Below are 121,896 nucleotides of genomic sequence, written 5' to 3'. Positions count from 1 at the left end.
TTCTTGGATCCAAATGACCCAGAATTAAAAGCCTGGTTGTTGCTAGCACCACTTCTTACCAAAGGCTGCCCACGAATTTCATCAATGGAACGAGCATCTGCTGAGCATTTCTGCCTGGTTGGCAGTGTGCTAGACCGACACCCTGCCTTCCCCACCAGGCCGCCAACCTGCACCAGAGAAGACAGGTTTTGGCCCGGCCGGCCGGGGCACATTTAAGCCATCCCTTCCCAGTGCGAGCCCAGCGCCCACCCCGGCCCACAGGGGTGTGGGTGCCACTGACAGAGGGTGGTGGCTTCGCCTATGGGGCCGATTTAGACAGTTTAATGAGACTCCCCCAAATAGCACACGCAGAACCAGACTACATTCACACGTGTGCAAGAAGACACTGAAACGTGTGTTGTCTCTCGGAGGCCCATTTACCAGCAGTCCCACTCAGGCCTTTCTGAGCAGTTCTCTGAACCTCTCCTGTGACTGTGCACTCAGCCAGGATTCAAGATCGTAGCGCTGCGCCTTGTTTTTCCCTCACAGCAGTTCTAGCAGCATTTTCAAGATGTCAGGACTTGGCATTCGAGACAAAAATAGGCAATGGTCCGAGCTGGACAAGAACTGGCATCTCACAGGGTCAAGTCTTTGAACAATGGCATGTTCCTGGAGGACTGACCAGACCATCCACGTACTGTGCACGTAATCGGTCTGGAGAACCGCTCTGGCCGCACCCCGTTCAGGTGCGTACTTGACGGATAACGGTCTGCAGAGGTGCTTTCTGTGAGGCTTGATGGGCCAAAGAGCAGAACCTTCGGTAAGAGTGGCATTGATAACAACCCAGACCTCAGTGCTTACGAAGTTCAGGCTACCCCAGGTGCAGCCTCAGACCCGTGGAGCCGGGCGCGAGCTCACTCTGCCTCTCACGGCGGGCTTAGTGGACATGACAGCACCTTTGCTTCCAGGCCTAGTGGTTCTTAGCATCACAGCAGAATGCGGGGCACACGTGTCGGTCTTACAATGCTGTCATTAAGACAACCTCTTTAAAGCGCACTTCCTCCTGCTGGACTGAGAGACACACCACGCAACAGCTCTCCTCTTGGCTTCTGCTGGCGGGATCCGGGGGACACTTCCCCAGGGAAGCTCTGAGCCACTGTCCGAGCCAGGAGCCAGTCCTTGCTAGCCTGCGAGCAGGGGTGGGGGGATGGAGGGCTTTCTCCTGTCCCCCAGCTGCTGTCAGAGCAGACGTGTTTTCCCTCTCCTCCCTGGTTGGGCTGGAGAGCTCGCTTTAAATTCAGGGCCTGAAAAGTCAGCTCTTGCTTTTTTGCCAGTTTACGTGGCATGCCCTTTAAGACAAAAAAAAAACCCAAAAACCCAACCAACCAAAAACCCAGCATTTGCAAAACTGGTGTTTGAGGCATGCACTCAGAGTCAGAGGAGGTGGCGGCCTGGTGGGCACCGGGCCTTCCCGTGGCAACAGAGCAGCAGTGTTACGGCGCTGGAAGCAGGTCGCAGGCCTCCCCGCTGGCAGCGCCATGTTGCTCAGTGCATGAGGGTCGTCACAGGTCAGGGTTCGGACGTGCTAGCTATAATCACAAGCTTCCCAGACAAACCTGTTGAATGTTACACATCTCTTCATCTATTTTGGCCCAAGGATAGGGCACGTGGATTAAATTGTCAACTGCAATATCTTTGAAGTGTAAGTTAATTTTTGTGTGGTATTTCAGTATATATTTTATTCATTAAATTTATTTGAAAATTTTGTCTTTTTTTACAACAAAACCAAACCAAACCCCAAACCGTTTCTTCTCAGACTGGTGCCTCCCAGGTTCCACGGGAAGTTAGTTGAATGGGCATAGTCTCTCTGACTCAACAGCTGGGTGATTGCTACGAAGACCTCTGGCTACTTCCTGGGCCCTCCTCACATGGCGCCCCCAAACTCCCACCCGACTCCGGCCTCCCTAAGCAAATTGGTGTGGCCTGTGTGCCAATCAGTTTACTGTGTTCTCCATTAGTCCGTGTTTAGGTCTGCAAAGACAAATTGATCCTTGTCTGCGTTGCTGTCAACCCCAGGACCTACAGCAGGGGCCTCGAGCGTTGGCTGACGGGATCTCTGGGGGAAACGTTTCCGTGAGCCCGGCCACAGTATTGGGAGTGGTATGCTTTCCTTAGTTCGGTTAATAAATACTGGACTTTGCTGTCTCCTCGCCTCCATTGTGCACTTTCACTCCCAGGGAACACCTTTCTGGGGAGGCAGGATCCTCGCTCACAGGCCCTGTTCCCTGCCCACCGCAGAGACGCCTGGTCTGCTCAAGACGCCAACTTCTCCTCCAGGATCTTCTTAATCACCGTTGGGTCCGCGCGGTTCAGTGTGGCTTTCCGGGCCAGTCCGATCAGCTTATTTACAGCTCGGGGGTTCCCCTTCTTTACGTCCGTGACCTTTAACGACAGAGATCGTGTAAGAGGAGAACGAACATATGCAGCTCACACCTAAACACCCTGAACCGAAGGCCAGGCATGCCGAAAACCAAATCCCCTTGCTTTTGTTCTTGCTTCCTGCTAGTACCAGGCGTAGGATGGCAAAAGGAAGGGACAGAGTCTGTGTGAAGTCTGGGGTGGCTGCTACAGTGGGGTGTCTTCGGGCTACAGTGGACTTGCAGGGCGCACACTGCTGTCCAACAAGGGGTGCCGCCAGCTTGGGGGCTGCAAGGACAAGGCCGAGGACATGCAGTTGCTCAGAGGTGAACCGAGCAGGGGAGCACGCCGCAGAGGCCGCAGCACCTGGCTTCCCTCCCTCCGCCCCCAGAGCCTGCCCAGTAGGGGTTGCGCGTGCTTGGGCTGGAGGGCTGCAGAAGGAGCCTGACACTACAGACGAGGCAGGAGGATGGAGATGGCCAGACCCAGGGCCAGCTCCTCTTCCTCACCTCGGGCTGCTCGTGTCCCTGGCAAGCTGGTGGGGGGAGGGGGTGATTCTGACGGCGATGGCCACACTTCGCCCACAAACACAACTCTGGACACTGAGTGGACTCCAGGAGGGAGCACGCTCCTCATCTCAGCTTTCCTCCTTGGGGCTCGCCTCAGTCAGTCACAGAATGACTTGGCTTTTAGCTATGCTGTTTTCACGAGTTTTCTTCATAATTTACCAAGATTCTCCTTTCTGCCTTTCTTCCTACTTCTCAAAGACAAGAAGCTCCCATGTCTCCATCTCTGCTCTGTAGCCAGGTCAAGATTGGGAGATCGGCCTAGGACATCCCTGTCCCCGTCGGGAGAGGGCCACCTGCCTGGGCGGCCAGGGACTGGCATGTGCAGAGCTTTTAAATGGACCTGCGCACCGTGGACAGCACTCTAGGTGGCATTTCCTCACAGGGAAAAGCTGCCTTTTCCCCAGTATTTACCTAACTTCACCTCTTTTGACCTTAAAGGCCAAGGAAATTCGCTAGGCATACACTTTATGCAGGTGGACTTGGCCCCGCTCTGGCCCGAGGCCCTCTCCCCAGCCCTGCCCGACAGTCACCACTTGGGGGTGTTCCTCCAGCAGGGACTGGCAGAGCTGCTCCAGCGCCGCTCGGTCCTCCATCAGCTCCAGCCGCTGCTCGGACACCACCTGCGCCGCTGTCTTCCCCGGGCTGCTCCACAGGTCCTCAAACACCTGCAGGGCGAGGGCAGCCCGTCAGCCCGCAGGGACTGAGAGACCCTGGGCAGGGCGACGCAGCTCGGTGCCCAGGGTGTGGGTCCCTGAGGGAGGCCGGAAGGAAGCCTCTACATGCAAGGTAAGCACAGTCGGGTCTCCTGCTCCTGCCAGCGCAGCGCGTGGGAACTCGGGGCACTGGGGAGTGGGCAGGGGGCGGCGGGACGTGGGGCGAGCATGAGCACCCGCAAGAGCCTGAGACCTCAGGCGGGGTCTGCCTGCAGTCCACTCAGTCAATCAGGAAAGGCTGGGGTCACCCCGGCCTGCTGGAAGACGTGACTTCAGGAGGGCAGGGAAGAGGACCCATGATGATGACACAAAGTGGAAAATAGCAAAAACCTTAAATTGTCCTCCACAGGGGCCTGGCCCGCCACACGCACCCCTACGGGGAGAGCTGGTCCCAATCTGGGATAATTATCAGTTAATGATGTATGTGGTTTCTACTTTTAAAAAATGGTACTAGATCCTCAAGCTGGGGAAGTAAGACGGCATTTCCTAGGGTGGCGGTTTTCCTCAGTGCCTGCTGCAGTTCCGGTGCCCTGCCAGAAAGTCCCCTGCCTGCAGGCATCCCTGCGCCTGAAGCATGACCCATTGCCTTCAGTACCTGGGGGCCACCAGCCCCCACCTCCATCAAGTGGCTCTCCAGCTATCAGCTGTGGAGTCAAGCCAGTCGAAGAGGGCCCAAGGTTCCAAAGGATTCACACCTGCATTCCCCTCAAAGGAATCAAAGTAAATCACAAGGATGTACCATGGCTACAAGACACCAGGTACCACACTGCAGCTCAGCTCTGCAGAACTTGCCTAGTGGGTGTGGTCAGTGGTCCTGGGGGATGGGGCAGTTAAGCGAGCTCCAATGGGCCTGGCCACCACTACCTGGATAGTCTCCCAGGGCAGAGCCAGGCTTGCTCTCAATTTGTCTCCCGCTCTCTGGCAGGAGGGAACTCATGGAAGCTGAGTGGGCATGTGCCCTCATGGGACTGAAGGTCAGCTACAGCCCCGTCCCCCCCCCCCCCACAGCACCGCCCATTCCGGCACCCCGGAGAGTTTCTCTGCCCAAAAATAAAACCAGGAGAAAGCTCCACTGGGTGGCACTTTCATAGCACACATTTTTTCCCGCTAGGTGAGCATCGAACAGCTCCCTCTGAGTTAGTGCACCCAGTGGCATCACCTGGGAAGGTCACAGTGAATTTTTTTATACAAGCAATTTCTCTCGAACCTTGTTTTTTGTGATGGCCGATTTATGATAACAATGTACCGCTGTGAAATTGTGTTTCCTGCTTGGGAAGAATGCCAGATAAACTGTTGTGCGCTCACTCAGAGCGAGTTGCTCCATGCTCTCCTAGGGGGAACATTGTGTACTATGTAAGCTCTGGGTTTTTTGGGGGTACCCCCTAAATAGAGTTATCACACTGGCCCAGCAATTTCACACAAAGGCACGTATGCACGTATCCAAGAGAATGGATATGCACCCCCAAAAACTTGAACATGAGTGCTCACAGCAGCGCCATTCACAATGGCCAAGAAGGGGAGACACCCGTGTCTGTCAAGAGATGAACAGACAAATGTTCTATCTGCAGCCCATAAGTGGCCCACTGCTCAGCCATAAAAAGGAATGAAATACTGATGCATGCAACAACACGGCTGAGCCTTGAAAACATACGTGAAGAGCCAGACATCAAGACCACATATTCTAGGATGCCACTGATACTGAATGTCCAGCTAGGCAAGCCCATAGAGAGCAAGAGCAGCCTAGTGGTGGCGGGGCCGGGAAGAATATCTATAGATGAAAGTTAAGTACACCAGGACCGCTGATTAAGAGCCCTGGTGCTGCTGCGGTGTGAGCACTGGACTAACCACACGCCACGGCTTCAAACCGCAGCCCCTCTGTGGGAGAAAGATGCAGCTTATCTGCTCCTTTAAAGCCTTGGAAACCCTGTCCAGAGAGGATGACTATGAGAATGGACTCATTAGCAGACAGTGAGCCAATGAGTGTTGTTCATTTTAATCATTACCTCTCTGACTTCACGTTTGCATGCATCCGCCATCCACACACCCTTCTACCTGTATGTACACACGCACATGGCTCGATGCCGGGAGCCATGCTTTCCCCACAGTCCTCACAGCCATGAGCTGACCTGGACTCAGAGCAGCCCTAACGGCCCTGGGGGTTCCAACACACTCCCTCTTACTGCAGAAAGACTCATTTTTCTCCCGAGTACCCAATGTTAACCATCGTTGTTTCTGGGTGGTAGCATTTAGAAATCTTTTCAATTTTCTGCATTACTTAAACTCTTCATAATATTTTCTCCAGAAACATCAAAAAAACTCTTGTTTTAAAAACAAGAAACAAGAAACCAGTAACCCCATTCGAGAACCCCGAGGACCGGGGTTTCGGCACAGGAGTGCAGGGGTTCCTCCAACGCCACGTTCAACTCCTGGTGAAAGTCCTGCGCGCGAAGTGAACTTGGAATCGCGGCAATGGAGTCTAAAGCTACAGGGGCAGGGGGGTGTGCACGTCAGAAGGGCAGAATGGAGAGGTGCCTCAACCAACAGTGGGAGATGAAAAAGAGAAATCCCTAAAACCATCTATGAGGGTGGGCTTCTCAGGAGCCCCAAATGCAAACATAACTAAAGAAAATTAAAGAAAAGCAAAGTGATGAGCAGAACGACACCCCCTCCCCAAAGACGCCAAGGCCATGAAAGCGAGCGAGCCCCTTAGGCAGAATGCGTAGCACTCCTCCCTCCCTTCCTAACGGGCTCTCATCGCCTCACAGAGCAGAAAGGGCTCACCCCACTGCCTTCAAACAGGGCGTGTGGCTGAACCAGCCGTCTACAGCTCCCCCCCCCCCTTCTCGCTGTCTGCGAGGGCTAGCTCATTCACTGCCTTAGACACCCCCCCCCCGTTTGTTCTTGGGGGAAACCAGGATGTTTTTTTGATGCCGTTTCCCTTTCATTTCAAATGCTACAATTCATCTGTTCTCGCGGATGTAAGCAGGTGTATATACAGAGACATGTATACACAGACAGAGCTGTATCTCCAGTGTTTTCCCATCTAACATTTGTGCTAGTGCTGAGCACTGTCACGAGCATTTGTATGCCTCTGCCATGCAGGGAACCAAAGCACTCTCTCTCTCCACAGGCGCGGCCCCCACAGTTGACAGCGGCACTCTGCGAGGTGGGTAAACACCGCCTTTAGGAGTCTGGGCCTCCATTTCCTTCCACAGCCGCCGCTGCCAGGACTATGCATATTACATGGGAAACAACATGCTGTTTCTGGCTGGGCGGCGGGCAGCCCTGGCAGTTGGGCTGCGATGAGGGGGCTGCCATGGCGCTCTGTCTCTCTGGGGCCTTCTCTGGGAGGCTCCCTCTCCTGGATTCCAGAAAGCCCTTCCCCTCGGGCTGCTGGTGGCGGTGGAGAGGAGGAGCGGGCCCTGGGAGAGGCTGCCCTTTCCGGAGGTTTCCCACTCAGTGGGCCTGCGCATGAACCTGGAGCTACCCGGGGGATGGCAGCCTGGGTGAGCTCACCCTCCCTGCTAGAAGCACTTCCGAGGCCAGCCAGGTGACAGAGACAAACAAGCCCCTGGCACTGGCTGGGAGACGGCCGAGGGGCAGCAGAAGGGCTGGCCGGGAGCGGTACAGACGCTGCCCTTGGCCTCTGGGTCCAGGGAGCTGTGCACACTGGGCGCCCCCACAGCCCACAGGACCCAGCCTTCTAGCAGCAAACATTGGGGGAAACGACCACGCATGGGCATGTGTTCAAGACTTCCCCAGGCAGCAAATGGCCGGAATCACACACACTGGCTTCAGAGCCTTGCTGAGTGACAGGTTTCTGGACCTTTCCACATAAACGGCCACCTACGAACATGTGAGCGGTTTTGCCGAGAGGGTTCGGGGCTTTTGTCAGGAAGCCGGGACATACCTGGTTGGCAGCTGCCGAGGAAATCACTTTGGCGTCCAGCAGGGTGAGGAGTTCCGCCAGGGCAGAGGGCGAGACAGGGCTGGGGACCCAGAAGAGAGGAAACACGTTTATCCACTCGGGTCACTGGCACTGGCCTTTCGTTGGCATAAATAACTAGACTGCACCCAGGGGCAAAGTGGGGCTCTGTTTGGCCGCCTTGGTTTCGTCCACGTTTTTGTGACGGGTGCGGTTTCCAGCAGCAACAGCTGGGCGGCAGAACTGGTAGCGACAGACAACTGCTCAGTCTAATTAGGAGATGGCTGCAAAATTCGTGAACCATGGAGGGAAAAGGGAAAATAGAACAAAACACAAAACCCCCCCAAACCCTTGTAATTAAATATTTTGGAGCCAGAGATTGGTCTAAGAATTGTCTCCTGAAAAAACCACGTTGAGTGTCTTTCTTTGTAGAAAGTCTCCTCAGGGGCAGTGAGGGTGATATTGTTACACACACCCCCATCCCCGCCTCAGTCTCTCCCAGAGGCCCCAGCGCCTCATGCCCACCCTTCTCAGGACGCCAAGCAAGCCCAGGGAGCGGCGTCCTGCACGGGCGGAGGGGCCGTGGAGCGCACTCGATCACTTCCCAGCACGCGCAGACGCTGAGCGAAGGAAACGCTGGCTGTGCCTAGTCGCAAACCGATGGGATGGCTTCTGCAGAGGGCGCTAGTGTGTCTTCTGAAATGCGCGAAGCCCCCAAAAAATACCTAGTCCATTTATCCATTTCTTTTCTTATTGCATAGTTTTCCATTGGAATATACATCACATACAATTTAATCATTCAATCATATTAAGATTTGTGGAATCATCACCACAATCAATCTCTTCTCGTACTCGTTAGCTCCCATTCCCACCATCATCCCCTGCCACTTACTGTCTCTACAGATCTGCCTCTCCTGGATTTCAGAGACAGAAAACAGTCCTTCAAAAATCATAAAAGGCAAGCAAGCAAACAAACCCTAAAGCAATGACTAGACACGTAATCTCTGTTCATATCTTAGTCAGCCCTTTAATAAAAGGAAATGGAACCCCAGACCCTCTGCCAATTGCCACGAACTCGAGTCCAAAGTGTCTGACTCACCAAGGGCGCCTTGCTGCCCTCTAACCCTGGGGGGGGGGGCACCTCATGAGAGCTGTTCATTCAAAACAGCTGACACGCTGAAGTGGCACGGGTCCAGGATGCCTCAAGTGTTTGCTTATCCCAAAGTATGGATAAAAGGTAATTCCAAATGGAAATTAGGTTTGGAGAGTGTCTGCAGTTATTAAATGGGTATTTGGAACATCTGTGAACCACCTGATTAAATCTCAACAGGAAGCGCAGCTGAGGGCTGGGAAATAAACTCATATCTTTGTTCTAACCTCCCACCTTTGCTGACTAGTAATCAGCAGGTTTTTTTCCTAAAAAAAGCAAGTTGCTCGTAACCACACGGACCAACTCATGAACAGAAGGGTCTACAGGGCCGGCCCCAATCACAGCCAAATGCTCCCCGCCCCAAACTCCCCACACCCCACCCAGAAGTATGTGTCACAGAGGACAACCCTAAAACTACAGAAGCAAACCAGGAAGGAAGACGAGCGAGGGACCCTCTGCATGGCTGGAGCTGCTCCGGCACGGACAGGACCAGAGGCCTGACAATAGCGCGAGACACGACGTCTCTGCTGGAGCGTATAGAGCACAGCACTGGGGAGACCCGGTGGAGTGTGTCCCGTCTGACCCCCCACAGTAGGCGAACCGAGAAGGGAACATAACATCAGCAACGGGAGCCAAGCCAAGCCACAAAAACTCCAAGGAGCCCCCAAATAGACTTCAGGCTAGGAGGGGCAGTTCCTGGAACCCCGCCCCCCAGGATCGGTGGGGAGATGTATGCTTTTTCATTGTATATGTTTTTCCTTTTTATTAATTTTTCTCTTTTTACTCAATCTTTTGTTTTCTTTTTGCTTTGTCTCTGTTATTGTTGTTTTGCCTACCAATAAAAGATAGAATGGGAAGAAAGCCTGAGGAGAAAGCAACCAGACCAAAGGTTCTGGAGGGACCTGGGGGGCGGGGCGGGGAGAGAAGCGAGCAAACACCACCACAGATGGGGGAACCACCAAGGGTGATGTAGAGCTCCTGCGGGGTGCTGGAGCACCAGCAGTCTAGCTCAGAGGAGTGACTAAGAGGCAGAAGGAGGACAAGCGTGATGGTGGGGCAGGAGGAAGGTAGAAGGAAACACAGGAAACATCTAGGAAGCAAAATGACGGATAGAGATATAAACATAGACATGCACTTATGTAAATATATTCATAAAAATAGAGGGATTGGCCTATGTACATATGTTTATATGGCAATACACTGAGGAAGTAGACAGGCTTTGGGCTTCTGTTCTATCCGTCCTTCAGCACAAGAACACTTTGTTCTTACAATCTGGCATTCTGTGATGTTCACCTTCCTGACACAATCACTGAAGACAAAATGGGTGCATAAGCAAATGTGGTGAAGAGAGCTGATGGTGCCTGGTTATCAAAAGATCTAGCATCTGGGTTCTTAAAGGCTTGAAGTTAAATAAGCGGCCATTTAGCAGAGAAGCAACAAGCCCACATGGAAGAAGCACAGCAGCCTGTGTCATCATAATGTGTAGACAGAATCAGGTAACAGGCATCAGAAGATCCGAAACAAACAAAAAACATATTGTTGATAATGAGGGGGCTTGGAGCAGAGACCCATCTGTAGACAATAGGACATGCTCTCACAGAAGGGTCACCAGGAAGGGATGAGTCAACCAGGGTGCAGTATAGCACTGATGAAACACACAATACTACTCTGGTTCTCTGAGGCTTCCTCACCCCCCACTATCATGACCCCAGTCCTGCCTTTCAGTTCTGGCTAGACTGGAGCATGTGCACTGGTACAGATAAGAGCTCACGACATACAGAATCCAGGTCAGATAACACCCTGAGGTACAGAAATGGGAGCAGCGATACCAGGAGTGTACGGGGAAGGTAGGGAGGAAGGGGGAACGGATCACAGAGGTCAATGCATAATCCACCCCCCACCCCAGGTAGATGAACAACAGAAATGTGGGTGAAGGGAGTCATGGGATGGTGCAAGATATGAAAACAATAATAATTTATAATTTACCAAGGGGTCACGAGGTGGGGGGTAGGGAAAAAAGATCTGATACCAAGGGCTGGAAACAATGATGGCAACTTATGTACAAATATGCTTGATACAATTTATATATGGAATGTAATAAGAGCTATAAGAACCTACAATTTTTTTATTTATAAAAGAGAGAGAAAACTCCAAGTTGCTTGAGTGTCCTGCCATGCTAGGGACCTCAGGCCCAGTTCTCCGGGAGAGGCTATGGTGTGCAGACTCCACTGTAATCCCTGAGGACCTGGGGCGCACGGGGAAGGCAGAGTCCTGAGCCCTGTATGAGTCAGTGCTGTGGAGGGCTTGGCCGCAGAGAAGGACAGAAAGCGAACACAAAGTAACGAGAGGCACTGCCTGAAAGACACTGAGTGGCATTTCACCCTGTCCCTGCCCCCCACCCAGACACAGCTCTGCTGCAGCTGTCCAGCAGTGGGGGGGGGGGGGGGCTTCTCCATCGCCTTTCTGACCCCACAGTTCCAGACACATGGGTCAGTCACGGCTGCAGCAGTGAACGCCGCTCAGCAGCAGGACAACCTGATACTGTGCTGACCGTGATGCCCCAAACAGACCCACTGCCATCGAGTCGACTGACTCACAGAGACCCTGCACATTATAGAGGTTCCCAAGGTTCTAATTGTTCATGAGAGCAGATGGCCTCAACTTTGTCCTGAAGAGCAGTTGGTGGGTTTGAACCACCTACTTTGCGGTTAACAGTCCAATGCTTACCTAACAGTGCCAATAGGGCTTTTTAGAATATTAACCAAAAAGCAAACTTACTGATGTCAAGTCTACGCTGATTCGTGGCAACCCTATAGGACAGGGCAGAACTGCCCCTATGCGTTTCCAAGACTGTAACTCTTTAGGGGAGAGGAAAGCTGGCGGTTTCCTGTGGTTGGCACCTACCCCTGTACGTGGCCACTGCGCTATGGCCTGTGTTCAGCATGTGTCCAGCATGGCTGTCTGCAGTAAGATGACCGAGCCCCCGGGAGCCCCGCGCGTGCATGAACTGCTGTCGCAACAGCCCCACAGGACACTGCTTTGCTGCTGTCGGGCAACAAACACCACTCCATGCGCTCCTGCCCCTGCCCCTCTGGCCGCCAGCCGCTTGACTGCGGAGCGACCCCCGAGGCTTCCAGCCACCCTGTCCCGCACACCTGTCTGCTGCTGTGACCTGGGACAAAGCTCCCACAAGGCTCCCATGAGCCTTGTGCATCCAGGAGGCCTCGGCTGCTCAGTAACCCTTCTGTTCATCTCACTGACTTCCCAGTGCCCCCCCCACCAGGCACCCTTCTCCCCAAACAACTAACTGCTCTCACTGTCTCCTACCTACTCCCCGCTCAACACACATGCTCACCTACCATTCATAAGGACATCTGTTGAGGCACAATCCAGAATTTTCTCCTGTTGCTTTCCGCTCCCACGGATGCCATCCCAACACCTGCTCTCTCTCTCCGACTATAGGCACGGTTCTGCTCTCCCTTAAGAAGGTCTTCGGCTGACAGTGCTCTACACCCGACTTTGGGGAGCAGTGAACTGGGTCTTAAAAACCAGGGAGCAGCTACGAGGCAACTACTGCTCTCCCCCCATCAGGAAAGAACGGAAGAAGAGACACTCAGAGACTCAGGGATGTTTCCAAAGGGCCAATGAGCCACGAAGGAGCCCTGGTGCTATAGGGGTTATGAGCGGGGCTGCAAACTGCAGGGTCCACAGTTCGAAACCACCAGCCGCCCCATGGGGGGAAAGATGGGTCTTTCTATTTTTTTAGGAGTTTCAGTCTCGGAAACTCACAGGGGAAGTTCTGCCCTGTCCTACAGGGTTGCCAGGAGAGGGCATTGCCTCCATGGCAGTGACCATGTGTTCATGGACCACGACACCGCAGCCTCCACCACCCCGAGGCCAGAAGAAAGACATGGTACCTGCCTACCACCACCGGCTGCTCTGAAAGGCATCGCATTAATGAAGGCACTGGATGGAGTAGTGGAAAAATGCAGAACAGAATTCAAAGTCACACAAAAAAGTCCAGGCCTACTAGTCTCATAAGAGTCTGGCGGCACTCTGAGGCGCCCTTAGGCATCCTTCAGGTCTTACCTGAACCCACCCACCAGGACCACCGTCTGTAAAGTACGGAATGTGCTCCTTGGAGCACTCCACCACAAGAGACCGACAGGGAAGGAGCTGTCCCAAACAAAGCTCAGAAGGCAGGAAGGGCAGGAAAGAGGGCAAATGGAAACAGGAACCCCCAGGGCAAGTAGGAAGGATGGTGGTACAACTATCGTTAGAAAACCACGGAACGAACACAGTCCTGACTGTCCCTGCCGTGGAGTCTGTTCAGACTCACGGGGACTCGGGGACAGGGGAGACTGCCCCGGGGTTTCTGAAACTCTCACACTTCCTCGCATGGAGCAGCTGGTGGTTTCAAACTGCCAACCTGGTGGGCTACAGCCCCATGCATAACTACTGTGACTGGGAAAAGAATCTGCTCTGTAAACTTTCACCCAAGCCACAATGTCAAAAGCCAAAAGACAAAGCCTTCACCTGAGTTTGCAGTTAGTCACTAATCTCTGCCCGGTTAGCTACCCAGCTGGATGCTTGTCTCTGTCCGATTTCACCACCACACAATGACCACATGGTCAATGACAGCTGCTTGGCCAGGGAATCTGCAATCTCCACTTGCTTAACGAAACCAGCCTGTTTATTAAGAGTGATTTAAAAGGAGTTACGGGAACAACCACCTTCTAGAGCAGGGCGCTCAAATCAACGCCACAGCCAGTTTCACGAGCGCTTTCGGGGGAGCCCCCGGAAGATGACTGCTAATTCACAAGCCCGCTCGTGCCAGACTGATCTCGAGAGTCCCCTGCCTGCTGCCCTGCTGAGGCTACAGCGCCCTTTGCAGCCACTGCTCTTCGAAGCCATGGACACTTGAGCTCCAGAGGCGGGGGCCCGTCCCGTTAGGCTGCTATTGTCCGTCTGGCTGCCAGGGAGATCTCTGCCCTGCGGAGAAGGAGACCTGCTACAGCCTGGCTAGGCACCCCAGCTGTGTTTCCTCTTTGGCTCTTTGATCAACAGACACACAGTGAAAGCAGAATGGTGGCCGCTTATCCTCTGGCTGATTTAGGATCAAGTGCACTTTGATTTGGAGTTGTGTACCTTTCCGGTTCTCAGAGCTCAGTGCTTAGGAGTTGCTTGCACAAATACCAGGAGATCCAGCTTCACCCAACAGGCTAGTTGACTGACCTCAGTTCCTTCAGAAGCTCTCAGGCCAACTGACTGTTAGGCAAACCCTCGATTTCAAAGACCAACAAATAAAACACACAAAAAATAAAAGACATGGACCTGAAAGTGGATTCTAGCCTTGGCAGTTGTGCTGGCCTCGTCGAGCCTCTGTTTTCCTATCTGCTAATTAAAATGGTTGGACCAGAAGATTTCTAGGGTCTCTTCTAAGCCTAACATTTGGTCACTCTCTGACCCATAAGCAGCAACATGGGGACCTACACATTTAAACTCCAATGATTTCAAGGAGTAAGTCACTGGCCCTGAGCACCCAGGACTCCTGTCTGGAGATGGAGGGTTGGCAATGAAGTCAGCTGGCATGACAGAGTCCACAATGTTCCACAAACATTTCAGTTCACAAGGACGGACCTCTTACAAGCTCACAAGTGGCCATCTAAGGTGCAACTATTGGTCTCTCCTTGCCCAGAGGAAATACACAGACTCATGGAAACAGTCCAGTGGCTTCCTGGATCATGAGAGCATCAGTCTCCGTGACACTGAGACCTGAAGGACTAGACAGTGCCCTGCTACCACCACACCAACTGCTCTGAAAGGGACCACTTCTGGATGCGAAAAGTCAAGAACAAAATTCAAAATAATAAAAAGAAAAAAAGAAGGCTTACTGGTTGTATAAGTACTACTGACACCCCCTCCCTGACTACAGCCTGTAGTCACCCTTCAGCTAGATCTGGAAATGAACTCACCTGGATGCTTCAGTTTCCAGCCAAATGAGAAAAGTCTGTAAGGCGAACCATCACACTAGGAAGGTAAACACACCTTAGAAAAACCAACCTTCCAAACAAAAGGGCAGCATTGACCCCAGGGCACAGTTCAGAGGCTTAGGAAGGCGGAAAACAGGAGCAAGGAAGTGGGAGAAGTGGTTTTATAGGGTGAGATAGAAATCAGTGACATGAAACCACACTTGTACAAACTGTTGAAAGGAAAACGGACAGTCTGTCTGTAGACCCTCTTGGAACTCACAATGAAACATTTAAGAAACGATCTAGCTCCTCAAGCACCACTCCGTGGGGCCTTCTGGCCAGCGTCACTCTGTGTAGTTCTGGAGCAGGAAGCACGCCATTGGGCCTCGGATTACACAATCAAGACACAGTGGGTCCACAGGGGCCAGGCCTGGGTCCCACTAGCGCTCCACACAGCACGCAGAGTGGTGCTTGGTGCCTGCTTCCTGCTCAGAGTTGAGTCTCTCTCTGACTTTCTGGCCCTTCCCATGCTGGCTCGCCTCTACTTATCTAGCCAACCTTCCCCCTACCATGTCCCACCCTCTGTTCCAACTGAGCATGCGCCACCTGCTCCAACGCCGCGTCGGGCTGTGCCAGCACACTGGAGCGCCTGCATTCACCTTGCGTGAGCCCTACCCCGCGTCTCCCCCAGCACTCCTCCAGCTGGCCCAGCCCAGTGAGGGGGCCTTTCCCTCCATGGCTGCCACGCTCTCCAGCAGCGACACTACGCTTCTGCAGCCTAAAGGCACAGGAGTGAGAGACCAGGAGCAGCCAGCCTAGCCCGAGGGCAGGGCGGCCGTTGTTTGGTGCTCACAGGAACAGCATGGCAAAGAGAAGGGGAGGGCGAACACTGGGGCAGGCCTTGTCATTGTCATTTCACAGTGACTCAGGCGCAGAGGGCAGCTTATCCAAGGTCACTGTGAGTAAACGTCTGAGTAGGAAGTGACTGGTCCCACACAGCCACTTAAGCATATATGACCAACGGTGAGTCCAAAAGTACTGTTACGACATCGCAGACAGCTTCAAGAGAAACACATATCAACACGTGAAGAGACTGCTTTTCAACGTAACCTTTGTCTTAGTCTTAACACGCCTGAAGGCGGGGTTTCCATCTCTGCCTTGCTCGCAGAGAATTCTGTACTCTTCACTGAATGGCATGCCAAAAGGCAGTTTAGAGATTGAGAATTAAGGTTTATTGTGCCAACCTGGCCGGTAAACACATGTGGGATTAATTGAAGGGCAGAGAGATAAATGGCTCAGTGAACCTCGCCTTTCTGGTTCTCTGGTTTCTTGTTCTCTGATGGTCAGACCAGTGTGAGGCTGCCTTAGCCAGTTCTCTGCCTCAACTGGCAAGGCTCACTTCCTGCAAGACATCCCTGAGGAGAAGAAACCACATGGACCTACCCTGATGCAGCCCTAGGTGTTGGAGCAGCCGTGTGGAGACCCCTGCCAGCGCTGAGATGCTTACACCGCCACTGGATTCATAGACTTTCTACCCCCTGGCCTGTGATCCTCCTGCATTCAGCGTCATTGTGTGTGTTTTGTGAGTTTGAGGAGAACTTTGTAGATCCGTATCAGGCATATGGGCTAAGTCAGACTTAGGGGCTTGGACTGGACTGGGTTGAGATGCTTTCTGAACTTAAACTTTCTATAAAACTCTCTCTTATACATGTGTGTTTCTGTGGCTTTATCTCCCTGGTTTACCCAGAGTAACACAGGGATCTTCCAGGCACTCAAGTCCTGTTCCTTTGAAATGTTGGTGGCAGTTTGGGGAACAACAATAGTGTGAAGGGGCAAGGCCAGGGCTGTAGAGTGAATGGGGTAAGGTTTCCCAAGGCTAGTCTCATAGGACACCCCTTGCTCCCGCCCCCGAAAGACATGGTGGTGACGGAAATAAACTCCTCGGAAAACCTTTAATGGCCTTTTCCAGACCAGCACAATTTTTAGTTTTCTTAAAATTCTTCCTAAAAAGCCTCCATGGTCATCCTATGTTCCTTCAGACAATCTATCAAGATTACCTTATTGCAGAGCCCCCAAAACCATCCCCAAAACCCTCTGGCTGCCCTGCTGCCTTGAATGTATTGGACGAGCAGATCCCCTGGATCTGTATTATATTTCTTTTTAAGGTACCCCAATAAGACTAAGACATGTGTCTTACTGAGAGAACTTGTCTGCAGCCATCCCTGGCCACAGAGGCATGCCTAAATACGTTCTGTCTGGAATAAACCCATGCATGTGAGCCAGAACCTCACTTGCAATGCCTTCTAACAAACCCTCTGGTGTGTTGTGTGTGTGTGTGTGTGTGTGTGTCTGTGTGTGTGTCTGTGAGAGAGAGAGAGAGAGAACACGAGAGAACGAGGCTCAACCTGAAGCTGGCGCTGTACAGATAGGGTACTGACTTTAGGAAGGAGGCCTCGTTTGGAATCAAGTGTCAGCATGTGTCTGCTTCCCCAGTGTACATCTCCATCTCCCTCTCCATGGCAGGCCTGCTGCTGAGATGAAGGCACTCCCACCCAGCCTGGGCTCCCCCTACTGGGCCTGACATCCTGCCACCCACGATCCCACTCCCCACTCCCCACATCTCCAACTCCGGCTCATTCCTTCCTCCTGGCACTTCGCCTTTTCTCTGGTTTGGTGACACTACTTTGCTAACCTGCCTCCTATTCCCTGCCGTCTTGTCAGCTCCTACTCCTCTGCCTGTCCTCCTGCTACAGGGAGGCTCAGATTCCTTCCTCAAGCATCCTTCACACTGTACCTCCCTGACAGGGCTCACCCATCCAGTCAATGTCAGCCACCCCCTTCGTGCCGTGAACTTCGCTTCACCCCCAACTGGACTATGGGGCTCAGACCTTCACACAGCCGCTCCTCCCACACCTGGGACACTCTTGCTTCTTTGAAGCTGTTGACTAATCCCGTCATTCTTTGCTCAGGTACTTTGCTTAGCCAGTCCTTCCTTCCTCTTTTTGGAGCGGGCCCCTCACGGCTTGGTAGTCATCGCCTTCTGTGGGTGTCTGTCTTGTTGAGTGGTCCTCTCCAATCAACATAGAGCTTCACCCAGAGCAGAGGCCGAATGAACATGCGCTGAGTAATGAGCCCATGAGAACTCCCAAAGCCACGGTTCCCAGGGAGCTTTGGTGAGCTACAGGTCCACACTAGCCGAATGCTCCTGGTCACCGCCACCAGGATGACAAGCACAGCACGCCCACCTCTTTACTTCACACGAGTCCCTCTTCCTGCACCTTGTCCCAGACTCATCAATGCCGCCATCCATTTCACCCCATTGGCAAGCCACGCATCTGGGAGTGCTGCCCTCCACTTGGTTCATTCTTGCCTGGCTGCGCCTTTGCCTCCAGCCCTTCAGTGAGAGGCTCCCAACTGGTCTCCCTGCATCGTGTCTGTTCTGCCGCTCACTCCCTCACACAGCAACAGGAAGGAGCCCCTGGACTAAGGCTGTCAAGAGCTGACAACCAAGACCTATGAAATTCTCCCCTCCAGCCTCACAACTGCCTTCCAAGATTGCTGCCCCTCAGCCCGGTGCCCCTGCCTGCCCACCACTGGGTCCCCAGGCTTGGCTATGTCCAGCATCACCTTCTGAAGGGAACCTTGGCTGGATTCTCCAAGCCTGAACGGTCACTCACAGGCCCTGTGCACACCTCCAGCATAACGTGGTCACAAGGAGGGGACTGTTGGTGGCCCCAACGGTTGGCAGACTCCTTGTCTGACTCATCTCCAAACCCCCAGGCCCCAGCAGAGCACAGCGTGTCCGAAGGGCAGGGAGGCCATCCTTAGGATATGGCGTCCACGGGACACACTGTGCCCCGCTCAGGACATCCTGAGGGAAGCCAGGGAGCACCCATCTCTGGGCCTGCTCGGTGTCAGCGGCTTTCGGAGCTAGAGTTCATTACAAAGGGAAAAGAAGTTAGTGTCCCGCCCTCACTCACCTCTCGCCGACAGCCAAGCTCTGCTGCTTTAAATGACCCAGAAAAGTGTTGAGGACCCAGTTAGTCACCAATTTTGGCTCTGCCCTAGTTTCTTTTATCACATTTTGGAAGAATTCTAGTAGGCCAACTTCATTCTGAAAAAAAAAAAAAGGAAGAAAAAAATAATAAACCCTCCCCAAATATGAAAGATCAGCATTCTGAAAGCAAACCCTAGCCTGTCCTCCCTTGGTCTCCTCGGAGACATCTCCCCCCGCTGTGCTAACACGGAGCTGTCACCAGCGCGCTCAATGACCAGCAAGCAGAGGCCCTTTCGTGGTTCCCGTGACCGCACCGCGCTGCAGCGTTCTTACAGCGCGAGGAACATCCTGAGCACCCTGCCTCTGGTGCCCGGGGTCGCGAGATCCGCCCTTGGTTTCAGCCCCTGGCCCACAAGGGTTGTTTCACTTGAAGCCCCTTCCCCTTCGCAGCCGGTTCTCCTGCTGCGAGTCTCCGTCACGGGCCTCGCACGAGTGCAGTGCATTGGATGCAATCGTATTCACCTCCGCTGCGCGCGCAGAGGCAGAGTGCAATGGTGCTGCCCACGGGATGCCGGACACCTATCACCACAGCTTCGGAGCTAAGCCAGGCATGGCTGCCGCAGCCTCCCCTCTTGCTCTGTGAACACGATCAGCTGAGTTGGCTGCACATTTGTTGCCTGGGGCCCGTGGGCTGCCCACGCTGTTGAAGGAAGGGCCTTGCTGTTCTGGCCAACTGGACTAGACCCTGAGGGGTGTCGGGTGGGGGCTGTGGTAGCTGCCTGGCAACGCCGGTGGGCAGAACAGACCTCTCCCACCGCATCGTGCCTGCAGGCATGTGTTTCCAATCACACATGGGCACCCCGAATCACCAGAACCACACTATTATGCACAAGAGCAGCAGTCCCCCTCTCCCCCAAGACATCACCTTACAGAACCCAAGGAGTCTGCTCAGTTTCCCGGGATCAAAAACACACGTGAGTAAAGGCCGAGGCTCCCCGAGGCCGAGGGAATGCATTTCCTTAAGGGGGCAGATTCCCGCTACCTGCTGAACTTCTAATCACACCGCTCTCCTTGCAGGATGCCTTTTAAATCCACAGGGCAGCCAGGCTTTCCTTCCACCTCTGCCTCCCTCACAGAACCTTCATCAACCAAAAGAACTTCCTGGAAAAATAAGATACCGGGCAAAAGCAAGACATACACACAAGGATAGTCCTCGTGGACGCTGTAATATGCACTCAGGTTGAAGTGGAGATTCCATGTTTTGAACAAAATCTGCAAGCCCTGTGTAACAGATGAACTCTCTGGTGGCTAGCTACCGAACAATCCCCCAATCATCTCTTGCATCTCTTTTTCAAACCGATGCTGTTGTTCTGCTCATGCAAGGGGCCACCCTGGCAGCCAGAGCTTGACAGATAAAGGCAGCCCCGGGCAATGCGAAAAGAGAGCTCGCTTCACTGAGGGAGAAGCTATCCAAACTTCCACAATGGTGTGCAGACCACTGGGGAAGTGGCACTCCAGCATCGGGCAGAACCAGACGGGCAGGGTTCCCTTCATTTGAGCCCAAACAGGCTTGGCTCACTGGCGAAACACGCTGTCAGGAGAGCTCTTCTCTTCACCCAAGCAAAGGTTTTTTACATCCACCTAGAATATTGTGCTTGAACTGGCAGGCTTGGCTGGGTTGCTGGGACGTGATGGATCTCTCTCCCTCTACCCTTGGGTGGCTTTTTTATTGGATGGATAACAGGGCAAGTCAGATTTCTGCTTGTCTTTTCATGTCAGTGCTGTGACTAAGCCTCTTCGGGCCGGAACTCTGCTTCACGAGGGGAGACACGGTTCCAGTCCACAGTTTCAAGCGGACATGAAAACCGGAGCTGGTGATGGCTGAGCTACAGAAAGCGGTAACACCACGCGGAGGCTGGGCGGCTGCTGCCAGAGAATGATGGGTCAATACACGTTGTGGCTGGGCTGCCTGGCTGGGCTTTTTAGGAAGGTGGAGGTGGTGGTAATAACAATCACTGTGTTCTAGGTAAGGCCTTCTAGGTAATGAGCTTGGCACGGATCTCGGGCGTCTCTGGAGAACACGGCAGTGTCAGCCATCTGGCTTTCTCTGGAAAACAGCGGGCCCGTACTTCCCTGACGCAAGAATCATATGAAGAGCGATGCAGAGAGGCCACTCCATAACGGGGCCTTCGACGCCCTCCTCAAAGGCGACAAGCAGGCATTCAGCACAGCGCTCATCTATTCTAAATACGATGGAGAGGGCTCATGCGCGGGGACAACTGGCCCGTCTTTTGTACAGCACTAGGCAGTCTCTGCAGCTCGATGACTGGGAAGCGTCTTTTACAACATTCTCATCACATTTCCCAGGGCACTCCGTTACAGCCGGGGCCCCTGCCAGGCCAGCCTCCACAGAGGCTCTGAGGCTGCTGCAGCGAAGTACCCTGGTGGGGTGCCTCACCTTCCCTGCCTGCTTGGGAGGAGTCTTGTTGGCCCCTCGCTCCCCCCCCCCGCCCCCATGCTCTGGACGCGATGGCCCCTAAAGGCATTTCACTTGCAGAGATGCTTAAAGGTTGGAAAACTCTGGAGGGTGGGGCTGGCGGGGAGACTGGGAAGGTGGCTGATTTCTCAGCTGCGGGCATGTCCTGCCCAAGTCTCCCAGCCTGTGAGCCCAATGAGAGGACCCTCCTGGCGGGTGGACTAGGTTTAAATGCGGAAAGAAGCCTGAGAGACAGCTGTCCCAGGGCAGGCTTACAGGATTGAAAGCGGCTCTGAAAAGTGTGGCTATGTGGCAGCTCCAGGGATCCTAGCTTAGCAACGTGCCAGTCTGAGTGCCCTCGGAGTCCCCGCAGCGAGCAGGGCCAGCCCCGGAGGGAGTGACGAGGGCCAGCCAGGAGAGCCCCGGAATGAATCCATACCAGGCACTATTGTACGCACCCACTGCTACACGAACCCCCCTCAATCCCAGCGACAAGCCCAGGAGGTAGGAACGATGGCGATTCTACGGAGGAGGCACTGAGAGGTTAAGTGGCTGTGTGCGGTCACAGGCAGATGCATGGTGGACCCGAGGCGGTGCGAGCTCGGGGGAAGGACCCTGTGCCCAGCTCATCAGGAATTCCCTTGGGATCATCAAACTCCAAATAAATCCGGTAACGACAGTTGACAGCCAGCAGGCCTCCCTAGAAGGATGTTCCTGCAGGAGGGGGTCGGATGGAGAGTGCGTTCTGAGTCAAGAAGTCGGTTCTGAGGCACATTTCCACAAGCCTCAACCCAGCCATGGTTCAGCATGGTTCAAAAGGAGCTTTCTGGCTGGCCTTAAAAACAGCACGGATGTTAAAGGCCATGTCAATTTGTTCATCTCTTCCCAATCTCTGCCTTCAGCCTGGATGATACACTCTAGCTGCATTCCACAAACAGGGGACACAACTCCCTAGGTAGCCCCACGTGGTGGCTGGGTGCGGGTTCCCGAGGGGTCTTTGAGTCAGGACCCTCCCTGGTCGGAAAGCCCTTAGCCACTTGCACAAGAAAGAAATGCCCTGTGGGCGTCGCAGGGTAACTATACAAAATGTAACTTTTTATTAAACTTCGCCAGAACAAAATACTGGTTACTCCCCCCCCCCCACCCCCCCAGCACAGAGAGCAACTATAAAAGCACCCTTAAGCTGGCAGGCACTGGGTGCAATTTTCTAAAATGAAGAATAAAATCAGTTTGGAAACTGCATGGAGCTGAAACATGGTGAGTGGATGCTGTTGACCAAATGGGTTTTCCTTAAGCAGCAGTTAGACGGTGAGGCCTCTGCGCCTCAGTAAGTCTGCGCACCTGACAGAAAGTCAACATGCATTCAGATGCCTTTAAAACGACGTAGCTTTAAAGCAGTACTACGTATGGGCTACGTGGCTCTTCATCATGGGACATTCTTTCAGAGGCCATTCATCCGGAGAGCAAACGGGGCCCTTTCAAGCTTCCCACAGACTCAGAGGGAAACTCCAGAGAAACAACCCACTGAACAACCAACTGAAGTCACGCACCTGTTTCTCTGTCCCTTGGAGTCGTCTGAACCTTCTCCAGGATGTCAGAAACAAAGGATTATGGTTTTCAGTGGGACATAGGAGTACGCATCTGGAGGCTGACTATAACGTCAGGCAGACCCCCGAGAGCAGGCTGCAGAGTCCGGGGCTCAGGGCCACATTTCCCCAACGTCGCCCTGGGGCCAGGCTTTATGTCCCCGGGGCTCTGCCTGCTGGGGCTCCCCACAGACCACGTGTCTACCCCACAGCAGCCAATTTTTCCAGGGGGGGGCACCTGGCTGTTTTACACTTCAAGGAAGACTGCACTTGCCTGGCATCTTGGAGGAGGTTCACCACCACCCAGCCTTTCGTCGGGAGGGTAATGGGCTAAGTCAAGGTCGGCAAGCTCAAGGACACTCGCCTTGCCCCTTGAAGGGCAAGTCAACAGGGTGGCACACAGACCTGCCCTGCGGGAACAGGGTCACATGGATCAGGAAGATGCCTCTGATTCCCTCCCTCACCTATCCCTCCCACCCCGCCACCTGCCCTTCCTTTGAACATGCATGTTTTGAGAGACTACACTGAGCCCTGGTGGCACTGTGGGTTGAGTGTTACCCACAAAGTCAACACTATGAACCCACCAGTCTCGCTATGGGAGAAAGAGAAAGCACTCTGCTCCCCTAAACATTTACAGTCTCACAACCCCAGAGGGGCAGTTCTAACCTGTCCTAGAGGGTCGCTGGGGGTCCGAATGGACTCGTGGCGGTGGGTGTGGCTTGGTTTACATTTAGTAGGCAGTGAGGTACATGCTCAGGCATAAGATCACTCAATCCCAAACCAAATTGCCTGCCGCTGAGTCCATGCAGACTCACAGGGGCCCTACAGAGGATTTCTGAGAGTGTAGACCTTTACAGGTTTGGCTATCCTCAAGTCTCTCCTTGGACAGGCTCGTGGGTTTGAACGGCCGACCTTGTGGTCAGCAGTCTAGTGCTTTCCTGACAGCACCACCAGGCCTGAGATCAGACTTCTGCAATACCAAGGAGTTGGAGCCGACTTGATGGCGGTGGGCTTTGGATGTTAACAACATATAATTCAGTGCCGACTGCACAGAAAAATGACAAGCTAAATTAAAGGCTACTGTTAAAATCTGAAGTCGGTATTATTTGTGGGTGAGGCATGTGTGTGGGGCGGGTCTGTGCAGAACGCTTAATTTAATAAGCAAACCCAAAGCAGGGCGCTCGGAGCCAGGGCTCTGTGCAGCACACCTCCACCACGGCTAGTTATTTAATGAACACTCCTGGGTACGCTTCAAGTGGAGAGCTGGTCATTAGAGTGGTGCATCTGCCCTGCTCAGCAATCTGTCGTGTTTCTGACGAAGGCAGGAAAAACACACGCATATCATTTTCCGGCGGGTTATGAGGGACTCGGCTTCCAGTGATTACAGAGTCATCAAGAGCTGCCTGCCTGCTTTCAGGGAAACAATTTGTCTGGCTCCTTCTCTTGCCATTCCTATCCCATTCTATACTCGCTCATCTTGAACATTTCAAGTATTCGCCTTTTTATAGTTTAACAAATCACGTAATACACCCTATGCAGGCTAAACACTTAAGCATATTTTTAAGATATCTGAGGAAAAAGTTCCTTCTAAATTGGTTTTAAAATCAACTCCAGGAAGTGTTCTCCGTTTACCCCCACACCAATCACCATCTCCTCTAGTCCCCCACCATACTTCACACTTCTGTTTCCTGTGACCTGCCCTATGGGCTGGTTAGCTCGAGTGTAGTTTGGGCTATAAACTCTTCAAAGACCAAGAAAACATCCATCTAAAGTCCTTGAACACCAACCACTGCCCTCCTCTTAGTTCCACCTACTCCTTAGGAGGTGCTATTAAGAGTATTAAATGGAACAGATCAAAGGCAGGTCTTTCCACGCCACCCATTTGTCGGCTTTGAATTCTATGGCTTGGTCACCATGGGCGTTCACTGTGGAAGCTCTGCCACCAGGATTCCAAATGCCAGCAGTGTCACCACGGCAGACAAGTTTCAGCAGAGCCTGCACACTAAGACAGACTAGGAAGAGAGGCGTGGCAAGCCCCTTCCACAAATCAGCCAATGAAACCTGAAAGGCGCAGAGGCTCTATCTGACCTCCCCTGGCCTCTCTCCTGCCGTGAGGCAGTCAGGTCCGCCTCCACCCGCCATCTTCCTTTACCTAGTCTGACACCGACCGGTCCTCCCCCAACACGCCACTTTTCTGTTGAGTGCACCTGTTGCCATAGCCACCAAGCACTCTCAGCCAATGCTCATAGTTACGGGGTTTATTACGGATGTTAACAAGTCTACCCCTAGTTAGGACCAGTTACCAGTAAGGATACAGTCAGTAGTCCATCTTGATCAGTAGCCAAATTTCTCTCCAGTCCTCAGCCTCTAGAGCAGTGGTTCTCAACCTTCCTAATGCCGTGACCCTTTCATACAGTTCCTCATGTTGTGGTGACCCCACCCACCACAAGAAAATTATTTTCGTTGCTACTTTATAACTGTAGTATTGCTACTGTTATGACGTATCATGTAAATCATAATGTGTTTTCCGAAGATCTTAGGCAACCCCTGTGAAAGGGTCATTCGACCCCAAAAGGGGTCACAACCCACAGGTTGAGAACCACTGCTCTAAGCCATATGGTCCCCTGGCCTCCCGGGCCAGGAAGCCCACCTGCTGCTCTGCCTCAGTCTCAGTGCTGCTCCTCAGTTCTATCTCATGGTTTCCTTGTCTTGGCCTCTGATCTCAGCCTGGCTCCTCTGCTCTGCGACAGCCTCCGGTGTGTTTGGTCTCAGCCCCTGCCACTTCCGACAGAGAGCTAGAACATGCACCCCTGGTGGCTCTTCTCCAGATGGCTGTGGGACGTCCCTGTGCTGCTGAGATGGCTCTTACACACGGGGATGCTTTGGAGGTGCGCCTGTGGTCTTCCAGCGGGCCATGTCTAGCTCCAAGGAAAGAAACCAAGGCCAGTGACTTGGTTCATGCCCTCTACTAAGGTGGAGACTCAGGATACGGCCCGCCTTGATCCTGTCCATTAGCACACCAGAGAACTCCCTCCAACATGGGATTATAACCACAGGCTTGAGGCTGGAAGTCACGATAACCCACTTTCATCAAGTCAATTCTGTCTCATGGCGACGGACCCTAAGGAACAGTAGAACTGCCCCTGTGGGTTTCTGAGACCGTCACTCGTTGTGGGAGTAGAAAGCCGCTTCTTTCTCAGAGCAGCTACAGTTTTGAACTGCTGATCTCAAGATTAGCAGCCCAACACGCTCCCTCTAGAACTGCTAACACATCACATAAGAGATTATGGCTAGAAGGACCACAACCTGCACAATCTGACTACATCTCAACCACCTTTAGAGTACTGTGGCACACAGTGCTGGAAGAGAACAGCCCGGGTTGCCAGGCCCTCCGAGTACCCACTGGCTGGAAGAGGGACTTGAAGACCACCACAAATGAAGGGGACGCTGGCCCAGGACTGGACGTTTGTTCTGGTGTACAGGGCAGCGCCATGAATTGGAGCGGAGTCGTGGGAACCGACAACTGGTTTCCTTAAACAGGCCATTAAAGGATCCCAGCAGACTCACTCCATGTGCCCCCACAACCAACATTTAAGGCGCCTAATTCAGGAGCCCTGGTGGCACAGTAGGTAAGCCTCTGGACGGCTGCCAGGGTGGCCATGCAAACCCACAGAGCACGATGAGGCCGTGTGTTCCTGACAAGACTTACGGCATCGGAAACCCTATGGTGCGATCAGTGAGTCAGAAGCAAGTCCGTGTCAGTGGGCTGGGCTTGAAGATTAGCCCTGCGGCTCCGAGAAGCCCGCAGGGAGGGAAGGCTGATACACAAGCCTGAGGACTAAGATGCCCTGCTCTCAGAACTCAGCATGCTCAGGCAAGGGATTCAAGGCCGATGGTGACAACTGGATGGGGACCGAAACTCAAAAAACTTCACATTCACCGTGACTCAGCCGATTCTCCAACTCAGCGTGATCTTACAGGCCACAGCAGAATGGTCCCTGTGGATTTGCAAGACTGTAAATCCTTACAGGAGTAGAAACCTCAATCTTTCTCTCAAGGGGCATCTGGGGGTTTCAAACTGCTGACCTTTCAGTTAACAGCCTAACATGTAACCCACTACGCCACCAGGGCTCCCAGAATTCTAAAGATGATTGTATATTTTCAGAGCCTTCAAAGAACATAGCTTTATTCTTGAGGGAGTCTCTACAAGGTTCTTGTATTTCTCTTATGGAGAAAGTTGAGACAAAAAGACCATAGTTAGGGATTCTTTCCAGAAGTCTCACTCTTGAGTCAAGAAAGAACCAAGAATCCCGTTGTGTGATCGTTACATAATCTGGTGCCGATTTGTGAGGATTACAAGTGAAAAGGGTGGAGTCTAGTCTGTCAATTGGATCACAGCCTCTGTGTGGGGATGGCCTTCTGAGAATTCTAGGAAATCCAGTACTCCTTCTTGGAGGGAGGAGACACCATCAATCAGTCTGCCCACTCCCTGAAACGATGCTCTACTGACAGGACACGCTCTCTCTCTGCTGCTCCCTGGGAGACATTGCAGCTGACAAGACACATGGAACTATGTTAGTGCCCTGGCTGGAGAAGCCAAATGGACCTACCCTGATGCAACCAGACCTCTGATGTCAAAGAAGCCACGTAGAAACCCCTGCCAACACTGAGATGCTTACAGTGCCACTGGATCCACACTTTCCACCCACTGGCCTGTGATCGTGCTGCACTCAGCATCAGTGCATGTACTTCGTGAGTCTGAAGAGGACTTTATAGATTGGTATTGGACATATGGGTTAATATCAGGCTTATGGGCTTGGACTAAACTGGATTGGGATGCTTTCTTAATGTTCAATTAGCTTTTATACAAAACTCTCTCTTATACACATGATCTATGGGTTTGTTTCTCCAGTCTACCTGGACTGGCACACTGTGCACCACACCCTGCCTTAACACATTTGCTTGTGGCATTCTAGGCACATGGAGACAGCTCCCTGGCTTCTTGGAGGCAGAGCCGCCACAATTCCTGTTCGCCTCCCTCTTATATAAATGTAGGTCTGCAATTCAGAAATTATGTTGGGTGGGCTGGGAATTAAAGATGGTGCGAATGACTTGTGAGACTCCAACTCTGGGAAAACCCATTAGGGGCAACTCACTTCATAGGCACCTGAACAGGCTGCTGCAGAGCTGACTCAGGCCCACCCAATCTGTGGACCCGCAGGTCTGACAGATGGGACTCAACGGGCCCTTTCCCTCAGGTGCTGGGAGCTCTGGAGGCTGAACCAGACACCCCAAGAAATGAACATGCAGGGATTTTGGCCCCACCCAGGTAATACATGAGACACACAGTGGCTCACAAGGTCCCCTTCCACCAAGAGGGCTAGAAAGGACTGATGCAGCCTAGTCCTTAGGGACAGGAGAAGTGGTGCTCACAGAGAGAATTTGTTCAACAGACACTGATGGCCGCCCTCAGGGGAGGCTGGACGAGGCTGCTGTGGTTGAAATGTGTACACAGTGTCGCACGCATGGGAATCATCCCCATGCTCGGTACACTTGCTGCTGTCGGCTGCCACTGAGGTGGCCCCAACTCACCGGGACCCAGTGCCCCACATGGGAAATGCTGCTGGTCCTGAGCCAGCCCACGGTTAGTTGTGATCCACAGGATTTTCACAGGCTAATTTTTTTCCCTTCAAAAGGTGACCACCGGGCCTTTTCCTACAGTCCGTCTGGTTTGGAAGCTGTGCAGCGCCCCCACAACATACGAACCTCCCCTGACACACAGGCGGCAACCCACCTGCGGTGGGTGTCTTAGCTTGAGTCCAAGCTGGGATCCCACGCCAAGGTGAGCCTCTGACCCCTGGGCCTGCCCACACTCACTACCTGCCACGTCCGCGGCAAAACGCTGGTTCCCACAGATTCGGCGACCCCCCTCAAATAGGAGGCACACTGAAAGGTGCTGCGGCAGAAGACCACCGTGACCAAGTGCCACGCTCGCTCTCTGGCTTCCACGTAGCCATGACAAAGAAAACGGCAAAGACCCACGTTCCTCTGAAGAGGATGGAGATTCCTACGCTGCTCCCCACTGTTGGATCCTCCCTACGCAGATCCCCACGCTGTCGATCCTCCCTATGCAGATCCCCACTGTCGGATCCCCAAGCAGATCCCCACGCTGTCGGATCCCCAAGCAGATCCCTACGCTGTCGATCCTCCCTATGCAGCTCCCCACGCTGTGGGATCCCCAAGCAGATCCCCACACGGTTGATCCTCCCTATGCAGATCCCCACGCTGTCGATCCTCCCTACGCAGATCCCCACGCTGTTGATCCTCCCTATGCAGCTCCCCACGCTGTGGGATCCCCAAGCAGATCCCCACGCTGTGGTATCCCCAAGCAGATCCCCACGCTGTCGATCCTCCCTACGCAGATCCCCACACTGTCGATCCTCCCTACGCAGATCCCCACGCTGTCGATCCTCCCTATGCAGATCCCCATGCTTTCGATCCTCCCTATGCAGATCCCCACGCTGTGGGATCCCCAAGCAGATTCCCACACTGTCGATCCTCCCTACGCAGATCCCCACGCTGTCGATCCTCCCTATGCAGATCCCCACTTTGTCGATCCTCCCTACGCAGATCCCCACGCTGTCGGATCCTCCCTATGCAGATCCCCACGCTGTCGGATCCTCCCTATGCAGATCCCCACGCTGTCGATCGTCCCTACGCAGATCCCCACGCTGTCGATCCTCCCTGTGCAGATCCCCACGCTGTCGGATCCTCCCTACACAGATCCCCACGCTGTTTATCCTCCCATGACCCCTCTGGACGCCCCGGCACGGATCCTCTCAAGTCCGGCCTTCTGCATTCTGGCTGGGGGAGAGATCAATGTGTTCTTGACAATTGGGTGGCTTTCGCGGGGCTCGAAGTGGTGGACAGGTGGAAAGCCCACGCGTTGAGCTGCTCCCATGCCCTGGGCCCTGCCTGACTAATGGGGCTCCCTTCTCCTCTTCCAGTCTTATAAGGCGCGCAGGGGCGCATCCATCGTCCCCCTGAGCAGCCTGCCGTTGGGAAGAGGCCTCACTGGATAACCTGAACCCAGGTGCCGGGCTGCGTTTCCCAGGCCGCTCCTCCACACCCACCAGCAAGGTGAAGCTGTGTTCCGGCCGCATCCCATACTGTTGCACGAGCTTGTCTCGGGTCACGCTGGGGAGCTCTGGGAGCCTCTGGCGGATGCAGTCGATGTCAATGACCTGCTGGGCGTCGGCCCCCGCCGGCAGGGAGGCGGAGGCGCTGTCATAGAGCACCAGCGGGGGCAGGTTGGGTTCCGGCATAAACCTGGGCGGGACAAGGGAGGAGACAGGGCCTGAGACTGAAGAGCTCGTGCTGGCTGCAAAATACATCAAAGCTGGTGTTTGTGAGTTTAGCTCTGCATCTTATGAAGACTGTTTCACTTACAAATATTTCTCATGCCTTATAATCATAATTCTCACCGTTCCCTAGCAACTGGGCTGTGCCCCAGCGTAACTCTGTGTGTCTGTGTGTGTGTGTACTGCTCCACAGGGTTGTCAAGGCTGAAAACCCTGTCGATGCAATTGCCACGCCTGCCTTCTGAGGGGCCTCTGGTTGTTTAGAACCACTGGCCTCTCGACTAGCAGCTGAGTACATAACTGTTTGTCCTCCCAGGGATCCCCAATTGCAGATAAGCATATATTTACAAATACAAAGGCTGAGAAAACAACGTGAGAATAATTTCATTATTGGAAAGATGACTTTCTCCCATCTTTTGGATTTGCAACGTTTCTATAGCACCCTTGGTGCATGCAGTAAACGGGAAGCTGGGGAAGAATAGCCAAGCTCGTGTTTTCGAGAAGTAGACGAGCTTGTACCCAAGGAAACTATGCAAGCTGCCCCGCTGCACACATGACCCCAATCTGACACACAGAGGGCCCTCCCTCCCCTCTGCTACTCCAGCACACAGGGCTCCATAAAAGCAGGCTCATGTAGAACGGTCACTCTAATGGAAGAGATGCTCTGGATCCATCTGACTCTGGAGACAAGAGAAAACCTTGCCTTGGGAGGCTTCCCAAGGCCCAGTCTCTATCAACCGGAGGGTGTGCGTGGAAGCCACTGGCTAAGTTAAAAGCCGACTTCCACGCCCACCAACCAGAGAGCAGCCGAAACAGGATGACAAGTACCCCATGAAGGTCAGCAAGTGTTGCCACGTAACACAGAAACTGTTTTCAAACAAAAACAACCAAAGGGGAAGCTACTGTTTCGGGACACATACCTCATCTTGAGCGGTACACTTCTGAAGGGGTGTGCCCATCTCGAAACCTTCCCCCAAAGAATCCTACACGCTTTCGTGGGTCAGAACAGTTGTCTGGGCATCCCTGAGGGACCCAACCATGCGCCTGACATGTACTTCTGCCTTGGAAAGCAGAAAGAGACCTGCTGGGGCCAGATCAGGACTTTAGGGTGCAAAGGGTGAGTTTTCCCAATAAAATTCTCATAGGACGGCCCTTGTTACCCTTGAAGAATAAGCAGGTGCATGGTCATGACAGAAAAAAATCCCTCAGGCCAACTTTCCTGGTCTTTTTCTCACCAAAGTAGCTTTCAGTTTCCTTAAGCATTCTTCTGCAGAAGCCCTGTGATTATCCCATGTCCCGTACGAAAATATGTTAGGGGAATCTGGGGATTCCCTGAGAACCTCCAGAAACAGCCACCATAACGTTCGGAGCTGCTTTGAATTTAACTGGCCTGGCAGATTCCCTTGGGAGCCACTCTTTTGATTGGCCCTTGCTCCCTGGATCATATTGGTAAATACAAGACTCATTTCTGCTTATGATTTGCTCTACAAAATCATCTTCATTAGTTTCAATCTTGCTTAAAAGACAGATGGAAAGATCAGCTCTTTGAGCTAGTTAATCTTCATGTAATTAAAAAAAAAAAGTATCCTCTTTTTCCGGGGAGGAAGGTATCCTAGTAAGACTAAGGACAAGCATCTCATTGAGCAAACTTGTCTGTGGCCACCCACTGATCAAAGAGACATGCGAGACATGTTTAAACATGTTTTGTTTGGAATAGACCCAGAATGTATGATCTAAAACCCTAGGAGTAGTACTATTTGACTCATAGGATAGGAGCCATCCTTGAGGTGAGGTTCACACTGAGGATTTTTGAACCTCTTTTTTCCCATAGAACCATGCTACATTTGTTCCTCAATGACAGAAATAGCTGCACTGCTGGGCTAACCACAACAGTTCCTTGCTAAAGAGTTCTTTCAGTCTTTGCAATCTGCTGCACTCATGGGGCAGGGGAGTGGGGGGAGAAATGGGACACAAAAGGCTCCACTTACCTTAAACTTCTTTTTACAGTTTATTTGTGGGTCTCATATTCAGTCTAAATTCTTTATCTTTGAAATTGTATCACCCAAGGTTTGCTGGGAAGGCCTTGAACATGCACATCCCATTTTCCCCATTTATTCCCAAGGAACTTCAGTGCATCTGGGAAGACTGGATTTGCTATGGGCTTTAAGAACTAGAACAGGCCCCGCCCACAGCTGCCCCCCTTGGGCTCTTGTAAGGACTCTGCCAAAGAAGTGACCGCACATGGTGTTACCACAGCAGGGCACAGCCAAACTGGGCGCTCTGGGGCGACCAACGTCAGGAGACACAGAAACGAGGAAGTCTAGATTCTCTGTCCTAGCAACACAATGTGGTTCTTATAAACGATCCAGGATCGTTCCATCACTCTTTTAAAGGGTTTGAAAGCTGCCCTCAGCCCGAAACATGTCATGGTCTCTCGAAAGGAGGAGCAGGCACCTGTAGTCTTGCTTTCCTTCTTTGTCCCTCATAGGCACGGTGCACCTGCAATCGTGACAGAAGAAGACACCAGTAAGGGCACGATGCATGCAGCAGCACCTGGCCAAGATCTGGAGAGGGGCCCACTGATCACCAAGGGATACACACAATAGCCAGCTCTGCAGGAATTCTTAAATAAATATTTTTTAAATGGCAATAGAGAAAAGTTTAATTGTAAAAGAAAATGAATTTCTGCAATGTTTCAGCTTTCAGCGGAAAGCATACAATTCTCTGAAAATGAATGTCACCATTACTGGTGTGGGGATGGGTGGTATCCCTATGACCAACTCTTCCATCTCTCTTACCTCTAAGCTTCAGACGGTCGAGGTGTGATAAGACTACTTTAAGAGAGACCCTTGCAGTGCAGCAGGCCAGCTGGAAGCCAGGGGAGGGTCATCATCTAAGCCCAAGCTACCAAGAGGCTGACTGTTTAAACCCAGCAGCTGCTGCCAGGGAGAAAGATGAGGCTGCCTGCTCCCTTACAGACAGGGTTGCTGTGAGCAGGAATCCCCACAATGGTGGTGGGTCTTCATAGGGCAGGCATATCGAGGACCCCTGGTGACACAGGGGTAGTTAACTCAACGGGTGGAGGCCCCAACATACCCGCCGCTACACTGGAGAAAGCAGCCTGCTTCCATACAGTTAACACCTCGGAAACTCTGAGGCAGTTCTACTGTCCTTCAGGGAGTAACTTGATGGCTGTGGGTTTCGACGGACAGAGTGACGAATGCGGACACTGAGGTGCAGGCAAGCTGAGCACCTTCCCCAAGGTCCCAGGCGGGTGGCCAGGCCTCCCCTGCCCCGCACGCTGCCTGTGGCAGAAGGCTCTTCTCCAAACTCACCCCAGCCTGGAGTCGAACGAGCGGGTTTCATTCAGGATTTCACCTCCATTCTCAAGCGCCTTCATTTGCCTCTGAATTTCATAGTCTAAGAAAAACACAGTAATTTAGTGTCATCTTGTGAAATTTTGATTACACCTCTCTTCAAGTCAAGCAATAATTAAAGTCCTTAATTTTTTTAAATCAAGGATTATAACAATAATTCCCCCCATATGTGTTTTATCTTCTTCTCACCATCATTACTGAATGAGGGGGCGGGAAGGGCCAACAAGGACCCTGGTATGACTCGGACAAGAGGGTCTAGTGATTCCGGTAGCCTCGGAAAAATCCTTACCCTGGGATCCAGGGCTGAAGGACCTCCTGAAATTATATATAAAATGTGAGCATAGACAGACATGTATCTGGGGGAGAGGGTCCTGAACTTTCAAAGACATCTGTCACTACAAATGACTGAGAACCGCAGCTCCACGTCATGCTCCCCTGCCATCAAACAGGGCAAGCTGTGGTCATAGAAACCTAACCACAATTGCCAACTATGCTCCAGCTTTCAACCCCGAGCACCCTCGCCTCTCTCAGGCTGGCATGAGGTGCTGCCTAAAAGGTCCAGTCTGGGGAGGACAAGGTAGTGGGAGAGTGTTAGGTTTGGAGAGAGGGAGAGAAGCCCAGAACGGTAAAGTGTTGGTTCTTCTAATCTGAGCCAGACCACAGTCCCACCAGGTCCAGGTTGTTGCTCCCACGTGGCTCGTAGGACAACCGAAGCCAGCCGAATGTGCTGGGGGTGTCCTTCATCATCCAGGTGAGTAACCTACCCAAGACCCAACCTGCCTCGTGGTTAGTGCTTAGGCTACAACGACGAGCTCTCAGAACGAGTCCCAGAGCACTCACGCTCCAGGGGTGGATTGAAACTCTTCCATTTGAGTTTCTCTGTACCAAGTGTAGCTGTAATAGTTTACCTTGGCCTAAACCGTGCATGGCTTTAGAATATAGTTAGGTGAGGTTCCCTTCCAGAGAAACAAGAGTCGCCTCCCTTCGTTTGTCTTCAGATGGGGACCCTCCCTGCCACCAGCCATTGCATGGGCCCATCTCATCACGCTCCCTGTCTTCAGAGGAAAATGGATGATTTTCGTTCCAGAAACATCTCGGTGTTACACAAGCCTGATCTGTTCTACAGAGGGAAAGAGTGGCACTCTGGGTTAGGCCTTGGGATGCTAACCACAAGGTCAGCAGTTCAAACCCACTAACGACTCTGTAGGGGAAAAGTGAAGCGCTCGGCTTCTGTAACTATTTATAGCCCCGGAAGCCCTGTTGAGGGTTGCTGAGTTGGAACTGACTTGATGGCAGTGGTTTTGAATCTTTTCTGCATCATTTTCAGCACTTTGTGTGACAAGGCCCAGGGCTCTAGTGAACTCTTTGGCATGTGGCCACACACTCAGTGGTCTTGTGTTCTGTGCTTGCTTGAAAGGATGGTCCTCTCTAGAGAGCTTTGGTTTTATAGAATACGCCGAGTCCTCTGAGATGACCTCTCAGAGATTTACATGTCAACTTTCATGGAACTGTGCCTGACGTTGATCATGATCAACTGTTTTATTTTAATTATTATATATCCATCATCACTGAACTGCCCAAAGTATATGATCCAAGAAGATCAATATTTGATTACAAGAGCACATGCAGTTTATTAGAGCAACAATAAGCAGGGAGGCTATTGACCAATCAGGTCACACTCTGGCCAATCTACGATGCAGAAAGCTGAGGCTCCTCAGAAGAGACATGGTAAATGGAAAGCCATGGCCGTGGCCATTTGCAGGCCCTCCATTGGATAGGTGGAGTCTGTCTGCTCTCCCTTGGAATCAGTGTGGAGGTCACGTAGCTTCAAGCCACTCTCCTTTGAGTGGACTTTGTGGGAAGCGGTACTGTGTGAGCTCTGAAGCTTAGGCCTCAAGAGGAAGTCCTCCCCTACACCAACGAGTAAGAAGGCCAAGCCCCCAGGCCCGGCAGGTGAACAGAGGAAGATCTCCAGCCAGCGCCGAGACCCCAGACACCTGAGCTGCCAGTGGTGACCCAAGGGAGTCCAGGTGCGGGTAAGAGCAGCAGAACCACCCACCAGCCCAAGCTGGGAAGGCTAAAATGGGTATTCTTCTAACCTCCTGGGGGCGGAGGTGGTTTGTTCCATAGCAATGGGCAGTGGGTACACAGAGTCACTTTTGGGTGAGCAGCTGGCATTCACCTATTGCTTTGGCCAAGAACTTGGCACTGTTGAGGTTCTTCACTTCAGTCCGAACACCGAAAGGCTCCCCGGGGTGATGCACAGATATGTTGGCGTCCACTCTCAGCTGCCCCTCTGGAAGAGAAAAAACAATCTCTGTAAGGAGGAAATCTTCTTTGAAGTTCTTGGTGGGGACAGGGTCTGTGGAGGGAAGCAATACAAAGTCTACTTCCTGTTTGGCTCTAACAACCTGGCTGTAGAAATGGCACAGCTGGCCTGAAGCCCATCCTTTGGCTGCTTCGGTGCCCACGCTCAGGCGTACGGGAACCCAGGCTGGCGTGTGTGTGCGCACGCGCGTGTGTGTGTGTGTGTGTGTGTGTGTGTGTAGGAGTACTGGCGCTTAGGCGTACGGGTACCCAGGCTGGCGTGTGTGTGTGTGTGTGTGTGTGTGTGTGTGTACGCGTGTAGGAGAGGTTTAGGCTACGCCAGCGGAGGGGCCTAATTTCAGCTGTGCTAAGTAAGAAAACCCACACTGCCGCAGAGGTTCACGCTGCCTTGTTGCTCCAGTTGTTTGTTTGTTTTCCTGGAGTGTCGCAGCTGGGTGGGAGAAGCCCTCCCAGAGATGATTAGCTGATAGCTGCACACGGCTCTCCGATGAACTGTGGATCCCTGACCGTGAGTCTGGGAGATTTATAAGAGAGTCCTTGAGAATTTACAGCTCAAGGGCTAGAGCCAGAAGCCTGGGCTTTGTCTCCCTCCCCCCCTTCCTCCAGGGACGGTCATAACCCGAGTCCTTCTGAGTGCTGCAGCTAGAGATGCTGCGCTGTCCCCACGCAGGGGGCCTTCTTTGAGTCAAAAGACGCCTCAGGTTCGGGACCTCAAGAGCCGGGCAGTGTGTGGTGGGATTAGGAATTCCTGAAGTAAAAAGCCCAAGACAAATGGAGGGACGGAGGTCAGAAAGAACCACCTTTGCACCATCCACAGGAACGCTCCGATTCCCCATTATCCGCTTCCATTTACAGTGCCCACACTGAGCAGAGCCACAAGTCCAAATGCTGGGGTCCATTTCCATGCTTAGGTGGTGGTGTTTGTTTGTTTGATATGCCAAATAGCGAGTGTTCTGGTGAGCTGGACAAAGATATTCATTTTCTATGACCCCACAGCAAAAGTGTGCAGGAAGCAAAATCAGTCTGGCTACATACAATAGGCAAATAAATTCCATGCCAAGAGAAGGCGCTGTGAGATGGGTTATCTGCTCTTCGCCCCGTGTGGAGCTCAGGCCTTGGCAGGCCGCCTCCCCCTGCCCTGGTCTCCGCTGCAGCCTCTCAGTGAGGGCCAGCTCCCCCTCACCAGCTCACTGGCTTCAGGGCCTGCTGGTGCAATTGGTTCGCTTGCTCCGTGGTTGAGCCAAAGATCGGAGTCCAAGCCCACCCACGGGCACCTCAGAAGCAAGCCCTGAGGGCTCACTTCCCAGAAACAAGCCTTAGAAAACCCCACGAAGCAGTTACATGCCGACGCGCACGGGGCCGCGAGGAGTCACAGTTGGCTTGTGGCCACTGGTCCTGAGTTTATGTTCTAGGAACTCCCATTCTGCCCTTAGCCCAGCCTCCCACTCTGCGCTGCCTGCTCCCCTCCACTGTCTGCTGACCCGTCTACTCGCAGAGCTCACTGGCACTGCAATCTCTGAGCAGAGATGCTGATTCTCCCCACACAAAGCTAGCCTAGTCTTCAGCTTCCCAATTTGAGTAAATAGCACCGCCAGCTAGTTCCTGTCTTGGAAAAAGTCCAGCCAGAGTGTTTCTTGGAGGCAAGGATGGCGACACTTGGTCTCATGCTGTCGGAAAAGAGCAGTCCCTGGAGAAGGGCATCATGCTTGGGGAGCAGAGGGGCAATGCAGCAGAGGAAGGCCCCCGACAGGATGGACTGCCATAGGGGCTGCCACAGTGGGCCCCACCTAATGACTGTGAGGACGGCGTTTGGTTCCGCTGTACACAGAGGGTGGCTACGAGCTGGCCTCGACTCGAGGGCAGTGAGTTGGGCTTGGAGCTTGTATCTGTAGACTCCCCTGCAGCTTTCTCCCCTGCCTCCCTGCCTCTACTCCTTGTGATTCCCCCACACTGCTCTCTGCTACCTTTCAGCCACTCTACATAATTTCTCAATTTAGGGCTGTGACTCCGCTGTCCCCTGGGGTGCTTGTCCCCTAGCCCTGTGCTGGCGGGGGCCTTGGGTCCTTCTTCAAAGGCATGCCTCCTCTGACAGGCCTTTCAAAAGCCACATCCTCACCTCAAATGCAACAGTCTATCACAGGCCCCATTTTTCTCCTTGAAGCACTCATGGCTGTAAGCACTTGTCTGCCTTGTTTTCCTCAGGGATGTAAACTCCATGCGGCAGGCACGAGCGTCCTTTTCAGAACCCAGGGCTGGATCTGGTCTAGGAATACCTTGTTGAATAAATGAATGCTAGTGGTGTTTTCCATTGCCTCACACGCACGCCAAAGCTGGACATTGAATACGGAAGGCCAAAGAGGAATTCGTGCACTTGAAGTGTGCTGCTGGAGAAGACCATGGAAAGAACATTGACAAAGTGCCCGAAGGACTTGGGAGGCGTTGTCTTGGGATGAGTTTGGCCAGCGTGCTCCCTGGAAGCAAGGAAGACGAGACTTTGCCTCACACACTTTGGACATGTCGTCAGGAGAGACCAGTTCCTAGAGAAGGGCGTCCTGTTTGTAAAGTGTGTGGGGGGGGGGGGGGGAGGCTCAAGGAGATGGACTGACCCTGTGGCTGCATCAGTGAGCTCGGCAGGACAGGGCAGCTTCTCTCTGTTGTGCATACAGTAGCTATGGGTTGGCACCTAACAACCACAAAGTCCTGACATTTTCTTGAGCAATGAGTAAACAGAAAGCTGTCTCCCAGTAGGTTCCCAATCAGCCTCACCTTCCTGTCCAAATAACAACTCCTCTACAGCTGGAGGTGCCTGAACGCCCACTGAACCCAGAGGAAATCTTACGAAGGCTGAGCTCTGCTCAAGCCAGGCTCCAAATGTGGGAAAGAACATTCTGTTTGATCTGCATTGGATCTCACTTGCTGTTAAAAAACAACTTTCAAAATCGGAACTTCTGATTTGGAACAGGAGTGAGAGTCGAGTCCTCGTTTCCTCACTGTCTGAGAGGAAGCATTTAGCGGCCTGCAGTGTTGAAAGAGAGTCCACGAGCCTGAATTCAATACAGTCTCAAACATTAACAAAAGGCATTGCACCCAGCAAAGACAAAATACCTTTTAAGCAAATTCAGTAAAATGGCCTCAAGTGCACAAAAGCCGTACCAATCAGGCTGGCTTCGGTGCATTCGGCGACACTGAGGGAGGGCCCGCGCTCACACCTCGTGGGGAAGCGATCAGCTTCAATTTCTGTCCTCTCGAGTGGATATGTGCAGCCGGCAAACCAAAAAACACTACCACCGAGTGTGGGACAGGGCACCACTACCTATGTTTCTCGAGAGCACATTCACGCATCAGCAGCAGAACATCGAGACAGAAAATGCTTTCTGTTAACAGCAGGGGCCCGAGGATTTGGGGAGAAGGCTGGCTACGCTATCTCATTCCGATCGCTGAATGCTCTCCAGAACTGGACTAATCAGGCTTGACAGTAAAAATAATGTGAACAAATTGTATCACACACATTTCATAAAGCTTACTCATCCAAATAGGTGGGCTGTGGAAAATTAACACCAACTCACCATGGCTAGGAGCATCAGTGGTGTCGTGGTTTCCAGTTGGGTTGCTAACCACAATATCTATAGTTCAAAACCACCAGCGCTCCTCAGGAGAAAAATGGGGCTTTCTACGCCTATAAAGAGCTTCCCTCTCAGACACTCAGGCAGTTCTACCCTGTGCTACAGGGTCACTGTGAGTCAGCACCGACTGAATGGCAATAAGCCTGTTGGTTTGTCTGTCTATCTTCCTTGCTAATAAGCCCACCGTCTCCAAGGCCAGCGGAGCAGCTATGGCAACGGACCAGATGCTAACCCCGGATGCACCAGGAACTGGGCTCCGGCGGACCTCGGGCCAACCTCACCGCATCTCAGAGCAGCACAGCCACGCTGCTCCATTTGTACTTCCAGGAAGGAGCAGAGTATCATGACCAATGGGAGTTAAGAACCTGCTCAGCTGCTACTCACTGATGGGTCTTTGCCGTTATGGTTTACCTCTTGGCAAACACCCAGGTGGCCTGCATAGGGTTAGTAGAACCAGTTATTGTGGAGAAGGAATAGAAAACCAACACTTAGCACATAAATGGGTAACCGTGCAACCTGCCTGTATTTCGCTTCCATTCTATGGGTGATGAAAATAGCGCTCTCTTCCCTGGGAACAGAGCGCGTCTCTGTGACGGTCATGTGCGGGCAGCTAACCTTTATGCCGCTTGCCTGGGTGGTGCTCTGGGCTTCTGTCTCTAACTTAGAGCTGGGGGCCAAGAGGTAAGTGTTGTCTTCACGTTCAACTTGAACCAGGGCTTTGATACCGCAATGTGTTGCTTGTGAGAGGTCCTATCTGACAAATGTGGCATGATGGATTCAGAAGTCCCTCTGTAACATGCAAATCCATCATGTGACAGAATGAGGCTAGCAAATAGGCTACTGAAGCAGCGGAGAGATGAATCATCCCATCCGTGGGGCTTACTGGACACCGCGGGGCCCTGGCACCGCCCACCAGGGAGCGCTCAGTGGGCTGCAGGAGTTTTTAAACTGCCCCCACAAACCAAAAATAGGAGAGAAGGCGTGGGAGAGCCAGCCTCCAGGGGCTGAAGGGAGACAACACAGCCACAGCCACAGCCCAAAGCCAAGGGCACAAAGCCTGAGTTTGACCAAAACTCCTCATCTTGATAGCCAATTTACAAATACAACTTGCAGTCTGCTTGGTCCCAGGGGACGAAGTGTTACTTTCATTTGTTGTTTTTTGGAATTTCCTACTCTCCTTCTGAACTTTATAGAGTTTCACCTAAAAGTTTGAGAAGTCATGCCATTGACTCTGCTCACACATGGGGATTAAAAATGTTTGCAGAAACATTCCATTTTCCTTTCTTTTTCCCATCGGCTTTTCAAAGCCCCCTGTACAAACTGGTTTCCAGAGCATGGATGGAAATTCTACACCGAAGGATGACAAAGAGAACCAAGGAAGCAATGCTTTTGTTGTTAACTGCTGGCCAGTCAGCTCCCATCACACAGCTCCCGGAGACCCCAGCACAACGGAGCAAACCCCCACGATCCACTGCACATTGCACTGCATGGTCGGGATCCGCAGTCTCAGGGACTGAGCTTCAGAAGTTGATTGCCAGGCCCTTCTCCTTACTCCTCAGTCTAGAAGCTCTGATGAAACCTGTCCGGCATTGCAACAAAACACACCTCTGCGGTGAGAGGTGTCTTGGCTGGGAATCGAACCAGGGTTTCCCACATAGAAAGCGAGAATCCTACCACGGAACCACCCAAACCTACTGACTTAGGAGGAACTCACAAACGAAGAATCATGGTGCCTTCTTTGTGAGAAAGATTTCAGGACCTCAGCAGTCCGAGGTAAGAAGCCAGGAGAAAGTGCTCCTCCGTGTTCTCCGATCTCACACCCTGGGGCTGAGTGCCGGACCAGGGTGGTCCTTTGCATTGTGCTGGTTCGCAGCTCAGCAAAGAATCCAAAGACATGTTTAACAAGACCAACAGAAAAAAAAGGAATGCAAAAGCCTGAGTCAAGGCTGTAAAGAACCAACCCCAGTGTAGCTGATGTAGCGAATAAAGCTCTCCCGGAAGGGAAGCCAGGAAGAAAGGGGGTGGTGCTTTGTGGCTGCTACCTGCCATATTTGCCTGGCTCGTCCCCAGGGCTTGAAGGATCAGCTGCAGCTCCCTGACAGCCATGGCTGCCTCCTCTCCACAGGTCATGTCCGGCTCCATGACCACCTCCAGAAGTCCAACTCCTGCCAAAGGGAGACAGAGTCAGGCCCATCCCTCCATCCGAGCAACTGACCTATCAGGGGAACCCTGTGACGTGGGGCTATCAGAATGACCCTAGCTTCCAAACTGTCTCTCTTTCCTCCCACTCTCTGACTTCTAACTTTGGGTTTCTCTTAATGTCTGCTTAAGACCTCAAACTGGCGGGTCTGTGACTGAGTAACTTTATTTTTAAGGGTCATGACTGGCATGACCTTTAAACCCAATGGCAAGCATGGTTTAAGCCAGTGGTTCTCGACCTGTGGGGGCCTAACAACTCTTTCACAGGGGTCCACTAAGACCATCAGAAAACACATAAGTATTTCACAATATACAATTACATATTGTTTTGTGAGTAATCACTATGCTTTAATTATGTTTATTATGTTCAATTTGTAACCATGAAAATATATGCTGCATATCAGGTATTTACGATTCATAACAGTTGCAAAATTACATTATGAGGTAGCAACGAAAACAAAGTTATGGTTGGGGGTCACCACCACATGAGGAACTGTAGGCAAGGGTCGTGGCGTGAGGAAGAGTGAGAACCACTGGGTTAAGCCCTGTTTTTTCTCATCAACTGGGAGCCCAGGGGTTGCAGCGGTAACAAGTCGGACTGCCAACTACAAGGTTAGCAGTTGCAAACCATCAGCTGCTCCGGAAGAAAGATGGGGCTGTCTACTCCCATCAAGAGTGACCGGCTCGTCTCAGAACCCCACAGGGGCAGCTCGACCCTTCTCCCCCGGCCCCGCCTACCGGCCCGGTTCAGGTCCACGAGGGTCTGCGCGCGCACGTCGTCGTGCAGGCTCTTGCCGCTGTCCTGCTCCAGCTGGATCTGCTTGACGCGCACCGTGCGCACGGCCATGCGCCGCGGGGTCCCCACGCACACGCCGTAGGCCAGGCGCCCGCTGACGGCGATCGGAAGCCGCTGCTGCGTAATCTGGTAGCCTGCCTGCACACAAGTATGGGTCACCTCGGCTCGAGGCCCGCTGTCCCCTGAAAGAAAGGCTGGGCTCCCCGTGATTCCTCCTGTTAAATCGCGCAAATCTAGGAGGATACCCGGATTTATGCACGGCAGCCGTCGTTTAGATTGGCCTCTCACTTAACGGGCTCCTGTTACGACCCCCACTCTCCGCCCATCCCCCAATGACAGCTGCACCAGAGGGGACCCATCTGCCGTATCCAAGCTCTACCTTCAGGCCTAACCACCTTCTTTCTCACTGTCAGGAGCCCCTAAGAAAAGAATGTACTGTTTCCATTTAGCTCATTAGCCTGCGCTCCGCATCTGATTACCAGGCGCCTGACAGCCTCCTGATTAGCAAGTGCTTTGCGAAGCAGTCTGCCTTCTTCCCCGACTGGACTCGGGCGGGCAGCACGGGCTAGCACCGCACGGGGAAGCTGGTTCTGTGTCTGCTCCCCAGGCTAAAGCAATCACGCAGCCGCCTCTGCCCTGACCTCCCAGGCTCCTCCAGCCCGTGCATGCGGCAACACTCGCTTCAGCTGCGGGAAAACACAGCGACGGGGGCCGCAAAGAGTCCTCCATCTCCTCCTAAGCCTGAGGAAGAAGGCTGACGGAGGCTCACGGGCGCACAGGCATCAACACAGGAAAGAGACAGGAAGGTCAATACAGAGAGCTGTGGAAGAATGGAGAATAACCGCCAGGCATCTAGAGCACTTGCCGGTCCCAGAGACTGCTCTCCTTCCTGGCTGCCCATCACTCTTCATGACAGCCCCGGAGTGGGCATCAGGCACGAGCGGGGAAGGGCCTGACCCTGGCAGAGAGCATCAGTGTCGGGCTGGGGATCACATGCTTTTATCACTAGCCCAGTGGTTTTCAAACTCTAGCCATATCACAATCGCCTGGCAGGCTTGTCAAAGCAGAATGCTGGACCCCACCCCAAGGAGTATTTCTGATTCAGCAAGTCTGGGGTGGAGTCTGAGGTACCCATGTCTGGGTTCCACACTGGGCTGCTAATCTCAAGGTCAGCAGTTCAAAACCACTAGGCTTTCTACTCTCTTAAAGAGTTATAGTCTCCGAAACTCCCAAGGGTCAGGTTCTATGCAGTCCTATGGGGTCATCATGAGTCAGAATGGACTGTGAGGTTTTCTTAGGGGTGGGGTCTGAGAATTCATGTTTCCTACACGTTTCCAGTAGAGGGCGATGGCAATAGACAGGGGAATCACATCGTTGGGAACCGCTGCTGTGAGGAAGCAAACTCCCCTCGGCACAGGAAGAAGACATTTCCTTTGAAGAGTGAAACCACCAGTCGCACTAACACACAAATACTTTTGTGGGCTAAGTTTCTCCTCTGTGACACAAGATAACCTGAACGTGGAGCAGCATGGACAGTCAGAGGTAATCCAGGCAGTAGGCGCCAGCCACGTCTTGCTATGTCCCCCACCCGGCCAAACTGGTTATCGCTCTTCAAAGGTAGAGAGATGCCGTTTCCTGCTCTCCATGCTACCAGACAATAACATTTGCTGAGGGGCTGACAGCCAGAGGGGGATTCAGGGCTTAGTTTTAGTTTTTTACTTAATATTCCAGGTTCCTCCCAATCCCAACCACGGCTCACCTCAACCTTCCCTTCAGGAAGAAAGACGTGAAGCCACCTTTCCCCACACCGTACTACCAGAGGCTCAGGGGAGGGAAGCATTATCTTGGGGGATCAATCAGCATGTCAGTCTTATTCCAATTCAACAGCATGAAACCTTGGGTCTAGGTCACTAGCTTCACTTATGAAAAAGACAGAAAAAAGTTTTCATTTTAAGGGAAGAAAAAGAAAAACAAAAACCCAACCAGGTGAGTGTTGGGTTTAACTGCTAAATCAGTGCTGACATTGGGGTTTCTGGTTCGTGGCTCTTCTTCATGCTATCCACTTACTGGATCCTTGGGAGATGACAGGAATGCCTCCCAAGGAGCCGTTTCCATCCCGGGGAGCATCAACTTGGCGAGGCTCCCCCCACGCCTGCAGAGCTGCGGCATGCATTCATGCTACTGGTCACTGCAAGGGCTTCGGTCCTAACAGGCAGTAAGCACCGCACACCACGCCTGGGCTGAGCCCAGGAACACTGGCTTCTTGGACTCCCCGTTCAATTATGAGGCAGCCACCAGAAGCATGAGGCTAAGCAAGGCATCAGCAATCAGGACAATTGCATCCAATCTAGTAAACATCAGGGGGCACCTGCCTTCATCAGGGCTCCGTGGAGTGCCTGCTGAGATGGACAGAAGCACTGCTGGCTGAAAGCAGGCTCAGCCAGGGCGGCACAGACCCCTCCCACCTCTCAAACCCTCCAGGGCAGGTCTGGCGGCAAGAGAACTTAGGGCAGGCCTAGTGCTCCCCAGACTTACCGGGAGGTCGGCATAGAAGTAGTGCTTCCTGTCAAACAAGGACTTCTTGTTTATGCGGCAGTTCAGGGCCAGGCCTGTCATCACGGCGGCTTCCACACATCTCCTGTTGAGAACCTAGAGGGACACGGCACAAGGCTCCTCCTGGACCTGAAGCCTGAGCAAATGCGCTCCCACCCCCCACGCCGACATCCTCAGTGAATAGTCAATGTGGCCCTGCTTCCCTGCGTGCGCAGCTCAAATTCACAAGTCAGCTCTGCTTGCCTGGGAATCAGGAAAACTTTGTTTTAAGAGGAGAACACGAGTTCGGCAGCAGTCCCACAGGCCCCTTGATGAGCTGCCTTGTCAGGGTATCCTCCCACCGACATTTGGTGTGGAAGTTCACAGAAGGTTTCCAGCAAAGCCTGGTGGGATGGTTATCCATAAAATGCACTATCCTGCCGCCTCCTCAGGTAGAACAAGGGCCACTCAGTGTACATGCAGAGGAGGCCCAGGAAGCAGCTGGCCACGCCTCATTGAGGTGTGAAGGGTTACGTCCAGGCAGGACCCAAGAGGCTGACAGGAGGCGCTTCACCTTGATGGAAGAAGACTCTAATTCAGCAGCTGGTTAACTGCCATTTCCTGGAGGGCTAGGAAGCCTCAATTTCCTCATCTGTGAAACAGACTTTAAGATCTAACTTGCACTGGTGGTTCACTGGTAGAACTCTCTCACCTTCCAAGTGGGAGACCTTGGCTCCTTTGCTGAGCAATGCACGTAAGGCAGCCACTGCCTATCTTGTCAGTGGAGTCTTGGGTGCTGACAGACTAGGAAGAAAGGCCTGGTGATCTACTTCCACAAATCAACACATAACAACTCTTGGGATCAGAGTGGTTCAATCCACAATGTATCATGGGGATGGGTAGGGCAGGTGGCATGTCATTCCATCATGTCATCTGTGTGGTCGTCAGGAGTTGGGGACTAACTACAGTCTTTATAAAGGGCTTTCCAGTTAAGCAGTTCCACATCAACTACATTATTGCACCCCACAGTGCCCTGGAAAGAGGTATTTCTAAGCATCTGCTATTTTCAGAGACAGGGAAAACTAAGTGACTCCCCAAATTCAGAGTCAGCTAGTGTGGTTCTCCAGGCGAGGATGGCGGATGGCGAGTGGGGTTCCCTGAGGCAGGTCTACCTTTACAAACACGTATACGATGAGATGTGCGCGGCAGCTCTGCTGACTGCAGGGCACAACCCCCAAGTCGCCCTTCCAGGGAGGACAGCAGACTCCTTCTTGGGGAACCTGGGTTACACAACGAAGCCAACTCACATCTTTTGTTCTGGGTCCTTCCTTAGGCCTAATAGCAGAGTCAGTGTGGCAGTAAGAATGGCTTCCACAGAAAGGTGTGTGGCAGCGGTTCTCAACCTGTGGGGTCACCCGATTCATAACAGTAGCAAAATTACAGTTATGCAGTAGCCACCAAAATAATTTTATGATTTGTGGGGTCACCACAACATGAGGAACTGCATTAAAGGATCGCAGCATTAGGAAGGTTGAGAGCCACTGACATGTGGGATGCGTTTGGCACTTTACTGAATGGTGGTTACTGAAATACAAGTGTAGTCCTGCCAACCGCATACCATGGTGCACAAGACTGCGGCCTGGGCCCCTGCCCAGACCCTGTTCTCCCCAGAGCAGGGCTCCAAGGTGGGCCATTTGTGAACTGCCCGACTCCCTGTAGGGGGCGCCATGACTTGTTTTATCGCCCAGTCTTTCTAGCTGACTCTTTCTCACTGCTGAAAAGCTGCCCCATGGGGCCAATATGCTTCCCCCTCAGTGTGACAAAACTCCATGCGTGTATTTTTAAGCATGCAATGTTGCCAAAATCCTTGTGCCTGACCCTGGGCAGGGTGTGAAATTGTGGCTGGCCTCAGCCTTCCATGGAGCCTGTGTGCACATGTGTACACAGACCTTTGGTCAGCCATCAATTTCCAGAGGATTTGAATGCAGTAAAACACACAACCATTAGAGCGGCATTGAATATGCTTTAATCTTTGTTTGATGATTTAGAAGGCTCGAGGTACTTCAGGGTCAGCATTATAAGCATCAATCATCACTGCACCACAGTTGCACGGAGGGGCTAGTAAATAGAGTGCCGGTTATAAGAATGCCAAGAAAAAAGAATTTATGATGATCTTAGTCAAGCTGCTTGTGACAGATGGAGGTCCAGGTCAGCGCGCTCTGAGGGTAGGACGCAGCACTGGGAAATTCAACTCGGCTGCCTTCATTCCCCAATTCTTCTTAGTGTCAATAATGGCCGAGCCCCTTGAATGCCAGAGACCTCACGTGGGGCTTCACACAGTGAAGAAGGCACAGAGTTGGCCCTCTCGGAGCTCAACACCTAGAAACAAGCCCACAGGGACAGACATTGGCCAGGAGGGACGTTAGGGACAGCGTCCACTTTAAATTCTCTAGGGTCGGATTTGCCTCAAGTTGGTGCTCTGGAAGCACAGCCAGGTGTTAGTCTTGATAACGAAAACTAACACTCTGGTTTATGTCCATACGCCTGCTAGAATGCTTCTCACCAGTTCTTTCTGACCCCTCACTGTCCACAAGATGAAGACGGAGTGCCTCATGATCTGGCTCCGGCTTCTGCCGCCTTTCCTTCATCTCCTATGACGACTCCAACCTCCCCTGGGTGCTATCCTCTTGTACAGACCATGCTGCTGGTCTTACCAAACCAAACCCCACTGACATCGAGTCAACTGGGCAGGGTTTCTGAGGTTGGAAATCTTTACAGGAGCAGGCAGCTTCATCTCACTTCATAAAGCGGCTGGTGAGTTTGAACTCCCAACCATTCAACTAGCAGTTCAATGCATAACCTGTTTATTCCCGTCAACAGCTCACTGAGATGTCACCCCTTTCACGAAGCCTTGTCACCTCTTCTTGTACCTCTTCTGACCATCTACATGTACCAGTATCCACTTGTGTGTACAGCACAGGGACCGAACCTGCCGCCTGTATTCCCCTAGACCGGCGGTTCGCAACCTGTGGGCCGCAAGCCCTTTGGAGGTCGAATGACCCTTTCACAGGGGTCGCCTGATTCATAACAGTAGCAAAATGACAGTTATGAAGTAGCAATGAAAATAATTTTATGGTTGGGGTCACCACAACATGAAGAACTGTAGTAAAGGGTCGCGGCATCAGGAAGGTTGAGAACCACTGACATAGACTAAGTTCCATGAGGAAAGGGACTGGCCACTCCTAGGTTCTGAAGCCCTGCAGAGAACCTGCGGGGGGAGGGGAGGGGGGTAAACGAAGCAAACCAAATCAAACAACAGCCGCACTCCATTAATGTGTGCTGGGCTCCAGGGAGGAGCCAGGTGACAGCTATCAGGTCAAGGCTTCAGAGACGATGATGCCTGAGGCTCCTCTAAGGTGACACTTGCCACCAGCTGGTCTCCGCACTTGTTCTGGAAGTGCCCTGAAGTAACTATGGGGGAGGGCTGACGCGATTAAAGAGGTCACTTGAAAATTCAAACATGCATACTCAAAAGACTGCCTTGTCTTGGAAAAAGGCATGCTCCAGAATTTTCTTTGCAATTAACATAAAATGATTACAAAGAGCCTTGGGGAGAATTCAGGACAGATAAACTTCTCAGGACCAAGAATGAGTAACAATACTAGGAGGGTAAGGGTAAGTGGGGGGGAGAAAGCGGGAACCGATCACAAGGATCTACGTAAAACCCCCTCCCCTGGGGGACGGACAACAGAAAAGTGGGTGAAGGGAGATGTCAGACAGTGTAAAACATGACAAAATAATAATAATCTATAAATTATCAAGGGCTCATGAGGGGGCTGGTGGGGAGGGAGGGGAAAATGAGGGGTTGATACCAAGGGCTCAAGTAGAAAGAAAATGTTTTGAGAATGATGATGGCCACAAATGTACAAATGGATGACACAATGGATGGATGGATGGATTGTGATAAGAGTTGTACGAGCTCCCAATAAAAGAATTTAAAAAGAAAACAACAGAAAAACAAAGGGCCTTGGGGTTAGCCATCCCAAGTGTGTGTCTGGAAGGAGAGCAAGGCTCCTTGGTGCTCACATAGCACAGCTTTCTCCGTCTCAAACAGGCCGGTCACTGAGCCCAACCCCCACCAAACTCACTGCCACTGAGTCCGGATGACTCCGAGCAACCATGGCGGGCTTCCGAGACGGCAACTGTTGAAGGAGTAGAAAGCCCAGTCTCTCTCCCGTGGAGCTGCGGGTGATTTCAAACTGCTGACCCTGTAGTGTAAACATTAGCCCACCATTTGGCTTCAGTGCTGGTGAACAGGGAGTGTTTGCTGCAGGCTTACGTTGGGCCAGGAGGTGCACTCTCCATATCACATACATGCACATATACATATCTACATATGCACAGTCTATCCTCTCAGCAGCCCTGTGACTATCCTCATTTGAGGAAGGCAGGCGGAGAGTCACTACTTTAGCCCAGGCCAGGCAGATAAGTGACAGAGCCAGGAAGCCAGACTCGCAGGCTCCGAGGCACTACGCTCTAACCTGGTCAAAGAAGAAAGCATGCGACTTTCGCCGTCGAGGCAGCACCCGGCCATAACGCCAGAGCAGCAACGCAAGCCAAATCCTACTGCTGACAATTTAAAGGAGATCCTGTTCCCAAATGTGTTTTTAATCATCTTATTGGGGCCTCATATAGCTCTTATCACAATCTATGCATACATACATGTGTCAAGCCCTTTTGTACATTTGTTATCATCATCATTTTCCAAACATTTTCCTTCTCCTTGAGCCCTAGGTATCAGTTCACTGCTCCCCCTTCTCAAGGAACTTTGATAATTTATAGATTATTATTATTATTTTCCATGTCTTATACTGAATGCTGTCTCCCTTCACCTACTTTCTGCTGTCTGTCCCCCTGGGAGGGGGTTACATTGTGATCGGTTCTCTTTTTCTTACCCCCATCTTCCCCTTATCCTCCTGGTATCTCTATTCTCATTCTTGGTCCTGAGGGGCTTATCTGTTCTGGATTCCCTGTGTTTCCAGCTCTGATCTGTACCCATGTACATGCTCTGGTCTAGCCAGATTTGTAAGGTAAAATTGGGATCATGACATGGGGGGGGGGAGAATTAAAGAACCAGAGGAGATTAAAGAACCTGTATGTTTCATGGTGCTATTCTGTACCCTGACTGGCTCCTCTCTTCCTTCTGACCATTCTGTGAGGGGATGTCCAATTGTCTACAGATGGGCTTTGGTCTCCACTGCACACTCCCCCTCATTCACATTGATATGATTTTTTGTTCTGGGTCTTTGATGCCTGATACCTGGTCCCATCAACACCTCATGATCACACAGGCTGGTGTGTTTCTTCCATGTGGACTTTGTTGCTTCTCAGCTAGATGGCCACTTGTTTAGTATCTTCAAGCATTTAAGAACCCAGATGCTGTATCTTGGTAGCCGGGCATGTTCTTAGTTTCTAACTCGGGGGGGTTGTCTTCAGATGTTGAGCCCCAAAAGGGTCTCCACCAGGTTCTTGTCACTGGCATGAGAAGCATATGGTGACGTAGGGACCTACAGGTTGTCTCAAGCAGCACAGGATGTTTTATTGGTAGAGTTTAGAAACTCTTATATCTAAGCACCCATAAAACCATTCTCAGACAAGTGAAGGAGCTAATTCTGGAACTTAACTTAACCAGACGGAGGCCGTGACTGGTAGAAGTAGGGGCTGAAGGGCACACAGCGCACAGTCTCAGCAAGGAGTGGACGACTAGATCATGGCCAGGAGAACACTGGGGGTGGGGGAGAGAAGCAGATGATTTTATACAGAATGGAGTGAGTTTGTGCGGTAACCATAGTGGCTTGAAACTGCAGTTATATCCAGGAGGTGTTGCTGTTAGTTGCCATGGAGTTGGCTCCAACTCCTAGTGGCCCCAAGTGGGCAGAAGCGAATCACGCCACGGAGTTGGCAAAGACTGCTCTTTCAGGAAATGAGCCCTGCTGGCGCAGTGCTTAGTGGCAACCTAAAGGTGGGGGCTTGCACCCACCAGCGCCGCAGCAGGGGACAGATGCTGTAAAGGTCACGGCCTTAGACACCCGACGCAACTGTCCTACTCTGTCTTCTGGTGAGGTCCCTGTGCATCGGGACTGACTCCATGACCGTGGCTGGCACGGGCAGACGCGGACTGCCAGGCCTGTCTTGTGAGTGCGTTTAGGTGAACTCATCGTAGTTGAATGCTTCCGCGATTGCCCACTCAGGGACTTCTTTCAAAGCAAACTCAAATCTCAAACTCACTGCCTTCGAGCCATTTCCGACTCTCGGTGACCCTGTAAGACAGAGCAAAACTGCCGGTGGGATTCGAAGGCTGTCAGTCTTTACGGGACAGATGACCTCGTCTTTCTCTCCAGGGTGTGCAGAGACCCCTGAGGTGGCACTGACTGGGACTCCGACCTGAGAATCCATCTTCCTTTTAAGATGCATTCAACTGACTAAACACGCATTTTCTGAGTTCTTACGTTGGCGGGTCATCATTTTATGACAACACACACCACATCCCCCAAACCAGCAGCGCATGCTGCTGTTCTACACACACTATGTTGCGACCATATCTGGATGTCCCTCTCCCTTCTTGCTCTGGCTTATTGCAGGTCTCTGTCAACCATCATCCTCCCACGCCACCATCATCCTGAACTTCTGCACCGACTACCTGGCAGGTTTCTCCACCTCAACTCTCAATCTTCTGGCCCCTCCTCCACCCCCACCCCCCCTTCAAGAGGGACCTTTGTCAAGGTAACTCTGTGCGCCTGATTCCCTTGCTTACTGTCCTTCTTCACAGCTCCCACTGACTGACAAAGTCAAATCCTTGGTGGCTCTCTAGTGTCCTGTGGCACAGCCCGAGTTCCCTCTTATCCATCCAGTTCTGCCCGGGTCTTGCTTCCACAGCCTCATGCTGCTCAGTCCAGCTATGCCCCGTCCACACGGCCGCTTCTGCCTAGAATACCCTTGGGCTCTTCTTTTGTAAAGTCTTTCCCACTCTGAACCCAGCTGAGGGCTCCCTACTCTCTGCTCCCATGACACCCTAGTAAAACACAGACCACCAGGCTTCCGCCTGCCACCTCCCCCCTCCCCCAGCCAGACTATACCATGGTGTCCTGTTCTCCATGGCCCCGCTCTCTGATACAACTGCAGTCTGGTTACACACAGACCGGGGTTATGAATGATTTACACTGCCTGATCAACACTCTTTAGACCCTGAGCTAAACAATAAAATCATTCCACACAGTGCAGCAGGTCGGCAAAGGAAGTCACTGTCCATCTGTAAAACAGAGCACGTTCATTTCAGAGACTTCAATGCACAGATGATGCGCGAGCTGAGAGGGCAGAGGGCAGGGAGGCCACTTAGAAACGTCCCAGTGGCAGGAACCAACCTGCTCCAGGGTGGGAGGGACAGGGTCAAGGGCTGGGGTCATTCAGAGGAAGCTGGGAACACAGTGGACCTGCTTCCAAGATCTGGCGAAATGGACAAACACGGCCAGAGGCAAGGCAAGGGAGAAATTTCTTATTGCTCCTTTTTCCCACCTGCAATCTTGTACTGGGCAGCCCCCCTGGCCGAGCACAGGCTGAATCCACCCCCTCCTGGGCACCCGGAACTGTCGCCTACAAAACCAGCTTACCTACAGTGAGATAGGTATGGTCCACCAGGGGGTGGGAAAGTGGGAGCCAAGGGCCTGCAGTTGTGCCCATTTCTTGGTTGATTATTTGGATAATAAACAGCTAGTGACTAAGCACTCTCAGGTCTGTCCAATCGACAGAACACCGACGAGTCTGTGGGCTCCTGGTTCATATACTGCGAACTCAGAATGATGAGATGCTGCGACTTTGGAAAGAACATGTTTAATGCTCCAACTTGGCCTGTACTATAGCCTAATGATTTGTTAAGCAAATTAATAAAATAAACAAGACTGCATAACCTCAAGTCAATATGACATTCTCCAGGGTTTTTGCAAGTTTATGTGAAATTTCTACTAATTACAAGTAAATCTGTCCACTAAAGTCAGTCTCTGGGACCTCACCTGAGAAATACTTGGGGGTGCACTCCAGAGGAATAAAACTGCATTTCCTAATAGTCTCTAACCCACACCGTTTTTCTCCCCATCCTACTTTACCCTCAAGTGGAGAGTCCCCCATGAGCCAGGAGCCAGGGTTGGTCCAGTGGGAATCAGTGCTACCTTAAAACATGGAGGCACTGTGACAAGACCAGTGCATGCACTGATTCCAGTGGGAAGTCCCTCTGGGGCTTTAAACCAGGACTAGAAGGTGAGCCTTCTAAAACGCTCTCGAGTGGCACTTACTCTGTGACTCTATAGTGCTATGTGTGACCATTGATTAGGATATAACACGGCAAATGCTTTAATTTACGGAGAGTCATTAGGCTTTATTAAGTAAAAATAAGCCAATAAAATAGGTCTTTATTTCAAGGCTAACCGTAAATTTGTCTCAAAGCATGGACTTCCTTTGTTTTTCACTCAAAGCAAAAGTTAGCCCTGCAGGGGTAGTGAATTATTTAATGCGGTTTTTCTAGCCAAAGTCTCAAATGCCCACCAAATGGCCTTTCCTGCATGGGTTTGATAAGAAGGTGGGAGCAGATACAGCGAGGATTCACCTGTGAGTACTTGTGAACCCCTGTGGGGTTTCCAGGATTCCCTGGAATGCCATCTTGCTGCACACAACATGAGCTATCTGAGAAGCAGGTGGAAGGATCTCATCACCAGAATCAAGAATGGAGCATGTCCTTTGGACCCAAGATCCCTGTGCAGTGCGCCTCCTGGTTCCAGATGACAGCTATACCGGCAGAGGAGCCGCAGCAGAGCCAGGAGCCGGAGCGGTAATTTCACAAACCCATGAAGCATGTAAAGCTGAGTGCGTTCTGCAGGGGGCTGGCGAGCAGAAAGGGGTGTGTCTGGGCACTTAACTGGGGAAGTTGGGGGAAGCTGGGCTTGCTGACCCACGGAGGTGGAACTGAGTGCCTCTGGGGTGAAGCTTACTGGAGTGAGGTACCTCGGGGCACCTAATTCAGGGAGCTGGGTTTGTGACTCAGGGAGTGTGAGCTGAATGCTTCCAGTGAGGCTGACGGCACAGGGTATGCCTCCGGGCATTTAGGAGCAGACCTGAAAGAACTTTCTAATACATCTTAACAAATAACTCTGGGCACTTCTCACTGGCATTCCAGCATCATGGTGGCAAGAGTATTATTCTCCCATCTCTTTACCCTCTTTCACAAAGTGGGAAAAACCAAAGGTACACCTGACTGAGAACAATTCAATGCGCCCCATCCTATGCCGCCAGGGTTCCACTCCCCCTCTGGGCCTCATTTCCCTTATCTGTTAGAGCAGTGGGTCTCAACCTTCCGAATGCCAAGACCTCGTCTTCCAGCTCCTCATGACGTGGTGACCCCCAACCAGAAAATTGTTTGCACTGCGACTTCATCACTCTCATTTTCCTACTGTATGAACTGGGCGACCCCTGTGAAAGGGTCATTCGACCCCCAAAGGGGTCCAGACCCACCGGTTGAGAACCACTGTGTTAGAAGACATCGTCTGCGGGATCACTCTGCAAATTCAGTCACTTGGCACAGGATAGGCCTTTGGTAAATACGAGCTTCACGATGAGCTGTTGTTAGGTGCCATGGCGCTGACCCGCCTCACCACAACCCCGCCTCACCGCAACCCCGTCTGCAACAGATCAGAGCGCTGCCCACCCTGCTCCTCCTCACCAGGGTTACGCAGGAGCCCGCTGCTGCCGCCACTATGAGTCCCTCTTTTCACAGACCTTTTCCAGGGCTTGGTCTCTCCTGATAACATGTCAAAGCATGTGAGATGAGGCCTCCCTTCCCTCTTCACTTCTAGAGCATTCTGGCTGTACTGCTTACAAGATTGATTTGCAATGAAAAATAATACATTCTAAGTGTCCACCTCCCCTGAATTTTTCAGGAGGCGAGGGAGTCTAACAAGAAAAGTGGGCACTGAGCCAGGGACTGGGGCGGCCTCATCAGAGTGCTTCGTTTCATCGGAACACCAGCTCTCCGCTACAGTCCACAGCTCCAGCAGCCGCTCTGCTCCGACCGCCAGACAAAGGCTCGTGGCTTTTCCCTCTACTCACTTGCTTACTGTCTTGTCCCTTAACTGGTGAATCAGAATCAGCTTTGCACGAATCTCCCCCTGATTGATCTCTCCTGAGACTGCGGAAACTCAGCAGTGAGGTTGGGAGAAGCCACGTGTGGTCCTCATCTGAGAAGCCCTTCCACGTTAGGAGCTATTCCACTTTGCCCTTGACTACTCGGCGGTCGAGAACTTTTCCCATCACATATTCCTCTTCCTCCTCTTCTCCACCTCCTCCACTTACCTCCCCATAGTGTCCGCCAGCTTTCTGGTATAAAGGGTGACTCTGCTCAGAGCAGAGTCGCAGAGGGGAATCAGAGAGGCACTCTGGCATGTTGTGTTGGGACGGGTGGAGGAGTGGCACCCACAGAAGCAGCATCAAGCCCCTCACTGAAGTGGCACACGGCAGGCCCTGGCCAACAGCCCTCCTCACTTTTTTTGAGTACAACTTTGGGATGGGGCCAGAATTTTTAAAGGTATAACTATTAAGAAAATCAAGTCAATATTAAAAGAGCTTAAAGATATAAAATCATTCGTTTCAGATTTGGGCCTATCCTGAAACTGCTAGGTTTTTCCTGGCCAGCCCTAAATTGTATTCCCGTGATTCCACTTCTGAGAAGATTCGATGGCATGAAAACTATCTCCTGAAACTTTGCAAGTCACCAGTGATAATGAGAAACCAAAACCCAACTCACTGCCACTGGGTCCGTTCTGACTCATGGTGACCCTGGAACCGCGCCTGTCGATTTCCAAGACTGTCACACTTGACGGGAGTAGAAAGCCTCATCTTTCTCCCTTTGAGTGGCTGGTGGTTTCAATCTGCTGACCCTGGGTCAGCAGTAACCATAACCACTATGCCACCAGGGCTCAGCCAGTGATGGCGAACTCACTGCCATCTAGTCAGTGCTGACTCATAGCGTTGACCCCCTGTGCGTTTCTGTGGCTGTTACTGTTTATGGGAGTAGAAATCCCAGTCTTTCTCCCCAGGAGCTGCTGGAGGTTCCAAACTGCTGATCATGTGGCTCACAGCCCAATCTGTAACCACTATACCACTAGGGATCCTCCCGTGGTAGCGAGAGGAAACATTAATTTCATGAGTATGAAGGGCTGCATGATAGCCTGTCTCTTTCTGCCTCAAAAAACATTTATGCCATCATCCAAGTCCCTGAGACCTGAGAAAGCGATCTGATTTAGGAAAAGGGGCTTTGTGGGTATGGTGACATTACGGGTCTTGAGATGACATCATGCTGGATTACCCAAGTGGGCCTCCACTCCATAGAAGAGTCTCCTCATAGGAGAGAAGACGGCAAGGTCCTGGGAGATACGAAATGTGCTCACAAGCCAAGAGAGCTGGCAACTAGCAGAGGTTGGATAAGGCCAAGAACAGCTTCTCCCCTCGAGCCCCGGCGAGAGTGCGGCGCTGCTGCCAACACCTTGATTTCAGGCTTCCGGAGCCCAGAGCTGGGAGAGACTATTTCTGTGGTTTGCAGCCACTCAATTAGTGGTGATTTATTATGGTGGCCACAAGACACTAACAATGAGCTGGAAAGCTTTAACCAGCCAGAACATCTACCTTGGTCTTCATAGTACAGGTTAGTATGACACTGAAGAGTCTGACTGCTACCAAGAACCTCAACAACTGGCCTAAACCATCCAGACTCTGAGACATGCTCACTATGTATTCACTATTGGTGTTAGGCCTATAATAGCTAAAGCTAATTCCTAGAGACGCGTGCCACTGGATCAGGGGTGCGCCTGCTGTGAGGGGCGAGCCCTTAGAAGAGTGAAAGGGTCTATCAGGCCATCCGTTTTAGGAAGGGAAAAATGACTTTAAAACGCCACATACAAGAGAGAGAGACCGTCTGGAGTTAAAGGCTCCGTGGCATCATGGACACAGGAAAAAAGAGGGCAAGGGCAAATACACACAGGGCAAAACCTCTTAGGAGACAGAGGCAGGGCAGCTCAAAGCGATGCGTGATCTCTGGATGCATGGGGGCAGGAGGGTGCGTGTGCTTAGGCAGTGAAAGATAATGTCGGAAGAACTGTGGACATTGGGAAACGCAGCGAGGTTGGATTCAGGGCATTGCATCCGTGTGACTGTGACACAGTGGCCACCTGAGGGGATGTTTTCGTCCTTAGCACATTGCGTGGAGGAAGTGCCACAATGACTACAAACAGCTCTCCAAAGGAGAAGCAGATGACTGAGGCACAGCAAGGATCTTCAGTGCATTCAGGTTTCAACTCTTCTCTCAATTTGATTCCTCCCTCCCCCAAATACAAAGCACAGGGTGAGCAGGGGAAAGAGTAAATAATTCTCCATCCTGAGACGATGGTGAGATGTTTTGTCTTCCCACACAAAAACCTGAGGGATTCAAAAACTACAGAGCAAAGGGCTCGAGAGCCAGGGGAGGCAGGAGTTCTTTAAACTGACTGCTCACTCATAAACCATACACATGTACCCGAAGCTTCTATTCACTGTTGACAAAAACTAAGAATGATGTATAAAAATGCACTGTATCGATTGAATGGCAGTGAGTACACTGTACAAGGTACTGTAAAATCTATAAAATGTACAAAGGTAACTCAAAATGTATTGTGAGTGGGGGCTCAGTTCATACGTATATGGATTCACTCCAAGGAAAAACCAGTTGAAACATGTCTCTGGGATCCGTGGTCTTCTGCAGACAATCGCTCAGTATATAATTGTCTGCGTGTCATTAGGATGCCTTAAAAAAAAGTCCAAGAAAACAGTGGCTACCCAGGAGATCTACCGGGTCAGTGAAAATTGCAGAGGTTTCTTAGGAGGAGGTTTTTGGTGTGAAAAAGGCCAGGAAAGCTGCACCATGGGGCTAGTATTCCACCATGACAACGACCTGCTCCTTCCTGCAAAGTACTAAGGGTTACCCTACAAGAGCTACGTGGGGACGCCTTACCCATTCCTTTGAGAGCCCTGAGCTTGACCCTTCAGACTTCTCCCAAACTCAAAGAACATTTAAAAGGGAACATGATTTGAGTCCTCCAAGGATGCTCAACTGACCTGGTGTAGATAGAAAAGCGGAGAGAGAAACATCAGTCTCCACCTCAAAGCTAGTAGAATTTGACGGTGTCCGGCTACCACTACCAACTGCTCTAAACAGGATCATATTAGAAGGTTCTAGATAGAATGGGTGGGAAAATGAGGAACAGAAGTCAAAATCATGAAAGATACCAGGCTTACTGGTTGAATAGAGATCAGTGGGGCGCCATAATGGGCCTCTAGGTCTGGATCTGAACTCATCTCCACAGAATAACCAGCTGTTTCCCCAGGGAGCTAGGAAAGGAGGCAGGTGAGGCCCATCGAGGGAAGTGCAGCGGATGAGTTGGGTCAGATGGGCACGGACTGTTGAGTGCGGAAGAGGATCTCTCTGCAAACTTTCACATAATTCCAGTAAGAAGATTAAAAACAAGTGTACAGACCTAGGTGGAAGGTATGGCCAGAAACATGAGCTGTGCATCTTGATATTCTTGTTTAATACAGGTGTATGTGATTTTGTAGCAATACGTGCAGGCCTTCCTTCATGCATGTTTTATACATTAAATATATATTATACATGCTATACAGAACAGATATGTGGGCTATAGCAGCCCTGGTTACACGATGATTAAGCACTCAGCTGCTAACCAAAAAGTCAGTGGTTTGACCCCACCAGTTGCTCCACTGGAGAAAAGACCTAGTGATTTGTCTGGAAAAGATTTATATCCTAGATATAAATCTGTCACACTAGGTTGATCTAAGTTGGAATGGGCATGCAACATATGCATGTAGGAGGAAGTTTGCAAAACTTTGTCAAAAATGAAATTGAAAGAAAGTGGATTTTTCCAAGAACTTTTCCACGAGCTCCTCATACATATGTGTGTGTATAATATGTTCACATGCACAGGTCTTCACATTTTCACTAAAAAGCTATTAGTATATCTATCTATACACACACTCACCCATAAAAGCATAACAGATGCTGAAATTCTGTCTGTTTTATGCCCCTGTATTTCCCTTCGATGATAGTGTGCTATCAGTCGCCATCAGGTGCCACTGGGTCTATGTCTACTCGTGGCGAGTCCATGTGTGCCACAGTCAAACCATGTTCTGCAGGGTTTTCAGTGTCTATTTAGAAAGGAACAAAGACCATCAGGCCTTTCTTCCAGGGCACATCTGCGTGGACTTGAACCTCTAAGCTTTTGTTTAGTAGCTCAGAGCGTTACCTGGTCCAGCAGGTGGTTAACACTCTGAAACACCCACCCAGAGGCACCGCATTAGAATGATCTAGAGGACAGTTCTACTTAGCAACACACGCGAGACCCTGCTTCAGAACAGAATTGAGGACCAAGTGGTTTTCTGTATCTTTCGACCTGAAATTTTCCTATGCAGTATATTCAATTAAGTGGTGCCACACCTGTGCAGGTAATACAGTGTGGTACAGCCCTTTTAGTAACACGTCCAGGATTTGTTAACAGGGAACTCTGTGTATAAACACACACACACACACACACCATCAAGACTATGACAAGAAGAGATGTTTTTTAACCTGAGAGGAAATGTGTTTTGCCTTAACTAGATCTTCTCCCGCTGATAGCACCTTTCGCTCCTCCCAAAGCTGTGTGTGTTATTTTAAGCCAATGCCTCCAGTCTGCAGCCTAGTTTTGGAAAAGCGATTCACAACTTCATGTTAACTGCGGGCCGTGCTGCTGGGAGTGTAAAGCTTACATTATTTTGGGAGTGACTTGCCCGCAGGCTTACCACCCCCTGTCCAGCCCTGCTGGCCTCGAAGCACTGAAAGTACCTATGCCTATATTTGAATGACGCAAAGTCAAAGAGGATGAGGATCGTAATAAGTGCCATTTGAGAGGTAACCAAGGGCTTCCTTAGCTATTCACTTCCCTGCAGGGATGAAGGTGGGAGAGACTGAGAAACCAGGTAAAACAGAGCTGACGGGCTGGGGAAAGCACCCACGCTTAGGAGTGTCTACAGGCACGGAGAAGGCTCACGCGCCGCTATCAAGGAAACACTCCAGGCTAGGTCTCATTGGAAATGAACAATCAGCAAATGTGGCAGAAGGGAGTGCATGCTGGTGCTTGATACTAAGAACAAGAACCGTGCGATCCTCACTTCTATTTTTAACAGGGCTCCTGACCTCCCTGTGTCCTTGGGCAAGTAAAAGCGCCTCGTTTCCTCCTCTCGCATAAACGAGGTGGGAGCCTCTGACCTTGCTTACCAGCCATGGCCTACGGTTGGCAAGCATCACTGAAAGTTGAACACACTATTGACAGACACATATTACTGCCTGTTGGCATCTCCTAAGGACGCCGCAGAGCATGACAAAGACCTTGATTGATTATGTTTCCTGCTTTTATACTTGTGAAAGGAGATGCATGGTCGGGACTTGGAATAGCTTGCTGGGAAGGCTCTTGAGAACAGTGCTTTTCTGATGCCCGCTTCTTCCTCCCGCTGCAGTGCTCACTTTAAGGGTGCCCCGGGCGGTGGGAAGCTGGGGAACACAAGCTCCGAGGAAGAAGCCTCTGCCATGAGGAACAGGATGCTCCTGCGAGAAGCCCAGCTTGACTCCTCAGGCAATCTCAGGATCGCTGAGCCCACGCTGATCATCTCTGGATGCCAATGGCAGACTATGCCAAGATGCTTAAAAGAGCTGCGGGGGGGGGGGGGGGCGAGCTCCAAGATGCTGCTGTCTCGGAGCTCGCCAGCTCTTCCCACTCAATGCTGAACCTGAAGAGGAAAACATACGGACAGATAGCAAAGCAGGCGAAGGAGAAGGTGTGAAATGCATGTGTTTGTGGCGCACAGCAAAGAATCCCTCACCCCAATTCCCCAAGGCAATGGAGACATGGGTGAAAGCTGACCTCATGCTTCCAAGGGCAGAAGGTGGGCAACCTCCAGCCAGGTGCCCTCCTGTGGCTGGACTTCATTCTCGACTTTCCGCACTCTCTTGCTCTCGGGGACAGAGGAGGTGACGTTTCAGACTAATGGCCTTGGGGAAAGACATTGAGCACATGGGGGGGTGGAGGGGGGATGTGTCAACCCTTCTGGCTGGGCACTTTTGTCCCAGGCCTTTGGAGATGCCCTTAGAACAAGGAGGGTTGGGGTAAGCGAGCAGGCCCGAGAAAGTCTGCTGTGGTCTGCTGCTGGCAACAGGCTCCCTCAAATGGCAGGACCCCAATTTTGAGGAGCCGAGTTCAATTCACATGGCAAAGCGCAGGGAACCACGTGGCTAGGGGTCATGTGCATTCCTTAGTGAACACTGGTATGTCCAGCTCTGTGCTGACTTTCTTAACTGGTTCTGAATATAATGGGGAAAGGGCTACTCTTTTAATTGACCCATAAAATGCCACATTATCTTCATGGACATGTGTCCCTTATACTCCTAAGGCCAACCTAGGAGCCCCCCACCTTTTCGCCAAAGACACCATGAGGCGGGAGGCACGGCGGGCGGGGGAGGGGGGGAGGATGCCATGGCCAGGGGCGTCTTTTCTGGGAGGGAAGAGGTGTGGAGGTCTGTGGCAATTTTTTAAGTTCTGGAACTGTCGGTGGAAGAAAAATGAGTGGTACCCAGCTGCATGATTTCAGGCTGCATTTTTATTACAGGCTTCTGGTATAAATCACCAGAACAAAGCCTGCCTGTGCCGCCCAGATGTCAGAGATAAAAATAGAGTCACGGAACTTTGTTAGGTGTTTTTATTTTTTAAATTTAAACTACTACATATTTATATCAACCAAAGACCCCCTAAGCTTTCATACTCCCGAGCATCCTTGGTAATGTGATCATATTTTATTTTCTATATTCCCACCTCCCTTTCTAGTATTAAAGAGGGTTGTTTATTGGCGCAGCAGCAAGCAAAGCGCAGTGCTGTCTCCTCTAAGAAGGGCTTAGTGTCACCATGTCATTCAAGCACCCATTTCTGAGGGAAGATAAGAAACAAAACCCAGCAGGAGACCGGACTTGTGAGAACAGCCCTCTTCAAATGCAGCCCTGGAGGTTTCTCGCTGGGGAATGAGCCCCTGAGAGGAGCTGCTGCCTGGAGGAGCCCCTTCCTAGGAAAGGGCACAGAGCTGCCAAGAAGCAAGCACCTCCAGTCAGACAACAGCCCTGTGGGCCCAGGAGATACACCCCCGGAGTGCAGGGGAAACAGATCCTCAACTTCCGGCTTTAGTCTGCCCACCGAGTGGGCTGCTCCCCTTAATTCTGCTGTACTGGGTCTTATTGTGCTCCAAGAGCCAACAGACAGTCATGTTGCAATGCAAAGGTCAGGGGCTGCCTTGTTAAGGATGAGACTTTGGGGGGAAAAATGATCATTTCCGGGGCCGCAGGGGAGAGAGAAAAGGGAAAGCCTTGCACGTCCACATCCAGGAGGGATTTGGAAAGAGCCTTAAATCCTTGATCTTGATCTGTGACAAGAGGGTAGACAGGATAGAACAAGAGTAGGGATGCACTGGCCTGAGCTGCCAAGAACGGCAATCCATAGGAAGCAACAGACTAGTCTGCAGGGACAGGAAGGGCACCGAGGTGTGAAAACAAAATCTCCTGATGGACAAAAGATGACCACAACGCTGCCTGCGTCTGCTCAGACCTTACATTACAAATGTTCACAGGTTCACTCGTAGGCTTCAGCTTCAAATTTACTAACTGGTTCAGAAAGGAGCCCTGGTCGTTTAGTGGGTTACAAATTGAGCTGCTTAACCATAAGGTCAGTGGCTCAAACCCACCTCTCTCTTGGGAGAAAGATGAAGCAGGATTCTCTGTTCCTGTAAAGACTAAACGTCTTGGAGACCCAAAGGGGCCATTCCACTCCTGTGTGTCAGAATCGACTCAGCGGAAAAGAGTCTGGGTTCCTTTTGTGTCGCGGTCAGGACCTCCCCATGCTAAGAGACAAACATGAAAACGGGCCTCTGGAAAAAGCTGAGCGAACAGTTCTTTGGAGGAGCTCACTCTCAATCTGTGCCAAGCCCAGTCAGGTCTGGCCTCACAACCCTAATCACGGTCACACAGGCGCCCCTTCACCACGGGAATCAGCAGAATACGAGCCCCACGCACGTCATGGAATAGAATCCCTGCACCCAGGCTACAAAATCAGGCTTTAAATTATTAGAGAGATTCATTTAATCACAGAAGACAGGGAAAAAGATTTTGTCAACAAGACCAGTGAAATTTATAGAGAACAAAGAATTTCTACTGATTGAAAAAAACAAAAGCAACCCTCTCAGTAAAATAATAAAATCCATCGCTACGTCAGAGGCATAATGAAGAGAGAGTTGGTGGAACTGGAAGAAGGTGTAGAAAACATTGTCAGCATGGAGCACTAAGAGAAGGTCCTAGAGGAAGCTTCTGTTCTGACCAAGACAAGGTCAACTGCCCTGTGCGACAGGATACAGGCATTCTGATGTTTCTCTGCTGGACTCCTGTCAACTAAGTGGTCAGACAGGGGAACCAAACCTGTGCACGTACACAGTGGAGGCTGAAGAGCGATCAGTTAGAGACAGACGCTTCAGCGGTCACTGGCGGGTCACGGCTTGTGTGCCGGCTCCTCTGCCCACCCGCTCTCTACTCAGGGCAGTTCTCACTGAACAAGGGCGGGACGAGGGCCACCTGCCTCACAAGGCTCTCACGGTGCAGCACGGAGGAGAGCGGGCTCCGGTGCCAGAATGCCTGGGCCCAAATGCCAGTTCTGTCACTTACTGGCCACGTGACTTGGGCTTCACTCCTCTCCCCTTCAGTTTCCTCTTTCATCGGTTGAGGACGATCACAGGGATGACTCTAGTGGGCTTCCGTGAGGAGTTAAACTAGTCCATATCCTCAGAGCAGTGCTCAATGCTATTACCACACTATATTGCCCATCAAGCACGTCATGCAGCACCTGAAACTAGAACACAACTGGCGGTGTTACTATTGTTGTCACTTTTCTACAGTGGAAGCAGCTTGGGGCTGTAGGCTTTGGCACCAGGCTGCCACAGGTCTGGAGCCTTGCAGATGGCATTGAAGGACTCGGGGTAATGAAAAACACAACCCAAACCTAGCAATCCCAAGGGCCTCCTGGTGATATATATAGCTGAGAGCTGCCCAGAGTCATGGCTGCTTTAATAGTAGGTCTGGAGAAATCCAATACATGGGGCAGTGATGGGTGGCAAATTAGGTCAGATCTCTTCTTACCCATTTCTTCCTCTGAATCAGCTCTTCTCCCAGGCTGAGATCCCACACGTAGAGGGCAGTGATACTCAGCGCACAGGGCCAGCACCAGTGCCCTGCCTGTACGTGCAGCTGCAGGTGGATGTCTATCAATGGCCACATTGCTAACAGGCTGTCCTGTTAGGTACTGCCATGTCAATTGCAACTCACAGCCCATTGGAGAGAGTAGAAATGCCCCTTCGAGGTTTCTGACCCTTAATTTTTAGCCCAGAGCACCAGGCTTTCTCCTGTGGAGCCCCTGGGACTTTGTATCTGGGCATTTAAACATGGCACCACCAGGACCTATTACAGATGCATCTAGTAACACTATCAAGGGCTGGAGAGGGATCGCCTCACATGTGTACATATCTGCAAAACCACAGCCACCCTATGTAGGAGGCGGTCCAGGTGTTTCTTGGTGGGTGACTAATTAGTCCCCTGGGCCTCTGATGTCTTTGCAGGTAAAAGCATTGCGAGATAACTCAGTTATTTACGACCTCTTTAAGATTCTTTTGAACCCTGCATATCCTTTTGCTTATCTTAGAATATAGTGCTTTTATTATTCAAATGTTAAGAAAGTGTGACTAGTTAAGTAACATTTGCATAGATATGAGGTTAGGAATGTTTTTTTTAAAAACATTTTATTAGGGGCTCATACAACTCTTATCACAATCCATACATATACATACATCAATTGTATAAAGCACATCCATACATTCTTTGCCCTAATCACTCTCAAACCATTTGCTCTCAACTTAAGCCCTTTGCATCAGGTCCTCTTTTTTTTTCCCCCTCCCTCCCAACTCCCCCCTCTTTCATGAGCCCTTGATGATTTATAGATTGTTATTTTGTCATATCTTGCCCTATCCGGGTCTCCCTCCCCCGCCCTTCTCTGCCGTCCATCTCCCAGGGAGGAGGTCACATGTGGATCCTTGTAATCAGTTCCCCCTTTCCAACCCACGCACCCTCCACTCTCCCAGCATCGCCCCTCACACCCCCAGTCCTGAAGGTATCCTCCACCCTGGAAGGAATGTTTTTCAAAAGCAAGTTCTTTGATGTTTGTTTTGTAACCATTCCCTTGTAAGAAGAGTATAAAAACCAAATATGTGTGTGTGTGTGTGTGTGTGTGTGTGTGTGTGTATACACACACACACAATAGTGAATGAAGGGGGAAGTGCAGAGTGGAGACCCGAGGCCCAAGTGTCGACCACTGGAGATCCCCTCATAGAGGGGTTTAGGAGAGGAGATGGGTTAATTAGGGTGTGAGGTAGTACCGATGAAGAACACAGCTTTCCCCCAGATCCTGGATGCTTCCTCCCCCCAACTACCATGATCCAAATTCTACCTTGCAGGGCTGGATAGGGCAGAGGTTGTACACTGGTGCATATGAGGGCTGGAGGCACAGGGAATCCAGGGTGGATGATACCTTCAGGACCAGAGGTTTGAGGGGCGATGCTGGGAGAGTGGAGGGTGAGTGGGTTGGAAAGGGGGAACTGATTACAAGGATCCACATGAGACCTCCTCCCTGGGAGAGGGACGGCAGAGAAAGTGGGGAAGGGAGACTCCGGATAAGGCAAGGTATGACAAAAATAACAATCTGTGGATTATCAAGGGCTCATGAGGGAGGGGGGAGCAGGGAGGGAGGGGGAAAAAAAAGAGGACCTGATGCAAAGGGCTTAAGTGGAGAGCAAATGCTTTGAGAGTGATTGGGGCAAAGAATGTATGGATGTGCTTTATACAATTGATGTATGTATATGTGTGGATTGTGATGAGTTGTATGAGCCCCTAATAAAATGTAAAAAAAGTAAAAAAACAAGCTTTGAATATACTTCAGTCCATCAGACTGTTGTCCTCCCAATCCCATACTTTGTATGTCTCTTGCTTTTCCTTCATTTGCACGCCTCATCTCAGATGCAGCTTGGTGCGGGATAGCTAGTCTATCACCTGCACCCCATAAATCAGCCTTCCAGCTACTCCCAACGCTGTTGTTGCTTGGTGCTGCTGAGACGGTCCCCACTCTTAGCGATCCTGTGGACATCAGACAGAAACACCGCCTGGTCAATCCATTCCATTGAGGGTCTTCCCCTTTATCCATCCTCTACTTTACCAAACATGATGTCCTTCTCCAGGGACTGGGCTTGCCTGACAACATGTCCAAAATACCATGTCTCACCATCCTGCCTCTAAGGAGCACTCTGGGCAAACTTCTTCTCAGACAGATTTGTTTATTCTTTTGGCAGTTATTAATTTTAATATTCTTCTCCAGCACCATAATTCAAATCTACCAACTGTTTTCTTCTGTATTCCTTATTCAATGTCCAACTTCAACATGCCTATGAGGCAACTGAAAACACCAGTGAATCCCCTGTGAACACTGACCAGGGACGTGCATGTCCTTGTGACCATGCCGAGAGCAATGCAGAGTGGACTGTGGCAGACACCGACCGCTAGCTTAAAACTTAACACTGGGTATCGTTGGATCTCCCTTTAGACCCGCCTTAAAGCTCCTCTAGCTTTACTACCTTCTGCTTTCTTTTGGATTGAGGGCCTTCTCTATCTTACTGTTAGCTTTGTTTCTTTGATTTTGTATGTTTTCAATATATGATATCCAGAATGGGTGAATCTACAGACAGTCAAAGGATTAATGATATCTTGTGGGTGTGGCAGGGGAGCTTGGAAGGAAATGGGGAGCTAATTACAAGGAGTGCGAGAGAGAAGAAAATGTTCTATATCCATTGTAGTAATGATTGTACAACTCTTCATATGATTAAATGATTAAACTGTATGATATGTAGATCAGGTCCCCATAAAACTGTTGAATAAAGAAGTAGCATGGCTTGTGCCGGGTGCCCTTGGTCCTCGCTCTTCAGTACTCTAAAGCGGCCATGTGCAGCGCATCTACCCGGTGCCACATGCCATGTGGTTTCTTGAGCACTGCTTCTATGAGCATTGACTGTGGGTCCCAGCAAGAGGCAATCCTGACAACTTCTATCTTTTCTCTGTTTGTCATGATGTAATCTAATGGTTTAGCTGTGAGGATTTTCATTTTCTTTACACTGAGTTGAAATCCAAACCAAAGGCTGCAATCCTCCCTCCTCATCAGCAAGACGAACTCCAGGGGTACAGACACTGGAAGTGAGGAGCACGGATGATAGGGTGGCCAAGGCACGACGTGCCCACGATGGGGGGTGACTCACACAGCCACTCTCCTGTCTGTAAATCAGAACTGAACTAAAGGATGCCCAGGGGTTCTTGCGGCTCTAATTTCACATGGTTCAGATCTCGGCAATGCCCAATAGCTTCCATGCCACCCAGACCCCTTATTTGGGAGGGCAGATCTCTGCTTCTGCCTCGTTTTTATATTAACACGTGAGGACGCCCAGCTTGCCAGGCCACCGCAGATCAGAAGAAGTGAGAAGTGGAAAATGAAAAAAAGGTATTCCTTGGAGTCCAGCAAATGGACAGCAGTTTAACAACAGACGGGGGCCTGAACCTGAAACGAACAGCCTTCTCCGGGCATTAAGGGGCAGGGCCAGAGAGCTCCACGCACCTCAACAGCCCGTGAAGGCACCCGGATGTCACAACCCCGAGTGCCTGGCAGTGGATGTTGGTAATGATGACCTGAGTAGTCAAGAAAAGGCTGCCTTGTGCTCAAGGGACCCAACTTAAAAGCTAGGAAGTATACAATGCATCTTGAGAAAATACCCATAAAGACATTCAAAAATATCAAAAGGGCGTTAGATACCTGAACGTTTCCATACATTTGGACTCCCTCATCTATGTGCAAGGAGGTACAGAAGTGTTTATTAAGGGAGCTTTCCATGGCCCATGAAAGATCATGGCTGAGTTTTTCGAATCCTATTCAAACACAGAAATCCCTACCAACAACCAACAGACGATGGTCAAGTAACTAAACAAAACAAGTACTGTGCGGCGGGTGTGGGGAGGGCTTCCAAAAGTTTGTGGGAGAGTGGGGCTGAAAGACAATGGGGTCCACGCAGGAGCTTTTGACGCCCCTTGTAGAGAGTGAGAGCTGCCGTGAGGAAGACTGTACTGCACGGTAAGTCTGGTGGGGAGGCAGTGGAAGTGAGCAGGGGTGTGAGGAGGGACGCTTCCAGAATCTACTGCAAGTTGGACAAGGACAGAGAGGTGATGATGGAGTGGAACGCTTCCTGAGTAAAACGAGGTGAGATCATGCTGCCCGATGAGTTTGCAAGTCCCCTATCCCAATGAGTCATCGGAGTTCATGGAGACGCCCAGTCCATGACGCTGGAAAGCAGGCATGGCCCGTGGACAGTTTATTTGTAGCTCTGAGCTCACACACCCGCGCTTCTGTCACAGGGGAAGCATCGTCTCAGCCGCAACAAGCCCCTATGCACAGGAAGGAAGGAAACGAGAAAAGTGGCACTCAGGAGCGACTGGCAGGAGTAACGGAAAGGCCTGGAGAAAACCCTGTCAGTGTAAATCTGCAGACTGAAGAACTGAACCAAGCTCGCTGCCACTAAGCCAACGCCAGCTAGCTGACGGAGTAGAACTGCCTCTTTGTTTGCGGGAGCAGAAAGCTTCATCTTTCTCCTGGATCAGCTGGTGGTCTTTGAACCACTGACCTTATGATTCGAGGCCCAATGCACAACCACTATGTCACCAGGGCTCCTTTAGATTACATTACAAGTCGCAGGAGCAGGCAAATACACTAATATAAAATGGCACCTTCTGTCTTCCTAGCTAAATAGCTCAGCGCTATGTGAGTGTGAATGGACAGAGGTCAACGTCACTTTGCGAACAGCCCCACATTTCTGTCCCATCATAAAGAGTCTACTTTAGCATAAGGTCAGCGTCTGCCTCTCCCAGCCTCATAGCACCTTTCCCACAGTGCCGGAGCGCAGACTCTCTTCAAATGTACATGCCTGCCAGGGACGGCGTGCCCAATAAGCAAGGAAATAGTTCACTACAGACCAGTAACTAAACACAAGTTTCTAAGTCTGTGCTTACCTTCATGATTAGATCATCCGGCCCTGGGAAACTGGGCCCTAATGATACATGCATGCCTTTAAACCCCTTTCCCTGGTAGTCTTTTCTTGAATTCCTAAGGTTTTGAGTGAAAGACAACTTCTACAATTATGTTTCGAATGGAGGCCGTGGAGCATGTTGTCCTGATGATCACAGGAGCTGGTGAAGGGTTAGAAACCTATGACTGGTCCTCCAAAACAGAGGGGCACCGGGCACCACAAATCCGCCTGGCTGATTTAAATACATCCGTCAGGAGACATCCACAACTAAACTAGCCCGAGACTTGACAAAAGCTTCCCATCGCCATGCCTTTCAGAGGACATGGTGCCCAGGGGTGCGTTCTGCACAGGAGTGTGCCAGCGTCCATCTTGGGCAGACAGCAGGGTTCTCCGCGTTGTTCTTGAGCTTTCCGAGGCAGGGATCACACTGGACGCTGGCATCCCCCCTACTCCTCCATACCTCTCCTTGCTGAAGAGTGTGTGCCCTCGTGAATAGTCTTGTTCAATGTGGTAAACAACTGAGACACAGTCCAGTGGTCATGCTGCAGGTATCAGGGCCAACCCAACCCCTGATAGGAATGGGCCCAACGCTTCTCAGGACAGGTGACCCTCGCAAGGGAGGACACTATTCTCAAATGGATGCCAGTGAAGAAAAACACAGTGTTTGCTGTCTCCCCCTCTGCTCTGGAGATGAGCAGCATGCCTGGCGGCTCAGGGCTGTGTGTACATCAGCGCTCCCAGACAAGCACAAGAACAGAGCCACCCACTTTGCGGCCAGGGCGTGGTGCCCCAACAGACTAAACTGGAAAACACTCCTAAAGGCCAACAAACGATCCTTGAACTAACTACAAGCTTTTCTTTCTTCTTGCATTTTGTTTTGTTCTTTGTCAGTGTTTTGTTATTGTTGTTGTTTTGTTGTATATTGTTGCTTGGTTTTGCTCTGTCTTGTTTTTGTGCATGTTACTATCTCCCTAGGTCTGTCTAAATAAGATAGGCTGGATGAACAAGCTGGAGGAAAAACAAGGGGACCGACAGTTCCAAGGGGAAATGGGATGGGGGGAGGTGGGGGGTAAGGAAGTGGTGTTAACAAACCCAGGGACAAGGGAACAACAAGTGATCCAATTTGGTGGTGAGGTAGGAGTGGCAGGCCTGATAGGGAATGATCAAGGGTAATGTAACAAAGACGTATTGCTGAAAGCCAGGTGGGGACGGAGCATGATACTGGGACAGGAGGAAAGTCAAGGGAAATAGAGAAAGAGCTGGAAGGCAAAGGGCATTTATAGAGGTCTAGACAAAGACATGTACATATGCAAATATATATATGAGGATGGGCAAATAGATGTATGTGCCTATATTTATAGGTTTAGTATTAAGGTGGCGGAAGGACATTGGCCTTCTACTCAAGTACTCCCTCAATGCATGAATACTTTCTTCTATTAAATTGGCCTTCTATGATGATGCTCACCCTCCAGACACAACTGATGAAGATAAAGCGGGTGAATAAGCAAATGTGGTGAAGAAAGCCAATGGTGCCCGGCTATCAAAAGATATAGCGCCAGGGGTCTTAAAGGCTTGAAGATACACAAGTGGCCATCTAGTTCAGAAGCAACAAAGCCCAAATGGAAGAAGCACACCAGCCTGTGCGATCACGAGGTGTTGAAGGGACAGGTATAAGGCATCATCAGGACAAAAAAAATCTTACCATAGTGAATGAAGGGGTAAGTGCAGAGTGGAGATCCAAAGCCCATTTGTCAGCCACTGGAGATCCCCTCAAAGAGGGGTCTAGGGGAGGAGATGAGTCAGTCAGGGTGTTATGTAGCACCAATGAAGAATACAGCTTTCCTCTAATTCCTAAATGCTTCCTCCCCATCGGCTGCCCCAACTATCATGATCCAAATTCTACCTTGCAAGTCTGGATAGAGCAGAGGATGTACACTGGTACAGATAGGAGATGGAGGCACAGGGAATCCAGGGCGCATGATCCCTTCAGGACCAGGGGTGTGAGTGGTGATACTGGTAGGGTAGAGGGAGGGTGGGTTGGAAAGAGGGAACCGATTACAAAGATCTACATGTGACCTCCTCCTTGGGGGACAGACAACAGAAAAAGGGGTGAAGGGAGACATTGGACAGGGCAAGATATGACAAAATAATAATTTATAAATTATCAAGGGCTCATAAAGGAGGGGGGAGCGGGGAGGGAGGGAGAAAAAAGAGGACCTGAGGCAAAGGGTTTAAGTGGAGAGCAAATGCTTTGAAAATGGTGAGGACAAAGAATGTACAGATGTGATTTACACAATTGATGTATGTATGGATTGTGATAAGAGTTGTATGAGCCTCTAATAAAACATTTTTTAAAAAAAGAATAGAGCCACCCGAGATAGGTAAAGTTGGTTTATTGTGCCAACCTGGCCGATAAACGCATGTGTGGTTAATTGAAGCGTGGAGAGATAAATGGCTTGGTGAGCCTCGGCTTTCTACTTCTCTGGTCTCTTGCTTTGTGATGTCCGGACCAGGGTGTAGCTGCCTTAGCCAGTTCCCTTCTTCAGCTGGCAAGGCTCACTTCCTTTAAGACAGCCCTGAGGAAAAGCCACATGGATCTACCCTGATGCAGCCCTGAGTGTTGGAGCAGCCATGTGGAGACCCCTGCCAGCGCTGAGATGCTTACACACTACACTCACTGATTTGGCTTTCCTCCTGCAGTTGGCGTTATTGTGTGTGTTTTGTGAGATTGAGGACCTTGTAAATTGGTGTCGGACATATGGGCTAATGTTAGACTTACGGGTTTGAACAGCACTGGGTTGGGATGCTTCTGAATGTACACTTACCCTTTATATAAAACTCTCTCTTATACATATGAGTTTCTGTGGATTTGTTTCCCTAGTCTGCCCAGACCAACACACCACCAGTTTCCCATGGCTCGGATGGTGGCACAGGCTGAGGATCAGAGGAAGCTGACTACGGAGCCACAGCTGAGACCTCAGCAACGGTCTGTTCTGTCTGCTGCCACAGGACAAAGAAAGATGTGTGTGTGGTGTGTGGTGTGTGTGTGTGTGTGTGTGTGTGTGTGTGTGTAGACAGACTTCAAACCAATTTGATGCCTTCTGAAATCTCACTGCTATTAATTAGAAAGCTTATTCAGCAAATTATGAAACAAAATGATGCCTAACTCTGGTGACAGTTTATGAGACACACCGATGTTCTCCTCCTTCCTATTTTTTGGCCCATTTCATAACCCAACATCAAGCATTACAAGCAGAGAAATTGGGGTGGCACTGACCAACAGGAAGGGTCTCACTCTCAACAAAGAGCCCAAGATCCTGTCTACATTCTGGAGACTAATGATCGAAGATGCCACTGGAGAGCCTCGGCCATGGTGAGGGGCTCCCAGGGCCAAAGTACTGGGGGAGCATGAGTCCTTCCACTAACGAAAAGGAAGAGGTTGTCCTGAGTTCAGTTGTAACCCTGCCTGTCTGCAAGAAAATGGACCCAAGAGCCTCATTCTGAAGACTGATGAGGGATGACACATCATTCTAAAACTGAAGGGAACCTAAGAGGGCAAAATACCCGGGGGCCCCAGAAGCATTCAAAGGAAGTGGGGGAGGGCAGGGCCTGTATGAGCCACGGGTCATAGGAGCGCAGGCCTTGCAGACCCTTGCAGGTGGACAGGAGTTAAGGGGTGAAACTACTATGTCTATGGACACAAACAGACAAGCTCAAAAGCAAGACATGACAATCCTCGTGCCAGCAGCAGTGGTGGATGTTTCAAGTCTCCTATCCCTGGGAGGAGCTCACGAGGAAGGGCAAGAAGGGGCTAAGGGTGTGCACATTGAAGACAGACTAACCAAGAGACAGCAACAACACAATGTAAACCTACTGCCAATGAGTAACGGAACAGGGCAGGGTAAGGGGCCCTGGTAGCCCTGGGGGTTGGACATGGGCTGCCAGCCTCAAGGTCAGCCATTCAAATCGGCCCACAAGAGGAATATGAAGCTGCCTGCTCCTATACGACTTATAATGATTCCAAGAACTCTGTAAGGGATGGCTGCATGGCAGTGGGTTTGGGTCTGGGGTGTATAAGACAGGGTAGAACTACCCCCAACGGTTTCTGAGGGCTAAGTTACAGAAGCATACTACCGCGCCAGTGTTCTTCCACAGAGCAGCTGGTTGGTTTGAACGGAAGACCCTTTGGCCAGTGAGTCAGTGTTTATCCCCTGCAGCACCAGGGCTCCTAAAATCTGCCTACTGGGTTTGCACCTTGGCTTCTCCATTGACTTCTAATTGACACAATGACAGAAGCATCCTCTGAGGGTGGCGATGAAGTTAAACTAAAGTCAAACCCCACCAGGCATTCTATGCCTTTTTTGCCATTGATTTTTAGATCTCCTGTTGTTCCCTTGTCCCTGGGTCTGTTGGCTTCCTCCTCCCCGCCCCCCACCCCCATCCTTCTCTACCATGTCCCACCAGAACTGTTGGTTCCATTGTTTTCTCCTCAGGATTGTTTGTCCTGCCGATCTTACATAGATAGACATGTGAAAAAAGAAACAAAACAAAAAATAGCCTATGAATAGTTTCAGGTCTGTATGCAGGAAAACGTAGCCGAGAGAAAGTACAGAGAGCCGAATGAAGGTTGAACATGATAGTGGGGCAGGAAGAAAGTATAAGGAAATAGAGGAAAGAACTAGGAGGCAACGTATATTTATAGAAGTATAAACATAAGCATGTACATATGTCAATATATTAATATATAACAATAGGGATATAGGCTTATGTACACATATTTATAGGTTCAGTATTAAGGTAGCAGATGGACATTGGGCCTCTATTCAAGTTCTCCCTCAACACAAGAACACTTTGTTCTAATAATCTGGCATTCTGTGATGACACGACCATTGAAGACAACATGGGTGCATAAGCTAAAGTGGTGAAGAAAACTGATGTTGTCTAGCTATTAGAAGATATAGTGTCTGGGGTCTTAAAGGCTTGAGGTTAAACAAGCGGTCATCTAGCAGGGCAGCAACTAAGCCCACATGGAAGAAGCAAACAAACCCATGTGATCATGAGGTGTCCATGGGATCAGGCATCAGAAGACCCCAAAGAACCATTTCTATGTGAACAAGGGGGTTTGGAATGGAGATCTAAAGCCCATCTATAGACAGTTGGACATCCCTTCACAGAAGGGTCACAAGGAAGGAACAAGTAAGCCAAGGTGCAATATAGCATCGATAAAACACACAATATTCCTCTAGCTCTGTAATGCCCCTCCCCCACCACCACCACCACCACTATCATGACCCCAGTTCTATCTTACAAATCTGGCTAGACCAGAGCATTTACACTGGTCCAGACAAGAACTCTCAACACACAGAAGCCAGGACAGATAGCCCCTCAGGAGCAATAATGGGAGTAGTGATACCATGAGGGTAGAGGGAAGGTGTGTGGGGAGAAGAGGGAGAAAGGGGGAACCAATTGCAATGATTGACGTATAATCGCCTCCCTCCCCACCCCCAGGGTGGTAACAAACAACAGAAATGTGGGTGAAGGGAGACAGTGGGCTGTATAAGATAGAAAAATTAAAATAACTGATCAGGGGTTCACGAGGGTGGGCGGTGAGGGCAAGGAAGGATAAAAAGAGGAGCTGATACCAAGGGTTCAAATAGAAAAACTGTTTGGAAATGATGACGGTAACATACGTACAAATGTGCTTAATATAACTGAGGTATGGATCGTTGTAAGAGGCATAAGAGCCCCAATAAAATGATTTATTTTAAAAAGAAGAAGTTAAACTAAGGTAGCACAGGTAAAGCACTGCAGGGCTGATCACAGAGTAGGCCCTCAACACACACACGAGCCGATGTACCATCCACTTACCATCCAGGCTGAAGGGACACCCGATGCTGAGATTTCACATCCTGCGAGCGGAAGGCTAGGGATAGGAGCAGCAGGTGGGGAGCAGGAGCAGACCTCTCATGTAGCTGGGAGGAGCCCCCCAATCTTGATCCAGTCAGAAGCCCTCCTGCTACTACGTGGAGACCTGGGTGTGGAAAGCAGGCCCTCACGTGCTCAGAAATCAGAGCCCAGCCATGACCTACGGAGCCCTGGCGAGTCAGCCATTAGGCAGGCAGCTGCTACTCCAGTGACTGGCTGTGCCAACAGGAGAAAGCTCTGGGGACCTGGTGCTGTAAGGACTGCCGCCTAGAAAACCCCAGGGGCAGTTCCCTTCTGTCCCGTGGGGTCACTGGAAGTCCAAGGTCAGCCTGGTGGGCCCTAACAACAACAGGGGCCCTGGAACTGGCTTGGCTGTGGGGCATGAACATTGGCCCTGTCCACGCTGGGTGGCTGTCTGGGGTGACACATGAACACAGTGAAGTCCCAGGGGCCCTGCCCCAGGTCACTGCTAAGTCCACAGTCTACAGCACAGTCCTCCCACTGAAAAATCACGCAGCAGAGCGAGCGAGCGAGCGAGCGAGCGGGACAGATCCAAGCAAATCTACACGTGGACACGCGATGGCACAAGTACCCAGAGAGAGAGCTGAGCTTCTCCACAGAGAGAAGGCTTCTCATCAGCAGTCAGAGATGTGTAGAGCACGGCACCCATGTCTTCAAGGTGCCCAGGGAAACAGCCATCCCTGGGTGTTTTCCACGCACCCACGTGGGAAGGAGACAGCATCCGGGCATGCGAAACTACGGGAGTTCACCACCCACACACTGCACACAAGGAACATTAAAATTAAAAACTCCTCAAACTCACTGCCACCGTGTTGATGTTGACTCATAGCAACCTTGAGGACAGGGAAGAACCGCCCCTGTGCTTCCAGGGGAGTGGGTTGGTGACAGCATGGGGATCGGATAACAGTATCCTCAGCCTTCAATGAACAAACATGGAGCTCTTCTACACTCGGAAGGAGAGATTCATCTCCCCCAGGTGAAGCAGGTGGGTGGTCCGGGGCTATCTGGGGGCATCTGCATCTTTCTCAGGAGTCATTGGTGACATTTTCTTCCCTGGATTCTTTTAAGTGCAATGTTTAGGTTCCTGACAAACTACCATATGCATGTAGTTTAAAATAACACAACAGCAAACACCAGCCCCCAACCTGCCCTGCCGCTGCCAAGTCCTAGGCTAGCGGCAAGCACGGCGGCCTCGCTCTGCATCCAGCTTTTTAAAATGGATCGATTGGGAATAAATACATCTGTCATTCCATAGTTCAATCACAACCGGCAGAATTGTTATTTGCTACCACAACCAGTTTCCAAACATTCCTTTCTCCTTGACATCGCCTGCCCTTCACCCCGCCATCACCACTGCCCCCCTCTTCCCCAAGACCCTTATTAAGCTACTTGCTGTCTCCACAGGGTCATCAATCCTGGGTTTCAGACACTGAAAAACAAACAAAACAACCATGTAACACAGCTTCAAGAGGGTGATCCCCCAATGATCTAACACCTCTTATTTTTAAGTAATAGGTGGTGCCAAGAGGCCTCTGGGAAATACTGTGTACTGCAGGACAAGACATCTTGGCCATTTTCCATTTAAGTAAAAACAGAAATGCGCTGGCGCCAAGTTGATTTCAACTCATAGTGGCCCTGGGACCCCTAAGGCAGGGCAGGGCTGGCTAGCCCGTGGGTTTCCAAGGCTGCGACTCTTCATGGGCATAGAAAGAAAGCCTCATCGTTCTCTCTGTTCATGTGAAAGTCATTCCTACGTCTGGAAAAGGGGCAAACTTCGTGAACAAACACTGCAGCATCCCTTACGCGGTCGCTGTACTGTGACTCCAGGACAGGGAGCCACAGACCTGGCCCACTCCATTCCCAAGAGATAACTCACATCAGTGATATGGTGAGAGAATAAAAACAGACAGTGGGAAATATTTCTGTCGTATTCTAGGTCATTAGAACTGGCCCTTGCTTGCTACTCTGTTATATTTCTATTCAAGAATAAGAACATGTCCCCTAAGGGCCCCAAATGATAAGGTGGCTAACACCGAAGCCTATCCTCTCAGGGAGAAAAAAGTCCGGTAGGCCACTTCGCCCCCAGATGCACATGCGCCGAGTGGGGACACTCCAGAATGTGGGTGGGACTACGCCTCCTCAGGTCAGCGGAGGGTAGGGCTGCGGAGGGGGCACCTTCACTGCTTGAACTTTGGGGTCAGGGAGAAAAACAGTCATCAGCAGAAGGGCACCTGTGTGGGGCTGCTAGCTGCCATTTTGCTGAAGACCGCCCAGTCACTGAAACCTTTTTGACTCAGATAGAGACCCTATCAGACAGACTAAAGCTGCTCTCTAGGGTTTCCGAGGCTGTGAATCTTTATGAGAGCAGACAGCCTTATCTTTCTTCTGAGGAGCAGCTGCTGGGTTTGAACCACTGATCTTCAGGTTAGTAGTCCAATGCTTACAGGACAGTGCTACCAGGGCTCCTTCGTCTGCAGAGAGACAGAAAAAGATAGCTCCGTAACCACTCCACCTCAGACAACTGTATGTGCAACAGAACAAAACCTTGCCAGGTCCTGGGTCACCCTCACGATCTGACTCCGGTGTTGTGACTGCTTAAACCAACCAATCTCTCAGAGGTGGTCCTCGCCTTGGCTGGCCTACTCCTTGGCAAATACCCATCCTCCTCCAGCGACTGATCCTTCTGAGGACATGTTCAGAGCAAATATGCTGTGGTGGGGAGCGTGCTGTTGTGGGTTTTCATCAGCTGCTTTTCAGAAGCAGACTGCCACGGCTTCCTTCTGCCCGCCTCAGTCTGGAGGCTCGGCCACCCTGCTGGCATGTGAAATACCGTCGGTAGCACTTCCCATTCCGGGGCCACCACAGTACAACTAACTGACAGAATACTCCAGCTTACGTGTCAAATCCCTTTTCAGGCAGCCGATACTCCCACCTCTTCATTTTCTACCGCACCTCTCTTCATGCGCTCTGGCGGCACAGTGGATTAAGCGTTGGGCGAGCAGCTCAGCAGAAGAGGTGACCGTCTGCTTCCATAAAGATCAGCAGCCTCAGAAAACCTATGGATCAGCTCTGCTCCATAAACAATCCCCTACAGGGTCAACAGCAGAGGTTTCTTCTTTCTTCTAGAAGCATCCATCCTCTCCTTTCCTCTGCCCTCGGGCCCTGGGGCAGAGCAGGCTCCTGGCACATCCCCACTGCTGTTCGGTGGGAGACCACGTGGCGATGGACGGCCGTGTGGAGACCCCGTCTGTCGGAGTGTCCTTGCCCTATCTCACTTCTGACTGACGGTGCTGGGGACACAACTGTAGGTTAGCAGGCTTTCCCCCAGCAATGTGAAGGGCCCTGCTCTGTTCTCTTCCCGTTTGAAGTCCTGTGGAGAAGAAGCCTGATGATGCCTTTCTGATTCCCAATCCTTTGGAAGCAGCGCTCACACACTATCCCCCATGCCCCCACCTGCTTCAGCTCTTGATCTTTATGCCTGGTGTTTGTATCATAAATGTCAGGAGGACGCCAGTGCCTGGATGTGAGACTATGCTTACTCCAGTGCTGGATAGGTAGTGAGTCCTTCTGACTGGGAGACGCGAGTCCTTCAGTTCTGGGAAACCATTCTGTGTGGTTTGATAGGAGTAAATCAAGACTACGAGTCTGACCACTTTTCCTTGGGCATTTTTCCTGTATTCTCCCCCTGGGTTTCATCGTACATTGAACTTGTATATGCTTGTAAATTTTGCACAGATGTATGTATGAAGAGTTCTAATTAAAACACACCCCTGGAAAGCTATCTCATCTCCCACACCATCAATTAAATAAACCGTCCTCTTCCTACTGATTTTTGTGGCTTCCTTGATACATATACATGTGTGTGTCACAAGACACACACACACACACACTTCTCTCCCTAACATCGTTTCTGAACAAACTATGTTTCTCCCTCACTTATTTGTTGATTTATTCTTTTGTCAGGAGGCTGTAAAACTTTGAAGAGAAAAGATAATAGGCCCCATATTAGAACTACTGGATTTGAGAAGCCACTGAATCATTCAGATGAAAATGTCCAGTGGAGAGTTAGAAATACAGATTTGCTGCCCAGAAGAGAGATAGTGGCTTTATTTGAGGGTCAACGAGATAGCGCAGGAGGACAAGGGGAACCAGCAAAAATGAGGGCAAAGGAAGGAACCGGGAGCGAGACCACAGTCAGCGGCTGGGGAGAGGCAAACGGCCACGAGAGGAGCCACAGCTGAGTTTGAGGAAGGAGAACAAGCAGGAGAAAGGAAAAAAAGTGAGGCCTTCGGCAGAGAAAGCACCACAATGAATCATACCTACTACTCGCTCTAAATACATTAATAACAACATACTGTCCTACTCTAAAGCCTATCAACAGAAATATGCGCTCACATCATTGGCTTGCTTACAGCTGCAGAGTTAGGATCTCAGGGGTGGAGAACCATGGCGTGGTCCACAAGGTCACATGCTCTGTGAGTGACTCACAGCCACCCGACAGACAAGACAGGGTAGAACCGCCCCTGTGTTTCCCAAACTGTGCTTCTTTACGGGAGGAGAAAGCCTGTCTTTCTCCTGCAGAGCGGCTGCTCGTTTCGAACTGCTGACCTCGCAGTCCGCAGCTCACCAGGTAACCACACCACTAGGGCTCCTGCGCAACAACACTAGCTCAGACGCAGTGATGGTGCGGACGGCCCAGACTGGGAGTGCTTGGTTCTGTTGTCCACGGGGCAGCTATGAGCTGGGGCCGACTCGACGGTACCTAACGTACGCAGCACAACACAAAGTGAGCGAGACGACGCTGAGTGCGAGCTCACGCTGACAGGGGCCATTTCAGAAAGTATGTTTCCGTCACGGTCAGGTCGGTTCTGTCTGGAGAATGGCCCATAAGCCTGCAAGCTCAGAAAAGGAGAGACAAATACAAGCTCAAGCACAAGCTGCATCCCCTGTCTTGTGTGCCATTTACTTACGGTAAGCCGTGCTCTCGAAGCCCAAACACCGCAACGCCTGCACTGTTTCCCTGATAAGCCCATCACCGGGCCAAGCCCTCCGTCTTCAGCTTATGGCAAGAAGGCTCTCAAAGCCTGCTGACATTTCCGTTCCTTGAAATTGTCTGTAATAATTGGCCGCTTAGGAGAACGGTCTGAAAAGCCTATATACAAAAGACACACCTATCTTCCGGTGAGTCTGTTTCTAAATGTAACTACAAGAAGGATCCAACTCGCTACCACCCTCCCAGCTGGAAGAACCGACAAAGAACTCAAGTGTACGCCTTGTCTCGTGACAATGGGCAACTACCAAGCAGGGAAGATAAATCCATCAATCCGGAGGGAAAGGGAAAGGCTGTAATAAAGTGCCTTTCATCCCCCAGGCTGAGTATTACTTCCTTTCTACTGGATCTGAGACTCGATCCCAGAAAGAACACTCAATAAGCAACCCTTGCAAGGCATAACTGAAAAAGCGTCTCTCCTTTTTTATGTTAGCCAGAAAAACAGAGAGAGACAGAGAGAGAGAGAGAGAGAGAGAGAGAGAGAGACCTGCTCCCCAGGAAAGAGATGACAACAAATCCGAGGTGGCTGTTGTTTAGGGACTTAATTCTACCTAAACGCATACATGATATAAATCCTAACCTCTGTGCTGGTGGACATAGTCCCACTGAAATGCTATGTTCTCAAAAGCTCACTGCCTCATAATGACCCCACAGGACAGGGGAGGACTGGCCCTGTGCGCTTCTGAGAGTGCAATGTCTTACAGGAGTAGAAAGCCTCTTCTTTCTCCTTCGGAGCAGCTGGTGGTGTCGAACTGTTGACCTTTTTGTTAGCAGCCCAACTACGGCAACAGGACACAAGGCGTGCTATAAGCCAATCACTTTGGAGTTAGGCAGTCCCCAGACCTGTGCCCAAGTCTGTCTCTAAGTTGGGTCTGTAGGTCACCTGAACAGTTAGAACGGTTTATACCCAATATCCATTGGTCAAATCTGTCTTAGTACATAGTGTGTAGTGTACCTATCTGTGCATAAAATACATGAACACTTCCAGATAAATGCCAACAGCTTTCACATAACAACACAGTAATAAAATGTTTTGGTGTGTGTTGCCAGGTACCCAGCATTTGTTATTACGAATTATTATATAGACCTTGGTTTTTTAATGTAATAGGCTTTGAGGGATAGATTTGGTTAATAACTAGGGATTATATGTAAGTCAAATGGTTCATAGCCCAGGGACTGCCTGGATAGAAGTTCAGATTAAAACATAAAAAAACAAAAACAACACACTGCCATCGAGTCAATGCTGCCATATAGTGACACTACAGGGCACGGTAGAACTGTCCCTGTAAGTTTCTGAGATGTAAGTCTTCATGGGAGTGGAAAGCCCCATCTTTCTTCGGAGGAGCTGCTGGTGGTTTTGAACTGCCGACCTTACAGTTTGCAGCCCAAACCATAACCACTAAGCCACCAAGACTCCTAAAGAGCAGATTAGGCACAGAAAAAAAAAAGCAGAGCTAAAGGATGGCCAATTCTATGCGAGGATGAAGGCAGACTGGAACTATTTGTAGCCACAAGTCTAAGAATTCCAAGGATGACCAGCTAGACAAATTGAGACAATGATTCCCTCCCCCAAGAGTCCCCAGCAGAGTCCCTCCCCAGTAGCTGGTGCCCTGAATCAAGACTTCGCATCTCCTAAGAAAATAAATGCTTGACATTGAAGGCCCAGCCTGTGGTATTTCCGTGACAGAAGCACCGAGAAAACAGCGACCCTCCAGACAGTGTGTGGGCGTGGGAGTCCTCCATGAAGAATACAGTAAAGAAACCATTCCAAGACAGAGCTGCTGCCCCAATACAACTCGAGGCCCAGGGACAAGACACACTGGGGACACTGGCCACAACCTGCCTCTCTGGGCAATGACTGTAGGAGAGGTGCACCTCTGCCCCCAGGCTCACCAGTGTTCAGTTTAACTGCAACTCCCTTGCATTGGAGAACATGGAATCCATCCACGACAAAGCACTCCTTCCTGTATCCAGACCACCACCTCCTGTGCAGTCCCTTCAAGAATGGTCCAGGGAAGCCCACGCCCACTAGATACTACAGGGTCTGGGCCTTACTTGTGCTTTTAGGATCTATGAAGTATAGACAAAGGACACAGCATCTGTTGCAGAAGATGTTAGGGTCAATAACAATCATGGTTATTGAAAACAGCCAAGTGCTCAATGGAGATAAAAGTCAACCACAATACGCACTGAGTTAAGATCATTACTCAGCTTCATTAAACCTGATAATCACTGGGCCTAGTGTACCCACTGGCAAGGTTTTTAGCATAGATTTTCAAATAGTTGGCTGAATTATGAAGAAAAGCGCAGAAAGAACAACTGAATATTTGTATTAACAAACAGCTAAGTATAGTCTATCCCCATTACTTATGATGTTTTATTTGCAAATCCACCTACTTGCCAAAATCAATACTAATGATGCTGTCACGGTGATTTGTGGGCATGTGGGGCGCAGGGGGAAGTATGAGCCACCACCGCACATGCCCACACAGAGCTGAGCTAGAGCAAGGCAGTGAAGGCTCTGCCTTCTTGTTCACAACGTCCACCTCACAGCGGATTTAGTGCCACCAGGTTTTGCACATTTTTCTTCTTCTTCTTCTTCTTCATTTTAACAGGGAGAGCGCAAACGCAGTCCCCCACTACCACAAACTATGCAGTCGAGATTCCCGCATTTGGGGAGATCCCAGGGGTCAGTACACCCGGAGTGCAATGGATGAGCCTTGCCCCGAGAAAACCACCTTCCTGATCATGTGCACATTTTTGTGGGTCTTGGTGCTCACTTCGTGGACCCCCCAAGTGTAACACGCAAGTGCTGCTCCCTGCTTCTACGGACAAAACGGCAGCGAGTAGGCTCTGGGAGAAAACATGAGCATCAGATAAGCTGTGTCCAGGTGTGCGTTACAGTGCCATTGGGCATGAGTTCAAAGTGAATCAACCATATATTCGAAATAAGGTAGCTTTAAGCAGAAATACAAGAAACAAATCACGATGCTGACAGGTGGATGAAATGCTGTGATGGGAAGTCTCAAACGACCGTACTTCCTACAAAAGCAATGGCTGGGTATCTATGGATTCAGTGCGGGGGACAATTCTACGGAGCAGGGACTCTTAAACTTTTCCCACTCGTGACCCCTTCACCTGAAAACCGTTTACACAAGTCGAGGTATGTCAGCATATGAAATAGGCATACAAATCAAATATTCACTGATAATAAAGCATAACAACATTTACCTTAAAACAATTCCTTTGTGTACATATAATGTCACCGTTTATTAAAGATGAATGCAACTTTCAGATTAATGGGATGGTCTTGTTTACTTAACAGGAAGAATTAAATCTTGGCGGAATGTTGGCTACCGAAGGATGGAGAGAACCTTAAGCACTTTGCAAAGTTGATCGATATTTTTATTCTAGAACTGTCAGTGCTGAGAACACTGCTTTGCATAGCTATAAAGTACAACACGACAGAAGCATGTTTAGGGCCATTCCAAAAATTATTTTTGGAAAGTTGGCTTTGAATGATTTTTTTGGTTGTTGGGCGTTGAGAACCTTTTACTGTTGCCAACATGTTCACGACCCCACAGTTCAACAAGTTTTGTTATAGGGCATAACTACCATCTATTAAAAAAGAATAAAGGGATGGCAAATCTACTCTTAATTTGGTATGCTTCGACTAGACTCCTCCTCTTCTTCCTGCCTGATTAGATCCGACTTGGCTTCTCCTACAGTACCTTTGCCACAACTCCTCCTGAGCAGCCATCCCTCCACCCTAATTTCCCACCCAGTCCTTCCCTTTACTAATCTAGGAATCCCTCCTCTGGGTTTCAAACCATCCCCCAGTCAATAACCTCACAGGAGCAGTCACACTGTACTATATTTCTTTACAAGACACATCTGCCCCACTCATCTGTGACTGACTCAAAGGCAAGGATTTTCATGCATGTTTGTGTTGCAGTCTGTCTGTCTGTCCGGCATCAGCTGTTGGCTCTCACTCGTGCTTAAACCAAGGGTCCTCAAACTTTTTAACAGGGGCCAGTTCACTATCCCTCAGACCCATTGGAGGGCCGGACTAGATTAAAACAAAAAACTAAGAACAAATTCCTATGCACACTGCACATATCTTATTTTGAAGTAAAAAACAAACAAACAAACAAATGGGGTAAAAACACCAGGCGGGCAGGATAAATGTCCTCAGTGGGCCGCATGTGGCCCGCGGGCCACAGTTTGAGGACGCCTGGCTTAAACCCACTAGCAGCTAGTCAATTCTGGCTCACATTGACCTTGAATAGGACTCACAAGGCTGTAGTAGGCATTCTAAATGGTTTGAAAACAAGTGGAAAAAAAAGAAAAAAAAAAGTAGGAAGGGACAGCTTTTACACTTAAGGGACAGAATTTTAGAGAAAGGGCTTTAGAAGCCATTGACATTCTCTCACTTTATCCAAACTTCTATAAACAAAGTTTATCTTAAGAGTCTGGATATGGCACAAGGAAGTCATCCATGTTCAAGAACACATGGGTATTTTCTTAATAAAAATAAGATTAAGTAAGACTTACCGGCAAAGTTCCAGGCAGAGAGGCATCAAAAAAAGAAACCAAAGAATTTGGGGGTGCTGCAAAGTGAACTTGCGATCCAGAGAAGAGCTTAGAGTTGGAGGAAATCTGTGCATGAATTTCCAGACCTACCACAGCTTCCCATTCACGTGCACTAAAGAGAAAGACACAAAATTAACAAGTAGTTATGCATGTGTTTCTGAGGCTGAAGCCTACTCATTTCCTACTGCTGTTTTTAACTTCATGAAAGTTTATACCCTTCCATTACAAAAATGTGTCCTATTTTATTGGTGACGAAATAAAAAAATGAACACCTCGTAACAAGATTGGCAAAATAGAATTCATTTCCTACATGGAAGTAGGAAATGTCACTGTGCAAATAAAAAGGTGATAGAGAAGGGAACGATTCGGCATCTTAAACAATTTAGAAATGGCTAAGTGACGAGTGCTTGGCTGACTGCAGTGTAAAGCCACATTTGCTAAATTACCTGTCCCCTATCAATTCATCATTCAGTAAATGAAACGGATCTTATGAACATTATTTAAAATTACCATAAACATCCAGATTTATTAGTAGAGGGATAACAGTAAATAAATCATTCCAAACCTCATTATTAAAAAAAGAAATGGACTCTCAGGTTGTTGATCTATTTGATAACATTATCCTGAATACAGAGTCAACAGAAAGACACAGGTAAAACAGATCACCACAAAAATTGTATTCCTCCTGGGAATTTTGTGCCTAGAAAAACATTAATCCGTTGAATTTTAAGGGTCCCCAAGTAATTTTAAATTCCTAAAATCTAGTGTCAGGTTCCGCGTTGCTTGTTTGTTCTGCCTTAGTTGCTCTCCAATCCTGGAGCTGTTAAGTGTTACGATCCGCTCTCTAATCCCGACGCTCCTACTCAGGTATCTCTGTGCCATTTCTTCCTTTCACAGCTCTCTCCAGGTCCTGCTAAGTGTGCTCATTCTCCCTGACAGTGAGGCATGCTGGGCAATCCCCAGGTGGTCTTTCTACACTCTCTTCACCTGTCTGTTCTTACTAGGCTTTCTCCCAAGCAACCCTCTGTATTATCCAGACTTTTGTTCACCTATATGAAGTTTTGTTTTAATAATTTCAACATGAGGCTCTACATGTATCTCTTTTTAGAATCTTCTAACAGAAGATTCGTTCCTTTTGAAGGTGCAGAAACATGGCTTTTAACTGAGGGGAAATAAATTAAGAGTTCATTAGAAATTCTGCATTGACTGATGAATTATTCAAAGTAGTTTCACAGTTTGCGTGAGAAAAGCAATGTTTTTTTCATCCAGAGAATCTAATTTATGAAAAGAATTACTTCTGGATATTTCCCTAATTACCTCAAAGGATAAACCAAATATTAGAAATGAGTCTTGTGTTTCTGTATGTCGAAGGAAAGCATTTGTCTTATATAATAAAGCATAAGCAGCTATTCCGCGGACACCTAACAAAGTAAGCACAACTTCCTCCATCACCAAGGGAGAAAAGAATCTTCCCTTTGCTGCAGTCTCCTACTTCTCGACACACAGACCCAAACAAACAAACCACACTGCCACCGAGGCGAACCTACAGGGCAGGGTAAAACGGCCTCCAGTGAGGTCCTGAGGCTGTAACTGCACCGGAGTAGAAAGCGTTGTCTTTCTCCCCAGGAGCGGTGGGTAGTTTTCACCTACTGACCTTGCAGGTAGCAGAACGAGTAACCACAATCACTGGGGCTCCCTTGTTCATTAAAAATTACCTCCATGTATCGCTAGTGTATTCTGGCGAATGACTTTAAGCCACCGGTGTGCAGAGCTCAAAGGGCCCTCGGTGGCAGTGGGTAAAGGACGCGGCTGACAACGGAAAGCCGAAAGGTCGGCGGTTCCCAACACGGGGTATAGAGGTGGCCGGCGACCACCTTAGAGCGGCCTTGAAAACACCACGGGGCTGCTCTCCTCTGTCCTCCACGATCACTGGGCGCCTAAGCGCGAGTTTGTTTTCCGTGTGTTAAATCAAAAACGTGTACATACAGGTTCCATTCGGATCGGGCTGGCTCATCCCAGCCCTCGCTAAGGTCGGCTCAATAGGCTGCCTCTGCTAGTGCCACCGTTTATCACATCAGGGAAGTAAATCTACTCCCGTCGGTCAGCCTTGGCGCCACGACAACCGCTTGCGGTTTCACCCTCGCAAGTTCCCCGTGTGCGTATCCTATCTGAAGACGGCCTTTTGTGTGGAGGCAGGGACAAGAGGACCTCTTTTGTGTTTCCACTGAGGGTTCACAAATCTTCGCAAAAACACCCCACCTCCCACTAAAGCTCACAGGAGAAGACGACTCGACTGCAGTTGCCACCACCTCTGCCTTCCCGCGGCCCGCCTCTCGCATGGGCTGTCAAGGGATAAAATAGCTTATACCCTTTCCTCGGCTCCTGGGCTGTGAGCAGTGGCGGCCGAGCCACTGAAATCTGTCCCCTGAGCCCGCCGAACGTGAAGCCATTCGGAGCCCCTGACCGGCGGCGAGAGCCGCGGGCAACGCCGGCTAAAGCCCCACGTCTTCCCGCACAGCCCAGGCGAAGCACGGGCGCCGCCATGGCCGAGCCAGAGTCTGGTCACGTGACACGGCGTCCCTCCACCGCGAGGCTTCCTGGGAGGTGTAGTTTCGGAGACGCGAGAAAAGCTCGACAGGCTGGGACCGGAAGACAACTACGCTGGGTCCGGAAGACTACCACTTCCATGGAGCTTTGCGGCCCGAAGGTCGCCGGAACCCGGCCGTGGAGGGGCGGGGAGAAGTAGGAGCGGATTGGTCGGTTTCTGGGTCGGGAGGTGTGGCTCCTCCTCGTCGGGTATTGGACGGGTTAGTGGCGCTGAGCTGTTGTGCTCGCCATCGGAGGGTAAGCGTTTAGTGCTTGAGGTTCCGATCCGCAGCAGCTTGGCGGGGACTTTTAGCTCCTTTACTCGTGGAGCGTAAACGACCTGGGCATCGCCGTGACGCGTTCCTGGATCACCACGCCCGCACAATCACTCAGCTCCCTTCACACATCTTTAGACTTGGGCTTACAGCCCCTGTGGCTCACAGGCTCATGGCATTTACTTTCTATAGAAAAGAGACATATAAGAATGAAATGAACAAAATAAGATAATTTCATGTAGGAAATACTGTATTTACCCAGAGATGCGTTGAGGAAAGGGGCTAAACCTACAGTTGCGCGTTTACGCACTCTTTGGAGGAACCTAAACAGCTCGCCGTGTGTGCAATGAAGTCTGCAATAGCAAGTACCTATCATCCCAGCGGACTTCGTTTCCTGCTTCCAAACTCATACCCTTTGTTGAAATCCCCACACGACAAAAGTACCATTCAACCCTTCTCTAGAATATCTATGTTTAATTCTCCAGGTAGTACTCCAGACTCTGATGTTTGCCTTCTGTCTCCATAAGCTCCGTTAGACTGGGAACCTTGCATGTCTCAATATACCTGTTACAGGCTTCTAAAAAATACTAGTTGGAAGGCATAGGTATTGTGGAAAGTGCATTTTGCCAATGATGGAATAGAGGGCCTCGGGAGTACATGGTGATGAACTGGGTAAAAGAATGGAGAGGAGAAGTAGCCCAATTTGAGTAGATTTCAGGAGTTAGGTTGAAGCACTTGGTTGGATTAGATTGTGAGGTGAGAGACAGGCTTGCACAACTGGAGATCTGATGGCAATTCGCAGAGAAAAGGAAACTATAAAAAAGCCAGACTTCCATAGTTGCCTTGGAGACAACGGAAATGACACGTCAAGTTGGCATCACTGACTACAGAGCAGAGCAAAAGCGGCATACTCTGCATTCTTCACACCAACAGTCCTGTAGTTCTTGATCAATAATTATTAATTAATCATTGATTCATTCTCATTAATACTCTTGTCAATTACACGATTTAGTCCCACGATATCGTCTTAGAGTCAGTTTTAGTTATTCTACGTACAATTGTCATTATTTGTTTTTCTGTCTTTTCTCCTTTCCAATTCCATTAGGACTGATCCAAATGTGTCCAGCAGAAGTATTTTCACAGGTCTAAGGAGGAAAATGAGAGAAACAACAGAAAATGGAAAGGGGAGGTTCCAAAATGTATCTTTTAACAGTTGCCCTTCTTGCAGATCACTCTCTAGATTCCATGAATTTTTTTCTCCTCTGAATGTCTCTACTGTGGCTTTTAGTCTTCTTGACATCTCTTCTTCATGTAATTTAAGGTGTTCTGGCCCAACTGGGCATCGGAGAGGAAGAGCCTGTGAGCTGAGCATGCTTCTGCCTTTGATAAGACTATGAGATAGACAGAAATCCTGTTCATCAGAAGTGAGTATGGGCACCCTCTACCCAAAGGAGTGGAAGGCCTTTGTTACCTTGTCCCTGGTATGTAGCATACTCAGGAGACATACATTCCTTAATACAGGAAGACTGGAGGTATTTTTAGAACCTAAGTAACAGAAAGCAGGACACCCAAGGAAACTTCTGCTTTATGGACAAAATACACTCTCATGGAATTGCCTGTTTCTGAAGACTATAACGCTGTGACAGGATGCTATTTCAGAGGTCCCCGCCCCACCACTAGAGGGAGAGAACATCCTATGCATGTCAGTGCACGTGAGGCCTTTGACAAAAGGAAGTTTCTCAAGTCCGTGCATCTTACATGTACCTAATCGTGGCCCTTTCTCAATCTCACAGGAGCACATGCTGGAAACGTTGACCTGCCATTCATGTCCCTGGATCATTCCACGATCATTTCCAGAAATGCCTGTTGATGTCCTTTTGCTTGGTCTGATGTTTTTGAGTGCCCTAGTTTCTAAGCTTCCCTCCTCCTTTGCCCTTTGGCCGTCAGGTATTCCCCAGTGAACCTTCTTCTGGGGGACCATTTCTCCTGAAAGCCAAATCTGCTCTCTGTCACACATCCTACAGACAGCTCTCTAGCAGAGAGAGAGCTATTTTGGTTCCACCCCAAAGGTGGCTGTCATCTGGGTGACATGGAGATGCGCATTTCCAGGGAGCTCAGAAAGCAGTCGGACAGGGCTTCCAGCAAGAACAACACTCATTGTGGGGAGTTTCTCAGCTTTCACTTTATCCCTGGAGGCCACCCAGGACAAATAGAGTCAGAGCACGTTTTTTGAAGGACAGAGAAGTCAGAGAAGGATTTTGAGTTATTACTTAGAAATGATGATAGTTTGGAAGGAAGGCTAAAACAACACATTTGCTTTTGTTTTATGTTCTTCACAGACTCTTAGAATGCCAGAGCTAGAACTAACTGGTTCTTCTGTGTTTGACACAAGCTCCCCAGATAGAAAGATAAATACATGGATTTCTGAACACGAATCGAATCATCCTACCACTCCCCAGAATCCAAGTTGTATTGATTTGCAATCACTCTCTTATCCTTCACTGTTGGGGGGATAAGAGAAGCAGGATGTTAAAGGCGTTCTAAATTCGTCAGTACTCTATACAGTTTGAAAGGATGATACAAGTAGTTCCAAGCTTCCATTTTTAAAAGTGCAGTAAATAATTCAAGGGGGAAGCATTAAGATTTTGAATAAAATTAAAAGAAGATCGTCTCCACCATGTGTTTGAATAATGGATCATGGCAATGTCTCTGAATATTTATTTGCATACATTTTTGCATCTCACAGTTATGTTCTTTGTTTAACTACTTATGTCCTGTGGAAGCAGCCAATGCTTTCTTATAAAGCCTAGTGAGGAGACCAATGATGGTGCATTGGTTAAGCACTAGGCCGCTGACCAGCATGCCAGCTGTTGATATCACCAGCTTTTGTGCACAAGAAAGATGTAGCAGTCTGCTTTCATAGAAGTGTACAGCCTTAGCAACCATACATTGGAATTCTACTCTGTCCTACAGGGTATCAACTCCACCACTGCACATAACAACAAACATAGCAAAAGGCACCAAGTAGTCCAGCCAAGTTGAATGCAGATGATTATCTCCGTATTTGTCAACATCTTTCTGATGAGATCACAGTGTGTCATTTCTCCCTGTCTTAAAGCTTCCCAAGAAGATAAGACTCACCAGTTGCCTGGAAGTTTTATGAAGGGAGAGAGGGCACTTAGGGCAATGTAAGTTCTCTTTAAAAGCACACACAAAAGAATCAAATTTAGCATCATGTCCAGACACTGAAAATTGACAGCATGATTTTCATACAGGAAGATGCTGGAAGTAGAGGAGATCCCGATTCTGAAAAAGCATTCTGAAAATGTTAAGGTCCTCCTTTGAAAAATCCACAGTTTAAGATCCAGTTATGTGTCCTTGCGGGGGTGGGGGGAAAGACTGGGAGAGTGCTTTGCATGTTGGGCAATGGGGAGAGCAAGATTCATTTCTTTTTATTTTACCATTAAAGTCCTGATTCTGATAAAATACAGAGGCAGAGGGAACAATTGCTTTCTCTAGAAGATTGCTTTGAGGCAAAGAAATCTATAACTTTTTCTTCCTTTCCAATTCAAGGAAATAGAACATCCTGTCCAATGTCTTTGTAGAGAGGAAGTGCTGTCTGGGGACGAGGAAACCAGGAAGCCAATGCAGGGCTGTTCCTAGGCTTCCTGACCCATAACCTGTCATCGCGCTGTGGTCTAATCTCTAGGGACCGTGTGCTGTTTTCCTAGGTTTCTTCTCACCCTGATATCTGACTAGTCCCTGGGAACAAACACGAATTATGTCCAAGTAAGAAGCTGCTCCTCAGCCCTACACAATCCCCTCGACTCACGACGTGTTTTATGCAGGAGACCCTGGTTCAATTCCTAGTGCAGGTACCTCACGCACTGCTAACCACCTGTCTGCCACTGCAGTCTTCTGTGTTGCCTGGAACTGCATTTCCAGTCTAAGAGTAGTAGGAAGAAAGGCCTGGCATCCTGCTTCCAAAAAGCAGCCATTGAAAACACTGCGGTGCACAAAAAGCCAACCTCAGCCAATCATGGAGCTGGTTCAGGACTGTGCAGCAGTTTCATGCCTGTGTGCCCAGGTTTGCCACGGGGCTGCCCACTGGACAGCAGTTAGCAACAACATAACCAAACCCCAAACCTAAGTGAGTGCCGTCGAGTGAATGCTCACTCCTGGTGACCCAGTAGGACTAGATCGAACTGCCCGGAAATGCTGTTTCTGAGACTGTAGAAAGCCCATCTCCCCCCGTGGAGGGACTGGTGTTTTTGAACTGCTGACCTATGGATAGGCGGCACCACGGCACCACCAGGGCTCCCTGCAGCAACAACAACACTCACAGCCATGGACTAGAACTGCCCCCACGGTGTCCGAGACTGTCACTTTTTACGGGAAAATTGCAAGTCGTGGGTGGTAGAATATGCGAATCCTTATGGTCCTGGAACGCGGTTAGTGCGTGGTCAGATCCCTGATACGCACTAGGAGCTCTCACCTCTATGTTTTGGAATTCGATATTTAGCTTTCAAAGTTCAAGAGCTTGTACACACACACACACACACACACACACATTTCTAAGCAGTATATCAGTTCCAGATCATACCAGGAGTTTTCGGTTTCATCTGACTTCAAATCTGAAGATGTTTGGGAGCAAAAGTGTGAAGACAGCCTCCTCTGATTTCATTCCTGAAGGGAAGGTGTATCAGAGAGCAGCCAGGTGGGCGACAGGAGGGAACAGAAAGCCTTCTCTTCCACATCCTGCCAGGTGATGAGCGTCACAACCTGCACAGATCAGGTCCGAACCGGTCTCTCTGTATTGGGATTGCCCCTGATCCACAAAAGGGTGGCTCTGCACACAGCACTGAAGGCTGCCGTGCTGTTGGTACCACAGCCTTCAGGACTCACCGCCGCTCAACGTGCAGCCCTGAGAGGACATGAGCGCTCATGAAGAGCTGCCAGATTGAATCAAGATCAAGCAGCTCCATTCAAACACATTAGCAATCAAACGATACACCGACGGAGATAAATGCAAAGAGAGAGACAGATTGTTTTCTCCCCCCAGCCATCCATGAATATTAATTAAGGAGGAAAAGACCAGCACCAACATCATTCCTGTCTCTGAGTCTGACTCGCGTCCTAACTCACCACTGACATTTGATGCCTTGGCCCAGCAGTGGCTGGTCCCACACGGTGCCAGACGGAGTGTGGCCCCACACTCGGATCAGCTCTGCCACCAACAGGCATTTTCCCTCCTTTTACATGCAGGAAAATGGGAGGGTGGAAAAACAGTGATTGAAAGATATAACCATGCTTTCCAAAAGGCAAAAGAAAGCACGGCTGTGTAAAATGCCACTCTCGCAATCACTGGGCCTACCTAGCCTGCTCTTCGATCTTTATTCTCTCTCTAAAGTGACTGTCTTTATTTAATTAATTTTTTTTTAATCTAAAGCTCCAGAGCTTAACACAGCGTTCCACTGGGCAATCAGTCTAAAGCTTTGTAAAGAATCAGGTCCTTTCAAAACAAACAGGCAAAACAAAACAAAACAAAAGATCTGTCTCTCTTCTGGGTCACATGTGGTACATCGCTGGCTTTTGATTTGTTGTTTGTTTTTGTGCGTGTGTTTTTGGAGGGGGGCTGCCATGGTCCATTGTGGAGCATCTTTAGAGAGCATTTTACTCGTGATTCAGGTCCCCTGCTTTACAGCTTTAAATAGAGTTATTTAAATCAATGCTCGCCCTTCCCTTGACTACTTGGAACCTCGCACAATCTCCTGGAATGGCCTCACAATTATTGAGGGTCACTCTGACATTTTTCAATCTCTCGACATTTATTGTGCTTAGCAGATGTCACAATGAAAAATCTTGGAAAAGAGAAACATCTGCCTTGCTTAGTTCTCTACACTAGCCATCCCCCTCACCTCCTCATCTTCAGCACCTGGGGGCTTTCTCTGGAGATCTGTGACAAGAACATTAACAGCAATGGATGGACCACCCACCACCATAGCTCACTTCCCTGAGGAGGCCCAGGGTGTTTTGTGGTTGGCTTAGCTTCTGCTCAGCTGATTTGCTGCCCTTGTGTTCTCTTTACCCAACAGAGATATTGGGTGTCATTTAATCCAGAGATATTCCTTTGCGATGGTGTGCAGTGGATCAAATGAGCTGTGCTTTTCCCTGTGTAAGTTAATAGAAATCCGTGAAACTGGAAAAATAGAGTGGGGTCTATATTTTTGGTTGGATTTCTATAGCTCCATTGAGTCAACTGTTGTGTTTAACTAACAAATAAAAAACGGTATTATTCATTTTCAATTGTCAAGAGACAGAAACTTGGGAGTGTGGTAATTTTCACCCTGTCTGAAATATAATGTGTCAAGACGGACCAAATTACAGGAAAATCAATTAGTTTCTGTTACAAGAGTCACAGATCCCAGATCCTATCTGTCTCTGGTTACTGTAGCTAATATCTGCCCCTATCCAAAGGAATTGTTACAAGAAAACTACCCATAGCATATTTTTTTCTACAGCAAAACCCTGGTGTGACCTAGCATTTAATCCTCATCAGTGAACGCAATGCATTCTTCTTTGAAGAACAACCTTTTCTTCTTGTGCTTTTAAATCGCAGACTCTTGAAAGAGCAGTTTGCATGTTATTTCCTGACGCCTAGAATTCCCAGTCGGAAAAAAAGTCTGTGTCAGGTCGAGACCACGCTTCCCAGGCATTCAGCTTCACTCAAGTCTGATCTACGGCACAAACGCTCTCCTAGCTCGTGGTATAAGGCCCTCACTCAATTGGACACATAGGAGACTTGACCTTCTGGTCAAGATGTACTGTCAGAACATGGTGGAAACCTTTACTGAGCAAACCTTACAAATGCGAAGCCAGAGTCTCTTGACACATCCTCCAGTTAGCCCACACACTTCTGAGGGCAGTGCTTCCATTTCCATAATCCTCCCCTGCAGGGAAAAGGCAAGCTGGGCATTCTTGATGGACTCCAAATGTGCTCCTCCTAATCTCTGTAAGGTTTGCCAGGGAAATCCCATAGGACAGCTCTTGCTACCTTTGAAGAATGAGGAGTATTGTGACGATGGGAAAATAAAAAAATCCTTGGCACAACTTTGCCGACCTTGTTTCTCACCAAGGCAGTTTTCGATTTTTAAAAAACTTCTTCCTAATGAGTCCCATGATCATTCTGTGAGAATGAACCTTTGAGAAAATCTATCAAAACGACCCCTTTGGATGAACTGAAAACCAGTTGCCATAATCTTCTGACCTGACTTCTCTGCCTTGGATTGATCTAGCCTAGCAGCCCCCCGCGGAAGAAAGACTGGTGAAGAATGGACGCATTTGATGGTGGAGCTGGAGAAGAACACTGAAAGTACCACGGACTGCTGAAAGGACAAACTGATCTGTCTTGGAGGACGTTCAGGCTGGGTGCTCCTTAGAGGCAAGGGTGGTGAGACTTCATCTCACGTGCTTTGAACGTGTTATTAGCAAAGAGCAGTCACTGGAGAAGGACATCTTGCTTGGTCAAGTAGAGGTGCAGCGGAAGAGAGGAAGACCCCCAAGGAGATGGATTGGCACAGTGGCTGCAACAATGGGCTCAAGAACAGGAACAGTTGTGAAGATGCACAGGGTGGGCAGTGTTTTGTTCTGTTATGCAGAGGGTCACTGTGGGTCATCACCAACTCCCGGGTACCTATTAACAACAATAGCAGATCCCCTGGGGAACAACTGTTTGGATCGGGCACTTTCTTGAAGACAGCCCAGTGAGACTGACAGAGGTAGATAGATAGATAGATAGATAGATAGATAGATAGATAGATAGATAGATAGATAGATAGATAGATAGAATGTGTAGCTACCACAGACCAAAGAGACATGTTTGGGAAAAGCCTGCATGAATGAATTAGAACTGTAGTCATGGTATTCTTTCTTGTAAATCTAGGTCCAAAATTGTCTTAATGTTACTGTCTCATAGCTTTACAGTTGAACATGACTTTCTGGTAAGATAAACAAGAAAATAAATTTCACTTTTTATGGTGAATGCTTTCATTTCAAAGGTTCATTCCAGTGCCAGATAACTTTTTAATGCTGTTCCTAAGGAAAACCAAATAAATAAAAAAATCATGAGTAATAGATAGAAACATTTTTTTCAATTGAACAAAATTTATTATTGATGACACGATATTACTAATTTATTCTTCCCAATATATCTTAGGTGACCATATCTGCAGCATCTTTAATTATCATTGACTTGTACTTAAAATAAAATACAGAAGCAGAGGAATTGTTTTACAGAGTTTTGAAGCCAAAAAAAACAGAAACAAAACAAAACACTGTAGAAAATCAATTTATCCCTCCTGTGTTATCTAGGACCTATAATTAATGCTATATTTGTGCCCACTCCAGGGAAAGGTGACCCAACAGAATGTGAAAACTATGAAATAATATTGATAATATCACATGCAAGTAAACGTTTGCTAAAGCTAATTCAAAAGTAGTTACAGCATTGCGCCAACAGGGAACTGCTAGATTTCAAGCTGGAGTCAGAAGATGTGGAATGAGGGATATCATTTCTGATGTTAAATACATCTTGTTGAAAGTAGAGAATAGTGGCCAGATGTTTACCAGTGCTTTGTTGACTATGCAATGATATTCGACATATCATTGATGATAACAAAGTATGGACAATATTGCAAAGAGCGGGACACTGCATTGTGCTCATGTGGAACCAGAACAAGAGGATGCTGAGTGGTTTGCAATCAAGAAAGGTGTGTGTATCCTTTCCCAATACTTTTATTCAATGTCTATTTTGAGCAAGAACTTCAAGAAGCTGGACTATATGAAGCAGAATGAGACATTAGCATTGGCAAAGGCTCATTAATTACTTGAGATATGCAGAAGAATATACCTTGCTAGCTGAAACTGAAGAGGACTTGGAGCATCTCACCAATGAGGAGCAAATGCTGCAGTCTCCCGTTTGGATTGTATTTTACTCTTAGGAGAACAAAGCACCTGGACCATAAGCAACATCAGGATGTGGGAAACAGGGGTGACCTCCTCAAGGGTTTCCTTTTACTTGGATTCACAATCGATGGCCATGACGCAGCAACCAGGAGGTCAAGTCTCCTGCAAAAGATCTCTTGAAATTGTTCAGAAGCAAAGATGTCACTTGAGGGACTCATTGCTCATTAACCCAAGCCATAATGTGTGTCAGCGAGGCTCTGGGTTGCTGGTGAAATGTCCTGGTTCAACCCTACCAGCTGCTCCAAGTGCGAAAGACGAGGCTGTGTCTTCCTGTGAAAAGTTTCCAAGACTTTGAAACCCAATAGAGGGTGTCTGCAAGTCAAAATCAACTACGGCAATGCGTTTGGTTCTGGCTTTCATATGCATGTGAAATCTGGACAATGAATACGGAAAACCGCCGAGTTAATGACTTTGGATTTTGGTGTTGGCAAAGACTAGTCAATAAATCAAGGATGAACAGAAGAAAGAACAAATCTGTCCTGTGAGAAGTACAACCTGAATGCTCCTTAGAAGTTAGGATGGTGGGACTCCAACTCACATATTTCAACCATGGTGCCAACCAGGGACCAGCCCCAGGAGAAGGACACCATGCTTGGTAAAATGGATGGTCATTGCAAGAGGAAGACCCTCCATGGGATGGACTCACAGTGGTTGTAACAATGGGTTCAAGCAGAGCAACAAAGTGAGGATGGCTCAGGGGGGAGGGGCTGGGGGGGGACAGTGTGCTACTGTACATAGTGTTCTTATGAGTTGGAACTAACTCAACAGCACTTAACTACAGCAATGTAATTTAAAAAATCAAAACACTTAAAAATGATCATCTCTCCTGGGCATGTTGGAGCAACAATAATCTAGCTGAGAGGAATTTCTAAGAGGCAGAAGAAGAGCAAACATGATGGTGGGACAGTAGGAAGGTGAAAGGAAACAGAGGAAAGATCTAGGAAGCAAAGCTATGGACAGAGGTATAAATATAGGCTGTACATATGTAACTAATTCATTCATAAAAATAGAGATATTGGTGTATGTACATATATTTATGTGGCAAGACTCTGAGGTAGCAGGTGGACTTTGGGCCTCTGCTCAAACCCTCCATCAGTTCATGAACACTTTGTTCTACATCCTGGAGTTCTGTGATGCTCACCCTCCCGGCACAATCAATGAAGACAAAATGGGTGCATAAGCAAATGTGGCGAAGAAAGCTGATGGTGCCCGGCTATCAAAAGATATAGCATCTGGGGTCTTAAAGGCTTGAAGTTTAACAAGCAGCCATCTAGCAGGGAAGCTAACAAAGCCCACATGGAAGAAGCACACCAGCCTTGCGATCATGAGGTGTCAGCAGAATCAAGTAACAGGTATCAAGGGACTCCAAACAAGCAAACAAAAGCATATTGTTGAGAATGAGGGTGATTGGAGGAGAGACCCCAAACCCAACTGTAGACAATAGGACGTCCCCTCACAGAAGGGTCACAAGGAAGGGATGAGTCAACCAGAGCCCCAATGAAACACACAACATTCCTCTGATTCCTTGAGACTTCCTCAGCCCCTCCTATCGTGACCCCAGTCCTACCTTTCACTGCAGGCTAGACTGGAGCATGTACACAGGTACAGATAAGAGCTTATGACACAAGGAATCCAGGTCAGCTAAGTCCCTCAGGAACAGAAATGGGAGTAAGGGATACCATGAGGGTAGGGGTGGTTGTGGAGGGGAAAGGGGGAGGAAGAGGGGAAACTGATCACAATGATCGACACACAGCCACTCCCACCCCAAGGGGACGAACAACAGAAATGTGGGTGAGGGGAGAGTGGTCGGTGTAAGATATGAAAATAATAATAATTTCTAATCTATCAAAGGGTCACAAGGGGAAGGGGGGAGGGGAGAGGGAGAAAAAAAAGAGGAGCTGATACCAAGGGCACAAATAGAAAGTAAATGTTTACAAAATAACGATGGCAACATATGTACAAATATGCTTGATATAATTGATGTATGGATTGTTATAAGAGCTTTAAGAACCCCCAATAAAATGATATTTTATGAAAAATAAATCATCTCACGAATTGAATCCCAGCATGGTACTGCTTTTCTGTGGAGAACTTTTTATGAAATGAAAGTTTATTTATAGCTAGAAAGTGACTCAAGATGCTACGGAATGAAAGAAAATCACACCCTAGAGTTGTTGTTCAGGGCTGGTTAGTGCTCTCCTCGAATGCTCAATTCACTCAGAGGATTGCTTTTAATCTTCTGAAGCAAAAGGAATTTCATAAATTAAAATTGGTGGCCAGATGGAATTTCCTGATTAATTTCTTAATGTTTGGTGCTAAACGCAATAATAAAAAGGGGAGGTCTGAGCGAAAACTCAGTCAACATTTCGTCAAGTATAAAACTGGCTGTAAACATGCACTACCCCTTCCTTCAGAGTTTCTGCCCCTTTTTCGTGAACAACCTGACTGCACCTTGAAAAGTGAACAAGCTCTCCTTCTGCTTTCCATTCCTTTCCACTCATTCAGTCCACTCAACTTCCTTCTTCAGTTCATTTTCTGTTTATTCATTACTAGTTACAAGGCTTGGTAGTGTTGCAGGGCTCCCCAGGGTCAGTTCGAAACCACCAGCCTCTCCTTGGGAGAAAGGGGAGGCTTTCCACTCCTGTAAACAGTTACAGTCTCAGAATCCCACGGAAGTCACTGTGGATCGACATCGACTCGATGGCAGGGAATTTAGTTTGGTTTGTAACTACGGGCTTAGGAGCCCTGGTAATAGGGTGGGGTACTAGTTGGGCTGCCAAGCACAAAATCAATAGTTCAAAACTACTAGGCGCTGAGCTGGAGAAAGACAAGACCTTCTACTTCTATAAGGAAGGAGTTATAGTCTCAGAAGCCCACAGGGGCACTTCCCCCTGACCTATGGGTGACCCTGAGTCAGAAATGACTCGAAGGCAGTGAGTTTGGTTTGTGTGTGTTACCAGCTCAGTCCCAGGACTTATTTGGTCTTCTGTCTTATGGGCCCTGGGTGATGCATATTTTTCACAGTTTGTGATAATAAATTGGAGTCCCTGTATGGGACATATGGTTCAGGGAAAAAAAAGAGCTTGGCTATTACCAAAATGTTAGAGAGTCCAGTCCCCCATATGTTAGGCAAGGTTCTCTAGAGAACCTATATCCATACATAGCATGAAGGAATATAACAGCTAATTAGTCCACAGAGGACTCGATTCAACTCACTTCGGTGGAACAGTTAATATCCTGGAAGTCCTACAACTCATGACGGCTGCTGGGTCAAAGGTCAAGTCTTCTGTTGGGCAGTGCAGACAGTCTGGCCACAGGCAGCAAACAGCAAAGTGGGTCATCAACAGTCAGCAAGACGACAGGATTTGACAGCCCCAAGCTCAAGCTTGCCAGTGTGGCAAAGCAGATCCCAAAGGCACCTCAAGCTTCAGCGTCACAGATTTGTTGTTCCACAGGTAGTGTAGCTCATAAGTTGAGGCAGAGAACTAGCTAAGGCAGCCACTTGCTGGTCTGATAACCAGAGAGCAAGAGAGAGAGGGGATGGACTTGCTGAGCCATTTATCTCTTTGGCATCCAATCAAACTGGGATCTTATTAATCCTATATGTTCCTATTGGCCAGGTTGGTACAATAAACCTACCTATCACAGTACCTCAGAAGAAAAGCTTTGAAATCTAATGTTTTTAAAAGTCCCTAAGACTCTATGGAGGAGTTCCACTCTTGTAACACACGGGGTCATTATAAGTGGACGTTGGCTCAACAACAAAAGCAGATTGACTTGTTTATCCTTAAATCAAGGGCCCAGCTTCCCTAGGTAGTGCAAATGCCTTGACTGCTAACTGAAAATATGGTCCACCCAGAAGCACCTCAAAATGGGGTAAGATACGGCCATATATTACAATAGCATAAACTATATAACAATAACAGTAAGAGTTCCTGGGGGGGAGGGGATAAAGAGGAGCTGATACCAAAGAGTTCAAGAAGAAAGAAAATGTGAAACTGATTGTAGTAGCAATTGTACAATTATGCTTAACCCATTTGAATTGTGGATTGTTATGATAGATGTAAGAGCTTCCCATAAAGTGATTTAAAAAAATAAAAAGCCTGGCGATCGACTTTTTGACAATCCATTGAATCCCCTGGGGCACAGCTTACGCTGTCACACACAGGAGGGGCCCGGAGTCTGACTCTGTCAACAGCAACCTGTTTATGGTTTTGCAGAAAGTATTCGTTTTTTTTTTACCTACGTTCTGTGGGTTCTTTTTTTTAAAATCATTTTATTGGGATTCATACAACTCTTATCACAATCCATACATACATCAATTGAGTAAAGCACCCTTATACATTTGTTGCCCTCATCATTCTCAAAATTCGCCTACTGCTTGGGTTCCTGGACAGAAAGTATTCTTTGTGGGAACTGATTGATCACAATGATCGATGTCCCCTACAAGGGGGACAAGTAACAGAAATGTGGGTGAAGGGGACAGTAGTTGGTGTAAAATGTGAAAATAATAATAATTTATAAGTCATCAAGGGTTCATAAGGAAGGGAAGAGAAAAATGAGGAGCTGATACCAAGAGCTCAAGTAAAAAGAAAATGTTTTGAAAAGGATGATGGCAACATATGTTCAAATTTGCTTGATACAATGGACATATGGATTGTTGTGGGGGCTATAAGAGCCCCCAATAAAATAATTAAAAAGAAAGAATTTGGGGGATGGTGAAAGCAAAGGGGAGTATTCGCCCTATATTTTCTTTGCCCATTCACTCTCAGCATAAATCCATTAGGCTCTATCAGTATTAAAGAAACAAACTCATGGAGGAGAAAAGTCTGTCCGACAAAACAGTGAGAGTTTGGGGGACAAGACCCCCATCTCTCATTAACGGGTGTTCCTTCAGTTCTCAGAGCTACGATGGATGTGCCGGGTACCATTTACACACTGCTCTTGGGAAGTTTCCCCTTCCTCATCTCTCCACTTCTGTTCACTTGGTCAGAAATGGCCAAACTATGCTCATACTCCATGCCCCTACAATGGCTTATTTGTGGGGTTCAGTACTACAGAGTGTTTTCAGAGTGTTGGAAAGCAAGGTTGTCACTGTGAGGACTGCGGCTCACCTGGTACAAGTTGCAGTGTTTTCAGTCACTGCATACACATGTGGACGTTGGACATTGGATAAGGAAGACTGAAGAAGAATCACTGCATTTGAATTATGGTGCTGGGGAAGAATATCGAAAGTATGATAGGCTGCCAAAAGAACAAGCACATTTGCTTCAGAAGAACAGCCAGGAGGCTCCTTAAGGCAAAGATGGCGAGACCTTGTCTCAAGTACTTGGGACAGGTCATCAGGAGAGATGGTATCTGAAAAAGGACATCATGCTTAGTAAAGCTAGAGGGGCAGCAAAAGAGAGGACGGCCTTCAATGAGATGGACTGACACAGTGGCTGCAACAATGGGCTCCATTATAGGAAGGATGGTGAGGCTAGAGCAGGACTGGGCAGTGTTTTGTTCTGTAATACTGAGTTAGTCTGGGCAAACTAGGCAAGTGAAGCCACAGAAACTCAGATATGTATAAGAGAGTGTTATATAAAGGATAAGTGTACATTCAGAAAGCATCCCAACCCCGTCCAGTCCAAGCCCATAAGTCCGACTTAGCCCCAAATCCTCCTCAATCTCAAAAACACACACAATGACGCTGAATGCAGGAGGATCACAGGCCACTTGGTAGAAAGTCTTTGGATCCAGTGGCGGTGTAAGCATCTCATCGCTGGCAGGGGTCTCCATGAGGCTTCTCCAGCACCCAGGGCTACATCAGGGTAAGTCCATGTGGCTTCTCCTCAGGGATGTCTTTCAGGAAGTGAGCCTTGCCAGCTGAGGCAGAGAACTGGCTAAGGCAACTCCACCCTGGTCCAACCATCACAAAGCGAGAGACCAGAGAACCAGAAAGGCGAGGCTCACCGAGCCATTTATCTCTCTGCCCTCCAATTAATTCCACATGTGTTTATGGACCAGGTTGGCATAATAAATCTTCACTATCGCAAGTACATAGGGTTGATATAGGACAGAACCGCCTCGGTAGCAGCTAACAACAACACCAGGAGCAAATTAAAGAGTCCTGTAAGCAGGGTTGATCCATCGGCTGCTAACAGGAAAGTTGGCAGTTGGCTTCCTTAAAGATCAAAGACTTACCTGCGGTGGAGCAGTCCCACTCTTTCCCATGGTGCTGTGAGTTGGAATGGACTCAACAGCACCAGGTATGGGTAGTGCCAAATTAAAATGTACAACTTCCTGTTTAAAAAATTGAACATTTTGGAGGCGGCAACGGTAGAGCACTAGCTCGCCATGGCCCTTTCAGAGTTGTACCGGCGTCTGCCCATGAGGTGCAGTCTTGCTCCATGTTGTCCCAGGGGAAGATGCTACCAGGTCCAAGTCATCCCAGAGCCCTTTCTAGTTTGCAGAACTGAGCAAAGACTTTTGCCATCCATGGGTAGAACTGGAGACCTGCAGGGGAAAGGAGGATCCCCAAGAAATCATCACGGGTCCGGTAGGTGCAATTGTACACTGATAATAAGTAAAGATTATAGTAAAGTCATAGAGAGCATGAGAGATAGAAGAGAGATTGAAGTAATGGAGTCAGACACAATTCATGGTAGTGTGCTCACCTCAACCCCACTTAGTGGTCCTCATGGGTAGAGCCCTGGGAGTGAGAGCAGGAGAGCCCCAACTTTATTGCTAACCAAGGGTTATAACTAGTTAGGGTGGTGTGATCACAGCTAACCACACGTCACAGGAAGGGGCAGTACACATTATAGGAAGGGGATGTACGATAGGCATAACCATAACAGGAAGGGGACTAGAGGTATACATGTGACAAGATGGGCAGACCCTAGATTCATGATGGTAGCCTAATCTTGGTCACCCTTGGGTGGGCTTGACCTCTCAGGGATCTCCTACAAGGAAACAGTCAACTACTATCCTTATGAGAAGGGAGTAGGCCCTACTTGTTGTGGGATAAACAGTGGTGACTGCTTGCTCTGGATGGCTGATAAACCTCAGGGAGAATAACTCCTGATCTATTTCTGATGACCTCCAAGTGTATAGTCATTCACAAGCAGTTAAGTTTGGGATATATTTGGGGGAGACAACTTGGGAGAAATCTTTCTGTTTCCCACAGAGCCCTATCAGTAATCTTCCTTCCGGCCACATGGAGAAAGCCATTGCCACACAGAACACACACCCCTCCATTCTATCTCAGATCGAGGCAGCAGGGTTGGGCACATGCCACAAATCTCATCTAAAGCCCAGTGATCAGCAGTTTCCTGTTCATAAGCCATGCACTCAGGTGGTTAGAAAACCAGCATATTCCAGATTTGTGATACACCAAATCTACAAGCAGAGTCTATGAGACCAACGTCATCCACAACCATACGTGAATGGGAATGCGCAAGAGCTGCTGAGTACTCATCTTTCTCAACCAAGGTCCATATAAACAGACATTCGTCCATACCTTGATGGTGCAGTGACCACTAGGACTGGAACTGCGATTCTTTGGGGCCAGTCACAAACCAAGCCCCCTTTTGAGCATTCCGATTTCAGGGTGATTCTGACTTCTTCTATAGGGGGAAACTAGTGGTGCAGTGGTTATGCTTTGGGTTGCTAACTGCCAGGTTAGAAGTTTGAAACCACCAGTTGCTCCTTGGGAAGAAGAGGCTGTCTATTTCTGTAGACAGTTACAGGCTTCGAAACCCACAGGTGCAGTACTGACCTGTCCTCTCGAGTGGCTACGAATCGGCATTGACTCAATAGCACTGAGTTTGGTTTTGGTGTTTCTGGAGACCTACACCAGGGTGTGTCTGTTGTCACAGTTGTTTCTGTCCTTTGCCAGTAGTGTGTGCCGCATTCCCATGAGTTTTCTCAGAGGAGTCCCTCTTGTATATGGAGAAAGAATGGGATCTGGTAGATTGCCTGCCCAGCATTTTTCTGGGCACTGGTTCTAGAAGGCAAGTTTGGGGCACAATTTCCATGACTTTGGAATTGTCTTGTTTCTCTTCTGATCCTTATCTTCAAGGAATAAACAAGGAGCAGAGTGAGAGGATATGTTCGGGACAATTTACATTCAATAAGCAATCATTTCTCAACTCATATATGGAAACGTAGGCGAAATTCAGCTGGATTTGTTGTGCTATCTCAAGTATGCCAGAATATGAGCTGCACATAGATTGAAATCTGTTCCAGTGAGGACCCCTCAAATATCACCCAGAAGATAGGCTCATAGATACTGAGGCAGTTTGTTTATTGCGCCAACCTGGCCGATAAACACATGTAGGGTTAATTGAAAGGTGGAGGGATAAATGACTCAGTGAGCCTCGCCTTTCTAGTTCTCGGGTCTTTTGCTTTGTGATGGTCAGACCAGGGTGCAGCTGCCTTAGCAGTTCCCTGCTTCAGCTTGCAAGTCTGACTTCCCGCAAGACATCCCCAAGGAGAAACTGCATGGACCTACCCCGATGCAGCCCTGGGTGCTGGAGCAGCCATGTGGGGACCCCTGCCAGTGCTGAGATGCTTACACATTCATTGACTCGGCTTTCCTCCTGTAGTCAGCATCATAGTGTGTGTTTTGTGAGATGGAGGAGGTCTTTGTGGATTGGTGTCGGACATATGGGATAATGTTGGACTTGTGGGCCTGGACAGCACTGGGTTGGGATGCTTTCTTGGTGCACACTTAACCTTTATATAAAACTCTCTCTTATGCATGAGTTTCTGTGGATTTGTTTCTCTAAAGATTCCAGACTAATACAGATTCAAAGCAGCCTGTGAAATAGTTATGCAAGATATAATTATTAAGGCAATGTTTTTAATGCCATCTTTTTGGGAAGTCATAAGGAAAGATGCAGATTTCCAGCACAATGAAAGCTCCTATTTCTAGCATGAAGCTAGATTTACTCAGATCGCTTCCCCCAACCCCCTCAATCATTGCTGGATTAATATCCCGATCCCAGCTTCGGGGCATGTCTCAGAGGTGAGAAATTGATATGTGCCATAATGATGACTTGCTCATCTATTAATATTTTCAGCTCTTTCGATTGAATACAATTTAGCCTTTTATCTCCCAAGTAACAACACACTAAAGCCAAGGCGGGAGCTACAGGACTTGGATGAGGACATGCCTGCAAGGACAGTCCCTCAGGGAGAGGTCTTCTACAAATGTCCGCAAGATTATGGCCATATGTCTTTCTGGAACTTTTGCCAAGATAGTCACAGGATCCGAGTGATTTCTCCGTGGCCATTATGCAGTGTCACATCTTACTGAGCCAAAGGAATAAATTCCAGACATGCAGAACACACATCCCTTCAGACTGTCTCAGACACACTGTCAAGTCCACAGCGTTCACGCACAAATCAAAAGGGCAGCCAAGGCCCTAAGACTTTTTCTGGCTAACCTTTCGCTTATTGTCTGCCTTTCTAATGCAGTAGAGTGAAAAATCCACGGCCAGCCCCCGGCCCTCCGCACTGCCTTTCCCCAGGAAGGTCTTCCCAAGCTAGGAAAAATAAGAGTGAGTGAGATAGCAGGGAACAGAGGGAGGAGATTTCGTCAGGCAGAGGAGGAGAAAGACAGAATATATATATTCTGTCTTTGAAAGGACCTACCATGGGGCTTTGGGGGACTGTGCTGCCTGTCTTTTCAACCTCCTGGGAAAGCTTCCTCCCCATGCCAGCCCTCCTCCTCCTCCTCCTCCTCAGTGCTTCTCTTCCTCCTCCTCCCTTACAGTCGGTCTCCACAGCCCATTGCTTCAGAGTGTTTTCACGGTTGGACACAGTGGGATTCCTGTCAAACCACAGCTTAAACTTCTCAGAAAAGCTTTTGAGCTTTCATTTCTAGAACCAAGATGAGCCATCTGTCATATACAGTGGCATCTGCAACCGACTGCAGAAATCTCCACCTGGATGTCCCACCAGCACCTGATCAACATGCCAGCATCTTCTCCCTGCAATGGAAGGCTCTCTCTCTCTCTCTATGTCTCTGTCTCTCTATGTCTCTCTCTCTCTCTCTCTCCCCCCCCCCCTTGCTCCTTTTTGTGTGACTGAGAAACCATTCTCCTGGTCTTTCTGGTTACCAACATTGAGACTCTGTCTGCTTCTTCAGTCTCCATGTGCTTGGTGAGCACGTGGTCGCTAAGCAGAAATGAGAGGAGCCCCGGTGGCAGAGTGGTTATGCGTTGGGCTGCTGAGGTCAGCAGTTCAAAACCACCAGCCTCTTCCAGGGAAAAAGATGGGGCTTTCTATGCCTCGTTGTCAGGGACTTGGTTTGGCCTTTTTAAGCAGCAATGACACTCCGTGGGAAAGTGACTAGGCGTGTGGGTGAGGATATGACCTGTGCTTGTTGTTGCTTTCATGATTGGAGTGTGTGAGCACGATACAGCTGACAGAGCAGATTCATTTTCCACTCAACAGTTCACACGCTTCTTGTCTCCCGACGACATTGGCCGCAACCCCCTCAAGGGAACAGCGCTCATTCCACTTCTGGGTTCTCCTCTCAAATGGTTCTTGTTTCCTGCTCCATCTGCCTGCCGCCTGCACTTGGCTTTTCAGGGGTAAATCCTGACATTGTGGTCTTGTATGATTGATTCTACCGAGAAATACGTCCCTCGCTGGCATTGCTGTTCACTGCATAGCCTGTCTACCATGTGGCAGAGAGTTGGTCCCTGGCGAATGGGGTTCAGTTCCAGCCTTGCAAGGTGTCTAAGGGCCCTGCAGTCTTTGGGGGTCCACTGTTCTCTGTCAGTAAAGCTGGTCTTTTTGTAGGATTCTGAATTTTGTTCTACCTTCTTCCTCCCTCATGTCTAAGGGCCGTTTTGGACGCGCCGATTGGGAGCTACCAGTGAGACATTGAAATGTACATCTGCACAACAGCTGATGGAAAACACTGCTCTGAAAGTCAGGAAGTTGAAACAGGAAATATAGATTGGAAATTTCCAGAAGCTGAGCGGTGGTTAAAAACACGAGTGACGGGGCTTCCCATACTAGGCAGTGTATGTTGGTCATTGTCATCACTAGATGCCATCCACCATGTTGGTCCAATTCATAGCAACCATATGAACAGCCGAAGGAAGCGACACGTGGTCCTGTGCCAGCTGCACAATTGTTGCTATGTTGGAGCCGATGGTTGCAGCCACGGTGCCCATTCACCTCCATGAATGTCCTCTTCCTTTTCAGGGACCTTCCACGTTACCAAACCTGATGTGCATTTCCAGGAACTGGTTTCTCTCGATCACACCTTCAAAGTATGCGAGACGAAGTCTCAGCACCCTCGCTCCTCAGGAATATTCTGGCCGCACTTCTTCCAGGACAGCGTTGTTTGTTCTGGAAGTTAATGGCAAGGTACAGGATGATTCGACCTTTTTTCATTTATATTACTTTTTTTCCCCTGGAAAACAAAAATGAGGTTTCTAGGACAGAGACAGAGAGACAACTGCATGGATTTCTCACATTTCAACCCTATGCTTCTGGGTGGTTTAATGAGAAATAGATGTGACTTTGCATGAAGGTAGGTCAAAAAGTGTGGCCACCAGACTTCCAGTTAATGCATGCTTGGGTTCATTCCAAACAAACTGTTTTAAAGCATGTCTCTGTGATCTGTGGGTGACTGCAGATGCCTCTTTTTTTCCCCAGTAATATACTTTTTTTTTAGTCTTATTAGGTTACCTTAAAAAAAGTTCCAATCAAAACAATGGTTTTGGAAGGGATCTGCTGGGGAGGCTAAATGCGAAGTATAGAGGTCATCTCAGAAGGTGATGAGAACTGGTTTTTGAGGGATTCCCCAAGGATCCTAAGGATCCCTACTCTGGGTGGATTTTCTCAATTATGGGAGCTCATTATGAAGAAGGTTTTGGAAAATGTTTAAAACTATGTTGAATTAGAAAATGATCAGGAGGTTGTGCCAAGGACTTCATCCGTCCATCATGACCTGGCACCCGCTTGTTCTTCAAGGGTAGAATAGCTGTCCTGTAAGAATTCCATCAGGACACCCCCACTACAGAACTAATCAGGACTCCCTGCCCCACCCATCCGTTCCCCACATTCGAAGACCACTGAAGAGGAGCATGATTTGAGCCTGCCAAGGATGCCCAGACTGTCCCTTTACCTTGGTGTAGATTGAAGAGCTCAGAATTCTTTAGGGAAGGGCTAGAAAGATGGACACGCTGCCTTTAGAAGTGTATAGATTTACATGGAGAGTTTTTGAAGAAACAATAGCTTCACAGTTTGAATTTTTTAAGTAAAGATTTCCATGATTTTGTAGAAATACACTTTGACTTACTTTCATGTTTGTTGTCATGTTCTAGAGTCTATTGTGAATCAGAGCCTAATTGATATACTCGAGGTTTAAATTTAAGTCCGTGTTTCCTTTTCAGTGGATGTTTTGCACATTTTATAAAACGGGTCATCATTTCTTCCAGAGCCACTTGTGGGAAAGACTATTCTTTGTCTACTAAATTGTCTTTTCACTACTATAAAAAAAATTAGCTGCCCGGATATGCATGGGTCTATTTCTGGACTCCTTATTTTGTTCCATTGCTTTATCTGTGTATGTGTGCACCAATTTCATGCTGTGCTAATTATCAGGGCCTCGTAATAAACCTTACAATTGGTTACTGTTAATTCTTTGTTTTTATTTTTCAAAGTCATTTTGACTATGCTAAGTCTTTTGCATTTTCCCAAAAATAGTTGAATAAGCTGTTAATTCCTACTAAAATGTCTGGTGGGAGTTTGACTGGCATACCATTGCATCTACACATTAATTTTGGGACAAGTAACAGATTAGCAAGGTTGTGTCTCATTTAGTTTATTTAGTTCTTTTTATTTCATTCTTCTTTAATGTCTCTCAGCAATTTTGTAGTGCTCCATTTTCTCATTTTTATCCCGAACTATTTCATAGTCCTGTGCCATTATAAATTGTATTATATTTGAAAATTTTAATTTTGGAGAACCTGTTTTGAGTTTGTAAGACTACAATAGGTTTTTGCATATTGATTTTATATTGTGTAATCTTGCTAAGCTCACTTATGACTTCAGTTAGCTTTCTTCTGAGGATTCCATTGGGCTTGCTACACGAGACATCACACTGTCTGCTAATAAAATCAGTATTGTTACCACTTCCTTTTCAATCTAGATACTTTATAGAGAGACCAGCCCCTGGAGAAGGAGAGACTGCTGGGTAAAGGAGAGGGGCATTGGAAGATAAGCAGGCCTTCAACAAGATGATGGACACAGTGAGGTGGGGCGAGGCCAGGTGGTGCTTGTCCTGTTGTCCGTGGGGTGGCCATGAGCTGGTCATCAAATGGCACCTAATGACCATGAAACTGCGCCTCCAGCACCTAAGGGATCAGAGGTGGGGAGAGAAGACATTGCTTTTTTGTGAGAAAGAATGATGCCAGCTGAAGGTTATTTATAGATTCTCTATGTCCAGATGATTAAATTCCCTTCTATTCCTTGCTTTCAGGAAGTTTTCAGCAGCAATAGATATGCCAAAAATAGATATTTTTTGTATCTACTGAAATAATTATATGGTTTTTCTTTAGTTTGTTAAGATAAGACTTACACTGGTTAATTTTCTTATGTTAACCCCCTTCTTAAATTCCTGAGGTAAAGCCTTCTTGGGAATGATACATTAACTTTTGCATGTACTATGGGATTCAATTTGCCAAAATGATTAGAATATTTGCATGTATGTTCTTGAGGGATATTGAGCTGTGGTTTTGGTTTTTAATTGTAATGTTTTAAATCTCATTTTGGAATAAGGAATGGTGACCTTGTAGAAGAGTTGGGGAGCATTCATCCACATAAAATTTTCAAGAAAAGTGTAAAATTAGTATTATATCTTCCTTATCTGCTTGTCTTATAGTTTGTCTTTCACTGAATTTGTGCAATTTATCTAAGTTGTCAAGTATATAGGCATAACTTTTCATCGTATCCTTTCAATGTCTGTAGGGTATGTAGTGATAGCCCCTTTTTCATTCCTTATATAAATTTATATCTGCTGGGGAGGAGGTGGGGAAAGAAAAATAAAGGATGAATATAAGGAAGAAAAGGGGAGCGGGGGCATGGGGCACTAACCCACCCAAGGGGAGGGTATTGTTTATGTCTCCACAGGGAAAGAGGGACCAGACTTCAACCCAGTGCCTCAAGGTGTGAATGCAACATTCCGGTGTGGTGTAGGGAACCAGTGGAGAGGTCTGGGAGGCTGGCCCCAGTACCAAAAATTAAGTGGATGCCTGGCCCTCCCCCCAGAAGAATTTGTTTCAAAGGGCGATATTGATTCTGCAGCTCCGGGAGAGGGACATATCTGATCAGAGCACATGGGAGCAGATGAAAGGGGAGGAGGAGAGAGTGGAACACAGCCTGGCCCACCAGGCCATGAGGATGATGTTCCTGAGTAGAGCAGCCAGTCCACAGAGAGGACAACTTGGCTGGCCCCACTATGAGACATGATGCCCCTCACTGACCCATGGCGCTACAGGGACAGCACCGGAGACACAGTATAGGAATTGCACCTGACCTGATCCCACCACACCAAGGCAAAGCACTGGGGGAGTGCAGCGGAACAGCAAGGGAATGGAGCAGCAAGATCCCCAGCGAATGCTGAAAGTGGACTTTGAGGCCAGGGCGTGGTGCCCCAACAGGCTGGACTGGAAAACACTTCTAAAGGTCAACAAATGATCCTTGAACTAACTACAAGCTTTTCTTTCTTGATGTGTTTTGTTCTTTGTCAGTGGTTTGATGTTGTTGTTTTGTTGTATACTATTGCTTTGTTTTCCTCTGTCTTGTTTTTGTGCATGTTTTATTATCTCCACAGGTCTGTCTAAATAAGATAGCTGGATGAACTATCTGGAGGAAAAACAACAGGACCAACAGTTCTGGGGTACTTGGGATAGGGAGAGGTGGGGGGGTAAGGAAGTGGTGTTAACAAACCCAGGGACAAGGGAACAACATGGGATCCAAATTGGTGGTGAGGTGGGAATGGCAGGCCTGGTAGGGAATGATCAAGGGTAAGGTAACGTAACAAAGAGGTATAGCTGTAACCCAGGTGGGGACGGAGCATGATAGTGGGGCAGGAGGAAAGTTAAGGGAAATAGAGAAAAGAGCTAGGTGGCAAAGGGCATTTATAGAGGTCTAGACAAAGACATGTACATGCAAATATATATACGAGGATGGGGAAATAGATATATGTGCCTAGATTTATAGGTTTAGTATTAGGTGGTGGAAGGACCTTGGACCTCTACTCAAGCACTCCCTCAATGCATGAATACTTCCTTCTATTAAATTGGCATTCTATGATGCTCACCCTCCCGACACAACCGCTGAAGCCAAAGCGGGTAAACAAGCAAATGTGGTGAAGAAAGCTGATGGTGCCCAGCTATCAAAAGATATAGCGTCTGGGGTCTTAAAGGCTTGAAGATAAACAAGCGGCCATCTAGCCCAGAAGCAACAAAGCCCACATGGAAGAAGCACACCAGCCTGTGCGATCATGACGTGTCGAAGGGATCAGGTATAAGGCATCATCATAAAAAAAAAAAATCTTACAATAGTGAATGAAGGGGGAAGTGCAGAGTGGAGACCCAAAGCCCATTTGTCGGTCACTGGAGATCCCCTCACAGAGGGGTCTAGAGGAGGAGATGAGTCTGTCAGGGTGCGACGTAGCACCCATGAAAAATACAGTTTTCCTCCAGTTCCTAAATGCTTCCTCCCCTCTACCTCCCTCCCACTACCATGATCCGAATTCTACCTTGCAAGGCTGGATAGAGCAGAGGTTGTACACTGGTGCAGATAGGAGCTGGAGGCACAGGGAATCCAGGGTGGATGATACCTTCAGGACCAGGTATGTGAGGGGGGATACTGGGAGGGTAGAGGGTGAGAGGGTTGGAAAGAGGGAACTGATTACAAGGATCTACATGTGACCTCCTCCCTGGGGGACGGACAACAGAAAAGGGGGTGAAGGGAGACGCTGGATAGGGCAAGATATGACAAAATAATAATCTATAAATTATCAAGGGCTCATGAGGGAGGGGGCAGCGAGGAGGGAGGGGAAAAAAGAGGACTTGATGCAAAGGGCTTAAGTGGAGAGCAAATGCTTTGAAAATGATTAGGGCAAAGAATGCACAGATGTGCTTTATACAATTGATATATGTGTATGCATAGATTGTGATAAGAGTTGTATGAGTCCCTAATAAAATGTTTTAAAAATTTATATCTGCTCTCTCTCTCTTTTTTTTTTTTTTTTTACCACTGATGATTCTGGCTAGAGATGTATACATTGTATTGCTTCTCCCTAAGAACCAGCTCTGATTCCACTGATTTTTTTTCCTAGTGTGTAAATTTATTTCATGTATCCCTGCTTTGATCTTTACTATTTAGTTTCTTCTGGGTACTTTCGGTTAGTTTTTTTTCAGTTCTTAAAATGAAATCTGAAGCCATTTATTTATTTAATACTTTAAAAATTTTAATATTTTAATGTTTGATATTTTTAGGTACTACTATTGTGTCATTCTGTAAGTTTTGATTTATTGTATTTTCATCTTCATTTAGTTTAAAATATTTGCTAAATTCCCTTTTGATTTCTTTCGACATTTAGTTATTTAGAACTATGTATTTGGTTTTGAAGTAATTAGTTGTTTTTTCAGATATCATTCTGGTCTCCATTTCTAAGTTAATTTTGTTATGGTCTAAGAATTCATTGTGGGACTTGATTAATTTTTACATAGCTGAGAATTATTGTATACCCTCGTAGATGGCCCATTGGGTAATGTCTGAATGCACTTGAAAAGTGTTGTGTTCTATAAACATCAATTACATTAAATTGATTATATCTTTACTGGTTTATGATTACTTGTTCTACCAATTACTGGGAGATATAGAAATATCTGTATATAAGGGTGAATTTAAAATTTTCTCCTTATTTATCTCTCAGTGTTTTACTTCAAATATTTTGAAACTATTGTTATATGTGCATTCATTTATGATTGTTGAATCCTCTTGAATCTATTATCATTATAGAATAATTTTCTTTATTCCTGGTAGCAATCTTTGCTCTGAAATCTCTTTTGTCAGGGATTAATATAAGCACTCCACCTTTTAAAAAAATAACTAGCTTTAGTATATCTTTAATTTTAATCCATTGTTAACTTTGTGTTTAAAGTCAACAGCATGAAGTGGAGCTGTATGTCTATAGCCTTTGATATTCTTTGTAATGGGTTGTTTAGATTATGCTCAGCTAATATCTGATTGTATGGCATGGTTTGTCGGTTATCTTGTAATTTGTCTTATCTCTTTTTATAATTTTTAAATTTTTGTGCTTCCATTTTATTTTCTTTGTTGGCTTTTCATCAGCTATAACTCTTTGATTTGTTATTTTAGTGATTATGATATATAACTTTAGCTCATCACGGTCTATTTTCAAGTGATATTCTACTTCATGTTTGGCATATGAACTCTATAATGTATACATTGAATTTCCTTCTGGTCTTTGTGTTATATTCATAATTTGACTTATACATATTTATAAATCATACAATACATTGTTATTATGTTTTAATAGGCAATTCTCTTTTAAGGAGTTTTAAATAATAGAAGAGTTTGCATGTATTTACCTTCACAGCTTACTGAGGCTCTTTTCATGAAAAAAAAGTTCTTGTTCCCATTCTCAAAATGTTCCATTTTGAATCGCTTTATTATTATACCCTCAAGTTCACCAGTCTCTTCTGCGATGCCTAGACCGCCATTAGCTCTCTCTGTGTTTCCTTCATTCAGACATGCCTTTGCGTCGGGTTGGTAAGAAAATATCATTCCTCAGGTGGCCTTTCAGAGGCCTAAAGAAGTTGTCCACTCTAGACAGGTGGAAAACCTCAGTGCCTTAGCTGGTACCCACACCTAACGTTTTAATTTTAATTTCAGTTATTCATAAATCATGGTCATGGACTGAATTGTGCACACACACACACACACACACACACATACCCCGGCGTGTTGAAATCCTGCGGCTGCGCTCCCATCTGGGCGCAGGATTTTTCTTGTTCTGGGACCAGGGTCATGCCCATATAGGGTATGTCCTGAATTTATTCCCTGTAAGTGACCCAAGGAGCGGCCCGGAGACAATGCAGCACAAACAGGGAGAAGGCAAATGTGTGATGAGCAGGGAAACTCTGAGAATCCCGAGCTACCCCGAGATGAGATAGACAAGGACGTCTCTCTGGAGCACGCGCCCTAAAGTACGACCTCTAGTCTTCTGGACTATGAGAATATACATTTCTCTCCCTCTCTTTTTACATTTCTGTTTTGAAAGCCAGTCAGTTGCGGTATTTCTGTGACAGCAGCACAATATAACGAAGCTAGCTAAGGCAATGGTTCTAATAAGCCAAATTGTTCCTGAGGTTTGTGTATGAAGTGTAATCAGTTTCAGCTGCATTTAATAGTGATCCAAGAATGTAAGTTATTAGACATGTAAGGTTTAGGCTCTCAAAGTGAACAAATCATAGTCAGTCTAGGGTTTGGTTGGAAGTTCCTGGCGTTATCGGAAACACAGACTCTCTGTCATTGTGATGCTCTGTCAGGAGCATGGGCCTCCCCTTCATGGCCTCACAGTTAGAACGCACGCACGCTGGAGCCCCAGCCCTCAATGCCTGCATTCTCAGCAGAAGAGAGGAAAAAAGGGAAAAATTAAAATCTCGTTCTACTCAGTAACTTCTGCTTGCATCTTATCCGTCAGAAGTCACATGGCCACATCCGGCTGCAAGAATAACTTAGAATCATGGTCTATTTAATGGAGCATAAGACCAGTGTGGATAAGATGGGGGCTCTGTTACCAAGGGCAAAGGAAAAATGCTGGGCAGCACCAGCTTTTAGCATCATTTCGGAGAGCGGTGCCCCCTAAGCCATGGACCCCTCACCCCGGTTTTCACTCACACAAGCATTTTCAAGTCTCCGAAGTGTTTCCCTTATATGTTCCTCTGTCGTTAGACAACAACATGCTGTTACTTCATTAGTGTCTTGGTTTAAATATTACCTATTTATTTTCTACAACAGTGAATATTTGTTATCTCTTAACCCACTGTTACCCTTACTATTCCTACTTTCCTTAGCCTCCTCTTTCAATGTAATATGTCACAATTTAACTCCCGCGGTACTCAATGTTTATATTGTCATGACCATGTTCAATTCACATTATTACAAGATGAGTCACGTCGTGTTTCCTAATTACATGTTTTTTGGAAAACATTTTCTGCTCTTTTTCCTGGAGTCATTTTTTATATTGTTTCTCTACCCCTAATGTATTCCAGAGCTTGTAATGTAAGTAGATGCCATTTCAGCACAGCACAGAGCATCTACCATTTCAGTTTTGTGCTTGGAGACCTGTTCTGGAACCCTGTGTTCCCTGTCATTCCGCGTGGGCTGGTTGCTCCCTGGTGCTGATGCACAACCGACTCCGGAGCAATCCCTTCACTAGCTTCCCGGAGCGTCTCTTGTCCCCGTGTCTCTCTTGGTTTATTCCCTTGTTTGGGTCAAGCAGGTTCTATTCTCTCATAGCTTCCTGGGAAACAATCCATTGGTAATCAAAATGTTGGGACGTCTAGCTGAAGATGTCTCAGTGGGCTGAGATAATGGGAATGGGTGTAGAGTCTAAATAAGAAATAGCTTTTCCCAGATGTCCCCTCACTTCCCTGCCCGACACCTTTTTAAAGTTTTGCTGCATTCTTGGTTTTTGAGAAGTGCTACGCCAGTCTGTTGCCAGCCCTTTTTATGTCACTTTCCCCACCCCCTGGGGACACTTCTCTTTATTCCGCAGGTTTTAAAATTTTATAGCAGTCTCTCTTTATGTGGATTGTTTTTTGTTGATGGTTTTATTCTACCTAGCGAGAGATTCCACTGACCGACTCCACATCCTAACTGTGTACCTGTAAGTTCTGGGGAGATGTGTCCTTACTTCCTCTGGTCATTCGCTTCTGTTTCTTCTCCCTGGAATGCCTGGTAGCTGGATCTTGGACTTCCTACAATCCTTACCTTCTTGCTCAATAACGCTGTTCTTGCAGGTGTAAGCTGTGCTCGATGTTTTCTGATTTTTACATAATTTCAGAAAGACAAAGTGGGAAGTCCGTGTGTCCAGTCCTGGACATGTAAGTGGAACCCCAGACTCCTTTTCTGACTTCTTTAAGGTAGCCAGGGAAGCTATTGTGGAAATTCACATGCTCTCGGTGAGAAGTAGACTTTCTTTTGTGGTCCTGGTTTTTTGGGCACCCAGGGATGGATTTACCCAATGAGGCAAGTAAGCATGCACGTAGGCATCCCCAAAACAAGGACGCCCGCTGTCCAAAGCAAAGCCCAGAGATGTCAAGCAGACAGGAGACAAGGAAAGGCGAACATTGAAGTAGCAGGGCACTAACTGATGGGCACCGATCCCATTTGACAAAGTGTGTATATGATAACCATTTCCTGCCCCTTTTTATGCCATGCATAGTGTCACCTTCAGTTCTCTGGGTCGCCACAGAAGATAGTACCAGTAACTTGGAAATCACAGACAGACGGCAGTGTGTCTTCTGATGGAGCGTTCCCTGGCACCTGTGTCTTTGTCTTCGCGATCACGCTGGTCCCCATCGGGCACCAGCAGCCGCCCAGTGAACTGTGAAGACGCAGCAGCAGCAACACGGGAAGTGCGTGCACACGTGCTATAGTTTCAAAGTTGGAATTATAATGTGCAGCAGAGGAGAGACTTAGTGGAAAACAAAGCATGGTAGTGTATTGTAATATTTGTTTTCCGACGACTACATTTTCTTTCATAATGTCTCTTCATTTGTTCATTGACAGTAGTTCTTATAAAGCCAACACAAAAATTGAAGTGGAGACTGTTGAAAATAAAGTGAGTGAGTTTGTGTGTGTGTGTGTGCGTGCGTACATGTGTAAGACCAACAAGATATGCCACTTTTTTGCATTCAATTACTAAAACGATCGTCATATTTTAACAGAAATTACACCGTGGCCAGGTAGCACACGGTGCTTGTGTGCCTCTTGCTGAAGTGGAGGACCAGCAATAAAAAGGAAGGCCATCAGCAGCGGCCACGAGGAACTCCATGACAGTCACAGTTCTGAGGGTGGAGCAGGACAGTGTTTGCTCTGTTGTCCATCACGCCAGTCTGAGTCGGAGCCGACTGGGGCAACTAACTCTTAGATCCCATTCCAATGTGGGAGCAAGCAGGGGAGGGCCACCACCAATGAGCAGTGCTCGGGGCCCTCTTCGGGTCCCTGGTGGCACCCTAGGTTACCTGTCGGCTTCAGACCACAAGCTCGGCAGTTTGAACCCATCAGCTTCCCTGGCACAGAAAGAGGAGGTCTTCTGCTCCTACGGTGAAGTTACAGTCTTGGAAACCCACGGGGGCAGTCCTGCCTTCTCACCACCCATCACACTTTGCTTCGGAATGCTTATGCAAAGGAGAAGCGAAGAGAGGTTGAGGAAGTAAACCAAGGCAGGTGGGTGGCAGTCCCCTGGGCATGTGTCTCATCCTCTGTCACTGGTTTACTCAGATCTAAAATGAGGGGCCGTATTAGCCACCTTTTATAGCTTAGCTTTACACAATCAAACGAGGCCACTTAAATGTACCTTATGACAAGGATCTATGGTGGTATATGGAAGTGAAAGATTTCAACTCTCTCCGAGAGGAACACAGGACCTCTTAATGCATCCTCAAGGAGAAATTGCTACTGTTGTTTTGACCAAGGGTAACTAAGTAAAGAACAAAATATGGAAAGAAAGAATAGAAAAGAAAGAAATAAGTGATAAGAGAGCAGGAAGGTCAATGGGGAGAAAGGTTACTAGGAAGCCAGGTCCTGGTTAGATCAGAGATCTTCACAACAGACAATCAGAGTCTATACCTTGAATGCAAATTATTTTGGACTCTTGTCCGCAAAATGATGAAAGTAATGTCTATTTCATCGTGTTTCTGCAACAACTAAGTTTACAGAAACTAAAAGAAAACAGACAAATGAAAAAGTAAAGCTTCTGGTACATGAAGCTAGCAATTGCCTCCCCCTACCCCGACCCCAAATTTAATCACATCCTACCACGTGTGAGCTATGTGATTTCAGGTAAGTTTCACAACCTCTCATGGCCCGTCTTCGTTTGTGAGATGGGAGAGTAACTGTAGCCACCTGGAAGGGTCTTTGGGAATATCAAACACCCCAGCAAGTAGAAAATGGCTAGAATGGAGGACTGACACGTAAGTTCTCAATAAAAAATTAGCTATCATTCTTGTTTCCATCATTGCTGTTAGCAACAATGAGGCAATACCTCATCCATGCATTGAGCTGTCGTTTAGAGCTGAAGTTGAGTGGTAGATATAATTAAATTTAGAGCTGAAGTTGAGTGGTAGATATAATTAAATTTGTGTGCTCGTATAAATTTACAAGTAATGAGTAGTTCTTAACGAGCGATGACTGGTCCTGGCACGAGGTGGTTCCTTATCTACAGGATCCTGTCAGTCCTGGAACCAGAAGTGGTTGAACTAAGCGATTCTGAGACATTTTTCTGTCAAAGCTCTGGGCCAGGTCCTGATTCCAACCCTCAAGAAATGGATGCTCTCAAGTGGGCAACAACAGAAGGAGGAGTGATTTCTGAATTAGCCTTCCAGACAGTGACAGGTGTGCCCAGTAGCCTTAGCTATCATGGTCTTTTCCCCTTTGATGCCAAACTTGAGACATATTAAACTTTCTCCTTTTGACTTCAAGTATTCCAACACCAGCGGATTTCCTTAGCTGGTGCCTGGATTGTCTGTGGGGCGCACCGTAGCCTCCCATCAGTCCTGCCTTCAGCCAGCCTGGCCCTGGGCTCCAAGCCACTTCTGCCCAGGGACTGCCCACTTCAGGCTGGGTCAGCATCCCAAAGCATGGCGATGGCAGCTCCGGTCAAGGTGTCCTCCACGAATATTGACTGAATGCACAACTCCTGGACGAGTGGGTACCAGAGTGGACCGTCCCTGTTTGTGTTTGCCTGAAGTAGGGCTATGTAGGTGGCCTCTAGCTCATATTTCTAAAGGCAATATCTAACTTGTGCTCTCTCCTCGTTCGAGATTCCCAACCCTCTAACCTAGTAGTTTGGTGTCTGCATCTCATCCAAAGCAGACAAGGGCCATCTCTAAGACAGGGAACATCTTTCCCACCTGCAGGATATGTAAGGAGGGGCGGCCGAATGAATGAATCTTGTTGAGCCCTTTCTTTGGACATGGAGCTCTGCTCACGACAGACCCACTCTGGGACGGCAAGGCGCTTCCATTTTAAAGGAGGAGACAGTCGATGATGGAGGTCACACAGATAAGATCACTTCAGGTAGCGAATGCTCTCAACCCCACTTGAATTCCATCAGGCACATTTCTTTGCCATTTTTGTTGTTGCTGTCGTTCTTAGAAAGAAAGTGCTCAGTGTCATTTGACCTACGAGTGCCTTATCGGTGCAAAAGATCTCAACAGAGGGAAGAAATCTAGACGGCAAGAATGTATCTAGATTACTAAACTGTAATGTGCGGTCTCCAGAATGAGACAAGCAGCAGCGTCGCTCAAGTGATTTAGCTTGGCCCGCAATTCACAGAACGACGCAGGCCTGTAACTGATCCGTCTGCAGAAGGTTCCGCAGCAAATCTGTGCCCTGTAATTGGAAGTTTAAAGGCGCAGATCTCAGGTCATTTAAACAAAAAGCTCAATATACTCCTCTCCCCTCCCCCACCCGCTCCTAAAAATGGAAGGGAAACCTCTGCCAGGAATGAGTTGATCGAGGTCTCCGACTCTCGGAGAAGAGGGAAGAAAGAGGAAGAAAACCCAGCCTCCGGGCAGCTCCGTCCTTCCTGCAGATGACGAGGGCACATTCTCTGTAGGAGTGTGTGTGAGACCGATTCGCCCCTAAACACGGGATGGATGTACTTTGGAGATACCACTCTACTGTCTAAATGATAAGAGGAAAACAAACTTAATTAGGCTGGACCAAATTTCACCCTTTGATACATATAGGTAACTCCCGTGGGGACAATTATACAAAACCAAAGGCTGGGTCTCAGAATGATGTGTGTTTTTCTAAGGGCAGACATGGATCTTTAGCAAATAAACAGGTGCTCTATATTCAGATAGTGTGTGTGTGTGTGCATGTGGTGTTTGTGAGACTCTCATGGCTACTTATGTATGGAGGGATTTTTTCACCTTCATCTATATTATTATTAAAAGATCATTTTATTGGGGGCTCTTATAGATCTTTAACAATCCATACATCAATTGTTTCAAGCATATTTGTAAATAATGTTGCCATCATTATTTTCTAAATATTTACTTTCTATTTGAGACCTTGGTATCAGCTCCTCTTTTTCCCCTCCCTCCCTTGTGACCCTTTGATAAATTATAAATGATTATTATCTTCATATCTTACATTAGCCACTGTCCCCCTTCCCCCACGATTTCTGTTGTTTGTTCCCCTGGAGGGCAGTGTGGTTATATGTTGATCATTAGGATCAGTTCTACCTTCCTCCCCTCCTCTCCCCACCTCCCCTCTACCCTCTGGTATTGCTACTCCCATTGTGTCATGAACTCTTATTTCTTACCTGTAACTTTGCGCATGCTCTGGGTCTAGCCCACAATGAAAGGCAGAACTGGGGTCATATTAGTGGGGTGGGGTGTGGGGTGAGGAAGCTTCAAGGAACCAGAGGAATATTGTTTCATCGGTGCTATCTTGTGCCCTGGTTGACTCATCCCTTCCTTGTGACCATTTTGTGAGGGGATATTCTATTGTCTACAGATGGGTTTTGGGTCTCTGCTCTGACCCCCCTCCTTCTCAGCAATTGTGTGTGTGTGTGTGTGTGTGTGTTTGTTTTAGGTCTTCTGATGCCTGTTACCTAATTCCATCAACATCTCATGACTGTATAGGCTGGTGTGCTTCTTCCTTGTGGACTTGTGGCTGGGGAGATTTTGAGAAATGAATGACTGAGTATAAATCAGGGAGGGCTAAGAGGAGGAGTGCCATCCTTTCTTCATAGTAAATGTTCT

The 121,896-nt window shown here is 48.8% G+C and overlaps 1 protein-coding gene and 1 non-coding gene across 2 annotated transcripts; both read right to left on the bottom strand.

Annotated features, from left to right (window-relative positions):
- Nucleotides 1–1,690: 1,690 nt before the first annotated feature.
- On the bottom strand, nt 1,691–87,530 carry GATB (glutamyl-tRNA amidotransferase subunit B). Its single transcript, XM_075543703.1, has 13 exons — nt 87,328–87,530; nt 84,921–85,071; nt 45,005–45,118; nt 42,412–42,607; nt 41,517–41,639; nt 35,706–35,819; nt 33,482–33,566; nt 32,601–32,645; nt 29,919–30,114; nt 18,707–18,840; nt 7,590–7,668; nt 3,497–3,631; nt 1,691–2,421 (listed from the first exon to the last, which is right to left on the bottom strand). Exons 1-13 carry the CDS (start codon nt 87,501–87,503, stop codon nt 2,293–2,295), a joined length of 1,677 nt encoding a protein of 558 aa, XP_075399818.1. The 5' UTR covers nt 87,504–87,530; the 3' UTR covers nt 1,691–2,292.
- Nucleotides 82,978–83,136, bottom strand: LOC142443862 (U1 spliceosomal RNA). The gene has a single exon (XR_012783593.1). It is a non-coding gene; the product is annotated as a U1 spliceosomal RNA (small nuclear RNA).
- Nucleotides 87,531–121,896: the final 34,366 nt, after the last annotated feature.

This window comes from Tenrec ecaudatus, chromosome 3 (assembly GCF_050624435.1).
Source record: "Tenrec ecaudatus isolate mTenEca1 chromosome 3, mTenEca1.hap1, whole genome shotgun sequence".
NCBI classification, from domain to species: domain Eukaryota; kingdom Metazoa; phylum Chordata; class Mammalia; order Afrosoricida; family Tenrecidae; genus Tenrec; species Tenrec ecaudatus.
Note: the sequence above shows the minus strand (reverse complement) of the source record. Positions and strands in the feature narration are given on the sequence as shown.

Coding starts and splice junctions, on each gene's coding strand:
- GATB (XM_075543703.1), bottom strand. CDS start 87,503: ATGGCGGCGCCCGTGCTTCGCCTGGGCTGTGCGGGAAGACGTGGGGCT. Junction 85,072..87,327: donor GCCCAGGAGCCGAGGAAAGG/GTATAAGCTATT, acceptor CTTTCTCTTTAG/TGCACGTGAATGGGAAGCTG. Junction 33,567..35,705: donor GTTCTTGGCCAAAGCAATAG/GTGAATGCCAGC, acceptor TGTTTTTCTTAG/ACTATGAAATTCAGAGGCAA.